Source organism: Mesoplodon bidens, assembly GCF_964165515.1.
Source record: "Mesoplodon bidens genome assembly, chromosome: 1".
NCBI classification, from domain to species: Eukaryota; Metazoa; Chordata; class Mammalia; order Artiodactyla; family Ziphiidae; genus Mesoplodon; species Mesoplodon bidens.
In genome coordinates, this window is record NC_138176.1 from 39,847,320 (window position 1) to 39,991,498 (window position 144,179).

General features: G+C 40.7%; 1 protein-coding gene across 1 annotated transcript; it reads right to left on the reverse strand.

The window, feature by feature from the left end:
- Positions 1-7,830: 7,830 nt before the first annotated feature.
- Positions 7,831-93,776, reverse strand: PAPSS2 (3'-phosphoadenosine 5'-phosphosulfate synthase 2). The gene is made up of 12 exons (XM_081223400.1): positions 93,585-93,776; positions 43,478-43,595; positions 39,991-40,226; positions 38,635-38,773; positions 37,965-38,083; positions 37,725-37,838; positions 35,647-35,758; positions 20,891-21,096; positions 13,159-13,294; positions 11,837-12,105; positions 10,525-10,754; positions 7,831-9,716 (listed from the first exon to the last, which is right to left on the reverse strand). Exons 1-12 carry the CDS (start codon positions 93,612-93,614, stop codon positions 9,575-9,577), a joined length of 1,851 nt encoding a protein of 616 aa, XP_081079526.1. The 5' UTR covers positions 93,615-93,776; the 3' UTR covers positions 7,831-9,574.
- Between the last annotated feature and the right edge of the window lie 50,403 nt (positions 93,777-144,179).

Below are 144,179 nucleotides of genomic sequence, written 5' to 3' on the forward strand. Positions count from 1 at the left end.
TTTTAAGCATTCTCCATGCTTAAACTATTTCCATGATCCCTAGATCTCTACTCTAGGGATTGAGATGAAATGATCACCTGTGATGTTTCTCTAAAAGCCTCATTGTTGGAAGACATCTGGTAAGTCTGATGTGTTTCAAACTATTCCTTGGCCTTTTTAAAATAGAGTTTAGAAACTCAATATTTGAATCAATTCAGTATCTTCTTTCCAATGTATCTCCTTTCTCATTCAACCCTACCCTGCACCTGCAGGGTGATGCAGAACTCACCATGTTATCAATAGCTGGATTGGAGTAATCCAAATATTCTATATGACCACAATAATCTAATATTACTTAGTAGCTATAACTTGAAGGTTTGGAGTCGAGGATGTCTCAAACTTTGAGTGTGCCTGAATGAAAATGGTAGGAATTTCGTTGGTAGGAATTTTTCTTTTTTAAACTAGAATTGTTTTATTTGTGGACAAATGTTACAGCTTCTTCTGGATAAAGGAAATGAATTCGATGATGTATATTTTATAATTCTCTCTTTAGCTTCTCTTAAGGTCAATGTCAGAATATTGAATAGAATTCTGATAACGCTAAGCATATATCCTGCATGACTAAAATCCCAGCACCAACTGGAAGCCTCAAATAAAGCCATAGAATCATTCCATTTAGAGCTGACAGAATATTTAGAGAGCCTTCATTACTGAAATTGTTATAAATTTAGTTATCAAAGATAGAGTTCCCTAATCGTCTCAGAAGTTACAGCTCTCTCTGTCTCTCTCTTTAATTGAAGTATAGTTGATTTGCAATGTTGTGTTAGTTTCAAGTGTACAGCAAAGTGACTCAGATATAGATATATGTGTGTGTATATATAAGTATATAAATCTTTTTTATATATTTATGTATTTTATATATATATAAAATCTTTTCCAGATTCTTTTCTATTATAGGTTATTATAAGATTTTGAATATAGTTCCCTATGCTATACAGTAGGTTTTTTTTTTCTTAACATCTTTATTGGAGTATAATTGCTTTACAGTGGTGTGTTAGTTTCTGCTTTATAACAAAGTAAATCAGCTATACATATACATATATCCCCATATCTCCTCCCTCTTGCGTCTCCCTCCCACCCTCCCTATCCCACCCCTCTAGGTGGTCACAAAGCACCGAGCTGATCTCCCCGTGCTACGCGGCTGCTTCCCATTAGCTATCTATTTTACATTTGGTAGTGTATATATGTCCATGTACTCTCTCACTTCGTCCCAGCTTACCCTTCCCCCTCCCTGTGTCCTCAAGTCCTTTCTCTACATCTGTGTTTTTATTCCTGTCCTGCCCCTAGGTTCTTCATAACCTTTAAAAAAATTTTTTTTTTAGATTCCATATATATGTGTTAGCATACGGTATTTATTTTTCTCTTTCTGACTTACTTCACTCTGTATGACAGACTCTAGGTCCATCCACCTCACTACAGGTAACTCAATTTCGTTTCTTTTTATGGCTGCGTAATATTCCACTACAGTAGGTTCTTGTTGTTTATCTATTTTATATATAGTGTGTATATGTTAATCTCAAACTCCTGATTTATCCCTCCCCCCACCCTTTCCCCTTTGTAAGTTTGTTTTCTCTGTGCGTCTGTTTCTGTTTCGTAAATAAGTTCATTTGTTTCATTTGTTTTTTTAGATTCTACATAGAAGTGATATATTGTCTTTCTCTGTCTGACTTCACTTAATATGACAATCTCTCAGTCCATCCATGTTGTCAAAAGTTACAGCTCTATGTACATGTATAGGTGAAAAGTCTGTCCATGTTCATGAAATTGTATTGAGGAAAAGATGTAAGGGTATACACATTGTTTTATTGTGCTTCACAAATAGTGCTTTTTTTTTTTTAAACAAATTGAAGGTTTGTGGCAACCCTGCATTGTCAGATGATGGTTAGCATTTTTAGCAACAAAGTATTTTTTAAGGTATGTACATTGTTTTTTTAGACATAATGCTGTTATATACTCAATAGACTACAGTACAGTGTAAACATAACTTTTATGTGTACTAGGAAACCAAAACATTTGTGTGACTTGCTCTACTGAGAGATTTGCTTTATTGCAGTGGTCTGGAACCAAACGCACAATATCTCCAAGGTATGCCTGCATAGCACAGGTGCCAAAAGCAAATGAGATCAAACCTAAAAAAAACCATTTATCATGTGAGTAAAAATAAAACCACCTTCGTGAACACTGGCGTGGATTTTACACTGTTAATACTAACACCGCATAAGGGTCTCATTACCGAAACACTAAACTGGGAGTATATTTTTGTGATTGTCTAATATTTACTGTTATAAATCTGCTTGAGAACAATTTAGATAAAAGCTTGTTTGCTTTGAGATATAGTTTCTGTGAATGTTAGTGCTGCTGTGGAATGCATCAAGGACACAGGTTTGTGAATCATGACAGCTCAGTTTTAAAACTAGAGTCAAACATTGAAATAATTACCGACATGCAAGATTTGGAGCTGAGAATAGAACACAGTGGAGTATGTATGCCTCGCTGTCCTGAAGATACATAGCTTCCAGAAATTCTAAGAACGACCAAGATACTCAAACAGGGGATGGTAATATATCATCCAGTAAACAAAGTCCTTTGCAGACATGTCTGAGGGAGATGAGCATTGTCTACCGGGCCACAGTCATAGCCTTGTGAAGAGTACCAGTTAGGGTTCCATTGCAGGCAGTCAACTCTAGCTGACCTAAGCAATAAAGGATTTATTTGAAGGATATGAGGAGCTCTTAAGATTAGAGGGAAGCTGAAGAACTGGACTTAGGTTAGGTAGGAACTCTGAAAGCTCCAGAAGTTTTTTTAACAGGAATTGCTTAAGAATCTTGCTTTTATTCCTCTACTGGATTAAATGAACTCCAGATGTTTATCTTTAAATTGCCCCATTCAGGATTCAAAATCCTGGAAGTGTGCAAAGCCAGGTCAAAAATCACCTCCTGGCAGTTCTGGAGCTTTGAGAGAATGACCCTTCAGGAACTCCTTTGGCTTAAATGGTTTGAGAGCAAAAGTACACTTGACCCTTGAATGACACAGGTTTGAACTGCATTGGTCCACTTATCCTCAGACTTTTTTCAGTAGTAAATACCACAGTACTACACAGTCTGCAGTTGGTTGAATCTGCAGGTTCAGAACCACGGATACAAGGAACTGTGGATATGGAGGACCGACTGTAAGTTATTCGGGGAGTTTTGACTGTGAAGAGAGTTGGCACCCCTAACCCCTCCATTGTTCAAGGGCCAAGTGTATCTGGATTTACTGGTCAACTGCAAAAGGAGAGTGGGGTTTCATCCAAAGAAAATTGAGTATTGTGGAGAATGTGGCTAGACAAGAAAGTGGTAAATGACCAGCTGGTCACACGAGGCCAGTACTGCCAAGGGCAGTATTATGACTCCGGTGGGCATGCTGGACATATGAGCAATATACATTATAGTTTGTGTGGACAGGCCTTTAGGGACTGTTTGGTCCAGTCCCATAAGCTTTACCACTTGATGATGGATTGCTACTTGGCATGCCCAACTCTGCAGCCAGGTGATCACTTTTTAACTTGTAATTTATGTTGTTCCAGATAGTAGGTGTAAAACAGAACAGTGGAGACTGAAGTATAACATAGGTTTTTGTTTTATTTCCAGGAAGTACAAGCCCATTCCTCTGATAGGCAGTTAGCGTGAAGGGCTGATCATTGCCATTTCTCTTAGAGTCTAGTTAGGCTGAGTCTGGGCTGTAGCTTTAACAAGATTGAGTAGACCAGGCTTAGCCCAACCCCTACCCTCTTAGGCAGTTGCCTTTTGATCTTGGCAGTATTTGAGCTGGGAGGGGTTTGGGTGCGGGTTCAGATGTTTGCGGTTCTTCTCTATATTCAGTTCTGACAGGGTTCTGGAATCCAGTCACCATGAGAATGCACAAGACTTTGAGCCCCTCTTCTGCCATTTTCTCTGAAAAATCCAGGGAAGAGGACTTGTCTAGCCTAGCAGTTTGTTTTTAAAAGTGTTTCCAGATTTCAATCACTATTGTCTGAGTGTTGGCTGAATTCTCCACATGCCTGCAAAGTCTCTCCATCCAAGGCAGGCCTGCTCTTGCACATACTGTATCCATTCTCAGGAGTACCCTGGTATAAAAAAAAGTACCAAGGCTCTCTGCTCATTTCGGAAGGGCTTATTTCTGCCTGGAAGTCAGTTAATGAAGAAGTCCTTGCATCCACTGTTCTTTGCTAGTCTCCTGGAAAAGTATTATTTTTATTTTGTCTGGCCTTTTCTTGTTACTATATGGAAGTGGAAGTCTTTTGCATCCTTCTGCATTCTAGCAGAAGAAATTGTGCAGGGATTTATTATAAGTCATGTAAAGTTCATTTTCAGGCTTTATAAGTTTCAGTCCCAGTTGTGGAACTCCATGTTAGAGAGTGCGCTAGAGAGTGCATGCACAGTGTAGCCTTGGGCAAAATCTCTTTACTTTCATGGGCATCTGTTCCCTTATCTGTAAATAGAAATCATAATGTGTACCTTCTGTTATTGTTTTAAGAAACATATGAAAATGCCTTGGAAACTAGCAAGTGAATATGTCTGCAGGTCATCACGTCCTTAGAGTCGTCATCTCACATTTTTGGGCTTCCATTTCCTTATCTGTGCAATAATGGAAATGCTGAAATAGACATGCTTTAAGTTACCATCCCAGTTTTCACTAAACAGCACACTGATCCAACAGTGGCCGTGTTGATAGACATTTTGGGGCCTTAGCAATACTGACCTGATCATCAGGACTTCTAAACCAGGTGACTCTCTTAGCTACTGATGGGTGTCAGCCTTGGTAAATGGACTTGTTTTTGTTTTTTTTAAATTGGAGTCTTCAAGAATGGAGCCTTTTTTCTTTTTTCTTTTTTTTGGCTGCATTGGGTCTTCGTTGCTGTGCACAGGCTTTCTCTAGTTGCGGCAAGTGGAGGCTACTATTCGTTGTGGTGCGCGGCCTTCTCATTGTGGTGGCTTCTCTTGTTGAGGAGTACGGGCTCTAGGCACACGGGCTTCAGTGGTTGCAGCACAGGGGCTCAGTAGTTGCAGAGCATGGGATTCAGTAGTTGTGGCATGTGGGCTCAATAGTTGCATCACATGGGCTCTAGAGCGCAGGTTCAGTAGTTATGGTGCACGGGCTTAGTTGCTCCGTGGCCTGTGGGATCTTCCCAGACCAGGGACTGAACCCATGTCCCCTGCATTGGCAGGCGGATTCTTAACCACTGTGCCCCCAGGGAAGTCCCTGGACTTGTTTTAATAGGCATAAGTTATGAAACATGCCATTAGGTAAAGTCATAGACACTTCCAGGTACTTAGTGTTTTTGTTTATTAAATGAGTTTCTTTGGCTCTTTTGAAGCTGTAAGCTTTTTCGTTGGTTGTTTACTTTGAATGTCCAAAGATCTGCTACTTTATATAATTTTTTTTTGTAATTTGAAGATAGGATTGGGGTACAACCTCTTTAGTGGTTGATGGAATTAATTTCTTCCATAAATGTAGGTTCTTCTTGGTGAATACAGTTATAGACGCCAGTCTTTTAACTAGTTTAAAAGACCAGATCAATATTGGAGTTGTTTGCATGGAAGTAGGCCATTATTTTTTAAACCTGTGCTGAGCTGAACTTTACCTTTGAACTATTTATGGAAAACAGTCTTATGCAATAAATATAATCAAGATTTTTCTTTACCCATAAGTGTGTTTAATACATTACAGTATGTAAGAGCTTTCACAAACATTTTAGTAAAACAGGTGCAGAGCAGGTTTGAGTTTCTGAAACAAGCCCAACCCTATTTAAGAACTTTTCCAAAATACAGTATGTATTATTGCTGCCAACAGTTACAAATACGTTATGACATTTAAAAAGCTGTGCCCCTCTGTCGCTTATGTATTTGAAGGTAATAAAACTGTATTACTTTTTAAAACATTCTATAATTTAGATTTCTTACTGATTGAGACTGGTCTTTCCTGCAGTTAATCCAAATGAGGAAATCTATGGAAAAGCTAATGGCTTGGCGGGTAGGGGAGGTTACTTCCGTTACTAAAGATAAGCCATTGAAGAAATACAAGACTTACCTACGAAAGGCTTGTTTCTCAGTTTGTCAAGAGTTCTTTGCGTCATCACTCTTTCCTAGCCCCGTAAAAAAGTATTTTATTTTGTCTAGGTTTTTATCAGACTAAAATGTCCAAGCTCATCATTGATCCATTTATTTTTTAGTAATAATTTCAATAAAATTACAATATAAGCAAAAAAAAATAGGCACCTTTGGAGTATTATATTAGTGAATTGCTTGTATACATCACTTTAATCATTTGGTGAATATGTATGATGAGTGGCCCAATAATAGCTAATATTGACCAAAGAATTAAATGAATGCTAGGGAGAAGAAAAAATTACTGGTTATTCTTTAAATATTTATATAGTTAATTCTTGATCATTTGTGCATTATTGGTAGTGGGATATACGTAAATAATAGAAACCTGTATCATTCAAAATCTCAAAGGCAAAAGCTGCACTGTGTTCTATCAAACCTTTACACATTGTTGACTGCTCTGGTGCTCATCTAATTTCCTGATTACTTAACCTATCAGGAAAGTATATTCAAGATCCATGCTAGACCTAAAAGTCAGGTTAATAGGAGGAAGATGAGGAAAATAGAAAGATGAACTTGCTGTTCTCAAATCACTAAGATTTGTTTCTTCTTGCAGGGAAGATGGATTGGAAAGGAATCTTGTGGCCTGATATAAATGCTGATAGATTTGTAAGTCCACCGTTATCTGAATGAATGATTTACATATGCCCTTTGCACTGCCCTGTGCGGTATGGCATACTCCCTCAGCACCACTTGTATCTTTATGTACTTACACATTCCCTGCTCTGCTTTGTCCAGGTGCCAGCAAGTAAGGATCTGGGGAGAAAGAGGAAGTGGTAACAAGTGGCACCTTTGAGCTGGCTATCACACCAGTTTTGTTTGGAGTGAGGACAGGAACAAAAATTTGCATGAAGCCTTCAGGACAGAAGAGAGGGAGAGGCCAGGGACTGAAGGAGGGAAAAAGCCCCAAAGCTGCAGGCCTGTCTGAAGGCCACTGAAAGTGTGGGTGGAAACAGGTATCCTTTCTGCCTACACCAGTAGCAACTGCTGAGGTGAGTGGAGGTGTGGGAGTTGTGGAAGAAGCACAACTACTTCTAACCCTGCTGGTGAAACTCTGTGGAGGCACTTTTTTTTTTTTTTTTTAAAGGATAATCTATTTTCTGTATCAAAGCCAGTAGTTTGTGTTTTGTTTGTTTGTTTGTTTGTTTTGTGGTACGCGGGCCTCTCACTGTTGTGGCCTCTCCCGTTGCGGAGCACAGGCTCCGGACGCGCAGGCCCAGCGGCCATGGCTCACGGGCCCAGCCGCTCCGTGGCATGTGGGATCTTCCCAGACCGGGGCACGAACCCGTATCCCCTGCATCGGCAGGCGGACTCCCAACCACTGCGCCACCAGGGAAGCCCTGTGGAGGCACTTTGAAGAAAAGGGAACAATAAGTTAGGACAAATTTTAAAAGTTTGTCAGATCCCAATGCACTGAAATCCTGGGGTGAGGTCCCTGAGGAACTGTAGTGCTTGGCTGAAACCACGTGTCATTCACATGGAGAGCACAGTTTAAAAGATGACAGGAACAAGGGTAAACAGCCTCTTAATGATGGCCTGAAAGAGAGCTGCTGTTTCTCTCCAGTTATACAAAGTCACAAGGGCTTCAACCAACAGATGTCAATGCACACTTGATACGAGATGCAGAAAAGACTCAGCCTTCATTTTGAGAAATTTATTAAAATAAGAACAAGCATCAGTTGTACATAGAAATAATCATTTGCACTAAGTGGTACTCAAGCAGAAGAGCAGTTTTAAATATATTTTAAAAATCATAAAATAACATTGGTTAAGGCACCTACATCTTGTCTCATGTTTTCAATAAATATGCTTTTTTTAAAAAAGGCAGTAGTGAGGACCTCTGATTAAATGAATATAGGCACTGTGCTATTAAAGATAGTCATACTTTGCTGTGGCCACTGTGATTTATTCTCAAAAGAACTTTCATTAGCTTGGTTTAGCATTTAAAAAAACAGTATGAAAAAAAAATGTTTTCTCTTTCCAGTCTTAAGTCTCTTCCAGAGAGACCTGTGTACAAAAGGTACTATTTCTTCATATATTCCTTAGTAAAAAGGAATTATACAGAAGGTTCAAGATTGCCTCCCAGAAAGTAAAGCCATCAGAGGTTGAATGTTTCAGAACAGCATGAGTCTTTGGGAAAGTATTTTTTTCAACTGCAGTAAAATCAGCTGGGTATAGGAAACTCCGGACCTTACAGCATCCAAGAAGTGCCCTCTGTTCAAGGAGTTTTGTTAAGCAGTTGAGGGAAACCAGGTCCAGCTCCTGTGTTGTACAGGGTAGACAAAGCACCAGCCTGGGAGTCAAGTGGCCTGGGTGCTCGTTCAGTGCCACCAGTACTTCCAAAATGCCAATTTGGCACTTTTGTTACAGTACTCATTAGTTTATGAAGCCTGTGCTTGTGCATCGTCTTAGTTTGGTCACCTGTAAGATGAAAAGGTTGGAGCTTCTTGCATTTTTGTCCGGTTCCAGCAGCTCGCTAGTCTGATGGTCTGAATTGTTTTTGGTCACAGCTGATGCCACTGCAGGTAATAGGCGCAGCCTCTCCATAGACACAATGACCACAGCAAAGAGGAGAAAAATTAACTCTCCACAACATTGCCAGATTGTTTGAGGCCTAGGTGCAAATCTTTTCATCAAAGCCCTGTACGCTATATAATTAAAAGACACCGTTTAACTGGAGTTACGTTATTCACAGAAAAATATTAAGATTTCTCTTATTAGATAATATAACTTCCATGGCAGAACTAGGTTGCATAGACCTCTGAGATTAACTTCACATTTTCACACATTTGGTTTCTCCAGTCAGGTCATAGTTCAGCACCTAAGATACTGGGCAGTAAGGCTGGATACAGGCACGAGGGAAATACTAGCAAGAATCTTGACATGAGCCACTCCTCATTTGGGGTGAGATTTTCTTTCTTTCTTTTTTTTTTTTTTGTCAGCTGTATAGAAGGGGCTGCCCATCTCATTTCCTTTACTACTGGTATATGACATGGGAGAATGCAGGTTGGCAAGACTTAAGCTGGGAGACATGCTTTACTTTTTGGCAAGTAAACTAGACACATGGTCAAAGCTTTACGAAATCTGGGACCTACTGCTCAGATATGGTAGAAAATACAACTAATTTCATTCTGAAATGATAATATTGCTTTTACCTGCTAAGGTTTGGTCTTCAGTTTTACTTTATATATATACACACACACACGTGTGTGTGTGTGTGTGTGTGTGTGTGTATATGTTGACTTTATAGAGAACATTTTTACCTCATTATAAAACATTAACTTTAAAGTCAGTCATTGAGAAGCAGTTGGATACAAAGCATCTAATCACAAAAATAGAAAAAGAAATCACAGAGCACTTCAGAAAGAAACTCTGGTGCTGAAGGGCATTTAGTTGTTCTTCTCCAGGGACCTGTAATAATCTGTCAGGACTTTCCATGCTTTGGGGGCCATGAAGCCATCTGGGGGATTCTCTCCTTCCCGGGCCAGCTTCCTCATACGAGTTCCTGAGATGAAGTCAAACTCATTGTGCCTGTCACAGGGTAGCAACAAAGAACTCAGCATAGGTAAGTAACATCTACCTTTAAGATCCCAGGAGTAGGATGGGTTCTGAGACCACATTTTTTCTTTCTGTAAAATGCTGCATCTTCTAAAATAAGCAATTCACTAAATCTTCAGTAAAGGAACAGGCAGAAGAAAGGGAAATCATGGCAGCTACCCATTCAGTACTGTGTACCTACTCACTTCATGGGAAGCGTCTTCTATGAGTTCCGCCTACTTGCGTGAGCTCTGAGCGTGGTGCGTGCTCTATAAATGCTCATTGAAAGCTTTTTCTGTGTTTACTTCCTTTCACATAATGTGCCAGGCACTCACTGCATGCTCAAGGAATGTATGTTAAAAAAGAAATATTTATGGACCATCTACTATATGCAAGGGGCTGTGCTACAACTTTAGGGGGCACGAAATGTGCAAGACCAGGTCTTAGCTTTCAAGGGACTCTCATTCCGATTAGGAGCATGTGGAGACGCACTGGGGAGCTCTCCAAAATTTTGCCTCATCATTCCAGCTGTACAGATGTTGATTTAAAGAATTTTCCTCTGGGGCTTCCCTGGTGGCGCAGTGGTTGAGAGTCCACCTGCCGATGCAGGGGACGTGGGTTCGTGCCCCGGTCCGGGAAGATCCCACATGCCACGGAGCGGCTGGGCCCGTGAGCCATGGCCGCTGAGCCTGCGCATCCGGAGCCTGTGCTCCGCAACGGGAGAGGCCACAACAGTGAGAGGCCCGCGTACCGCAAAAAGAAAAGAAAAGAAAAAAATAAGAATTTTCCTCTGAAAACCTACCTTGCTGGATCATAGAAGTCCATGGCTTTTTTGGCTTTGTTGTAGGCAGCCACTCGGAATGGAATGATTTCCACAGAGGTGAGGCCAGGGGCCATGGTCAAGACCTTGGCCCCATGAGTAGGTTCATACAGGTCTTTCTTGGTCTCAGGGTGGGGCATTCCTGCAGGGTCCCGGCCCACAATGTAGAAATTGGCCCCTGCAACCATCCGGGACCTGCAATGCCATTGGACCTAGGAAACATCACATAAAGGACATGCTGGTCATCACTGGCCAATCCTGTGGGGTCCCTGTTTATGGAGACACCCCTTTATTCTGCTTTAAAAGTAATTCAGCGATGTGGGTCAACGAATAATTGCAAGGAGGTCAATGAGGTGTCCAAGACTCCTGCTCTTGTCATCTTTTTGGTTATATTGGGTAGGATATAGGAGCTTTAAAGATAAGAATCCTCCCTCTTAGACCATGAATTTATATTTCCGAATCTCTCCAGACTAACAGACCAGTAACACTCAGATCTTACTGTTCCACAGAACTATGTGGATTTTACTTTCCAGCTCCTCCCTATTCAAAATAAATCACTGTTTAAGGGAAATTGCAAACTCCAATATCTCTTACCATCTGACTGCCAGTAATGAGCAAATTAACCTTCATATGCAGACATTGATTCCATTTCGACACAGCACTGGGATTTCAAAATAAGTTGCCCTCTTTAGAGCTCAGATAGAAATATAAAGGATGGGGAAGAGAACCAGGGGCCTGGAAGTTTGATCTGGTTGAAGAGAATTAATTCATTAAACTCAGTTTGGAGCATTCCAAAGGGATGGGACCTTTTCAATTCATCATAGTTCCTGTAAACTTGTTGAAATCCACTACACTGGTGGTGCAGTGGGACAAAGAAAGTCTCTGTTTGATAGGCTCAGTGTGTTATGATGAAAGGGAGACATTAAGGTTTTAAAGACATCTTCTCCCTTCTAATATCGCTCACCGAGCATGGTGAATCACTTAAGAGAAACTGGAACTGCTGAAATACTGGGCTAGATACATCTTGCCCTTTAACCCAGGTAAGCTGTATCAAACACCTCGTTCACATAACAACTTCCACAGTCTCAAAGGCAGTGTGTGACAGGTTTGATTTGGTGTTCCTAGCATTTTCACAAATACTATATGGAAACATAATTAAGTTGGATAAAGTAAAGAGACCAGAAGATTTTAGAATCTGCTCGTGAAGAAGAATCCCAGAAACTCACTGGCTCTTCTAAGTAAAATTAGATGCTGTACTCCTGAGTCCTATAGCCCAGCCCAGGGAGCTGCTCACCTCTGTGGGGCCAGCATACAGCATGGGAGATGGGAAGATGGCCATGATGGTGGATTTGGCATCTAGAACCTCCTCCTCGAGCACAGCTGTGTGCTGCTTCATCCGCCAGTCCAGGGGCACATCGTCATCCTTGGTCCAGCCCCCGAGGGGGTGCAGCAGGAGGACCGGGTGCTTGTAGCCTCTCTGCAGGAGCCGGCGGCGGGTGTCCTGCATCAGCAGAGCATGGCCGTTGTGCACAGGATTGCGCAACTGGAATGCGAACACTGCGTCTGGGAAAGGAAAGCAGAAACACCAAGGTCAAAGGCATGCACTGTCTGCAAGAACAGAAAGGAAAAGATGCAGCTGTGTTTATTGTTCATTGAACTTGTTACATCCACTTGCTTTTAAGGCCGGCTGGAGAATCCACCTTGATCTTTAGGGGTGTTACTCCAAAGGTACCAACCAGTGCCAGACTGCTTAGACAGGAATAGGACACAAAGGTTGGAAGCCCTAAAGGGAGAGCCTGACTCAGAAATTAACACATTTCTTGCCAGGACCTTTCCTACAAACCAAGGCTCAGGCAGGGGCCAGTATTAATCAGTCCTCTTGCACCCTGCTCCAGCCTCATTTCCCTGGAAAGTGAATATTGATAAGGAATGTTTTCTGGGGTCTGTGCAAAAGTTTAACAATTTAAAGATATAAAAATATTTCTCCTTACTTTAGGGAAATCTTCAAAACTACTCCAATTAGTGATGAACTCCTGAGAGCCTTAATTTTTCTTTCTGGTTATGAAATAAATTAATATATATCCATCATAGAAAACTTAGAAAATACAGAAAAGCCCAAAATAGAATTTAAAAATCATCCATCATCCTATCATTACATCTTTCTCTCTCTTTTTCAAAATATGTAAAGTGAAAATCTTCCCTTCCCCTTGGTCCCGCTTTACCCCTAGAGGTAGCCGCTGCCATCTGCAGTTTGGTGCGCATGCTGCCAGAGATTTCTGCTATACACAGAAGTAGGTTTGAGTTTTTAAAGCAATTATTACATTTTATTTTGTTTTCCAAAATTATTCTATACATACCGTTCTGCAGTTTGCTTTTTTTACTTAATAGATATATTTTGGGTATCTTTCTGGGTCAGTGCATATTTTTAACTACTGCATAATATTGCAGTAGTTCAACTTTATAACGTGTTTCCATATCAACAGACATATCAATAGAAGATGATAATAGTTTTCAGCTTTTCAAAACTATAAACATGCTGTTTCCTGATAATCCTTAATTCTGTAAGCAGAGGAGGGTTAGGAGTATTAACAAATGCCGTAGAGCCAGGCTACGTACCAGCATTCATTTCTTTACATTTCTGTTTGAGCTCCAGAGGTGTCAGGCGGTATTGGTCCAATCCATCATTCCACCGTATTCTCTCCAGCACCTGAAGGTCACCACCAACCAGCCAATCCCCACTTTCCATCACCATCTAGAAAGACCGTTTATTAAAGTTGTTAGTGATTAATACTGTTTTCCATTTTATCTAAAATTTTTTCTTCTGAACCAATCTTGGCTTACTTGAAGAACTGCCTTCAGTTCTTCAACATTTCAAGCACAGTATTTATCAAACTTGTTGGTCTCTCAAATCCTTTATTACTCTTAAAAATTATTGAGGACCTGCAAAGAGCTTTTGTTTATATTGGTTATATCTATAATTTTCTGTATTAGAAATTAAAACTTAATTCCCTTAAAAATATTTATTGACTTAAAACTAACAATAATAAGTCTATTAAATATTAACATAAAAATTTTATTTTTTACTGAAAAATATTTTCCTAAAACATAAGAGAAAAATGGCATTTTTTACATGTTTGCAAATCTCTTCATTATCTGACTTAATAGAAGGCAGCTGGATTCTCGTATCTACTTTTGCATTTATTCTGTGACAATATGTTATTTTGGCTGAAATATGTAAAGAAAATTCAACTACAGATAGGTTGTTGGAAAAGGGAAGAGTATCTGAATAGCCTTTTTCTATCATGTGGATATTCTTCTTTGATATAAAAGATTAAATAACCTAATTTAAAAATCAGCAACTTTAACAGACATTTCTCCAAATATGATGTACAAATGGCCAACCCAACAGGGATATGAAAAGATGTTCAACATCACTCATCACTGGAGAAATGCAACCTCACACCCATTAGGATGGCTACTATCAAAAACAGAAAATAACAAGTGTGGGCAAGGATGTGGAGAACCCCCTTGTGTACTGTTGGTGGGACTATAAAATGGTGCAACAGTATGGAGTTTTTTCAAAAAATTAAAAATACAACTACCACATGACCCAATAATCCAATTTCTGGGTATATATCCGAAAGAATTAAAAGCAATGTCTCACAGAGATTTGCACAACCATATTCATAGCAGCACTATTCACAATAGCTAAAAGGTGTAAGCAACCCAAATATCTATTGAAAGATGAATGGATGAACAATGAATGTGAATGATATACATACAATGGAATATTATTCAGCCTTCACAACAAAGGAAATCCAGCCAGAGACTACAAGGGGGATGAAACTTGAAGACATTATGCTAAGTGAAAAAGCCATTCACAAAAAGATAAATACTGTATTTTTCCACTTACATGGGTATCTAAAGTAGTCAACTTCATAGAAAATAGAATGGTTGATACCAGGGTCTGGGGAAGGGAAAGAGTTGTTTAATAGGTATGGAGTTTCAGATTTTCAAGATGAAAAAGTTTTGGAGATCTGTTTCACAACAATGTAAATATACTTAACACTACTGAATAGTACACTTAAAAATGGATAAGATGGTAATTTTTATGTTACATGTTTTTTACCTAAATAAGTAAATAGATAGATGGTAGATAGATAGATGATAGACAGATGACAAGACTCATTTTTCACTGAGGTCACTATAAATACTCTACTTTTCGATACCCAGTCTCAGTTGAAAAAGTGACTTCAGGAAAGGGTGGGTAAGGAACAGAACATGGAGACTTTTAGAAAGAACCATCTATACGTTGTCCCACACTTTAGATGGCCCAACTCTGGCGTCTTCAATTGTGCCCCTTCTGTCAGGGCAAGGAAACCCTGGTGGGCAGGCCCACCTGGAGTCTGCATTTACTCTCCACCATGAGATGTGTACCTGGGACATTCAGCCTGGGGTGCCCACAGGCAGACCCAGAGGGCCTCCACGGCATGGGGCAAGGCCAAGCATAGAAAGAGAAGGAAGGGTTGGCTGCAGGCCAAGAGCCAACTGTCCACACACTACCATGTTCTGGTACAGAACCAAGAAGCCTAAATTTGAACCTGGCCTTCCAGATTGTGATGAAGGCATATTGCCAAAGTAGAAAGATAAAACATATTTAAGTTTATTAGTTAGATAAGTAACTTTTAGATATGGTATCGGGCTTCAGCTCCTATTGTTACCCTGGGTCGCACAAATATTAGGTGTGAACCTGGTGTGAAGAATGGTCAAAGTAATGAAAAAGAAAAGCCTGACAGTGTTTGATGAAAGGAGAGGGTTGGCACTTTCCTTGACAAGGATGGATGGAAGGGGCCCCAGGCCTGACAACACACATATGGGTAATGCATTGCCACCTACTTTGTGACATCTAACCATGGTTTTTATGTTGTACATCTGAAACTTATACATTGTTATGTGTTCTTCTTATCTCAACCTGAACAAAGAAAAACATGACAACCTTTTGTTTTTTCTATAAGCTTAAATATGTTCCATATGACGCTGCAGTGCCACAAGTCACGACTGAGAGCAGGTATCTCTCCTCAGTCATTGAGACAAACATTGCAGAACGTCTTACTTCTCAGTCAAATCATAGTTGTGCAGTCATTCCCCTGATCAAATTCCATAACTGCCTTTTGCAGTGTCCAAGGACAGGGTAGCCAGCCTGTAATGTCAGCAGAAAAGAGGGAGGCAAGAAAAGGGGAGAGAAAGCTGATTGATTTATGACACCAATTCAGAAGACATCAAGGTGGTGATGGTATACCCCTGGTTCAATTTCCTGTCACGGCCAGATGTTGGAGTTTACAATGACTTGCATTCCAGAGGTTTTCAGGGAATGGGAGGTTGGGCTAGAGCCAGGGCTCTCAACAGAGGGCAATTTTGCCTCTCCTGGCGACGTCTGACACTATCTGAAGACAACTGTGATCATCACAACTGGAGTGGGGAAGGGTGTGTTATTGGCATCTAGTGACTAGAGGCCAGGAATGCTTCTCAATATCCTACATTGCACAGGACAGCCCCCGAAACAAAGGAAACCCTGGGTAGAGAAAGGGTGATTTGCAAGGGATTTGCTTGTTTTTTCATGGCCCCCCTTCTAAACTCTGTGCTCAGGAAAATCACTTAACAAGAATATTGTCAAATACCCATACCTAGACATTTACTTTCTCCTCATTGCTTAAACTGCAGATAAAATTTTGAAAGAGTTACCCCAAATCCCTGGGCATGCAGTAACTCATTCTGGGCACAAGGGGTCCACCGTACATTGTTCTATTGGCAAAGGCAATATTGAACCTGTTTCATTCACCATCCAGCCTAAAAATATATCTGGAGAACAATGCTGAAACTATGCTTTTGGCATTTCTGGGATCAGGAGGGACAGAGAGCATCTCTGTCCCCAAGGTGGCTCAACTGTCCCCAGAACTGTGGTCCAGCTATCAGGAAGGGAGGTCCAGTGGCTCTAATTTCCCATAAGTCCCCATTTCCTTCCAAGCCTCCTGCCAAAGGCAGGTGTGGGACCACAGCTAGAGTTTGCAGAACTGGACACACGTGTGAGGAACAGGCTTTAAGTGAGTCTAGTGAAGCAGTGAAAGAGGAACGGGGCTTGGAATCACAGACAACAGGAATGCAAAAAGGAGAGAGGGTGAGCTCAAACACTAGGATGAAGACTAAGAAAGCTATGGTGAACAGGCTGAAAGAGGGCAAGGAAAGGAAGAGTGGAAATAAACAACCTAGAGAGGAAGAGGGAACGTGCACATCAGAAGGAGAGGAGCTGCTGAGGGTGGGAAGGTGGAACAAAGAAAGTGAGGAGGCAGGGGTGGAAGGAACAGTGACCTAGGCTGAGGGACCAGCACATGCAAAAGTGTGACAGAGGATGATATAGTGACCAGCCGAGATGCTGGAGGGGAATATCTTGGGCGGTGGTGGTTAGAGGTGGTAAGGTGAAGTCATAGCTTTATGTGAGCTCCCAAATAAAGCCTGAACGGTCCACTCTAGCTGAAGAATTGGAGAGGGGCTTCGAGGGGAGTAGGGCAAGAGACAGGGAAGAAATTAAGTGCCCTGGACCAAGTTGCAACAGAAGTGAACAACTTCAAGCAATACCTAGGAGGCAGAACTGTTAGGACTTGGTGATTGAATGGACAAGGGAGAAGAAAGAAGGAAGAATGACATCCAGTGTGGTTTATATGTACAATGGAATATTAGTCATAAGAATGAAATAATGCCATTTGCAGCAACATGGATGGACCTAGAGATGATCCTACTAAGTGAAGTAAGAGAGAGAAAGACAAGTATCATATGATATCACTTGTATGTGGAATCTTTTAAAAAAGGTACAAATGAACTTATTCACAAAACAGAAAGACTCACAGACTTAGAAAATAACCTTATGGTTACCAAAGGACAAAGGTGGCAAGGGGAGGGGTAATTTAGGAGATTGGGATTAACACATACACACTGCTATATATAAAATAGATAATCAACAAGGACCTACTGTATAGTACAGGGAACTCTACTCAATACTCTGTAATAACCTATATGGGAAAATAATATGAAAAAGAATAGATATATGTATAACTGAATCACTTTGCTGTACACCTGAAACTAACACAACATTGCACATCGACTATACTCCAATATAAAATAAACATTTTTTTAAAAAAGAAATAATGCCATTTGCAGCAACATGGATGGACCCAGAGATCATCATACTAAGTGAAGTAAGTCAGAGAAAGACATGATATCACTCATTTGTGGAATCTAAAAAATAACACAAATGAACTTATTTACAAAACAGAAACAGACTCACAGACATAGAAAACAAACTTATGGTTACCAAAGGGGAAGTGGGGGGGAGCGATAAATTAGGAGTATGGGATTAACAGAAACACACTACTGTATATAAAGTAGATAAACAACAAGGATTTACTGTATAGCACAGGGAACTATATTCAACATCTTGTAATAACCTATAATGGAAAAGAATACACACACAGGTATAACTGAATCACTTTGCTGTACACCTGAAACTAACACAATATTATAAATCAAGTATACTTCAATTTAAAAAATAATACTTTGAAAATAACATAGAAAATATATATTTTTTCATAATGCCACGAGATGTACACTCAAAACTGAGGAAATTCATTATGGAAAATAAATGTTGATCTTATGATAAAAAAAGAAAAGAAAAAAAGAATGATATCTAGGTTTTGGACATGGGCCACTGTTTGGATGGCGGAGCTGTTCACAGAGGTGAGGGACACTGGGGAGGGGACAAGGCTGGGGTGAAGTTGCCCATGTTGAGTGCGAGATGCTTGCAGGATATATCCAGGTGGAGCCACACAAGAAACAGCTGCGGATAATTATCTAATGCCACAGTTCTCAACCTTCACAGTACATTAAAATCACAGGGAGCTTCAAAACCCACAACACCCAGAACTGAGCCCAAGCCAATTAAATCAAAGTCTGTGAGGGAGAGATCCGGTCATGGGTAATTTTTAAAGCTCCCCAGGTGATTCTGTTGCTCCAACTAACGATGTGGTCTCCATTGAAGGGCTAAAGGATATAGAAACTCTCATTCCTATCCTTCACTGGGAAGGCATACTCTGTTCTCTTGGTTTCTACATCTGTAAAATGGGAGTAATGATTCTTAGGTGCTTCACAGGAACATCATGAGAAATAATTACCATTTGAAAAAGCTTTGAGATCCATGGAGGAAAGGCAACGGGGCTCCACTAAGCATTATTTTTACAAGTTTCACCCGCTCCTCTCCTCATGCTCACATCTGTGGCACGTCACGTGGTTCCATTTAGTGAAAGAGAGGGTTGGGAGGATTTGAGTGGAAGGTCAGGGTAACTGCAGTGAGGGGCTATGCAACAGAGGCAGACCGTTTTCTCGGTGACTCTGACCATTTTCCATGCAAATATAACTCCCAGCGCCACATGGAAACACAAGAAGGCCCATAATTACTTTTGGAAGGAATTACTGTTGAAAGGTTTGGGGTTCTAAAACCAAAAAACCATGTTTAAGTTTTACTGTGAATTTCAAGGTGCTAAAAAATGTCCAGTGAAGACAGTTCCTTTCCCATAAACACACCTTCAGTGCCCCAGGTGTAGCTTATACAGGGTGAGTGGTTTTCTCTCTGGTTATCCATGGCCCATTTCTCACCATTAGCTCACTGGGAATGTTTACAGAGTCCTTCTAATGACCTAATGCTACAGAGTCACTGACTATATTTTCAAGAACACAAATCACACCACCACTCTCCCTGCCATCTAAAAAATTCTGACCTCCAACTGCCAGCACATGATGCAAGACCAGATAAAAATAATTGCTTAAGAGCTTCCTTCGAATTTTTTTTTTTCTTTTAGTGCTAACCATGTATATGTGGATGTCAGCCCCAAAGAGTGGAAACATTTGAGCTGGCATGAAGAAAGGCCACTATTCTTTAGGTCACTGAGTGCAGATAAGAGCCCAAACCTAAAGGATTATGATCAGAAAAGGAATGAGACAAAGATATTATTAAGGCTCAGAACACAATTCCTCAAATAGCTATTGTCCAGTAATTTCAAGGCCTGTCTCCCAGCCTCTTGGAGAGAAAATGTTCAGATGGCTCTGAGCTTATCTGCAGGGTGGCTAGTTGTGTCCAATAGATGAAAAGCTGCTTTGCTCCCCCACTGACCTCTTGTGTTCCACCAGGGGACTTGCAAAAGCCCCTCCCTACTTTGCAACATTTCACAACTGAAAAAAACAAAACCAAACCAAAGGGAAGTTTGTCTGACAGATTTGAACAGGTTTATTCAAATATCCATTGTGTACAGTCACAGAGCTGGAAGAGATCTCAGAGTTGCTGAGTCTGGCCCCCTCCTTTTATAAATGAAGAAACTGAGGACAAGAGAGAGGACGTGCCTTGTCCAACCACAAGGCTTTTTAGAGTCTCCTGGGTCTCAGATTGTTCTCTATTACCTTTGAACCTTCTGAAAGTTAGTTACTCCAGCTAGGGAATCACTAGTATATGTCTTTTTAAATTTCAACCCTAATGCTCTAATCTCCAATAAGGGATAGCTTTTGCATTCAATTTCACATATTTTTCTTTATGGGAAATGAACCGCACCCAGCAATTCCACTCCCTGCAATCCCACCCCATCACCAACAACAATTAGAAGCTGTGAAGGAGGTTGAGGAGTTTTAGTCTATTTTGCCGTTAGGCAGATTGACTCCAAAATAATCCTAATCAGATGAACACATTTTTCAACCTGAAAAATATCCACTGATGAAAATGTGGTATTTTCCCTCTGGAAACTCTGCTGCTATCTGTGTTTTTTGTTTATTGAAACGTCACCCACCACCCCCCTCTGCACAACAGCCACAGAGCATGAACTTGCAGTCTCTTTCCAGAGGTTAGTTGGATCCATTCTGTATGAAGAAATTGACTTCCCTTGTGAATTTCAAGATGGACAGGGCTGCAAGCTCTGGCTGTGGTTTTGTGCATAGCACAGCTATGATTCTGGTTCTCCCCTCATGATGTTAGACTAAATTATCTCCCCAGTCCAGTTGTTTCCCATTTAGCTGAGGGAGTCACAGCCATCACAGGATCTAAGGGCTCAAGAGACCGTTTAGACCAGCCCTCCAACGGAAAGTCATTTCCTTGCCCTATCTAAAAACATGTCCCCAGGCAAAGCTTGCAGGACCTCCCTTAGAAACGCATTCTTCCACCTAACCCCAGTTTTTCTAAGTCCTTCGCAAAGGAATTAAAAAGAATTATTTTTATCCTGAGTTGAAAGAAAGACCTTCCAAAGCTTATGCCACTTACTTTGATGTAGGGGTGTTTTGCACAGGTTGTGCCCCACACATGGGAACAATGCTCCTCTTTTCTGTGTTCGTAGAATTCAGGGTCTCGTAAGATAGCCACCTTCCGTCCTCCGTGTGTCAGGACAAACTCGCTGCACCCTTCCAGCCGTGTCTTATCGTCCGCAGAGACGGGCAGCACGAGGGGGATGCTCATGTTGATCACTCCGTCTGTGGAAAGAGCCATTTGATGCATGAGTGTGGGATACAAGGTGTGGGCTCCTTTAAAGAGGACTCAAACGGGGCTTCCCTGGTGGCGCAGTGGTTGAGAGTCCGCCTGCCGATGAAGGGGACATGGGTTCGTGCCCCGGTCCGGGAAGATCCCACATGCCACGGAGCGGCTGGGCCCGTGAGCCATAGCCGCTGAGCCGGTGCGTCCGGAGCCTGTGCTCCGCAACGGGAGAGGCCACGACAGTGAGAGGCCCGCGTACCGCAAAAAAAAAAAAAAAAGGGACTGAAACGTGCACAATGTCTCTTCCAGACATTTCCTGCAAAAGGCATTAAGACCTAACTCAAACATGGTTATGTTGGCTGCACTAGTTTCTCTAGCGTCAATCCTTTGAGAAGAGGCTTCTCAAAGATGGAGACTTCCGGGTAAGATGGCGAAAGAGTAAGACGCGGAGATCACCTTCCTCCCCACGGATACACCATAAATACAGCTACACGTGGAACAACTCCTACAGAACACCTACTGAACGCTGGCAGAAGACCCCAGACCTCCCAAAGGGCAAGAAACTCCCCGCATACCTGGGTAGGGCAAAGCGGAGAGATTCCCGCACAGAGGAGCGGTGCCGAGCGGCACTCACCAGCCCGAGAGGCTTGTCTGCTCGCCCGCCGGGACGGGCGGCGCTGGAAGCTGAGGCTCGGGCTTCGGTCAGAGCGCAGGGAGAGGACTGCGGCTGGCCGCGAGAACTCAGCCTGAAGGGGGCTAATGTGCCACAGCTAGCCGGGAGGGAGTCCGGGAAAACTCTGGAGCTGCCGAAGAGGCAAGAGACTTTTTCTTCCCTCTTGGTTTCCTGATGCGCGAGGAGAGGGGATTAAGAGCGCTGCTTAAAGGGGCTCCACAGACGGGCGCGAGTCGCGGCTGAAAGCGCGCAGCCAGGTGACGGGCGTGGGACTCTGGGGCTGCTGCTGCCGCCGCCAAGAAGCCTGTGTGCGAGCGCAGGTCACTGTCCACACCGCCCTTCCGGGAGCCTGTGCAGCCCGCCACTGCCGGGGTCCCGGGATCCAGGGGCGGCTTCCCTGGGAGAACGCACGGCGCGCCTCGGGCTGGTGCAACGTCACGCCGACCTCTGCCGCTGCAGGCTCGCCCCGCACTCCGTGCCCCTCCCTCCCGCCCAGCCTGAGTGAGCCAGAGTCCCCGAAGAGGCTGCTCCTTTAACCCTGTCCTGTCTGAGCGAAGAACAGACGCCCTCCGGCGACCTACACGTAGAGGCGGGGCCAAATCCAAAGCTGAGACCCGGGAGCTGTGAGAACAAAGAAGAGAAAGGGAAACCTCTCCCAGTAGCCTCAGAAGCAGCGGATTAAAGCTCCACAATCAACTTGATGTACCCTGCATCTGTGGAATACATGAATAGACAACAAATCATCCCAAATTGAGGAGCCAGGAGTCAGTGCTGTGTGTCTGAGGTGGGAGAGCCAACTTCAGGACACTGGTCCACAAGAGACCTCCCAGCTCCACATAATATCAAACGGCGAAAATCTTCCAGAGATCTCCATCTCAACACCAGCACCCAGCTTCACTCAACGACCAGCAAGCTACAGTGCTGGACACCCTATGCCAAACAACTAGCAAGACAGGAACACAACGCCACGCATTAGCAGAGAGGTGGCTTAAAATCATAAAAAGTCCGCAGACACCCCAAAACACACCACCAGACGTGGACCTGCCCACCAAAAAGACAAGATCCAGCCTCATCCACCAGAACACAGGCACTAGTCCCCTCCACCAGGAAGCCTACACAACCCACTAAACCAACCTTAGCCACTGGGGACAGACACCAAAAACAACGGGAACTACGAACCTGCAGCCTGCAAAAAGGAGACCCCAAACACAGTAACGTAAGCAAAATGAGAAGACAGAAAAACACACAGCAGGAGAAGGAGCAAGATAAAAACCCACCAGACCTAACAAATGAAGAGGTAATAGGCAGTCTACCTGAAAAAGAATTCAGAATAATGATGGTAAAGATGATCCAAGATTCTATTTCCCAGATTCAAAATCTTGGAAATAGAATAGACAAAATGCAAGAAACAGTTAACAAGGACCTAGAAGAACTAAAGATGAATCAAGCATCGATTAAAAACACAATAAATGAAATGAAAAATACTCTAGATGGGATCAATAGCAGAATAACTGAGGCAGAAGAACGGATAAGTGAGGTGGAAGATAAAATAGTGGAAATAACTGCTGCAGAGCAAAATAAAGAAAAAAGAATGAAAAGAACAAAGGACAGTCTCAGAGACCTCTGGGACAACATTAAACGCACCAACATTCGAATTATAGTGGTTCCAGAAGAAGAAGAGAAAAAGAAAGGGACTGAGAAAATATTTGAAGAGATTATAGTTGAAAACTTCCCTAATATGGGAAAGGAAAGAGTTAATCAAGTCCAGGAGGCACAGAGAGTCCCATACAGAATAAATCCAAGGAGAAATACGCCAAGACACATATTAATCAAACTGTCAAAAATTAAACACAAAGAAATCATATTAAAAGCAGCAAGGCAAAAACAACAAATAACACACAAGGGAATCCCCGTCAGGATAACAGCTGATCTCTCAGAAGAAACTCTACAAGCCAGAAGGGAGTGGCAGGACATAATTAAAGTGATGAAGGAGAAAAACCTGCAACCAAGATTACTCTACCCAGCAAGGATCTCATACAGATTTGATGGAGAAATTAAAACGTTTACAGACAAGCAAAAGCTGAGAGAGTTCAGCACCACCAAACCAGCTTTACAACAAATGCTAAAGGAACTTCTCTAGGCAAGAAACACAACAGAAGGAAAAGACCTACAATAATGAACCCAAAACAATTAAGAAAATGGGAATAGGAACATACATATCGATAATTACCTTAAATGTAAATGGACTAAATGCTCCCACCAAAAGACACAGATTGGCTGAATGGATACAAAAACAAAACATATATATGCTGTCTACAAGAGACCCACTTCAGACCTAGAGACACATACAGACTGAAAGTAAGGGGATGGAAAAAGATATTCCATGCAAATGGAAACCAAAAGAAAGCTGGAGTAGCAATTCTCATATCAGACAAAATAGACTTTAAAATAAAGACTACTAGAAGAGACAAAGAAGGACACTACATAATGATCAAGGGATCGATCCAAGAAGAAGATATAACAATTGTAAATATTTATGCACCCAACATAGGAGCACCTCAATACATAAGGCAAATACTAACAGCCATAAAAGGAGAAATCGACAGTAACACAATCATAGTAGGGGACTTTAACACCCCACTTTCACCAATGGACAGATCATCCAAAATGAAAAGAAATAAGGAAACACAAGTTTTAAATGATACATTAAACAAGATGGACTTAATTGATATTTATAGGACATTCCATCCAAAAACAACAGAATACACATTTTTCTCAAGTGCTCATGGAACATTCTCCAGGATAGATCATATCTTGGGTCACAAATCAAGCCTTGGTAAATTTAAGAAAATTGAAATTGTATCAAGTATCTTTTCCGACCACAATGCTATGAGACTAGATATCAATTACAGGAAAAGAGCTGTAAAAAATACAAACACATGGAGGCTAAACAATACACTACTTAATAACGAAGTGATCACTGAAGAAATCAAAGAGGAAATTTAAAAATACCTAGAAACAAATGACAATGGAGATACGACGACCCAAACCTATGGGATGCAGCAAAAGCAGTTCTAAGAGGAAAGTTTATAGCAATACAATCCCACCTGAAGAAACAGGAAACATCTCGAATAAACAACCTAACCTTGCACCTAAAGCAATTAGAGAAAGAAGAACAAAAACATCCCAAAGTTAGCAGAAGGAAAGAAATCATAAAAATCAGATCAGAAATAAATGAAAAAGAAATGAAGGAAACGATAGCAAAGATCAATAAAACTAAAAGCTGGTTCTTTGAGAAGATAAACAAAATTGATAAACCATTAGCCAGACTCATCAAGAAAAAAAGGGAGAAGACTCAAATCAATAGAATTAGAAATGAAAAAGGAGAAGTAACAACTGACACTGCAGAAATACAAAAGATCATGAGAGATTACTATAAGCAACTCTATGCCAATAAAATGGACAACCTGGAAGAAATGGACAAATTCTTAGAAATGCACAACCTGCCAAGACTGAATCAGGAAGAAATAGAAAATATGAATAGACCAATCACAAGCACTGAAATTGAAACTGTGATAAAAAATCTTCCAACAAACAAAAGCCCAGGACCAGATGGCTTCACAGGCGAATTCTATCAAGCATTTAGAGAAGAGCTAACACCTATCCTTCTCAAACTCTTCCAAAATATAGCAGAGGGAGGAACACCCCCAAACTCATTCTACGAGGCCACCATCACCTTGATACCAAAACCAGACAAGGATGTCACAAAGAAAGAAAACTACAGGCCAATATCACCGATGAACATAGATGCAAAAATCCTCAACAAAATACTAGCAAACAGAATCCAACAGCACATTAAAAGGATCATACACCATGATCAAGTGGGGTTTATTCCAGGAATGCAAGGATTCTTCAATATACGCAAATCAATCAACGTGATACACCATATTAACAAATTGAAGGAGAAAAACCATATGATCATCTCAATAGATGCAGAGAAAGCTTTCGACAAAATTCAACACCCATTTATGATAAAAACCCTGCAGAAAGTAGGCATAGAGGGAACTTTCCTCAACATAATAAATGCCATATATGACAAACCCACAGCCAGCATCGTCCTCAATGGTGAAAAACTGAAACCATTTCCACTAAGATCAGGAACAAGACAAGGTTGCCCACTCTCACCACCCTTATTCAACATAGTTTTGGAAGTTTTAGCCACAGCAATCAGAGAAGAAAAGGAAATAAAAGGAATCCAAATCAGAAAAGAAGAAGTAAAGCTGTCACTGTTTGCAGATGACATGATACTATACATAGAGAATCCTAAAGATGCTACCAGAAAACTACTAGAGCTAATCAAGGAATTTGGTAAAGTTGCAGGATACAAAATTAATGCACAGAAATCTCTGGCATTCCTATATACTAATGATGAAAACTCTGAAAGTGAAATCAAGGAAACACTCCCATTTACCACTGCAACAAAAAGAATAAAATATCTAGGAATAAACCTACCTAAGGAGACAAAAGACCTGTATGCAGAAAATTATAAGACACTGATGAAAGAAATTAAAGATGATACAAATAGATGGAGAGATGTACCATGTTCTTGGATTGGAAGAATCAACATTGTGAAAATGACTCTACTACCCAAAGCAATCTACAGATTCAATGCAATCCCTATCAAACTACCACTGGCATTTTTCACAGAATTAGAACAAAAAATTTCACAATTTGTATGGAAACACAAAAGACCCCGAATAGCCAAAGCAATCTTGAGAACGAAAAATGGAGCTGGAGGAATCAGACTCCCTGACTTCAGACTATACTACAAAGCTACAGTAATCAAGACAGTATGGTACTGGCACAAAACCAGAAAGATAGATCAATGGAACAAGATAGAAAGCCCAGAGATAAACCCACGGACATATGGTCACCTTATCTTTGATAAAGGAGGCAGGAATGTACAGTGGAGAAAGGACAGTCTCTTCAATAAGTGGTGCTGGGAAAACTGGACAGGGAGATGTAAAAGTATGAGATTAGATCACTCCCTATCACCATACACAAAAATAAGCTCAAAATGGATTAAAGACCTAAATGTAAGGCCAGAAACTATCAAACTCTTAGAGGAAAACATAGGCAGAACACTCTATGACATAAATCACAGCAAGATCCTTTTGGACCCACCTCCTAGAAAAATGGAAATAAAAACAAAGATAAACAAATGGGACCTAATGAAACTTCAAAGCTTTTGCACAGCAAAGGAAACCATAAACAAGACCAAAAGACAACCCTCAGAATGGGAGAAAATATTTGCAAATGAAGCAACTGACAAAGGATTAATCTCCAAAATTTATAAGCAGCTCATGCAGCTCAATAACAAAAAAACAAACAACCCAATCCAAAAATGGGCAGAAGACCTAAATAGACATTTCTCCACAGAAGATATACAGACTGCCAACAAACACATGAAAGGATGCTCAACATCTTTACTCATTAGAGAAATGCAAATCAAAACTACAATGAGATATCATCTCACACCAGTCAAAATGGCCATCATCAAAAAATCTAGAAACAATAAATGCTGGAGAGGGTGTGGAGGAAAGGAAACACTCTTGCACTGCTGGTGGGAATGTGAATTGGTAGAGCCACTATGGAGAACGGTATGGAGGTTCCTTAAAAAACTACAAATAGAACTACCATATGACCCAGCAATCCCACTACTGGGCATATACCCTGAGAAAACCATAATTCAAAAAGAGACATGTACCAAAATGTTCATAGCAGCCCTATTTACAATAGCCCGGAGATGGAAACAAGCTAAGTGTCCATCATCGGATGAATGGGTAAAGAAGATGTGGCACATATATACAATGGAATATTACTCAGCCATAAAAAGAAATGAAATTGAGCTATTTGTAATGAGGTTGATGGACCTAGAGTCTGTCATACAGAGTGAAGTAAGTCAGAAAGAGAAAGACAAATACTGTATGCTGACACATATATATGGAATTTAAGAAAAAAAAAATGTCATGAAGAACATAGGGGTAAGACAGGAATAAAGACACAGACCTACTAGAGAATGGACTTGATGATATGGGGAGGGGGAAGGGTAAGCTGTGACAAAGTGAAAGAGCGGCATGGACATATATACACTACCAAACGTAAGGTAGATATCTAGTGGGAAGCAGCCGCATAGCACAGGGAGATCAGCTCGGTGCTTTGTGACCGCCTGGAGAGGTGGGATAGGGAGGGTGGGAGGGAGACGCAAAAGGGAGGGGATATGGGAACATATGTATATGTATAACTGATTAAATTTGTTATAAAGCAAAAAAAAAAGAATATATATATGTATAACTGAATCACTTTGCTGTACAGCAGAAATTGACACAACATTGTAAATCAACTATACTTCAATAAAATAAAAAAATTTTTTTAAGTCAAAATAAAAAACAAAAGATGGAGCGTTTGTGAAAAACGGGCTGTTTCAAATTGTAGGGGTGGCTTCAGTAAGTGATTTGGAGGACCATGCCCGAGGGGGTGGCTCCCTTCTGAGTTCCCTTTTTAAAATTTGGTCCTGACCTCAACACACTAGGAAGCTTAAAGTCTTTAAAAATCCAACTAGATAAAATAAAGGTTGGCAATGCCCTGCATATCTGTGAATTCCACACCAGCAAATTCAACCACCTCGTGGATAGCAAACCTTATACAGGATCCACCTTTGGTTGAATCGTGGATGAGGAACCCGCAGATGCAGAGGTTGGACTGTGGGGCTGGAGCGTCCACAGATTTCGGTGTCTGCATTGGGTCCTGGAACCAACCCCCCTCAGATTGGGAGGGATGACTATGATTTCTTCGTGAAGCCAGATAACGTAAAAGAAATCACACAACTGTTTCTCCCCTTTTGTAATGGTGCCCTAACATTCTAGCAAATATGTCAGGCTTTCAGTTGTACTTACAGTGAGAAAATGGGGTCACAGAATTAAGTGTATAACATTAAAGAATATCAGGGAGATTTGGGGGGAGTTTCCAAGTTCAAGACTCAGAAGGGACTGAAAGGAAAGTGAGTAAAAACAACATTCAACTTGTTACCCAGTTTAAGCTTGTACTGCTTGCTGCTCCACCGGCCAATAAATGGAGAAATGAGTTGTTGGGAGAAGGAATAGCAACTTTATTTGGAAAGCCAGCAGACCGGGAAGACGGTAGACTCGTATCCCAAAGAACCACCTTCCCTGAATTCAGGCTTCTTTTATACTAAAAGGGGAGGGGATAAAATCAAACATTTTCTGGTTCCCGTCAGACTCCGAGGGGATGTTAATTTCTTCCTCCCTGCGGTCATTCACAGGTGGGCTTAGTCAGGATGTTTTCTGTGAGCTAAACAAAGGTCTTTTAACTTAAACTTCCTCACATGAGAGGCAGGGTTCCCAGAGATGAGCCATTATGTATAATTTAAGTTTATAGGCAACATACCTTTAGTGATTAACTTGTAAAAGCAATAGAATAAAAAGGTTAAAGTAAAAGAAACATCCAATGTGGAGTAAAATTTGTTCTTCCTTATTACAAACTCAGGATTTCCAAAAGAGGAAGCAAATGCTGTTATTTATGGATTGGAGGAAATGTACCATAGATTAATTGAGTCTTTTAAATCTAACTTTCAAAATCCAACATTTAGACCACTTCTGATAGAGTTAAAGATCTGAGATCTGAGTTCTATTTCTTTGGGGCATAATACTCCCCCATTAGCTATGAAACAGAAGTCTACAGGCATATCACTTTGCACATTTAAAGTACTCTCCAAAAGTTACCAGGACATAAAGAATGTCACAGGATATATACAGCAACTTCCAGCAATAAAGAAATCCCATCCATTATAAAATCCTGCAACCTGCTCTGGGAGCCTCCTAAACAGGAAGGAAGGTATGAGTAAGTACACAGAAAGTATGAGTTTCCTCACTCAAGTAACTCCTTTGTTTCAAAGTTCACAGACAATAAGAGTAGTCCAAGCAAGCCCTGTGCAGAGAGCACTAAACTCAAAGCCAAGCGATCTCCTATTTACTGCCTGTGTCACTCACCTTCTCTGTCCTCAGTTTCTCCACTTGGAAAATGGGATCATAAATAATATGTATATCCCTGGGTTGCTGGGAAGAGGCTTTCTGTGGATAGCACGACCACACTGCTTACAAAGAGTGCCTTGACCAAAATAAAGTAAACCAAGATGCAAAGCAAAAGGTGGGTTGGGTGTTGGCGGAAACCCAGCTCTGCCTGCAACGTGCTTGCGATGCTGCCTTCCATCAATTACTCTGGGTTGAAATCCAAAGAATACTCCACTTGCTCATTGCCATCGCCTCCTTTGGTCCACTAGGTTCCAGCCCAGCATAGCCTCTGATCCACCTTCATCTTGGCCTTGAGTGAAAATCCCAACTAAGGAAACAGCACTACCTGACAGGCTGTCAAGAGACTAATCTGTGGGATGTTGTGGAAGGGAGTTCTACCGAGTAACGGTGCCAACTGATCTCATACACCTGTAGCTACAACTCCACACAGGTAAAAGCACATTTACTGGGGTTTCCCTATCATCTTAATCAACATTTCTAATACATAAAATTATCCTACAATTTAACTCTGCGCTGAAATAGCCTCCATAGCTTTAAACATTGACTCGGGCTTTCGGCCTTTTTCCATCATGTGCTTCAGCTCTGGTGGGAACCACCCTGATTATTTTACTGCAGTTTAACTCATTTTAGAAAAGAGTATCGGAGTTTTTTAGCCACAGTTAGTCCAACACTTAACTTCATGTTTAATTGAATAATCTTGTTTTTGCTTTAAATAATTTTCAAGCCTGTTGTTTTAACCTTGTAGATATGCTTATCATTTGTTTGGGACTATTTCTGGGCAAAACCAAATACTTTATATTGCTTAATTCGTCTTTTTCAAGGAAAAACAGCAATGATGAAAACAATACTCAAGATAAATGATATCTTCAGAATTTTACCCTTTTCTTCTGGTACAGTGCAGAAGTTTAGAATTGCAGCAAGTACGTGTTTATTCCCAGTTTTATAACTATCAACTGTCATAGCTTGAAATTAAATTCATGCATAATTACTCATCACAAACGAAGTACAATCATCCACAATCCAACCAGGTGCATCCACTTTAAATTGTATCTAAAATTGATTTATCCTTCATCAATTAAAAATGTTTTATAAATGCAATAGAAAAAAATTTCCAGATTTGTGAAACAAAATGGGGACCAACACTCAGTAGAAGTAATTAACAGAGAGGATCGTAAATTTTTAAAATCTCAGGAACAAAATGTGCAACAGAAATTTAGAAAGAAGTTTAATTTGTCAGCCAAATAAAACATTATAAACAACAGCTGCATCTGATCCAGAAATTTCCTGTTACTTGGACTCCTATCAACAGAAGAATGCAGCATTATTCTATTAAAACTGGTTGGATCATGAACTGTTAGCAATTCCAACTGGTTCATTTAGATTTTTTTTTTAGTTATGTCCTTACCATTTCTAGTTAATATAACATATCTAATTATAATAATTTAACTACTTATAAAGTTAAAGTACATACCAGGAAGGAACATGCCTAGAGAAATACAAACAAAATTAAGAAACATATTGTTTTCAACTTTCCACCAAAATAATAGTAAAGCAACAATGACAAGGAACAAACTCCTACTATGAAGCTTCATACATACAACATACAAAGATACTGAGCTTTTTGTTACTGCTATTTCTAAAAATAGAGCATATGTGACAGCAAAAAGCTGGTAAAACCAGAATTTGTATTGAATAATGTCCAATACAATCCAAAAGCATTTTTAAATAATTATGTTTTTAAATAATTATAACATATGTCAATAGCCCCTCCAACTTAAGCAAGAAGTTGTCTCTTACAAATATGTGATGTTATAACTACTGTCAGATGATTCCAAACCAGGCTTTGGGAGGTATACAGGCGAACTGCTTTAGAATGTCCTAGAATTCCAGATGTTTACAGGACATGAGAGTATGCCCAGTCCCAGGATAACCTGGATTTGAATCTAGGCTTCGAGTGAGTTATTTAACCTTCCCAATACTTATTTCCTCATATGGACAAAATACCTTCACAGTGGTGTTATCTGGATTAAATGTGATGTCCTATGTCAAGCACCAGGGTCAGAACACATTATGTGCTGAATAAATGCTGGCAGTATATAGAAAAGCTCTCAAGCCCTGACTTGGAAAGTCAGAGCCACAGAAGACTTGCCATTAAATGATCAGGTCTCACAAGGCTGCTATGTCTTAACCCTACTTGGATGCCACCAGTCAAGAACATAAGCTTGAGGTTCCATTTTTAAATTTAGATGTGACATTTATCATTGGAGGATCTATGACAGCCCCCCCAAACTATATATCCAGTGAGAAATAAAATAATAATAATACACTGACCTGAAAATAGATCCTTGAGTAATATAGGGAGTAACTCATACTATATAATCATCAAAAACACTAAAAAATGATTTTTTATTTTGCTTTTGGACTGAGTAGACAGAGCTAATTTTTTTTTTTTTTTTACTATAGGGGGAAATTGTGAACCTTTGAGAAAATTAAAACCAACAAAATACTTTTGGGAGACAGGGTCAGAATAGAAACAATTTTACCTGCAGATTGTAGGTGATCAAGAAATGTGCAATTGTTGAATGGTAGATGAAAATGGCCACATGTCTATGGCTACAAAAATTATTTCAAATTTTCAGTGGTATTTGTCTTTCTCTTTCTGACTTACTTCACTCTGTATGACAGACTCTAGGTCTATCCACCTCATTACAAATAGCTCAATTTCATTTCTTTTTATGGCTGAGTAATATTCCATTGTATATATGTGCTACATCATCTTTATCCATTCATCCGATGATGGACACTTAGGTTGTTTCCATCTCCAGGCCATTGTAAATAGAGCTGCAATGAACATTTTGGTACATGACTCTTTTTGAATTATGGTTTTCTCAGGGTATATGCCCAGTAGTGGGATTGCTGGGTCATATGGTAGTTCTATTTGTAGTTTTTTAAGGAACCTCCATACCGTTCTCCATAGTGGCTCTACCAATTCACATTCCCACCAGCAGTGCAAGAGTGTTTCCTTTCCTCCACACCCTCTCCAGCATTTATTGTTTCTAGATTTTTTGATGATGGCCATTCTGACTGGTGTGAGATGATATCTCATTGTAGTTTTGATTTGCATTTCTTTAATGATTAATGATGTTGAGCATTCTTTCATGTGTTTGTTGGCAATCTGTATATCTTCTTTGGAGAAATGTCTATTTAGGTCTTCTCCCCATTTTTTGGATTGGGTTGTTTGTTTTTTTGTTATTGAACTGCATGAGCTGCTTATAAATTTTGGAGATTAATCCTTTGTCAGTTGCTTCATTTGCAAATATTTTCTCCCATTCTGAGGGTTGTCTTTGGTCTTGTTTATGGTTTCTTTTGCTGTGCAAAAGCTTTGAAGTTTCATTAGGTCCCATTTGTTTATTTTTGTTTTTATTTCCATTTCTCTAGGAGGTGGGTCCAAAAGGATCTTGCTGTGATTTATGTCATAGAGTGTTCTGCCTATGTTTTCCTCTAAGAGTTTGATAATGTCTGGCCTTACATTTAGGTCTTTAATCCATTTTGAGCTTATTTTTGTGTATGGTGTTAGGGAGTGATCTATATATATGGAATATAAGAAAAAAATGTCATGAAGAACCTAGGGGTAAGACAGGAATAAAGACACAGACCTACTAGAGAATGGACTTGAGGATATGGGGAGCAGGAAGGGTGAGCTTGACAAAGTGAGCGAGTGGCATCTACACTACCAAACGTAAAGTAGATAGCTAGTGGAAAGCAGCCGCATAGCACAGGGAGATCAGCTTGGTGCTTTGTGACCGCCTGGAGGGGTGGGATAGGGTGGGTGGGAGGCAGGGAGACGCAAGAGGGAAGAGAGATGGGAGATATGGGAACATATATATATGTATAACTTATTCACTTTGTTATAAAGCAGAAACTAACACACCATTGTAAAACAATTATACTCCAATAAAGATGTAAAAAAAATTTTTCAATGGTGGTGACTCAAACTTTCATAAATTGGTTAAAATTAAATGATAAAATAAATGATATCCATACAAATGATACCTTGCCCAACCTTCTGATACAGAGAGACATCATTTTTGGAATTTAACTGTGTCTACTCAGTCCAAAAGCCATCCACTCAAGCTCTGTCATGAGACTGTCATGGTGTGATAGAGGGCAGTGTTTCAACCAGCTTTCCCTAGACACCCTCAAGGCTGCTGTCCAGGTGGGAGAAAGACTGAGCCCACTTCTTCCAAAGGAGCAGTTCCATTTTTATCTGTTGTATATATTGCCTCAAATTTCACTGAAATAGTTATGACTTGAAAAAAAAGTTTGACAACCACTGATGTGGCGGGAAAACCCCTCTGGACTAGAGTTCAGAAGATGAACTGCACTGCCTGTCCCAACAAGCTCATCTTTGTCTTCATTATCTATCTCCAGCAGCTAGAACAAACCCTGACATCCGAGGACACTCAATAAATATTTATTGGCTAGCTGATGAACATCTTATCTGTGTTACTTCCAAAGGGATGTGACTAGAGATAAGCTACTTGGTCTGTTCAAGACTTTGAAGTCCTTTTAATTTTATGCAGTGAGGGGGTTGTTAATATATGGAACATTTACTATTGGACCAGGTACTGTATTCTTTTAAACATTCAACATCCCATTGAAGTAGGTACTATTATTAACATCCTTATTTTACAGATGAGGAAACTGAGGCCCAGAGAGTTTAAGTAATTTGCCCTGAACCCAGACAGTTTGGCTCCACAGCTCACTTTTATCCACTATGATATTCTGCCTCTACTTAGGTAGAGGTGGGCAGCATATTACATCCCTGGTATGTATTTTTATTAATTGACTTACATAGGAATTAAGGAGGCTTCTGGAGGGTATGGGGAGTTTTGAAACCTAACTACAACTGGGGTTGCTTTACGCCCCATTCCCCAGGCAGAGGCACAAACCTAGAACATGAACATCTTTCTCAGGAAAGAACATCTGATCTGATTTTTCTTCCTAGAAGGTTTGGAGCCCTGCTCAGTATTACAAATTCCGTCCCCCACTTATCAGCTATTCTCCAAGATCTTGAAATAAATAAGTTCTATTTGATAAGGTCAAGACAGTTCTAGGAAGGAAATGATCAGAGAAGGATCCGGAAGTTTTCTGAATGAGACATCCTTCCAACCTTGACAGGAGCAGTTCTCTAAAAGCCATTCACCTTCTGCCCAGAAAGCTGCCTTAACACCCCATATTAAAGTTTAGTGGATGAAGCCATCCTAATTTATTTCATGTATGGCATGAATATCAACCCTTTATTATCCACCAAGGAAAGCAGCTGCTGCAATAATGTTTGCTGGAGGATGGGCGGCATCCTGCAAGTCAGCAATGAGTGCTGAGTTCATCCTGGCTTCCCCAGGATGGTCCAAGCAGCTGCCAATGGTGCTTCTGACTGTCCACTGCCTTATGAATATCAAGGCCAGCAAGGGCAGGTGGAGGTGAAAAAGACTTAACCTTCTCTTGGCTTTGTGTGCAAGTCAAACGTTTATTTTTTGGTTCCTTAGCTTTAAATAATCAATAATCCTTTGAAGATAACCAAAAAAAAATCCTAAAAATGGAAGCTTATACATAACTGGACACACCATAAATAATCTAAATATTTTCACAATAGGATTTACAAACCAAGGATTAGCATTTCTTGTTCCTGTGAAAACTTCTGAGAAATATTTTTTCTTTAATAATAAAGAGTAACAAACAAACGAAATAACAAAAACCCATACCGTCTAGCAGGGTGCCAAAGTGTATAACCTGCAAGTACTCCTTTTCCCGCATAAAACCTTTGAGGGGAGTGGCCCAGCCTTCACTCAAAACTTGGACCCACTGAAGATCCAGCTGCAAAACACAAAAAAGCAGGTGAACATTTCCATAAGCTCCGTTTTCCAGTCATCTGGCCCCAGGGCAGTCCTTTCTTATTCAGTTGACAGGAGAATGAAGGCAGAACCTTTTATGATTTAAGCATTCCCATATGTAATGCTGGTCCATGATCCAGGGGCTGGAGAAGTTTGAGTCTAGAACTTTCTGTGGCAGAGTGGTGAAAAGATTTCAAACTGGGATGATTTCTTTGAACACTTTAGGTTGTATCTATCCTTACAATGTGCAACTGTGTTGAAGATTCACTGTTCATCCTTTTTTCCACAAAAATTCTGGTTTGGCTACATTTTTTTCACCAAATGTGCTAGTTATTTGACTGAACTGAGCAAACCATTGACACTAAGATAAATGTCCAGGGACTTCCCTGGTGGGGAAGAGGTTAAGATCCACCTGCGAATGCAGGGGACACAGGTTCGTGCCCTGGTCCGGAAAGATCCTACATGCTGCGGAGCAACTAAGCCCATGCGCCACAACTACTGAGCCTGCGCTCTAGAGCCCATGAGCCACAACTACTGAGCCCACGTGCCACAACTACTGAAGCCTGCGCGCCTAGAGCCCGTGCTCCGCAACAAGAGAAGCCACCGCAATGAGAAGCCCACGCACCCCAATGAAGAGTAGCCCTCGCTCACCGTAACTAGAGAAAACCCGCGTGCAGCAACAAAGACCCAATGCAGCCAAAAATAAACAATAAATAAATTATTTTTTTTAAAAAAAGACAAATGTCTAAAATTCTTAGCGTGATACTGACAGGCCTTCGAGCTCTGGCCCCAGGGGCTCATGTAGGGGTGTCCACCTGCCACCACTCCCCACCTGGGGGCCTAGTCACCAACAGTGCCAGACAGTGTGCAGTCTGAACACACACGTGGTTTCAAGCCCATCCTCCCCTCTACCTGAAAACCCTGTTCGTCATTTAAAACCCAGCTCAAAAAATAAAAATAAAAAAATAAACCCCCCCAAAATAAATAAATAGATACAAGTAAAAATAAAACCCAGCTCATGGGCCACTGCTCTGAAATCTTTCCTGTCACCACTAGGATCAAAAGAATTAATCATTAGATTCTTTGAAGTTCTTCTGTACCTTGCAGACCATTTTGTTATTGGAACTATTATTCTGCACTGTAATTATAATTATGTGTTTCTCACCTGCCTGTAGCATTGGAAAACTCAGAATTTATTGTGTTTATAAATGCGTCATGACTTATTAAGCCTGGGGTCTTCATGAGCTGAAGCACGTTCCCAATGTACTCTGCCTCTTAAAAAAATGTCCAAGGTTTTAATGGATACCAAAAGGTTACCAGTGAAGACTTGATCACCTTATATGAACCAACTAACACTAACCAGTAAACAGGCCAAGGCATCTGCAGGGCTGTTTGCTGGGATTGCATCTTAACATCTTCTAGGTAGCAAAATCAATGCAACCAAGGCTCTCTCTCCTCAGACTGGACTCTCCCTGATGAGGGAAGAGTGGGATGTGCAGAGTAGAAAAAAGATCAAGGCATTCATGTCACTTTAGATCAGGGTTGCTTCTTGTTTTCTTCAAATTCCTTCTCAATGGTCCAAGAAACACCTGTATTCTGGACAAACTATTTTCTCAGCAACTGCCAACAAATAATTACTGCCTAATGCTTGAGTGCTGGCATAACTGAAGGTGTAATGACAACCATATAAAACTGTCCTCTGCAAATATAGAAGTTACGTTTCCAGTCTGCCTCTGTACATGGCATTGATCAGCTGCCTTGTGGCAACACTTGATGAGAGATTTTCTTGAAGAAGAGGTAAAAAAAAATTGGCAAAATGAAGTGTTTTTCTTCATAGGCATTGCATTTTCCTTATGCCTACCTGCCTTATTAATTAAGAGTACTTGTAAATGGATTATAATGACTGACATTAAGCCTAGGTCTCCATTAGCCAGTGGGCACCATCTTACCTTGGTAATTGATAACGAAGGGAGCACTTCGGCCTCAGCTCGGACTTGATCGAGTTTGTTTTCTGGCACAAAGAGTTCATGGATGCCTTTGATTATAGTGTGGGGTACAATGTTCTGAAATGAAGCAGACTTGGTAACAGTTTGGAATGAAAACTATAAAAGGAACACTTCAGTAAACAGATGATCTTTTATGACTGTATAAAACTATTAAAAAAAAAAAAAGACATTCAGTCCGCCCACCTGCTCCTGTAGAAGTTCCACCACCTGCTGCACACAGTCGCTCACCGAGGACAAGTTGGTTTTAAGCACAAGCTCAGGAGTTTCCGGTTTCTCATAATCGGAATCAATACCCGTAAACCCTGCAAGGCAGAAGGCTAAAAATCACATCTGCACCAACAGAACAATCTTTTTACTCAATAAGACATAACACATGTTGCAATAATGTTTTCAACCGCTGTATTCAGATTAAAACAGAAGAGGTCAAACAGCTATCCTTGCCCTCTAGCCATAGATAAGAACATATACAGCTGTGGTTTCAATACAGAAAGCCCAGATTATCAACAAAATCTGTCTGAGTCCAAGCCCTCTGCGGCTGATTAGAATGGAAAAGGAAAACAAGTAGGAGGAAAACTGAAAGATTCCTCCTACACACATGCACATACACATGTCCATTTTAGTTCTCTAAACTTGATTGCTTGTGGCTGGGGTGATAGTTCTTGAAAAATACAAGCCCACATTTTAACTAGCCCATGGACATATTGAAGATATTATGGTTTGATAAAAAGTTGTGTGCACTATATGCAATTTTGGAAAACGGTTTTTGAAACTTCAGACAGATTTCTGGGCACAGACTAATAAGAAATGGTGGCATAAGTAAGTGGCAAAGATACCGCTGAACTGGCTCTCCTACCTTTGATCTCCCCAGCTCGGGCCCGTTTGTAGAGACCTTTTACATCTCTGCTTTCACAAATGTTTAGAGGCGCATCTACAAATATCTCAAAGAATGGCAGTCCTGCAGATTCATGGATTTTGCGGGCATTCTCACGATCCTGGAAAATAATTACCTTTAAGAATGTAAGAGGAGGGACTTCCCTGGTGGCGCAGTGGTTAAGAATCCGCCTGCCAATGCAGGGGACACAGGCTCGAGCCCCGGTCCAGGAAGACTCCACATGCTGCAGAGCAACTAAGCCCGTGTGCCACAACTACTGAGCCTGCACCCTAGAGTCCACGAGCCACAACTACTGAGCACACGTGCCACAACTACTGAAGCCCACGTGCCTAGAGCCTGTGCTCCCAACAAAAGAAGCCACCGCAATGAGAGCCCGTGCACCACAACAAGGAGTAGCCCCCGCTCACCGCAACTAGAGAAAACCCATGTGCAGTAACGAAGACTCAAGGCAGCCAAAAAAAAAAAAAAAAAACTTGGCAAAAAAAAATAATGTAAGAAGAGGTTTCATAGTGAAAGTCTTCATCACAAAATACTGTGTGCTCCGGTGTTCCATGACCTTAAGATAACACTGGGGTTTGAGCTCTTCAGAGGTGTCAGGAAACTAGCCCTTTAGAAAAACCCCAGAAATTTCACTCTAGTAAACAACGCTCCCAAGTACTTTCCAAAAAAAAAAAAAAAGTAAACAAACAAACAAAAAAAATGGGAAAGAATCCCAACTAAAAGACAGGGCTGGCAATATGAGAGCATTTCATTCAAAGGATGTGTTCAAAGTACATAGTGTCTTATATGTAATTCACAGAAATTTCCGGTTTTAAAACAAGAGGAGTAACACTCCACCTCGTTGATCTCAACGTTAAACCCACATAACCTGATGCATTGGCAATGAACTGCTGTTTTCTTTAGTAAGCTAAGCCTTCTGACTTTTTGGAGAAATACTGGCTTGACCAAAAAGTTCGTTCGGGCTTTTTGATTAAACCCCAAAGGAACTTTTCGGCCAACCCAATAAAATTGCCGAGCTTTGGCATTTTTCTTGTTTAACTTTCTCTTCCTTTCAACTCTGGCCAAGTGTACCTTACCATTGTGAAAGTGGAAGGGTTTATGTCACCTGGTGCCCTGGCATCTGGAAATGAAGGGACTTTCTTTATATAACCAATATTAAAGAGAGGAAATGAGGGAGCAAGTGGGGGAGGGAGAGCCAGTGGGGGAGACTGGAAGTATGACATTCCTCTGTCTTCCCCTCCGCTGGGTCCTCATCCTGGCAGCTTGAGAGCACTGGCACTACGTGTGGCAATTGTGTGCGTTGCCAAAGCATTTTACCTTTGCAAAAGGAGAAATGAAGCTGGTAATGCAGACCAGACCAGCGTCGGCAAACAGCCTGGCCACCTCAGCAATCCGGCGGATGTTTTCTTCTCTGTCCCAAGGAGAGAATCCAAGGTTTTTGTTGAGGCCATGACGGACGTTGTCCCCATCGAGGGAGTAGCAAGGGATGGCGTGGGAGACGAGATTCTCCTCCAGAGCAAAACTGATCGTTGTTTTTCCAGCACCAGAGAGACCTGTTCAGAATGGGCAAGACAGGACAGGCACTGTCTCTGACTGTTTAAGATAATAAATTGTGCTCTGATCTGAATTGTGAACTGATCCTAATTTTTACCTAATTCAAGCATAATTAAACCCTCATTACATCACTGGATTGACCTAAAAAAAAAACCATTCAAATCTAGAAAAAGCAAAGTTTACTACAAGTCAAGTACTGGCATTTCTTTCAAATCTTGAAAAAACTATTTGTCCCTTGTTAGGATTATAGCCTTTCAAAGCAAAAGGGGTTTGTCAATAGGGAGACCTTGGCAGGCTACATATGGTCCTTGGTGTGTTCTGCTTTTGAGATGCGCTGGGACCCTTTACCAGAGTGCTTGCACCTGGACAAATGTCTCCTGGGGCAACAGAATACAAAGAAACTATAAGGGACTAAAAATACCTGCAGGCGGCCACAGTTGGGGCAAATTATAAACAATAAGATACAAAAAGGCCAGAAACCAGCTGCCATTTCTGAGGTGCAGGGAGCAAAAGCAGGGTACTGCGCATGATTCCTGCACACGGCACCACCAAGAGGGTCAGCCGACCACCCAAGCCACCGCTCCAGCCTGACGACCCATCTGCCCCTACTCGCATCCCATTTAAGGAACCGGTTCGCCCCACCTCAGGAGTGAGCAAGGGCACTTGTTTCTTGTTTTCACTCCCTCATGCTGCAGGCAGGGACCTCAATAAAGCCTTGCCTGAATTCCTTGACTGGCCTCTTATCAATTTCTATTGATTAATGAGTCCAAGGACCTGAGTTGGTAACACTTTGCCTGCAGAGTATTTTATAGATTAGAAAGTTGTGCATACAAATTCAGATTATGGCTTCTCTTGAAAAAAAATCAGAGGCTCTGGCAGTGGTGTCCTCATATCCCCTTATAAGAGCAATCAGCTGGAGTGGAGGGACAGCCAGCCCTTGGAGACTGGGAGGCCCACCTTCCTCCCTTGTAGATGCTGCTAAGCACCCATCTGACAAGAGAACCAACATACTGTCCTTTTGTTTGCAAGATTTTCCAAAATGATTCTCAAAACACGAAGACAGAGAACCACCCTGAGCTACGCTGTATATGTAGTTAGAGTTGCCATATACTCTTAGGTGTTTGGAGTCTTTGCATGAGAGTGGAGTTACAAGGTGCCTTCTACTATGGTTTCAAAGCACAGTGATTGGGAACACACACTATAATTGCTACATGAGGGAGAATGTAAGGAGAAAGGAAACGAAATGCTACCCGCCAAAATTACTTAAGAGCTCAAAATCTGAACCACCCTGGAAAAGGAGCCCTCTAAAAATTCAGTTGTTCTAAAGATCTCTGAACCTGAAGAAAAATGCAGTGATACCAAGCCACTGTCAGACAGCACCCGGAAGAGGAAAAGTCAGGACGGGGGCGGAAAAGAAAGTCAAGAAATTGTTAATGCAGAGAAGACAGCGGGGGGAAAGAGGAAAAAGAAAAAGTAAGAGTAAAGAAGGGATGCAGGACAGAGAGACTTGGAAAGAAAGGTGATATATGAAAGGTAAACAAGTATTTTCCATATTTTTAGTTATGTTTTAAAGTCATGCCCTTGGCTTTGACAGAGGATCATTAGAAGAAACGGCTATGTGAAGAATGTGTTGGCAATCTTTGTAAATCAAGGCATTGACTATTACATCTTTATGTAATTCAGTTTCATTTGGATAGAAATTAATGTGATAAATTCCTCTTAAAAGTTATGTCCAGTTGTGGGGTAGGAGAAATGGGACTCCTGAATCTCTGGTACGTTCTCTTGCATCAGAAAATGAGACAAACAATAGAAATTTCTAACACAGTTAGCTGTATTAAAATAGATGATTGGAATATTTATTTTAATACATTGAAGTAAAAGCAATTACCTTTACTGAGAGTTTTACTAGGGACCAGGACTTGTGCTAAGTGCATATATGCTTTATTTCATTTTGTTCTACCTGTTCTTTTTGTCTTTCCAAGGGTGTTTTACATTAAGAATAATGGACTCTGTGGGTATGTCCTGATTCAAAATTTGGACAAACACATGAAGGCAAAACATCTCATGAAGGCAAACACATAGCAAGAGGGAAACGTCTGGAGCACGCTGTTTTATACACTGCTGCATGTCACGTCTCTCAGAGAGAGCGGGGGAAACATATCAGGAATTGCGGCAGGTGAAGCTGCCTTCTAGAACACAGCAGCCTCCTTGCCCTCTGTCCAGCCTCACCCTGGAAGCAGGGAAAGTTGTTCTTCTAGGGATGAATGAAACCCGGAAACCAAGGGCAAGTGCCACAGGCACTAGGAAATAACTTGAAAGAGAAGAATGAGGCTGCTTTAGACAGGAATAGGAAAGACTCAGAATAGCAAGATAAGACACAAGGCAGGTCCTCACTTGTTGTGTTTTATAGAACTATCTTCAGGTTAGAATAAATCAGCATTTGTGAGCAAACAGTAACACATAAGTTGATTTCATAACCTGGATAAACATATCTTTGCATCTGAGTTCATCTCCATATGAAATATTATGTCTCCGAAATGAACCTGTTTTTTTTCTTTTGAGTCCAGCCTATGTCGGACCTGCATTCCCAGGAATCAACATCCTCTACCTTGTACTCAGAGTATAAGGTAACAGCCGAGGACTAATTCCAGTTCTGTCACTAACCCTTAGCTTTGACATTCTGCGGCTATAAAAACACAAGAAAAGGGAGATTCACTTCGTCACCTCGGTGGGAATGAGTTCTTTTTTTATACACAAGGGACAATACTCAACTACACAGAAAACATTAGTTTTGCTTCTTGCACAGATTTTAATTTTTTAAAATGAGTAAAATAGCCCCCTAGAATATTAAAACATCAGAAAAGAATAAAGAATATCTCTAATGGACAGCCAAATGCTTGATGTAAAATTAGGAGAGCCCCGTTCATAACTGCCAATAAATGTGTTTAGGCATGAAATTAAGAATTACAGAATTCCTTAGAGCTGAATGGGAATGTCGTAATCAACTTGTCCCATCCTTTCCTGCCAAAGAGGTGAAAACAGAGAACTAGAGACATTCCATGACTTGATGGAACTCCTATTTCTCACTGATGGGTAGAGTTAGGACTAACACCCAAGCTTTCTATTACAGCTCTCAGCCTCCTTCTAATGTTGAAATACACATGTAATATGTAGTGACACTATCTTCCTAAAAATTGTGTGTCACCATCAGTTTTCCATTAAAAAATATATAGGTCTCAACACAGCATACCTGTCAGCCACACGGTACATCCTCGGAATCCACCCCTTGTTCCAACCACCTGCCCTCTCTTATTCCTGCTCACATGATGCGCCTGATACACAACATTGGTGGATTTCTGCTGGGTCTCCTACAAAACAAGAGCAAGCACAATATTCAATTAATAAAATAATAAATCTCATATGTATACATATAATAAAATAATAAAATAACAGATTACATAAAGAGTCTTCCCTAACAGAAACTCCTTTTTTTATAATTGGCATACAGAGTAACATTAATTAACTCTACTAATTTAGAAACAGACACTGCCTTTAGCATACCCATCACTGCCCTTTGAAAGTATAATTTGAATGAGGCAATTATTGATGCAATGTAAAAGTCCTGGTTCCATGACATATTAAAATGTGTACCTTTAGGTAATGGTTAGGGGAATGTCTTTGTTTCAGTAAATGCATGTTCTTCCCAAGTCCCAAGGGCATGAACTGAAAACAGCCCATATACTCCAGCCGCTGAGGAAATAATAGGGTGAGGCTGGTTGAGCTCCTCTCTAGAGAGCTGGAAGAGGCCCAGATCACAGAACGAAGAGTTAGAGGCCATTATACCCCTCCTGTTCCCACCCAGACATAGACGTCAGCAACTTGAGAGTTTATCCCAGAAATAGGACTCCTTTTTCACAAGTACTAAAATCTGCTTCCACTTTCCCAAGGGTCAGTGTATGAACTTTTTAATCTTTCAATAAGGCCTGAAGAAATGGAAATGTACCATTTATTAGTCTTGGAGGTTAACTTAAATCTCGAATATCTTTATTTTGGCTGTAATAAAATCAGCCCCATGAGGGCACAGATTATCTGAGCCTGACCCTAAACTCTGACTGGAAGGTACATGTCTGATGAATAAAAAAAGGTAAAATGAGTCAATAAGTACAGTTTGTGGTGGACATTAAAAAAAATAATATGTGAAGATGTGATCCAAAGGGAAAGGGGGTGGGTCAGGGGAACCCATAATGATGGTTAAATAAAAATAAAAAGGTTGAGAACTGCCCATGTGTGTCTTTGGTATGGTAATTAAATTTCTAATGACAGATGTAATCCAAGTTGCTGAACTGTAAAAATCTATGAAGCCTTTTACACACTGTACATGTATACCCACCAGAGCTAAAAAAAAAAAGCTCCAATATTCTTTGAGCAAGACCCAGAGAGTCTTAGAAAACTCTGGGTCACATGAGGGCAACTTTTACATTCTGGAGTAAATTAAATCACCTCTTTATGCCTTTCCTTTGGGAAAAAAAAATCAAGGGGAATACAAATAGGACTGTTTGGAGGCTTATATAGATAATGGATGGGAACATGCTCTGTAAATGGCCAAGTTCCCTACAAACGTGGGGGCTGACAATGATTATTCAGTGTATAGCTGCAGCAGGAGAGCCATCTGGATTAGGACCAGGAAATCCACTTCAAGACCAAGGAGGAAGGAGCCCCCTGCTGGCCCTTGGGGGCTCAGAAAGGCAGTGCACACCCATGGGGTGGGCCTGCTAGTGAGGCACAGAGCCCAGCTAAGGGGCCAGCTGGCAGGGAACAGCATTATCAGTGCCAGCGGGAGTCAAGAGGTAGGTGTTGAAAGCTGGGATCGGCTGGGTTAAGTTATCTAAAACTCTCCAAGGCTAGACGCTCTGATCATCCATCAAACAAACCTGGTCAGAACCCAAGACTCGGAAGGGGTCGGGACATAGTAGACAGCAGGGGTGGCTTGCACGAGAGGATTCATAAAGGGGGCAAATCAGGTTAGTCCATGAGATATTCTAGCCGTGTTTTCCCCGGATGAATAAATCCCCTGAAGGTATCCTGAGTCTTCTGTGCCAAGTGCACTTTATGGCTCAAGGATAACATTAAAATTTTCTTTCTCTCCATTTCCTTGTTAATCACTGCCATTAAATTCAAGAACACTGTGTGTGGATATCAGGCCCACAAGTCAGTTCATCCATTCATTCATTGATTCTTTCAGTAAATGTTTATGTAAATGAGCTCTTACTAAGTGCCAGGGGCCATACTAGGCCCTGGGAATATAGTACTAAACAAAGCAGAATTCCTGGCAACATTTTAGGGGGAAATACAGACAAAAAGATCAAGTAACTGGGCCCCTCAGAGGAGAGAGTGGGTCTCAGACATATATCTCTCTACTGTTTGAAGTGTATGGCTGTTAGCATAACTGAAGCCATCTTGGGCCGTTATAGTCTCTCCTGTTCTTCTGCTGACCCTGCCAGGGACTGTAATGTAAAGTGAATCACTTCTCTGTCATCGAGGGCTTTGTAGTTAATACATATAGTTTAATAATCATTAGAACCAGGTGACCTCTCCTCTATGCCCTGTTAGTCCCCAAACAATGACGAAAACCTTCACTGACGTATTCCTGATGCCCACGAAACTCGTTACCCGTTCGTAAGTCTTGACATAGAAGGGCACGTCCCGCTTCCAAGTACCTACCCCCATACTCTAGGTTAATATAAAATTGTCCCAATGGCCCCTCATGGAGTGGCATGGAGTACAGCTGTGAATGCTTCTGGATTGTTGTGGACACAATCCTGATCCCATCCTGTAAGTAAGTTACCCCATAATAAACTGATCCATTGATTATATGGAGTTGCCTGCCTCATTTTTTTCAGTCTCAAGATGCCTTCTTAGTTCAGTGGGCACTATGTGTCCCCTCCATCCTCTGACATGAAGATACATAAAGAATACCTACAACTCAATAATAAAGAGACAACCCACTTTATAAAAATGGGCAAAAGATTTGAACAGTCACTTCACAAAGGAAGATGCACAAATGGCCCATAAGCACATGAAGAAGGGCTCAATGTCACTAGTCATGAGAGAAATGCAAATTAAAATCAAAATGAGACACTACCGATAACATCTAAAGTCAGCAAGGATGGGCTCTCATATGTTTTTGTTTGTTTTTTAATTTTAATTTAATTTTATTTTTATTTATTTACTTATTTTTGGTTGCATTGGGTACTCGTTGTGGTGCGCGGGCTTCTCACTGCAGTGGCTTCTCTTGTTGCAAAGCACAGGCTCTAGATGCGCGGGCTTCAGTAGTTGCAGCACGCCAGCTCAGTAGCTGTGGCTCACGGCTCTAGAGCGCAGGCTCAGTAGTTGTGGCACACTGGCTTAGTTGCTCCGCGGCATATGGGATTTTCCCAGACCAGGGCTCGAACCCATGTCCCTGCATTGGCAGGTGGATTCTTAACCACTGAGCCACCAGGGAAGCCCATGTGCTCTCATATGTTGATAGTGGAGGTGTAAAGTGGTCCAACTATCTCAGAAAAAAAACTGGCAGTTTCTTATAAAGCTAAACATTTACCTCTCTTAGGACTCAGCAATTGCATTCATAGACATTAACTCAAGAGAAATGAAAACTTATACCCACAAAAGGACTTGTACAAGAATATGATTAGCAACTTTTTTGAACAAAAACTGTAAATAATCAAGGGTCCATCAAATAGGAAAACAGATAACAACAACAACAACAAAACAAAACGCCCAGATTATAGAATACTCTTCTAATGGAATACTAATCAGCAATAAAAAGGAATGAGCTACTGATACATGCAACGTGGATGATAATAAATGAAAACATTTTGCTGAGTCAAAGAAGTCTTACCCAAAAAAACTACATGTGATTCCATTTATATGACATCCCCCATCAGGGAAAACTAATTTGCAAAGTCAGAACAGCAGTTGCCTCTGGGTGATGGCAATGCTGTACGTCCTGATAAGGGTTTGAGGTACATAGGTGTTTGCATTTGCCGGAACTCACGGAATGTACACTTAAGATGGGTATTTCATTACATGTAAATTTTACCACATGCAAAAAAAGAACCATTAAAAAAAAACTAAGCAAATACGAAAATACCTAATAAGATTCAGATGGTGGGGGACTTCCCTGGTGGTTCAGTGGTTAAGAATCTACCTGCCATGCAGGGGACATGGATTCAATCCCCGGTCCGGTAAGATCCCACATGCCACGGAGCAACTAAGCCCGTGCGCCACAACTATTAAGCCTGTGCTCTAGAGCCTGTGAGTCACAACTACTGAGCTCGTGTGCCACAACTACTGAAGCCCGCGAGCCTAGAGCCTGTGCTCCGCAACAAGAGAAGCCACTGAAATGAGAAGCCCCCACACACACAGCAACTAGGGAAAGCCCGTGAGCAGCAACAAAGACCCAACGCAGCCAAAAAAAAAAAAAAAGAAAAAAGATTCAGATGGTGGAATGATATTGTTCAGCACAGCTACATTTGTGGAAAAGGGCTCTGATCCCAACACAGCATGTTTGACTTAAGGGGCTGCTGCCCACCTGTGCACGTGAATGCCCACCAGTGCTTAATTTGTCCACAGAGATGGGTTTTGTTTCCTCTCTTTTGGCTGTTCCTTCTCCCTAGAGGCTGAGATCCAGAATAAACTCCATGCTTTGCTAGTCTTCTGTGGAAACTTTGTTATGATCTTGTTAATTGCCTCCCCAATAAGCACTTGGTTTTCCAAAAACATCAGAGTCCACCGGAAGGAACTACTCTCTTACAGTATGTAATAGTTAGTCTCTGAACTTTTGGTTTTTATTAACTGCATCTTAATCATGGGTGTTTGTCCAGATTTTCTATCACTCCAACAATGTTTTAAACAAACAAATAAAATCTTTTCAGATGGCCAGGTACTGGGGCTTTTTTTGTTTGTTTCGGGAAGCTATTTTTCTTATTTATCTCAAATTTACCCTTGATTTTCTCCAAAAGGCAAACAAATAAAATAGAAGCAGATGTTTTGAAGGATATTTGAACTGCAAAGGGGTGAGGCAGCCGAAAACTTTTCTTTTCCTTGTTGAAACCCTTCCTTCCTTCTTAAGAGCATATGGTGTTCTAAGCTTCGGAAAGAAAGTGGCTGTCAGAAAAAGGACTCTCTCTATGGAAATCAAAGCACATGTTAAAGAACAAATGCCTCCCTGCGAGTAGAAAAGGAGCACACAGACGTTCTCGGCACCTCATCCAACACTGACACTTAACTGGAAGTGGCCCAGAAACCACAAAGTTGGTGGCATACTTCTATTCTGGGTCCCTAAGGGAAAAAAGTGCAAAAATCCCTACCTTCTTCCAGGTCACTGACCCAGAAAAACTCCCAGGAGTCACATGAGGATGGGTTTTGGCGTCAAGCAAATAGGGGTTTGAAACCCTCTTCGTAAGCTACTTGCTCAGTGACCCTGGGCAAGTGATAAACATCATCAAACCTCCATTTCCTGTTCTGTAAAATGGGGCTAAGAATAGTTTCCTCATAGGGCTGCTGAATGGATTAAATAATTTTCTATATAAAGTATCAAAGAAAATACATGACAAGGTAAGGTGTTGAGGCTGATGAGGCCCAGGAGGCATTATCTACTCTGGAGACATTCTGGTAGTTTGAGGCCTAAGTCACCCAGATTTAGAAGTGTTCTAAGGCTTAGGTCCACTCTAAGGCAAGTCTGGGGAGGAGGGGGGCTCATGATCAAGTCAGACAATGGACAGGAAAGCAATTTTGTAGGGGTGAAGCATCACACATGCACACGCACACGCACGCACGCACAGGAGCAGAGGAGGGTGTTGTTGCCGCTCTGATTATCATTTTCTTTGACTCAAAGCCCAGCCAGTAACATGCCTCTCCAAGGTGCACCAGTTTGAAGCCTCCTGGTTCTACCCACCCCACACTTACTGCTCTCCTGCTGGCTGTCTCAGTCATGAATGCTTAGTCACCGGCATGAGGATGGCCTTTGCCCCAGGTTAGCCTCATGAGCTGTTAAAGATGGGACTTCATCACCCAGCCCAGGGTTCAGTGAGTATCTCTGCCAGATCCACTCCTCACTCCCATCGGAGATGCCTAAAGGGGAGTATGAAGGAGCTTCTGGAACTCAGGGTGGGATAGGCTAGGTCACGGCAGGCCTTGGTTTTGCGTGACTAGAAGAAAAGATGCTACATGGGGAAAAGACTTCAGATGATTTCATGGCAGAGCGGGGCGCCCTTGGAGCCAAATCAGAGCCTGTGCTACAGTGAGTAGGTTTATGAAAGAGAGGGCGCTGGAGGAATGAGGAAGCTGGAAAGCGCAGATTAGTTTATGAGTTTCTCAGTGCTCAAAGGTTTTTGATGTGTGCCTAATGTCTTCAATCAAAAACAGGTAAGTGGGACTTCCCTGGTGGCGCAGTGGTTAAGAATCCGCCTGCTAATGTAAATGCAGGGGACACGGGTTCGAGCCCTGATCCGAGAAGATCCCACATGCCGCGGAGCAACTAAGCCCGTGCACCACAACTACTAAGCCTGCGCTCTAGAGCCTGCGAGCCACAACTACTGAAGCCCGCGTGCTCCATAACAAGAGAAGCCACCGCAATGAGAAGCCCACGCGCCGTAACAGAGTATGCTCGCCACAACTAGAGAAAGCCCGCGGGCAACAACGAAGACCCAACGCAGCCAAAAATAAATAAATTAATTTAAAAAAAGCCAAGTGAGTGGATTTGAATTCCTTCTACACCCTCCTGCCTCCCCCGCAGTGCAAACAAATCCACTTTCCTTCTCTAATGACAACTCTGCTGTTGCCTTTGAACTTGGCCTCACTGCTGTTGGGCTATGGTTTCATTGCTGTCTTGCTAATTAAAAGTGTCCCAAACCTCCCTGACCTCGGTGTGCAGTTTGAAGATTCATTTAAAGGTTTGCTTGCAGAAAGCAGCAACCTCAGTAATCACCCTCTCAGGCTCATGGTGGGAGCTCCATTCTCACAGGTGCTATGTCACTTATTGTTCAAAGCCCGGGAGCTGAGGAAACTGTGCGTTGTGACTCATTTGCAGATCCTCAAACTACTGGCTGAAGTCCCACACGTGCACGATGCAGAACACACCGCCAGGCTTTCTGACTCCAAGTGCAGGTCTTACTCCTGCCCAGACAGAACTCCTAGTTTCCAGTCCCAGCTGTGGGACCTCTGTGTTACAGCTTCCTCATTGAGGACTAAATGATATCATGCATATTATGGCTTTTGATACTACATAAAAATGTAAAAATCAAAAGATCATTTTTACTTCATTTTCATTACTTAACCTGAGTAGCTTCAAATGTTTTACCATTACAAATATCTATTTATATTTCTTTCCTTTCAGAGTATTTCCTTGGGGTCTACAGCCCAAAGTGAAACAACTGAGTATGAAAAGTTATAAACTTTCGTTAAGTCTTATTATGTACTGCCAGTTCATTTTCCAGAAAGACAGAGCCAAGTTACCAGGCTACCACAATATACCTGTTTCTAAATATTCCAATTAACTTGTTATGTTTGCAGTTTTAATGTTTTTTTCCCCCTAGATTACTTCGTACCTATTTAGTTACTAGTAAGAATATGTATTTTTCCATGTTGTAAGTTACCTATGATATTTGTGTGTTTGTCTCTTTTGGTATTAAGTAAGGACAATCTAGGCAATGACATCATCCACTTTTTAAAAATGTATTGTGGGCAGATTCCCTGGCGGTCCAGTGGTTAGGACTCTGAGCTTCCACTGCAGGGGGCACAGGTTCCATCCCTGGTTGGGGAACTAAGATCCTGCACACTGTGTGGTGCAGCCAAAAGCATATTGGTACTTCTTTCTGTATTTTGTATAGTAAAAATTTTATTAACTATAATATACACTTTTTGTTCACTTTCCTTTTGATATACACTTTATTATATAGCACATATATTATATGTAATATGTTATATCATATTAAAGGGTATTTTAAGAATATATAAAAATGTTCCTGTTGTCTTTGATGTCTTCCATTTGATCATTCATCATAGCTGAGCCAAATATGTTCTTTAGACCTCTATTTTGATATGATTAAACTATTCTATCTATTTGGATACATCTGACATTTTAATAATGTGTCATGTGCTTACATGGGTCAATTTTATTTCTTTTCCATCATTATTATCCAGTGATCTCAAAATATGTTATAATTCATTTCCCTATTACTTTGAAAATCTTTTAGTAGTTTGAATCTATTTCTAGAATTCTTATATATTTATAATTCTTATGTATTTATAATTTATGTATTCTTACATATTTCTACAGAATTTTTCTACTTTTAGTGTGGACACCTATGGTACTGATAGTTGTTGCTCTGTAATATGTTTTAAAATTCTGAAGATAAAAAGCTCTTTCTTGGGAATTCCCTGGAGGTCCAGTGGTTAGAACTGAGTGCTTTCACTGCCGGGGCCTGGGTTCGATCTCTGGTCAGGGAACTAAGATCCTGCCAAGCTATGTGGCCAAAAAAAAAAAAAAAAAAAAGCTCTTTCTTTAAAAATGTTTTTTTCAATTTTAGTTTATTTTAAAACACATTTTTCCATGGAAATAAAATTAGTCAAGTCTTGTTGAGAACATGCAATGCCTCACTATGATTTCCCCTGCTAGTCTCACTAATTCTCAAAGAACCTCAAGATCGTAATACAGAAAAAGGAATCATTACCTAAAGATGTTCATAATAATATTATTTAAAATAGAAGCCATCAAAATTTCCATCAATTAAATAGCTTATGGCATATCCATATGCCGAATATGCACATCTGTATTTACTGACCTAAAACTATGTCATGCTGTATGCTCAAATGCGAAAACAGGTTACAGAGGAAATAACATTAATCCCATTCTAAATTATATATATCTATATGCCAGACCCAGTGAACCTAGGAGCCCGGGCGCCAACACCGACCCCTTGTTGCCCTCTCGATGCCCCCTCGACTCTGCGGGGACAGAGAGAGGCCTGAGCCACGAGGGCTACAATTGTTAGGAGTTGCCAATCGGGCAGGGAGTGCACTGGGCAGACAAGGCAGGATCCCTGCTCTGGCCTGACATCATATTTGATGTAACAACCACGTTATGTCACCTCCCATTCACCGTGAGAAAAACACCACGCCAACTCCAAGAAAGGGGCATTCTACTAAATACCTTATCAGTACTCCTCCAAAGCGTGAAGGTCATCAAAAACAAGGACAGTCTGAGAAGCTGTCACTGTCAAGAGGAGCTTAAGGAGACATGACAGCTAAATGCAATGTGGGATGGGATCCTGGAACAGAAAAAAATATTTGATAAAAATTAAGGAAATCTGAAAAAAGTATGGACTTCAGTTAATGATAATGTGTCTTCAGTTCCTTAATTGTAACAAATGTGCCACACTAAAGTTAGTAACAGTGTAACCTAAGTGCAGGATATATGGGAATTCTGTATCATCTTCTCAATTTTTTCCATAAATGTAAAACTGTTCTAAAAAATAAAGTCTATTTTTTAAAAGAGTGCATTTTTACAAGATTTGGCAATAAACAAAATACTTTATAATCACCTTGGCTTCTGCACTGCTGGATTCTTTATCTTCCTGATCATATTTCTTAAAATCACTGACTCTATTATTTTACTTCTAATTTAAGGATTAAAATTACTTGGAGTTATTTGAGAAATCCTTTTATAAGCAAGCACACCATGGAGTAAAGAGGAAGTAAAGAGAAAGATAAATAGATAAGACATTGATAAGAGTTAAACACATAGATAAGTTGTGACATACCCACATTGTTTATGGCGACATTCTAAAATATTACAAGAAAGAAAGATTTTGGTTTTAGAGGAAACTGATGAAACCTAGCAGTGCCCTCTTCTGAGCCCCTTTTGTCCCTCCAAAATGGAGGTGAATTAATTCTCTTTCAGCCTCTCTCAGCCCTCTTTATGTCCCCAAACCTCCTGTTATGACACATGCAGCCCTTAATCTTCCATATGGAGGGATGTGAGTAAATAACATAAAAAAGGAGGAGGAAAAAGGAGATCTGAAACTCCTTAGGGGAGAAAAAAAAAAAAACCTCAAAATGGCTGTTTTTTGCTTCAGAAGCAGGAAAGTGGAAGAGAAGCGATTAGATGAAGTTTATTGCAGGGTAAAAGAGTTAATATTTTTGGACCAAAGAATCCGGAAATTGCAACTGTCCTAGAGTGGACCCAGGATGGAGAAATATGTGGCTGGAAGTTGGGGGTGTATGTGTGTGGAGTTCCTTCTCAGGACCCCCAAGAGAGGGGTTCACACACCCACAGATGCTCACAAATCTTCACACCGGGACCCCAAAGCCTCCTTCAGCGATTTGGGTGGGGACAGCTCACACCTGCACTGAGAAGCAGGTGGAAAGATGGTGAGTGAGGACAGGTGAAGTTTAGGTTCCATGGTTATACTGGGGGTAGCAATATTCCTGGCACACTAGACTGACAGCTTTAAAAAAACATTTCCTGATGGAGAAAGGTTCTTGATGAAACTTTTCCAAGGCCTGCATAACTTATTTCTAAGTTAATCTCTGGAACATGACTTGTTCTTAAAATGACTCTGAGGGCTTATAGGAGCCACTGCTCTCATTCCTCTCTAATTATGTATCATCCATCTACAGGTCCTGTTTTTCTTCATAGTATCTCTCATATAAGGATCTTTCTTCCAGTTTCCACTGTTCACACCCTGATTTAGACCCTTACCATGACTTCCACTTTAGTGCTCAGGCCTATTTCCACATTACGTGGTGAGCAGGCCTCCAGATGGTCTTCAGTCTTAGTCCAGAACCAGTGGCCTCATCTGTGTCACCCTCTCCAACAGAACTTGCTCCAGGTCCTCCTGGCTTGCTTCTCATATATAATCACATTTCACTCCTCAGACCTCCGGATGCCATGAACTCCCTTTCCAGCTCTGACCTTTGCTTGTCTTTTTTTTTTTTTTTCGGTACGCGGGCCTCTCACTGCTGTGGCCTCTCCCGTTGCAGAGCACAGGCTCCGGACGCGCAGGCTCAGCGGCCATGGCTCACGGGCCCAGCTGCTCCGCGGCATGTGGGATCTTCCCGGACCAGGGCACGAACCCGTGTCCCCTGCATCGGCAGGCGGACTCTCAACCACTGCCACCAGGGAAGCCCTGCTTGTCTTCTTGACCATAATTTGGAGTCTCCTCTTGGCTGGAACTGACAATCAGATGAATTTTCTAAAACACCCTTTAATCATGTTACTTTTATATTCAAAACTTTCAATGGCTCCCCATTGAATGAAGTCCTTACACAGAATTAAGTCCTAATTCTTAGATTGGAATTTAACGCCCTTCATCTGCAGGCTCCAGCGACCTTTCGATAACGTTTTCTACTCTCGGCTGCAGAACTTCTATTCCAAGCAGGAGGTTTTGAACACAGCTCATTCTGGCTTTGCACCTTTTCTCATTCAGCCCATCCTATCTGGAAGAATCTCTTCATACCCTCCACCTAACCACACACTGCCTGTTCTTCAAGCAGCACAGGGTGTTTCCTGGTGGCCTATTGGTTAGGATCCTGGGCTTTCATTGCCATGGCCTGGGTTCAACCCCAGGTCAGGGAACTGAGATCCTGGAAGCCGCATGGTGTGGCCAAAAAAAAACAAGCAGCACAAACCCCGTGGGTTCAAATCACCGTCCTTGATGCCTCCCTGCTAAACTCCTGTCCTGATTAGATCCTGGATATTTTAGACTTATATCTAAGGTTTTATAGACTTAGAGACTTGTATTTTAGACTTCACTGTCAACCCTACATGGTGGGGGCCATAGCTTAAACAGCTTTGATTTCCCAACAGGGCCCAGCTAAGAGGAAATAATATAGATTTTGAGGCTGGACAGTTTAGAGTCAATTCAACTTCTGGCTCCACTAAAACCTTGAATGAATTAAGCCTAACCTCTCTAAGTCTCCCAAAATTGTGGGATTATAATTCTTGTTAACTGCTGCAATGATCAAAAAGAGCAAGCAAATGTGACGTAGCTGGACTTCATTAAGTATTCAGTAAATACTTGTTGAATGAATAATAGAAGTTTAATAAATATTTTGCTGGCTGATTGACAGATGTGGATATCCTTAAACAAACTCTGGTCCTCATCAGCACATATGCTTTAGTATCACTACTCAATAAAATGACATATTCTAAACTGTGGTTACAGCCACCTTTATGGCTAAGAAGATTACCCCCTTCTTTTTTTTTTTTAATAGATCTTTACTGGAGTATAATTGCTTCACGATACTGTTAGTTTCTGTTGTACACCAAAGTGAATCAGCCATATGCATACATATGTCCGCATATCCCCTCCCTCTTGAGCCTCCCTCCCATCCTCCCTATCCCACCCCTCTAGGTCATCACAAAGCACCGAGCTGATCTCCCTGTGCTATGCTGCTGCTTCCCACTAGCTAACTATTTTACATTCAGTAATGTGTATATATGTCGATGCCACTCTCACTTCACCCCCGCTTCCCCCACCCCCTCACCGTGTCCTCAAGTCAATTCTCTATGTCTACATCTTTATTCCTGCCCTGCAACTAGGTTCATCAGTACCATTTTTTTTTAGATTCCATATATATGTGTTAGCATACAGTATTTGTTTTTCTCTTTCTGACTTACTCCACTTTGTAATGACAGACTCTAGGTCCATCCACCTCATTACAAATAACTCAATTTCATTCCTTTTTATGGCTGAGTAATATTCCATTGCATATATGTGCCACATCTTCTTTATCCATTCACCTGTCGATGGACATTTAGGTTGGTTCCATGTCCTGGCTATTGTAAATAGTGCTGCAATGAACATTGTGGTACATGTCTCTTTCTGAATTATGGTTTTCTCAGGGTATATGCCCAGTAGTGGGATTGCTGGGTCATATGGCAGTTCTATTTTTAGTTTCTTAAGGAAACTCCATACTGTTTTCCATAGTGGTTGTATCAATTTATATTCCCACCAACATTGCAGGAGGGTTCCCTTTTCTCCACACCCTTTCCAGCATTTATTGTTTCTAGATTTTTTGATAATGGCCATTCTGACTGGTGTGAGGTGATACCTCATTGTGGTTTTGATTTGCATTTCTCTAATAATTAGTGATGTTGAGCATCTTTTCATGGGCCTCTTGGCCATCTGTATGTCTTCCTTGGTGAAATGTCTGTTTAGGTCTTCCGCCCATTTTTTAATTGGATTGTTTGTTTTTTTGATATTGAGCTCCATGAGCTGTTTGTATATTTTGGAGATTAACCCTTTGTCTCTTGTTTTATTTGCAAATATTTTCTCCCATTCTGAAGGTTGTCTTTTTGTCTTGTTTATGGTTTCCTTTTCTGTGCAAAAGTTTTTTTGTTTATTTTTGTTTTTATTTCCATTACTCTAGGAGGTGGGTCAAAAAAGATCTTGCTGTGGTTTATGTCAAAGAGTGTTTTTCCCATGTTTTCCTCTAAGAGTTTTACAGTGGCCGGTCTTAATTTAGGTCTTTAATCCATTTGGAGTTTATTTTTGTGTATGGTGTTAGGTAGTGTTTTAATTTCATTCTTTTACATGTAGCTGTCCAGTTTTCCTAGCACCACTTATTGAAGAGGCTGTCTTTTCTCCATTGCATGTTCTTGCCTCCTTTGTCGTAAATTAGGTGACCATATGTGCATGGGTTTATCTCTGGGCATTCTATACTGTACCATTGATCTACATTTCTGTTTTTTGTGCCAGTACTGTACTGTCTTCATTACTGTAGCTTGGTAGTATAGTCTGAAGTCGGGTAGCCTGATTCCTCCAACTCCGTTTTTCTTTCTCAAGATTGCTTTGGCTATTCAGTCTTTTGTGTTTCCATATGAATTGTAAGATTTTTTGTTCTAATTCTGTGAAGAATGCCATTGGTAGTTTGATAGGGATTGTATTGAATCTGTAGATTGCTTTGGGTAGTACACTCACAGTATTGATTCTTCCAATCCAAGAACATGGTATATTTCTCCATCTGTTTATGTCATCTTTGATTTCTTTCATCAGTGTTTTATAGTTTTCTGAGTACAAGTCTTTCGCCTCCTTAGGCAGGTTTATTCCTAGGTATTTTATTCTTTTTGTTGCGATGGTAAATGGGATTTTTTCCTTAATTTCTCTTTCTGATTTTTCATCATTAGTTTATAGGAATGCCAGAGATTTCTGTGCATTAATTTTGTATCCTGCAGGTTACCCCCTTCTTAAAGTGAGACCTGCCATGTCCTAAGTCTTCTCACAGCCATCACTACAGAAAATAGCCAAAGCAGTCCAAACCTTATAATAAACAGAACTCCCATTCACAAATCCATTTGTAAAATATTCTTTGAAATTTGCATCAAGGAACTGTGTATAACAATTTGTGATTATAGTTCTGGTGAGTTTCCCATATTCTTTGAGAATCAATTAAGCTGATGGGACCTAACATATTTCAGTTAGTGTTGAAATCTAAGTCATTAACACTTAAATCCAATAGAATACAGAATTGGACACTTATTTAATGCATTGCTTGAATAAGTTAAATGAACCACATCCTCTGTGAGCACATCCTCACATTGATTACTTCACTGGTTTTTCCTTCACAAATATAACATAAACAATCCAGAGACAGGCAACTAAAATGTATATTATTGTGAACTAGAAGAGCCCATCAGCTTGAAATGGCCTGAAATCACCATTATAAAAAGTTTACATCAAAAAGCTGTTACATGGAAACATTGTTTACTCTCTGTTCAAAAAAAGTCAGATTAAAAATTCATCTGCTACATTGCCTATATTCTTTGTTCACAGTGAGGCAGATTCCTAAGGATAAGAAAGGTCATTTAAATCCATCAAGCTCTGGAGTAAACCGACTCATAGAACGCTCATGTGGTCATATCTGCCCAGCTCTAAGACTTCTTTTTATGTGTAATATTTTCATGATTCAATTAAGAGAACTCAGGAAAAGGAAATAAGATCAGAAGGCAGTCTTCCATTTGATCATTAAGCACGGACCCAGAAACAAAGACCTACTTATAGCACAGGGAAGTATACTCACCTATATGGGAAAAGAATCTGAAAAAGAGTATATATATAAATCACTTTGCTGTACCCCTGAAACTAACACAACATTGTAAATCCACTATACTTCACTTAAAAAAAAAAAAAAAGAGTGGACCCAGAGAAGGCTTCTGCCTCTGTAAAGAAGCACAAAGCAAAGGGCAATTGTGAAAGAACCAGATTAATGCCTTTCTCAAGACTCACTGTCATTATTAGGAGTAAAGGACTCTAATCCATTGCAATATAACTCCTATGCCCAGCAGTAGGTTCAAACAAATTAAATTACTGCATGTAAAGGGTTTAAAACAGCGCCTAAATCAGTAGTCACTGTAACAACCGGCACTGACAAGATCTTCAGTGTTTATCTGACTTGATCTCTTTCCCCTGCATACTCTACTTAGTGAGTCTGCCTGGCCACAGCTACAGACTCAACCTCCCCAACTACTCTCCCCAGACATCGCTGCTTGTACTGGATTGACCCAAGTACAACCAATGCACGGGCTGAATCAGTGAGATTCTCTTAAGAATTTAAGCTATACAAAACACCCAGTCAGTTACATACTCAGTCCTTAGATTGGAGATTCATGGAGACCTGTACTAGAGTTGCCAAATCAAGGCACTGGGAGCAGAAACTGAGCAGCCACGAATCCGTAGAACAATGTCTCCCTTCCATTTTATCCCATTGACCACTCTTTTCTGGAAAACTCCCTCTTTCCTTAGCATCCAAGATATTATTCTATCCCTTTGCCTTTCTGCCATCTCACGTCTCCTCCACAGGCTCCTTCACACACGCCTCCTCCACATCCCTTAGATATCAGGGTTCTTCTCCAGCACCCTACCGCTCTTCCCCTATACATCCCTTAGTGACTCTCACCTGTTCCCAAAGGTTTTGTCTACTATCAATATGCTATGGACTGCAAAATCTCTATCTTCAAATATCAATTTTTTTTTTAATTTTTTTTTTGCAGTATGCGGGCCTCTCACTGTTGTGGCCTCTCCTGTTGCGGAGCACAGGCTCTGGACGTGCAGGCTCAGAGGCCATGGCTCACGGGCCCAGCCACTCCGCTGCATGTGGGATCCTCCCGGACCGGGGCACAAACCCGTGTCCCCTGCATCAGCAGGCGGACTCTCAACCACTGCACCACCAGGGAAACCCCAAATATCAATATTTAAATGCCTAGCAGGTATAGCCACCCAGAGCCAATGAAACTCAGCATCGACAAGAATTCATTTTCTTGTCATCACCCCTTACTCCTTTTCCCATATTCCTCATCATTTGTAATGGCCCACATGTCTATCTATTATTTAAGCTAGGAGACATCCTACTGCCCCCTCCCTCATTAAAAAACAAAATCTATCACTGAGTCCTGTCAATTTTAGCTAAGAGATACCTCTCGAATCATCTCACTGTTGTTAGCTAATCACTCACGAGAACCTCCCTGACAGCCTTCAAACTGGACTCCTCATCTCTCTCAAGCTATTCTCTCCTTTGCCACCATAGTAAAATTCTCTGGCTTAAGATCCTTTGGCTTCTATGGTAAAGTCCAGAGACCTCAATTTGGCGCCATGACCTCCTTTTCCAGCTTTACCTACTGCCCTTCGTGGCCTTGAACTCCATGAACCAGTCACACAAACCCCATGCACCAGTCCAGAACAAGCCCTACCCACCCCTCCCACACACGCCGTTCTTCTGTGCTTTCACCCACATTCTCCTTGCTCGGACTGCCCTTCTTTCGATTTGTCTCTTACTCACTCACGAAGGTGTGGCGTAAACATTGCTGTGAGCCTTTGGCTAATCTCCCCACCCACAGACAGACTTAGCTTCTTCCTCTGACCCCACAGTATCCTGTTTCTACTGATAGTTCATTTCCCAAACCTACTTAAGACTCTGATGTAAGACTCTGAGAGGGTATTTGATAAAAACACAGATTCCCAGGACTCTCCCCAAGAGATTCTGATTCATTTGGTCTGGGGTAGGGCCCAAGAACCTGTAGTTTTGTTCCAAAAGTGCCTCAGGTGATTTTAATGCTCAGGCAAATCTAGGAGACACTAAAGATACTAGAGAACTTATGTTAATTATGGTCACAGTAGTCCCCCCTGATTTGCAGGGAATACATTCCAAGACCCCCAGTGGATGCCTGAAACAGCAGATAGTACTGAATCCTATACATACTATGTGTTTTCCTATATTAATGGGCAGGTAGCTTATACTGCATGGACATGCTGGACAAAGGAATGATTCACATCCTGGACGGGATGGAGTGGGACGGTGGAAGATTTTACCATGCTACTCAGAACAGTGCACAGTTTAAAACTTGTAACTTATTTCTGGAATTTTCCATGTAATGTTTTCACACCATGGTTTAACTCGGGAAAGTGAAACAGCAGATAAGGAGGGACTATTCTATTTACTGACATGGCTCTCTACTTCACCAGATTGGGAACTTGCTGGTCTGCTCTACCCACATTTGTCATGGAATCCACGTACCTAGAATATCATAGGAGTTTAGAATTTACTGAATGAATGTTAAGTATTTTTACTCAAACTAATTTTTCATTCCCATGATAGTTCACAAAATTTGATCCGTTATTCAAATGTGTATTATGGGCAAAGGTAGAGGGCCAGGGGCTGAGATAGACTTGGAAGAACATGGCTGCCCAGGTGGTAAAATTGGGTGATAAGAATGTCAAACATTTTTTCAAAATCTTGGCTGAGTTACAGATTTGGAGGCAGCCAAACCTGTTAGTATTGTCTGATGAATTTAACTGTATGGATAAAACTCACAGTGCAGAAAGACAGACACTCTTGCTCCCACCCTCAACTGGATGTATATTCCCTTAAAGAAGCAGAACGGCATAAAGGTTAACATGGGTTCCACGTCAGAGTGACTGGTAGGGCATCCTGGTTCTTCTGGTGCCAGCTGCGTGCCCTTGAGCAAATTACTTAACCACTCCATTCCTTCTTTTGTAGATGGTTTTCATAACATTTTCTGCCTTAGTGAAGTCGTATGAGGATTAAATAAGAAAATGTACATAAAACAGCACAGGGCCTGGCCAGTAGTTAAGCCCTCACTAAATGTTAGCTAAAATGAGACAAATAGTTGTTATTAATGATAATTTAAATAGTTCACTTACTAGTAAAATAATTATAATAATAATTAAGTGGATGATGATAGTTAAAATTATGAAGACTGCCCCAGTGCTTCCCTCTGTTCAGTCTTCCCTAAAACATGTAGTGTAGAAAGAAATATGATGTCCCTCAAAAATCTAGGGCATTCTCCTTCACTTTCCAGCTGTGAAACCTCCTCATGCCCTGCTATTTCGAACTCAGCACAGAGCAAACCGTGCATGGCCATCTTATCTAGGTGCAGAATGCACAACTGTGTCTGTTGACTGAAGCATAGACAAAAATAGTGCCAGTGATCAGTCCCTTACCTGTCACAGAAACCTTAAGAGTTTCTAAAGCTGCACCTGAACTTCACAAAACACAGCAGACTATGGCTTGTCTCCGCATGTCTGTTTCACAGATGGCAAAACTGAGGTTCAAAAATGTGAGGTTCAAAGTGTTTTACCCAAGGTCATAACAGCTGGTCACTCAGGGTCTCAAATCCAAGTCTTCTTATTCCAAGTTGAGCAACCTTTGGGGATCTTAAAAGCACAGTTTAGAAATAAGACCACCGGGGCAAATAAGTTATTGGAAGTTACCATGGCTTCTTGGTAAAGATGTGTTTGGGGCTGGCTGACAAAGCACGAGAATGCATAAATGCTGCCTAGAAGAAGCCTGCCCCACCCCACACCCCAGAGGATACAGTCTGGGCTCTAGAAGATGTGCGTCTTGCTTATCTCATTACATATAGTCCTGACCTCCACTCCTTTCTACTTAGGTCTGGCCCCTAGAAATCACCTGGGCCCCTCCCCAGATCCATTCCTGGGCTCCCTCCTCTGCAGGGAGTTTGTTCATTCTAAGACTTAGAAATCACCTTTGCTCCCCTGGTTTGACTCCTTCCCACCTGCCAGCTCTGACACAGTTCAGTGATCAGGCCTCCTCCGTGGCACCTCCTGCGTCTTTTCCTCTCATCGCTCACACTCTCCATTTTCACACTCTACACACAGGTGTCAGCCTGAATCCCTGAAGTTCCCCCCAGAGTTTAAGCTGTCTCTTGCTTCTGGGCTGATGCAATGCTATTCTCTTTTTTATTATTTAGTTGTTAAATAAGTAATATCTACATGACTCACAAACTTTAAATATATACATACAAAAAGGTATAGAGTCTTGCTTTCACACCCATCACCCATTTGTCCCATCTCCACCCTCCCTACCTCTGAAAACGTGTAAGCACTTTTATTAGTTTCTTGTATATCCTGTCAATTTCTTTATACAAATAGAAGTAAATTTTAAAACATGTATATACTATTTGTTTAACCCTTCTTTCCACACTATTACACACCTTGCTGTTTCAGATCTATGTTGGCAGATCTTTCCACAATGATACAGAGAGTTTTCTTATTCATTTTATGCCTGCATATTGTTCCATTGTATGGATACACCATAATTTATTTAACTAGCTCCCTTTTAATAGAAATTTCAAAGGCTTCCAAATTTGTACCACTACAAACAATGCAACAATGAATTACCTTGATTTCTCACTTGTGAATATATGTCTATGAGAGTAATTCTTAGAAGTGAGATTACTAGGTCAATCAGTATGGGCATTTGTGATATTGATCCATATAATCAAATCACTCTCTACAGATTATACCAATCTATACTTTCACCAGCAATACATGGGAGTTCCAGGTTCCCGATGGCATTGCCACAGAGTACATTATCAAGACTTTTGGATTTCTTCCAATTTGATAGATGAAAATGGTATTTCAATATGATTTTAGTTTGAATTTCTGTTATTATGAGTGATGTTGTACACCTTTTGTTATGTTTAGGACTGTTTGTATTTCCTGTATTTATTTATTTTTCAAACTCTCATTCATACCCTTTCCCCATTTTTCTATTGCATTGTTGGTATTTTTCTCATTGATTTATAGGACCTCTATATATATTCGGAAATCTTTCCACTGCCTCTTTGTACTTTGACTTTGTGAATGGTGTTATTTATAACTTTGTTTATGGTGTTGCTTGCCATACTTTTTAAAAAATATATAGTTAAATTTATCAGTTTTTTCTTTCAATTGGAACTCCAACTTTTTCTGGTTATACTACTGCTTGGACACAACTGGTAGGATTGAATGTATAATTCAATTGAGTATAACTTCAAGCAAGTGAGAAAAATACAGTGTTGTTTCAGTCAGCCTCACAAGGAAGTCTGAATAAATAGGAGTGGTTGGGTTTTTGTTCCTTGCAAATTTCTACACTTCTTCAGGTTTTTCTTCTGAAGAAGAGAGAGAAGGGACTTCTCCGGTGGTCCAGTGGGTAAGACTCAACACTCCCACTGCAGGAGGCCCGGGTTCGATCTCTGGTCAGGGACTAGATCCTGCATGCTGAAACAAAGGAGCCCACATGCCATAACTAAAGGAGCCTGCATGCTGCAATGAAGATCCACATGCCACAACTAAGACCCAGTACAGCCAAATAAATAAATATTAAAAAAAAAAGAGGAGAGACTATATAGCTTCAATTATAAATAATATACTTAAGGTCCTTACAATCCTGAGATCTGAATTTATGATTATATTAAATTTTCTTGTGTGTTATATCATTATATTTTGCAAAATAGTGAAACTAATAATGAACAATAAGAATTTCCATATGCCTAATTTTTACACTGGAAAAATATTACATTAATCAACTTTTTTAATTTAGTGCTATTATAAATGAAAGTGTTATAAAGAGTTATAAATTCCTTGGAGAAACAATACAGATCAATAATTTTTACTTTATAGTATGGCTCAATGTTATACCTGACTAGTATAGTACACATGCGTTTTCCTCTTGATCAAATTCAATCCTGTCAGAAATAAATGTATTATAGATACATGACTTATTTGATTAGAACATTAGAACAAAAGTGTATGTGAAAGAAGATAGGTAGCAATATGTCCAGTAGGGCGGTTTTAAATAGATAATTAAGAATACTGCATTAAATTTAGATAAGACTGTTGTTCAATCTCCTGTTCGGTTATCACTTCCTTTCAAAGTGGGAGTAAACTTTCACATATTCAGAATCTGGATCCTTTACATAAATGAGCTAGTCTAGTAAGTAAATTAACTAGTTAAAATCCAAAATAAGATAGCATTAGTCACATTAGCTTGTTATATATGTGGGCTTCTGTTCCTACCTAGGTTACACATGTCATAAATTCATCATATTCTAGATGTCTTTTATTCCTTTGATTAATGTTTTCAAAAAATATTCATTGAGCACTAACTATATGCCAAAGACTGTGCTAGAAGCTGTGGGTACAATGGTGAAAGACACACACACAAGGCCTGCCTGAGGCCACCTCTGAGCCTAACCATTGGGCAGAAAGTGCTCAGAAAATATTAATTGATTGAAATTGTGCTGAAACGATATTGAAAACTTTTGTTAGAGTTGCTGGATTTAACAAATAAAAATACAGTATGTCCCATGCAATATTTGGGCCATAGTTATACTAAAACATTATTTGTTGTTTATCTAAAATTCAAATTTAACTGGAAATCTTGTATTTTATCTGCCACCTTACTAGGGGTTTACTTCTCAGAAAATAAGTTCTAGCCTTGCCTTTACTACATACATAAGCCATTTGAACACTGAAGATGTTTATCTCTGTGCCTCATTCTTTTTTTATATTCCATTTATGAAATTCTCTCTTTATAAATTATTTTCAATAATTTATAGGAATGGAATGCCCTTCTTCTCTGATGTCAATCAGAGGGGAAAGGACAGCTTAAAAGTCTTGGTTCCAAACTGTTAACTGCTAAAGACAAACACATTATAGGAGAACAGTATATGTTATCTAAACAGACTAGAGTTTTACAGCCAGTTCTGAAATGTCAGACATAATATTTTTCAAAGTTTAGATTTTTTTTTTTCCCAGCAAGACCTAATACTCTATCTTAAGAAATACAGCTTCCCCAGATTACCTTGAAATTAGTGGTAAGCAGGTTCATTGGCTAGGGGAGTGGCTGAGATGGAATGCAGAATCCTGGCGGGGCAAGGGGATATGGGGTGGGGCATGAGGATGACTACATGGAGACACTGCGGAGAAGAGAAGGCAGTATCAGAAATGGAGAAAGACTGAATTCAGACATTTTTAAAGAGCTGCACCCTCCCCCTCTAACCACCAATGAGTAAAACTGCCCTTTTTTTTTTTTTTTTAAACTGCTGCTCTTCTGGCTAGCACAGCTCACAAATTCCACAGTGGAAAAGAGTGTCTGGAAGAAAAGGATGAAGCTCTACAGAGGGTGGACTGCACATTTAACTTTTATTAAATGCCTTTTAAAAATTTGTGAAACCTGGGCTTCCCTGGTGGTGCAGTGGTTGAGAGTCCGCCTGCCGATGCAGGGGACAGGGGTTCGTGCCCCGGTCCAGGAAGATCCCACATGCCGCGGAGCGGCTGGGCCCATGAGCCATGGCCGCTGAGCCTGCACGTCCGGAGCCTGTGCTCTGCAACGGGAGAGGCCACAGCAGTGAGAGGCCTGCGTACCGCAAAAAAAAAAAAAGAAAAAGTAAAACCTACCTATACATATATAAACAATCAACTTTTTCATTTAAAAACAAACAAAAACAAACAAACAAAATTCCATCCAGATTTGAAGGCTGTCAAAATTACCCTGTATGTTCCAGAGCAGGAAGCAAAGTGGATGAGCTGCCTCCTGGGTAGGGATTGTCTGTCCTCTGAGGGGAGGTGCAGGTCTCCTCTGTATTCTCTCCTGTCATCACACCAAAGATCCAGCAAACCTCTGCATTGTTCTAAGATGGTCATGAAGAGACGCAAGAGCAGAACATCTCATTTTCTACTAACGATGGAATTCGGGAGAGGGTGGTCCCGTTTATGCCCCTCCATTTCCATCCAGGAAGAGGCCCAAAACTGGCCTCCTATAAACTTCCTTGTACTGGGTTCCTGACCCCAAGGCTAGAAAATTGGTCTTTCTTTCCAATGTTAATCTGTAGCCTTCACTTGAATGTCTCCCAGGAAGCAACAGGAAGAAAAAGGCATTTGTGAAAATTTTCTTAAAAAATAAAGTATGAACTGACATTCCTTTTCCTACAAACAGCCATAGAAGGCTCAACACAGAAAAAAAAAAAATCCTCAATATAGAAAAAACAAACAAAAAACCCCAAAACAGTCCTCAGGTTTCTCCATGTATCATGGAACCGAAACAGTTAAAGCCAGAGATACACTAACACAAGAGATGTGCTCACTCTCCTCTCAAGAGTCTCTTCAGCTTTTAAATATATTTTTGAATTGGGGAACCCAGCTTGAGACCACACACAGCATTTTACAGGGATTTGGACACATCAGGTGAACTACTGGAACCACCTGAGCAAGCCCTTACTCTAAGCTCAGTAAACTTGACGTAGGAACAAAGCTTTAATCTCAGGGGGAGGGATGAGTTCATGTGTGGTCCGGTGACAGAACTTTGTCTCCTGGTCCAGCTCCCATAGGTTCACAACTGAATCATTTAAAATGACAGAAGACAAAAAACAGATGAAAGAACTGTTTCAGTAAAGAAATAGATTGAGGGTGGAGATCACAGGCTCTCAGGTCAGGTGACCTGGGCTCAAGTTTGGCTAGACCACAGTAGCCTGTGTGACTTGAGATAAATGAATTCTAAAGCTGCTCAAAGCCTTAGTTTTCCCATCCGCAAAATGGACAGAATAATAGCACCTACCTCACAGGGTTGTTATAAATATTGAAAGACAACCAACTGCCTTTCAACAGTAGTCTGGTAAGTAAATCACGGTGTTTCACACAATGGAAATGCTAACAGCAACCAGAATGAACAATATACAATGACGTACAATAATAAGGATGGGTCTTGCAAACACAATGTTGAAAGAAGTCAGACACAAATGTAGTGCATACTGTATGATTTCATTTATCTAGAGCTCAAAAACAGGCAAAGCAAATAATGTGTAGTGTTCAAAGACAAGGTGGACCTCCTGAGACAGTTGAATGTGCAACTGACATGTCACACCGTGAACTAGACTTGTGATGGGCATAGGTGAACTGTTCCTTGAGGACCCACACAGAACATGGCTTACCTTCGCGCCTACAACTTGAATGACAAACTGTCTACATTCAGTCACATACCCCATGGCTGCTTTCACACAGGCAGACAGAGGAAGCTCCTGCAACAATTATCCAGCTAGTCAAGGCAAAAATCTAGGTCCGGAGTGGAAAAACTAGGGTTTTTTTTTAACCGGATTAACCCCATGGGCTGGCTTCAGTCTTCATTGATCATGCATTAAGATCACCCCACAACTCTTTATTTTGCTGCATTTTGTAGACATGTATGGACACAACGTGACTATAAACGGATTCAAAATGGCTGCACAGGCTGCATATCAACTCTTACTTTTTTCCTTCTATGTAGTATAAGCAAAATGTTTCTGAATAAGTGGAGGAACCTGAAAGTAGCTCTTGGTGAGGCTGGTTCCCTGACCATGACTTTTTTTTTTTTTTTTACACATATTGACATCCTTTTTTTTTTGTTTATATATACTCTTTTCCATTATGGTTTATCACAGGATATTGAATATATCCCATGCTATATATACAGCAGGACCTTGCTGTTTATCCATCCTATATATAATAGTTCACAGCTGCTAACCCCAACCTCCCACTTCTTCCCTCCCACACCCCCTCTCCCTTGGCAACCACAAGTCTGTTCTCTATGCCTGACCATGTTTTTAAACCTTCATGAATCCACACCAAGACAAAATATTTCCAACCACAATGTTGCAGGATCATTATGCAGCTACTTTGCACACTAATGCAAATTTACACCACAGAGTTCTGTTTGGTTCTTGTCAGGTGATGGCAGCAGAGGGGATGTGAGGCGTTATTCCCTCAGACATACACAAGGCCCACCTTGTTGAACTGTTGTGTTTCTGGGCCTCGTTTGCATGTGGGAACTACACAGTTAGGAATACTCTGCACTACCCTCAGAATCTGTGGAGAAAGCACAAACTGCCTCTCAGGGCTTAAAACCCTCCTTACCCTCTATCCCTATTCCTTGAATGAACAAGAGAGGCTTCCAGATGCTTCGTCTTCACTCTGGGCGTGGTCAACTGGCTCAGCTCTCCCTCTCAACCTCTCAATCTGACTGTGTTTTTTTTTTTTTGCGGTACGTGGGCCTCTCACTGCTGTGGCCTCTCCCGTTGCAGAGCACAGGCTCTGGACGTGCAGGCTCAGCGGCCATGGCTCACGGGCCCAGCCGCTCCACGGCATGTGGGATCTTCCCGGACCGGGGCACAAACCCGTGTCCCCTGCATCGGCAGGCAGACTCTCAACCACTGCGCCACCAGGGAAGCCCCTGACTGTGTTTTTCCTCTACACTCCTCCTCCTTCTGACTCACTCAGTCCCCTCCACTTACCTATGAAGAGGAGGCTAAAAGGAGCACTGCAGCCATCCCCACTTATATGCTCTGCATATCTTCTAATAGCGACACTGTCAGCAGTAGCTTCATTTGAGGCAGATGGTTTGACGTTGATGGTGGGACTATTCTTTATCGTTTCATGCTTGTTTTTCTAAATATTTTCTTTCTTTTTCAAACATATTTTTAGGGGCCATGCTTCATAACTTTTCTCTATTACAAATATTCTGCGTGATTATCATATATGCACTTTCCATCTTAAGGACTTAATCTTAAAGCTCCAACTCAAGCTTTTAGAGAACGACTCCCATTGAGTTAAGGTGGTTTTATATAGCCCTGGAAAATCCTCTCGGAGTGTACATTATTAAATCTGCCTCGACAAACAAAGGTCTTATTGGTTCAACTGGAAAAATCAGCCTCAAGGCTGTGCCAACCGGATTCTGTGTACCTACCTCACAAGCTGTCCCTTTGTTGATTTGTGCCAGCAGGACTCAGGGATGGGTGCTGCGTGTTATGCTTTGCTCTTCAGTAAGACCCACGGGAACAAACTAACTCAGCAAAACTTAAGCAAACACAGATCTTTTATAGACATAAACACAGATCTTTTATGGACATAAACACAGATCTTTTATGGACAAAACTTAAGCAAACTCAGATCTTTTATGGACATAAACACAGATCTTTTATGGACAAAACTTAAGCAAACTCAGATCTTTTATGGACAAAAACTGTAACTTTTGCTTACCTGATCCAGGTTCCCAAGATGGGAACCTGGATCAGGTAAGCAAAAGTTATAGTTTTTGTGTTTCCTTTCCCTCCCCACCCACCCCTTGCCTCTACTCTCTCCCTCTCTTCCTCCCTCCCTTCCTTCTTTCCTCTCTCTCTCTCTCTCTTTCTCTCTCGTATAGGACATTTGTTGAACCTGGATAGAAAGGCACACTTGAATTTCTTTGAAATGACATGATACAAATATGATTTTAAAAGTTTGGATGTCATTTACACTTTCCAGTATTAGACTTTAATTTTGTTTTCTCTGTTATTTACAGAGATTACATGTTTTCTGGCAGCCAGAGTGCCAGATTAAGCCTGAATATATGCACACTAAAGACAACAAATATTAATTCAACTTAGATTGGGTGATTAGAATGTTGAGGGTAAGATTTCAAGACAAATAATTCATTTGGGTGCAGCAATGCAATTGGCTGACGAGTGGTGCCAGATGTCATATTATTTATGGTAATAGTAGAGCCAACTTACCTCATCGGAGGCACTAGAAAAATCTGGTAGTTTGTTGAATGGGAATGAAGTGCTACTCAATTTCTCACCTAGACTAACCAACTTGATTCATTTGAGAGTTCAATCTGTAAAGTAAATAAGGCGCTAACCATAAGTGAAGTCTGGCCATATCAACATTTCACAATCTGTGTTCTTCAGACTGTCCCTCAAGAGATTATGGTTTTCTGTGGGAACAAAAAAGTGGGCATTGGCCAAATAAGCTTGGAAAACACTAATAGGTTTGCCAACAATATGAACTTGAACTTGTGATATAGTTTAGCTTCCTTTCTAGTAAAATGAGAAAAAAAACTTGTAAGATTTGCTTTACCTTAATTTTTTTAAACAGTTCAGCTTCATTTTGCCTTATTGAGTATATAATGTTGTATATGTAATGCTGTATAAACAAATCCTTGAGAAGGATGTCTTTTTGTAATGTGAGAAGTCCCTTATCTCGTTTATTCTATTGCATAAAAAGAAGAGATTTAGTTACTATGTTAAGAATTTTGTTTATTTATATTAAAAAAAGTTATGCCTTGGAAGGAGAGAGTGAGGAGAAGGGGACGAAAGGAGAAGGAACCTGTTTATATCAAGTGTTCTGACCCTCTCCATTCTCACCTGACCCCTCACACCTACACCTACTGCATAATTATTCAGGTCTAATAAAATGAACAACTTCCATTCCATGAAGCCACACGATCCCATGTGGCTAAAGAATATGTTCCCACTGTTTGAACACCCTCAGTGAAGGTGAAGGGCATGGGGTTAGGGGTTCATTACTTTGGGAGCTCCCCGTTCCACTGGTGTTTGACACAAATTCAGCTCCAGTGGAGGCAATTCTACCTCTAGGTAATTCCTTTGGCTCTCAACGACCAATTTTCATATGCTTAGCCTCGGGGGATCTTGCTTTGTTTAGTAAGGGGTAAGCCCTAATATCTGTAGAGATTGCCTTATGATTTAAAGAGTACTCTCGTGCTGCTTTTGTCTGTGATCTTCACAATCCTATGAAGTATAAGCCCTGACTTCACCTGAGTGCCCCCTTCTCTCTACCATTCTTTGTTAATGGATATGCTGGTCCCTTATGTATCCATTCGGGTAATGGTCTCTCCTTTTGAGTTATGATTTATTTTATTTATTTATTTGTTTGTTTGTTTGTTTGTTTGTTTGCAGTACGCGGGTCTCTCACTGTTGTGGCCTCTCCCGTTGCGGAGCACAGGCTCTGGACGCACAGGCTCAGCGGCCATGGCTCACGGGCCCAGCCGCTCCACAGCATGTGGGATCTTCCTGGACCGGGGCACGAACCCGTGTCCCCTGAATCGGCAGGCGGACTCTCAACCACTGCGGCACCAGGGAAGCCCTATGATTTATTTTAACATAAGATACTAATATGAGGCATGTTTAATGACCTTCTCTTAGTGCAACCAATTATCTATTATCTTTCGCCTTAAGGCAGAGCTTTGCTGCCCTGTAGTTTAGGCTACTTGGTTATAAAATGCCTTCAAAAGTGCTAGGGTCTGTTTGGGTAAATGTCAGAGGTTTCCTTTTCCTGCAAGTCTAATATTCCTTGTATCATTCTCCAGTCTTTTCCCCTTCCTATTCTTTTTTTTTTAATTGGTCAAATTATCCTTGAAAATAATACAGATTATCTGACCCAGAATCATATCCTTTCTTCAAAAGTCTGCTTGTGTTTGCCATTTACCTAGCTATGTGTCAAAATCCTGCATGTTAAAGGGAACCCTCCTACACTGTCAGTGGGAACGTAAATTGGTGCAGCCACTGTGGAAAACAGTATGGAGGTTCCTCAGAAAACTAAAAATAGAGCTACCATATGATCCAGCAATCCCACTCCTGGGCACATATCTGAACAAAGCTATAATTCAAAAAGATACATGCACCCCTATATTCATAGCATCACTATTGACAATAGCCAAGACATAAAAACAACCTAAATGCCCATCACAGATGAAAGGATAAGAAGATGTGGTACATTTATACGATGGAATATTACTCAGCCATAAAAAATAATGAAATAATGCTGTTTGTAGCAACATGGATGTAACTAGAGATTATCATACTAAGTGAAGTAAGTCAGAAAGAGAAAGACAGATACCATATGATATCACTTATATGTGGAATCTAAAACATGACACAAATGAACCTATCTATGAAACAGAAACAGAATCACAGACATAGAGAACAGACTGATGGTTGCCAAGGGGGAGAAGGTTGGGGGAAGGATGGAGTGGGAGGTTGAGGTCAGCAGATGTAAGCTTTTATTTATAGAATGGATAAACAACAAGGTCTACTGTATAGTACAGAGAACTGTATTCAGTATCCTGTGATAAACCATAATGAAAAAGAATATAAAAGAATATATAATATATGTGTATATATATATAGCTGAATCACTTTGCTGTGCAGCAGTAATTAATACAACATTGTAAATCAACTATACTTCAATTAAAAGAAAAATCCTCCACGTTCATTTTCATAACAGTCCCTACTGAAAACAACCCAAATGTCCATCAGCTTGTGAATGGATAAACAAAATGTGACACACAGGTACAATGGAATACTATTCAGCCATAAAAAAGAATAAAGTAATGATATCTGCTACAACAATGCATGAACCTTGAAAACATTATGCAAAGTGAAAGAAGCCAGACACAAGAGACCACCTTACTTTATGTTCCCATTTTTAGGAAACATCCAGAAAAGGAAAATCTTTGGAGACAGAAAGTAAACTGTTGGTTTCTTGGGATTCAGGCTAGGAACAGAAGTGACTACAAATGGGCATAAGGGATCTTTTTGGTGTGATGAAAATGTTCTAAAATTAGATTGCGGTGAGGGTTGCACAATTCTATAAATTTACTAGGGATCTTTCCATTGTACATTTAAATTAGGTGAATTTATGATGTAAATTATACTACAATAAAGCTGTTTTTAATAATAGTCCTTCACATCTTTACTTGATTTAGCCCATTTCATTCTCTCATTGAGAATCTGTTCAAATTCTTGTAGTGATTCCAAAATATACAATTTTTGTCTATGACCAAGACTATACATAATACTTCATTTTGATTCTAACGCTTATCCTAAATGTAAAAAGCATATCCTGTTTGGTAATTTTTTTAGTTTGATGAGACTGTGGTAAGCATAGTTTCAAGAATTTCAAAGCCAGGCCTGAGCTGTATAATGGTCATGAATGCTGAAGTTGAGGCTCTAAGGAATATGTGGGTAAATAAATCGTGGTAGATTCACATGATGGAATATTATTATTATACAGCAGGGTTTCTCAGCCTCAGCACTAGTGACATTTTGGGCCACTGTTGCAGGGCTGCCTTGTGCATTGTAGGGTGGGTAGCAGCAACTTTCCCTCCCCCCAGTTGTAATGACCAGAAAATGTCTCCAGACGTTGCCAAATGTCCCCTGAGGAACAAAATCACCCCTGGCTGCTATGCAACCATGAGAATGAACAAATTCCAACCACACACTAACAGTACAGACAATATGGAGGGCTCTCACAAATATAACTTGAGGCAAGAGAAGCCATACACAGCGTGTATGATATACAGTTCTATTTGTACTCTAAAGTTCAAAACCAGGCAAAAATAATCAGATGATTACCTTCAGAGGGAGAGTTCGTGACTGGAAGGGGCTTCTGGGATTCGGACAGTATTCTGTTTCTTAATGTGGGTGCTGGTTAGTTATACAAGTGTGTTCACTTTATGAAAATTCATCGGGCAGACACTTAAGATTTATATATATTCATATACATATGTTATATACGATACTTAAATAAAAAGTTTAAAAATATGGGCCATTGCTGTGGCTGCTGCAAAAAGAGGGCATTCAAAGTGACTCAGGAGGGGCTCAGCACCTTTCCAACAGGACGCTAATTCATCCCTCCACAGACCCACCAGGGCTCCTCCTGGCCCACCCTGAACTCTGAGACACAAATCCAGTGTGTTCCATTGATGAATAAAAGCCTGTTCCTGGGTTACTTTGTTATCCAGGTGCCAAAGCCAAGAAAGTCCCTCCCCGCCACCACCCATTTTCAATTCATACTTTGCAAAGCACAGGCCTGAAACTGATTTCAGTGTGCAATTGAGCTAAATGAAGCCAAATAAAGGAAGCACTTTCTTCAGCATTCACTCTAGAGCTAAAGAAAAACAATGCGTCTAGTTCCCAAATCTGAGAGTACTACAAATGCCCAAGGTGGCAACTCCCGTTGTTTGTTACAGTAGGGGAGAATGAGTTGTGCGGATTCATACATGTTCTCACTCTCAGTTGGGGCCCCTCCTGACCAATAACTTGTAGTTACAGATAGTGTACCAGGTGCAGAATGGAGTTCATGGCCATAGCATTCTTTTTTTTTTTTTAACATCTTTATTGGAGTATAATTGCTTTACATTGTTGTGTTAGTTTCTGCTGTGTAACAAAGTGAATCAGTTATATGTATACATATATCCCCATATCCCCTCCCTCTTGTGTCTCCCTCCCACCCTCCCTATCCCACCCCCGTAGGTGGTCACAAAGCACCGAGCTGATCTCCCTGTGCCATGCGGCTGCTTCCCACTAGCTATCTATTTTACATTTGGTAGTGTATATATATCAATGTTATTCTCTCACTTCACCCCAGCTTATCCTTCCCCCTCCCCGTGTCCTCAAGTCCATTCTCTACGTCTGCATCTTTATTCCTGTCCTGCCCCTAGGTCCATCAGAACCATTCTTTTTTTTAGATTCCATATATATGTGTTAGCATATGGTTTTTCTCTTTCTGACTTACTTCACAAGCAGCTCATGTGGCTCATTATCAAAAAAACAAACAACCCAACCCCAAAATGGGCAGAAGACCTAAATAGACATTTCTCCAAAGAAGATATACAGATTGCCAACAAACGCATGAAAGGATGCTCAACATCACTAATCATTAGGGAACTGCAAATCAAAACCACAATGAGGTATCACCTCACACTGGTCAGAATAGCCATCATCAAAAAATCTACAAACAATAAATGCTGGAGAGGGTGTAGAGAAGAGGGAACCCTCTTGCACTGTTGGTGGGAATGTAAATTGATATAGCCACTGTGGAGAACAGTATGGAGGTTCCTTAAAAAACTAAAAGTAGAACTACCATACGACCCAGCAATCCCGCTACTGGGCATATACCCTGAGAAAACCATAATTCAAAAAGAGTCATGTACCAAAATGTTAATTGCAGCTCTATTTACAATAGCCAGGACATGGAAGCAACCTAACTGTCCATCAACAGATGAATGGATAAAGAAGATGTGGCACATATATACAATGGAATAGTGAGGTGGATGGACATAGCATTCTTTGATGGAGGCAATTAAGTGACACCAGATCCAGGCCTAGTAATCTGAACAATAACCAATGAGTTCACACTCCACACAATTTATCTGAAAGGCTCAAATGACCAGGAGTTACTGTTAGCCTTCAAACCTCATATATGTATATGAATGCATATATTTACAAATAAACAAGAGACAGACAATTCTCCATTGTTCTCTTGTGTCTCTGTACATCTTTTGATGTACAGAATGTTAACTGCCTTTTATTTCAGACTATCTTTTCAAGGATGTTTGTATAGTGAACGGCCTTGGATGAGAGAGATAATGTCTCCTCCAGAGCAAAGGGTCAGCCTCTCTACTGCCCATGATAAAAAAGATTCAGGTTCCCTTCACTTACAGTTCCTCTCCTATAATACAACTCACTGCTTGTGCAGATATCCATCTAGATGCACCCATGTCACCCGCTTGGGAGATGGAGGCAAGAGAAACCAACATACACTGATGCTCATACTGATTGCTGTGCTATGAGTAATAAAGCCCTTTGTCTCTGACTCAGGAGTTTTGTTTTCTGCCAGCAACCATGCAACTATGGCAAGTTAACTTATTAGATTGCAACTGGGATAAAATCACAGACTTTTCACAGTTGCTATTATCTAGATGGATAGATAGATAGATAGATAGATAGAGATATAGTTTTCTCTTTTTGAAAAGTAAATCTCCTACCCAGCCACTCAGTTCCCTTTCCTGGAGGCAATAATACTATTAATTTACTATGCATCCTTCCAGGGATACTCTATGCACTTATAACTATATGCATCTTTTTTCCTTTTTCTCCCAAATGTTACAAGGCTATAGACACTCTTTTGCACCAGGCCTTTTTTACTTAACAAAATGCTTGGAAATCTTTCCATATTGGTATAGTTAGGGGACAACTCATTCTTTATTAACAGTGGCAAATTAATTTCTACTATGCATATATTATAATAACAAAATAGTCCATAACATGTACTTAAAGAATCCTCTTATTGATTGATATTTAGGTTGTTTCCAAACCTCTGTTACAAAATGTTGCCAAGAATAACCTTGCACATACATCATCTTACCCATTTGCAAGATCTCTATAGAAAAATTTCCAGAATTTGAATTGCTAGTTCAAAGAATATGCTCAATATTAATTTTAATAGATATTTCCAAACACCTCTATGGAGATTGTACTAATATACATCTCCACTAGCTATGTATGAGACTGTTTCTTCTCTCACACATTTGCCAATATAACAGGTTGGCTTAAGTTTTTACCTGTGCCAATCTGATAGATGAAAAATTCAATCTCATACTTTTAATTTGTATTTATTATAATGAATGAGATTCAGCATCTTTTCATATGTTTAAGAGCCATTTGTATTTCCTTTTCTGTGAAATTCATGTTCTTTTTCCACATTTTTTTCTATTGGATTGCTGATTTTTTAAAATACTCATTTGTAGGAGTGCTGTATATTTTGGAAAGCAGAACTATGTCTTCTCTGAATTAGAAATTTTCCCCTAGGTTGTTGTTTGTCTTTTGATTTGATTTTAATTTTTTTTTAAATTTTGGCAGGTAATTTAAAAATTTTTGTGTGTATGTGTATTTGTGTGTGTGTGTGGTATCTGAATTTGTGTCTCACTTAGAAAGGTCTTCTCAGCTGTGAGATCATAAAAGATCCATATTTTTTTCTCATAGTCTTATGGGGTTTTTTTATTGCTTAAATCTTTGCTCTATCAAATCTTTTCTTTTCAAAATTAATTATTAAAATATACATTAAAATGCTTATCTATATTCATAAGGCTAAGCGTAGCTAAAAAAAAAGAGATTGCTTTCTCAACTCTGTGATCACATTTTTTAAAATGTTCATCCTTTGGCAGGTACAGATCTAGAATCGGCCCTAGACATAAAGTGGTTCAAACTACAATCCACATGCATGCGTATAATATAAACCTTATATATTATATAGATAATATATATGCAGACTACCATGTGTAAAATAGATAACCAACAGGGACCTCCTGTATAGCACAGAGAACTATACTCAGTATTTTGAAATAACCTATATGGGAAAAGAATCTGAAAAATATATATATATATTATACCTGAAATCTGTACATCTGAAATTAATACAACATTGTAAATCAATTATACTTCAATAAAAAATAAATTAGAAAAAAAAGAACTGCATTAGCTTGAGTCATCTAATCTTTTTAAGTCAAATATCTATATTAAATCTGTTTTTTCCTTTCATTTACTACATTAAGAATGAATAATCTCGGGCCTCCCTGGTGGCGCAGTGGTTGAGAGTCCGCCTGCCGATGCAGGGGATACGGGTTCGTGCCCCGGTCTGGGAGGATCCCACATGCCGCGGAGCAGCTGGGGCCGTGAGCCATGGCCGCTGGGCCTGCGCATCCGGAGCCTGTGCTCCGCAACGGGAGAAGCCACAACAGTGAGAGGCCCGCATACCGCAAAAAGAAAAAAAAAAAAAAAAAGAATGAATAATCTCTATGAAGATAAGTGCCATATAAGGCGATGCATTATTAATTTTTAAACCCAATGAGATAAATAAAGTTGATCAAAATCCATGATCAGACAAAGCAAGGCAAGAAATTTATTAGCTTGGGTGGAAAAGGCAGATGGTTATAAATTAATTTGATTCATTCTTAGTAAATTCAGATGATAGGTATGAAATACAGAAATGGACAGCATTTCTGCCCATGAGGTATTTATATATTTTTCCTAGAAATGTTAGAGTTACACTGACAAATCACAATGGAAAGGCAGGCTGATTTTTGGAGAGTTCTTCCAATGTGGGTCTTTAATATTCAAGGCCATCAAATGTGACAAGGGAATCTTTTTAGATTTATTCCCGTTGGAACGTGCCAGGTTCAACAGTAAGATCTGGAGACTTACATTATCAAGAATCACAAGCTACTTACAAAAACAAGCCACTCTCTTAATTGTGATTTGGGAATGGGGCAAATTTCCAGGGATAAGTTGTCACCACAGCCAGGAACAACTGACTAAGAAAGAATGATCTCCGGGTTTTTCCAGAAAGCTGTCTGTTCATTAGGTAATGTTAAAATAGGACAAGGGTGGCAAGCTTTTAAACATTCCAGCTGTAATATTTAATTTTAAATATTCTGTGAGGGATGCAGCCGTCCCAGAAGTCTGCGTTAGCTGATAAATGGCTTAGCGTTTTTGAAAAAAAAAATCTGAAAAGAGCAAATAGCATTCTGAAGTAGAGAAAACCCATTTGTTACTAGCTAGCTGGAGGTCCTCAGGCATGTCACAATGCTCCACATTTGTATGGCGAAGGAATTAAGCTAGGCAGTGGTACTCAAGGCAGGCAGAACCGAGGAACCTCTTACCCAGCTTTTAAAGAACCCCACACAGACCAATTCAATCAGATTCTTGGGAGTGGTGTCCAGGCATCAATATTTTGTAAAGTGTAGCAGGGTCGAGAAACACCAGACTAGATAATCTTAAAGTCCCACCCAGATCTCAATAAATGAAGGGGAGAATTCAGAATACCAGCACAAGAAATGGAACTCAAAAAAACATAAAAGCCGTGCAAGTGTAAAGCAAACACTATCCAGGGGTGTACAACACACAAATATCAGCAGAGAATGATATTCTCACATGAACTGTGGCTTCATGAACAAAAAAATATGCTTGATTAGTAAAGACAACATCAATAAAAACATTCAAGGCACAGAACATGAAAGGTATTATGTCATTAACATCTAGTGGCACTGGTACTTTTTATCCAATTCCAAATTTATGACATACACACGTATCAAGCTCTGACCATTCAAAGACTCAAAGTTCTTTTCAATAGAAATTAAAAATCAAACAGTGTGAAGTGGTAGGTTTTTAATTTCTCACTGAAAAACACCAAGAGTTGATATGGCAAAAGCCAAGAGGTTACTTTATGAAGACATGTTCATTCCTTGCTTTTTGGATGAAAGAGATAATGCTAAATGATAACAGCCAGAATCAATACTATGACTAAGATTATGACCAAGCACTGCAGGTTGATTCTTAGAAGTGATTCATTTGAACTGGGCCTCAGAAAATAAAACAAAATAAAAACCCTCCCTCATGAGACCTTCTATCTTGGATTTTAGCCAATAGGGCCTGAGTTCTTAAACTGCATATTAGACATGGGCCTTGTCTGGGCATCTGTGAACCCTCTGGAACTGCCTGTAAAAACTGTGTGTGTGGGCCTGCATGGGTGTACCCATGCACAGAGCTTTCTTATCCTTTTTTGAGTCAAGAACTCCTTTGGTAGCCTATGGACCCCTTCTCAGAAAAATGTTTTTAAATGCATAAAATAAAACACAAATGACTGCAAAGAAAAAAAAATGAATTAGTTATCAAAATGTTTTTTTTAAATTACAGGACAGTAATAAATGTTCTTCTTTATCAGCATATTAAATAACAAGATCCTGATGTTTAGGTAGACAGCTATAGTAATCATCTAAATTTCGGAGTAATAAAGAACACAGTTATTTTCATGACATCAGTGATATCGGCAACAATTTACATGGTATGAAAATATCTGTAACTTCTATTGCTGATATAATCACAGGTACTGTTAATACTGCTATGATTTGTTGTCTGTGATCATCACTGAAGGAAGTGAGACATTTCTATTTTAGGTTATAAAAATAATTCCCCCATCCAAGTTCACAACTCTCCTAAATCCTCTGGACTCCAGATGAAGAACTTCTGATCTATATCTTTATCCATCTTGAGGGGGTTTGATGATAAGCCTCCAGCAAGGATAGAACATTAGACCACAAAGCACTTAATAAGCATTTCAAGGATTGGTTTCCATAAGGTCCTGCAGACACAGAGCCCTGGAAAGTCACAAAACAGTAGGGAAAAGGTGAAGGGCTCTCTGAGGTGGGACTGTAAGGAATACTCTGTGAGTTTCTGGGGCTAAAGTTCAAATGCATCTTATTTTTAATTTAATATATGTTTTAATGTTCTGCATAGTTCCTAAAACATGTACAGTGACTTACAGGATCCATAAAGCACAGCAAAAGCTCACTTCTGAGTGGATGAGAAAAAGAGAAAACAACATAAGGGGCATAAAGTGAAATGATACCAAGCACGAAGCTGGTGCAAAAATAGAAAGTGAGCCACAAATTTGCTTCCAAGCTTTTTGGCAAAAATAAAGCTGGACAGTCACAGAATGCACAGTTTCCAAAGGATTACACACACACACACACACACACACACACACACATAAATCCTCAGAAAAAATACAGCCTTTCTGGTACTAAGACTGAAGAGGTATTTCTCCCATGGATCTTTATAAAGAGAATATCATGCGTTGTAATTAATGAACAATATCTTCAATAATATCATTAAAAGAGACATAACAATGAGTTCCCTAGAACTTTTTTAAAAATAATGTTTTTTTTTGTTTTTTTTTTTTTTTTTTTTTTTTTTTTTTTTTTTTTCTTTTTGCGGTATGCGGGCCTCTCACTGTTGTGGCCTCTCCCGTTGCGGAGCACAGGCTCCGGACGCGCAGGCCCAGCGGCCATGGCTCACGGGCCCAGCCGCTCCGCGGCATATGGGATCCTCCCAGACCGGGGCACGAACCCGTATCCCCTGCATCGGCAGGCGGACTCTCAACCACTGCGCCACCAGGGAGGCCCAAAAATAATGTTTTTTAAAACAAAACAATGGCAATACACCAAACACGATTCAATTGGGGGCTCATGAAGTAGAGCTGGGTACTCAGCTTTCTGAAGTCAGAGGTGAGTGATGTGCTGACAGGCCATTGACCTAAGTCAGTCGGAACTGAACACTGGTCCCCCATTGTCAAAAGCAGGAGGTGGTGCACTTTTCTTAAAGAGGCGGATAATAAATATTTTCAGCTTTACAGGCCATACAGTCTATTGCAAATACTCATCTCTGCAGTGAAAGCAGCCACAACTTATACATAAATGGGCATCACTGTGTTCTAATAAGCTTTATTTATGGATACTGAAATTTGAATTTCATACACTTTTCACATGTTGTGAGATATAATTCTTCCTTTGATTTTTTACTCAACCATATAAAAACCATTCTTAGCTTACACGTTATACCAAAACAGGGTGGGGGCTGGATTTGGCCACAGAACATAATTTCTTAACTGCTGGTCTACAGGATCAAGTTTTCTCCAGATATCTCCTTGACTCTTGTATCCTTCTCTTTCCTCAAGCCTCTGTCTAAATCAGCTTTTTAAGGTAATAACTCCTTCTATACTTTATATGCAACTATACACAGATCCAAGCAGGGTGCTATCACGGAGACAGACATGGCTTCAGAATTCATATGTCCCATGGAAATAAGAAGGTAATGCGGCATGAATTAGCAGCAAAGAAATGGTTTAGTTTCCAGTCTCCTCATTAAAATAAACATACAGACACAACACCAAAAAAATGGTAATAAAATTTGAATACACAACCTTCTCTATTTCAAGGATCACGTACTATTTTTTAGAAGCATATAAAAAATGGGTATAATTAGCTGAATCACTTAATTCATGTATTATAGTGTTTACAGCACTAGATGTCCCAATGAAAATGAGGCCATATGGTGTTTCACAGCACACAATTAACTTGGTACAATCCCAGTAAGAAAGCCTTCATTCCAAATATAATTCAGGTGTCCCCGAGCTTCTGTCTGCTTGGAGACAAAACAAAGAACTAGGCCACTGAACTTGGCAAACTTGGGTTGTCTCTACTATTATATGGGCTCACCAGAAGGCGTAGGGAATTTATGCCATCTCTTTATTTTAGTAAAGATTTGTAATCCTTATACCCACCCATTCTAGAGAGTGGCTAGGATAATTAATAAGAATTTATGACTAAGCCTTGATGAGTATGATGAAAGAAAGGTATTAATGCAGACCCAGAGGAACCCTGCTATAATTCAGGGAGGGGGCAATGGCCCTCATGGAAACACAATACATATCAAATCAAGTCTCCTAGAAATGTGTAACTGCCTTCAGAAGATGCGCTAAACCACACAGTTATAGTGTTCAGCACAGGTCTTAGCTGCCTTTCTAAACACCAGCCCTGTAAGTGTTCCACTGAAGGCTGTGTTTCATTACCTCTGTGTATTTTCTTCATATTCTTTTGCAATTGGTTCTGGTAATGAGGCTGTGTATATGACACAAGCTCCTTGAACCATGAAAGATTAAAATTCTGTGCTGAGCTGTGGAAATGTCAATGAAACCTCTAGTACATCCAGAAAACAGGCCTGTAGCTTGTGGGGCTTTGGGAACTTGGAACTCATGAATGCTCGACTGTGCAGCGCCCACATAATGAACAAGGCCAGGTCTAGAGTTACATGTAAGTCACTGCAGTTATTTCTAAGGACACTTTTTCTTGGGTATATGCATTCACCCACTAGAACACTGAAGCTTTGTATTATTAAGGTGAAATGTTGGGTTCGATTCCAAACACTACCGTTCCTAAAATTGGCCGCAAAGCGTCATCCAAACTAACATTTATTGCCTTTTAATGGCATTTGCTCAAATCCACATCTTCTAAAGATTATATACAACATTCCAAAAAGCACCTGAGGAAAATCCCTTTCAAAGCGACCACCTAATCTTTTCAGTTTCTTCACTGCATTAATCTGCATCCACAAAGTTTAAATGTATGTTTCAATCATCAGAATAATCTTCATTTTGACAGTTGTAGTATCCATGACATCTATTACATTAACGAATGAAAAAAAAAAAGAATCATTGAAAACATGGCGTTCGAATTTAGGAGGGAGTCAGCTCTGCCACTCACACTAATGCATCCTAAGGCGAGTTATTTAATCTCAATAAGCCTTACTGTTCTCAACTATAAAATGGGGATAAGAACATCAACTACTCCATAGGTTACTGTGAGGAGGAGATGAGTTACTGTATGGAAAGTCCCCGAATAAATGCTTGTTCCCTTCCCCTATCTAAGGAACTCAGCTGGATCAACAAGGTACCTTCCTCAACCTTGAGGGAGACTCTTAACCTAAATCAAGGATGGACATCACAATGTGATGTTTAAAGGACTTATTAAGCCAGAGCCTCAACACTGAGAAGAAAATGGAAGAAACCAGGTGTTTATGATGACCCAGATTTTCATTCACTGAATGGCTGACTAAGCAGAGGCAACACATCCTTTTAACAGAATTTTGTACCCAAGGTGTCTCACACTGTGAACGCATGGATTCTGTGATTTAATTTCTCTACTGTCACTAGTACTCCCTTCATTTAAATAAGGTAACCTCTCTATTAAAGGACTTCGATCTCAGCCCCTACAATTACATGCAGCCAACGCCGCTCTTCTCCCCTTGAGCGTGGGCTCCGGCCTTTTACACAGTGGTCTCCTGGCAATCAGAATCCAGGTCTTCCTAGTGGCTGTCAATGAGGCCATGGCCCAGGATTGCTGAAAACTTAGACTTTCCCGACCTATGATGACAGAATGAGACAAACTCCCCAGATGTTTCTTCCAAACGTCATAGAAAGTGTCATTTAGGATCTCACAATTTCCAGGCACTCCTCATTGGTCCCCAGTGAAATGGAAGCATTATCTGGTTGCCAACATCCTTAAGCCTTGACTTCCAGGTAGGTCAAATTTTTATTTTGTGAAAAATACATGGGTGGCCTGGTTTCCTTTTATCATTGACAAATCACTGTTACAACTTGGCTCAAGTATTAGCAGCTTTAGTGGAAACAAATCATTCTGTTCACATTTGTTGAATACTGACCTAGTGGTAAAACTAGGCAATAAAAACTATTACCCCTACTTGTTGAGTCTGAGCACAAAGAAAATTTATTTTCCAATTATTCACTTTATGTCACCATAAAGAAAGAAATGTGTGTGATGGCAAGGGTAACATGCACTTGCGAGTATATGCCACTTACTCTTTTTACAAAAGTGCTGGGGAATGTCTCAGTAGAATTCTATATTATTATGTTGAGATATCAGCACTAGGAAGCTGCCAAAATATTTTACAAATGAAGCAGTAATATATTACTAGTTGCCCAATCCTGCTGTGTTTGCTACTTGGTGTTTGTCTCATTCCCTCTATGAAATAAACAACTTATTAACTACAGAGGAGCTAATAAGATTTTAGCTTCTTCTGTGGGGGAACGCTCTAAAGATTTATTTCAGTTAAATGAGTTCCCTCCTGACTATTTGTTCACAAACTTGCTTCAGGAGATGGTGAGGACTAAATGAGTTAATGCACAGGCAGGCTCTGGAAACGGTGCCTGCCACATCAGAAGTTGTCAATGCAGATGATAAACAAGTCACAACAGAGTGGGAATTTTCTAACAAAACATGCTCTAAAAATTGAAACTCCTGATAAATATGCAAATCCCATAGTCGGAATTGTAATCTCTGTGTTTTATTAGATCTCTTCTTAGTCAAATGGCTAATTTAAACACAGTAGATGAATGTAAATTTTTTAATTTTATTTTTTAGTAACTACTCAGAACATTGTTGTATTAGTGACACAATGGCCCAAGAGCTGTACTTATTCATATAATTCAGGAAAAGATTCTATTGGAACTCAGCAATTAGGTAGATTTAGTTGGCAGGACCACACAATTACTGTGGTTGACTTCATGGTACTTCATGAACTTAGGAAACAATGGAAATGAATGGATTTAGAGATAAAACTGGAAATTCCGAGAACTACAACAAGAACTGAGACCTTAATGTATAACTGAACTTGCCCCACCTTCTGCCTAATATAGTTTTATCTGTATTGCACACTATGCAATCATTATTATCTTTTTTCTTGTTTTTGATAAAATGATTAAACTGTTTGAGAAGGTTTAAGGAAGAGTATGTGAGGTTGGGGAGTTGGGGGGGGTATGAGTTGAATTTTCTGAAGAGAAACAGACTGGCCCATGAAAAATATTTCAAAATGGTAAAGTTACATTTTTCAAACACTGCTCTCTGGTGCGTGTTTTCTATCTCCAGAATATCAAAACAAGATGCTAAAGCTAAATCAAAGTGTAACTGTGGGGCTTCCCTGGTGGCACAGTGGTTAAGAATCCACCTGCCAGTGCAGGGGACACGGGTTTGAGCCCTGGCCTGGGAAGATCCCACATGCCACAGAGCAGCTAAGCCCGTGCGCCACAACTACTGAGCCCGAGCTCTAGAGCCTGTGAGCCACAACTACTGAGCCCATGTGCCACAACTACTGAAGCCTGCGCGCCTGGAGCCTGTGCTCCGCAACAAGAGAAGCCATGACAATGAGAAGCCCACGCACCGCAACGTAGAGTAGCCCCCGCTGGCCGCAACTAGGGAAAGCCTGCGCACAGCAACGAAGACCCAGCATAGCCAAAAATAAATAAATAAATTTATTTTTTTTAAAACAGTGTAACTGTGACTCACTGATAACCAACTTGGGAGTGTTGTTTTTTTTTTTTTTAATTTATGGAAACTATTTCCCAGTATGTAAAAGAAAAAACAAAGCTATAGAAAATGGGTAGGGCCTCTTTCAAAGGGCACACAATAAAGAGAAAAGTGCTAGGCCTGTAGTTAGGCACTTAGAGCTCCAGCTCAGTGGTGGTGGTTATCACCAACCAGCTGGCCAGGAAGATGATCGTGGGCCTTAGCAAAGCTCTGAAATACTGTGTATCAACTTGAACGGCTTGAACACGAGCTCTTAATTTTCCTTCCAGAAGTAAAGTGCTAGGGTTCTTTAAAAAATACAATTTTAAAGTAGGAACAGCCTGAATAAAAAGTCAATAATTAAAATTTTTAATTTAGGAGAACAAAAAAGGGATTTTAAAAAATGTATGAAAAATCAGTTGGAAATTTTATTGCTTTTGGCCCAAGGTTACTGTAATACTGACTGGGCAGAAGGTTGAAAGAATACACAACTTGTGGGTGGGGTGTTGCAGTTAGAAAAAGTAAACGCTATGCTCTGAATAGTTTAAAGACAGTTTTGAATAGCCTAAAAAACTATAATTAAAGAACATAAGGCTGGGGACTTCCCTGGTGGCGCAGTGGTTAAGAATCCGCCTGCCAATGCAGGGGACACGGGTTCGAGCCCTGGTCCGGGAAGATCCCACATGCCGCAGAGCAACTAAACCTGTGCGCCACAACTACTGAGCCTGCACTCTAGAGCCTGCGAGCCACAACTACTGAGCCCGCGTGCCACAACTACTGAAGCCCGCGTGCCTAGAGCCCGGGGTCCGCAACAAGAGAAGCCACCACCATGAGAAGCCCGCGCACTGCGACGAAGAGTAGCCCCCGCTCGCTGCAACTAGAGAAAGCCCCCGCGCAGCAGCAAAGACCCAATGCAACCAAACATAAATATAAATAAATAAATAAATGAATGAATAAATAAATAAATAAGAATATAAGGCTTTGGCAGCTCTAGTAAACTACGGAAACGAAAGGTCCTGGTTGGGTCATTCAAAAAATATTTGTTGAGTGAATGAAGTGAACAAATATGTAAGTGAGGATCTGACACAAACTAAAAAAGGAAAAGCTTTCAGAGCTCTTAAAGGAAAACAAAACAATATACAATGGAATCACAGCAGAGGACGAAAAAATTAATTCAGGTTTTTAACAGTAGGAAATATATAAAAATAAAAATCATCACCAACATCTTAGTTGCCTATTTTGCTGAAAGTTGAGAAAGCATGAGTTATCCATAAATAAATGATTAGGGAAGGCATAGATGAATGAAGTAATGGGGGTAAAATCTCAGACTACACTGTAGGTGGTTTAAGTCTCCAAGCAAAGTCTGCAAATAATTTTTCAAGCCCACACTCAGCATGCATTAAAAAGAAAAAATAAGTAATTGTAATATTAGCCTGGACATAGATGCTTGGTGGATAAAAATCCATATTTTTATAACAAAACATAACTAGATATTTAAAGCAAATATTAACCTAGCATAGAAATGATCACTTTTAATGATGTAGCATTTGATATATTTATGTAACTGTTTTAGAAAAGCTTGATAACAGGTCACTTTTTCTGTCAAAATTTAGTATTTGGTGCTAGACAGATATTAGATTGAGCTTGCCATGTTTATGCTGCACACATGTTTTCACAATACCAGTAATAGCAAAATCAACTTCAGGAGTAAATGTGAAATACAGAAGAGTTGCTGATTAGATTTTAAAGGAAGTCACACCAGCCAACTGATGAAAGTCACCTTACACACCATGTGTTATCAGAGGCAAGTTAGATTTTAAGTTTTAATACAATGGCTCTTTTGCAGAGAGAAAAAAATATTTCCATCTCGTGTGCCAACTTATTCTAAACTGAAAAAAAAATTCTTTGGTGATCAAAAGGCAGGAAAGAGGATCCATAAGACCACATTTGTCACGAATCCAATGTTAATGTTAATTAACCTTTCTGAAAAAGTTCTATTTAATATTGATTAGAAACAAAGGGAGCTTAGATGCCAGTGTGAGTCTGAGAAGGGGAGTGGTGTTCTGGGCCTGGTGTTGGGCTTGCGGTAAGAGGAACCAAATAGCTTCGGGGACTCTGAAAGCAGGGGCACTGGGTGTGCTGCTGAGCCTCAAGAGATCCCAAGGGAGAGGAAGCAGGGACAGACGTCAGCAGCCCCTCGAGCCCCTCAAAGTCCCAGCATGGTCACACCAGAGCAGAAGCACAGTTCCCACCCTTCTGGGAGTAGGGCGGCAATGTCAAAGATCTTAGACAGCCTAACCGAATTTCCCCCAGAGTTGTGCTGGGGCAGCACAATGACCTCAAAGTACCCACGAGAGCATGGGAGAAGCAGGGAGAGGTGCTGAAACTGAAGGAGCTTTCAGACAGGAATGCACTTGAACTGGACCAACACTAAGGATGAGACAGGACAATGCACATCTCAACGGATGCCCGTAAGGCAGAGGCCACAAGACAAGGTGAGCACTGCTCACCTCCTCCGCCCCCAGCCCAGACCTTAGCACTTTGTAGGGAAAAAGGAATTAAATTAAATATTTCTGACTAGCAATCTGACTTAAGTTTACTTGTTCTTAAAGTACTCCTTTTATAAGAATGTTATAGGTATAATAAGGGAAAGGTATGATATGAAAATGTTAAGGATACACAGGAATCAAGAAAAGACAGAGATTTTTTTGTTTCCAGCAATGATGGTCTAGGTTATACAGCCCAATCCTTCATAAAAACAGATTTAAAGTACAGGCTATAATATACAATAATCTAATTAGAAACATCAAATACCCGAGAAGATAGTAAGGAACTACCAGGCCAAAATCTGCGGGAAAGCAAGAACCTAAGAGGTAAGCAAGCAGGGAGGCACTTTTGCCCTGATAAGGGGCAGATGTGCATGGATTTTGACAGCCTCACGGGGGAGATGAAACAGAAATCGAAGACTAGAATGTACCCAAGTGGGGAGAATACAAAGGCCTTTGTCTACACTAGGCTGAGTTTCACAAGAGTCACCCCCTAAAAATAAGAGTGAACCAGAATTAACCCACTTCCCACTCTGAAAGACTGCAGGGACAATGGCCTTGACCTGGGAAGTGTACATAAGAAGGCACAGGGGGGTAGTCCATGAGGACTTGTACTCACCAGCTGGTCCCTGTGTGCAAAACTGCAGCTCAAATTCACATCACCTGGGTGGTCTAAAAAACTTGAAGTGGTAAGTTTAGGTCAAAGTGGTGCCAGACTAGTAGTGCCACCAGGCACCTGGCAGAAACAAAAGCAAATCCTCCAGGGGATTGGCGGGGTGGGGGGAAGGCCATTCATCCTAAGCCTCAAAGAATCCCTACAGGTAATTTTTCAGTGGTGATGATGAATATCCAGGCAAAAATAAGCAAGCATACAAGAGCAGACAGGTAAGAGGGGAGTGGGGGAAATCTAAGCAAAACAGAGATGCTAAAAACAAATTCATTCACTAATGAATTCTGCAGTCTTTTATGCAAAAAATATTTATGGAGCACCTACTCAGTGCCAGGCTCTATGCAAAGTTGCTCTGGACAGGTGCCATTTCACCTGTGGGATGAGCAAATCACCTAAGGGATGAAAGGTTAGTTGAAATGCCATTATATTTATGTTTATTTACTTTTAGTTTCTGTGTTTTCCAAAGACTTCCAAACACAAAGATGAGTGCCCATTACTATTTAGTGACAGGTCTTGAAATAAACAGTAATCGCTTAGGACTGAAATTGACATCACTGAGTCCTTTCTCAGACTCTCATTCCCTAAAGGTTCAGCCTAATTATCCCCTAAGCAAACCAGAGAGCCACATACATTAACAGGAAGACAAAGTGCTGAAAGATAAAGATAACTATCTCAGAGATAAAAAACTCAGAGTTAATGATATTTATTTTTAACGGTAAAAGTCCAAAGAGATGATCATGGAATAACAGCATGAATCAGACAACATTAATTTTAAGATAGATCTGGAAACAGTTGAAGGCACAGGAAGGGTGAAGAGAAATTAGTCTAAAATTTACTTATATATAGATTGCCTTTCTTGGCCAAGGTTGTTGGCAAAATCTTGCTGATTATTTGGGTTACTCTGGTACGTCCACACTAATTATCCACCTTTGTCTTCTATTCACCTTTTCACAATTAGAATTCAAATCATCACCTCTATACTTCTTTGTTTGCTTTTATTAAATATTCTTATGGTTGTCGTTTACTGAGTCTTTGGAATGGTCTGACCTGTGCTTTCTTCTCCTTGCTGGGCAAACCAAGACAGTATGGTGTAATAAAAATAATAACAGAAGCAACTGCATATGGGCCTAGAACTGAGCAAGACAGTTTTTAGGAGTTATTTACGCCTCAGAACAATTGTAAGGGTTAAGTCAGTACAGACGAGGAAATTTATGGGCCAGAGAAATAGAGGGAGCAGAAGCAGGGGCTTCAAAGTTGGACAAACTTGAATTTAAATCCTGACCTGCTCCTGGCATTTCTCCTCCCCTAGAGGTGAGGCTCGGTTTTCTGGGGTGAAGGCTGCTGTGAGGATGAAATGAAATACAGCACAGCTTAGCGCCAGGACTCTGGGAAGTACTTGTTTTTCCTTCCTTCCAATGGTTGCTCATCTGGAAATTCATGTCTTGCCTTACACAGCATCTTCAAATAGTTTTAAAAGTAGCCACCTCCAGGAAAATAATGGAATATTGTACAGAGTTTTGTTTTTTTGGTTTTTTTTTGGCAGTACGCGGGCCTCTCACTGTTGTGGCCTCTCCCGTTGCGGAGCACAGGCTCCGGACGCGCAGGCTCAGTGGCCATGGCTCACGGGCCGAGCCGCTCCGCGGCATGTGGGATCTTCCCGGACCGGGGCACGAACCCGTGTCCCCTGCATCGGCAGGCGGACTCTCAACCACTGCGCCACCAGGGAAGCCCTGTGTACAGAGTTTTTAAAATAATAAAAAGGTGGATAATCACTTACATTTAGGGAGAGCTTTAACTTTTCAGTAGCCCTTCACTCCCTTCCAAACACTGGCTTGTTTGACCCTTTGGAAAATATTTTAATATCTCAGATGATTTTTTTAGATTGGTTGTCTCCAGGACATAACATTGTCTGTGGGCCTTGAAAAATGCTAATCCAGGACATGATGCAAGAAGAAAGGACCAGGCCTTTGCCTTTCTTTCCAGTCCTCTGGCTGCAGTCTGCCTCCTTTCTTCTCCTGGGATCTATGTGTGTGTCGACGGGATGGGAGGTGGCCAGGGTTGGAAGTAAATCAAGGGTGGGAGGGAGGGCTGTGACACGTAGCTGTCTTTGGTTGCCATGGTAAGGATGCCTAACACAGGAGGAATGTGCTACCTTCCCTTATAAAAGAAACTTTCCTTTTTTATTTTTCTCAAGCTCGTAAGAAAATCATCCTACCTTCTCACATTTAAACCAAAACTACCTACTCCCCCAACAGGGGTCTGAACTGAATGGCTATATTCATCCAGACAGTGTGGCTAAAAAAAACCCCGGGAAAGATATATTCACCCCAGTATCCTGGCTGGCACACAGTAGGGGCTCAACAAATACTTGGAGTCACTGCAGTACCTGGGGTGTGAATTGATCACCCTCTGTTAACAAGAGAGAACATTATGTAATGATTTCTGCAAGTCCCTAAAAAGATCAGCTCAGCCTCAGGAAACCTTCCTAGATCAGCAAGACTCACTTCTCAAATAATTGATTAGTTCAGAGGTCACACATGTGGACAGATTTTGTTTTGGCTTGCAAAGTTTCAAAACACATTTTGAGTTAACAATTAAAGCTTGAGAGATTTCATATGCATTTACAGCTGACTTGCTTTACCCAATAGTATCTATCTGCCCCTTTGGGGAACTTGTGCTGGTGCCCTGGATTATAATCATGTTGGCTAAATAAAAGTTCACAAGTCCTGCTAGCTGTTTCAGGTGTTAATTTCATCTTATGCAGAACACACACACACACACACACACATACACACAAACACACCTCCAAACAAAAAATAGAAGGTTCCAAATGTGTAAATACAAAAACCAAACCCTCCGGCCCTCAAATTTCTCACTTTCTCTGTCTGTGTGCAGTTGCCACGATCAGTGTGTAAAACCCCTGTTTTCAAACCTTTCACTTCACAGGCTCTTGCTGACTGGAGGCATGAAGGGGAAAGACCACCCGTCCCTTCATTACTAATGCTTGACAAAGCAACCCCATTGGGAAGGAATTCTTGATGCAAGCAAGGAGGTAAGAATTAAAACCTCACTGATATAAAAGGCTACTAAGTGCCACAGCAGGTTGTCATTTAGAAAATACCCTTGAGAATTTTACAGAAATTAATAAAATTAAATAGGAATAAAACACAAGTGATTTGCACTTAACAATATTTTCAAATATAATACTGAGAGTCTCTCCACTTAAAAATCGCTCCTATAAAAGGCAACTGGACCCCGACCATTCTCCCTTCTCAAGTTGATGCCGCCTTCCCCCTGGATCTTCCTGCGGGTCCAGTGTGGTTCCCTGAAACCACAGAGCCCCCATTCCCTTCCCCTTGTTGCTGAAGTCCACACTTCCAGCCCCTGCATGGCCCCTCCACTCCTCTTCCCCAATTCATGTTTTTTTCACCTCTCCCGCCGCCTGCCACAAATACACCTCAAAGATATTTCAGTAATAAGTATTAAATAATAATAGTAATAAACATTTATTTATTGATCACCTACTATGTGCCAAGCGCAAGTCTGTTTGAGAGAGGTCAGCCCATTCCCTAACCACCATAATCATCTGAAGCTTGTAGTGTGGTAGTGAAAAGATGAATGCTAGGCAGTCAGACTGCTGGCTGGGATCTGAACAAGGCTTGCAGACCACCCCTGGTGTGGCCCAAATGCTGGCTACAAGGCTGTTTCCGACTCTAAGAGTCTGTGATCACTGCTGCCATGTTTAAGGATGAAAAATTTATAGGAGCTCCTATCACTAAGTGGGAAAGAAACTTTTCGAGGAACCCTCTATTTCCCACAATGGGGATGGCCCAGATTAATTCTGGATAAAATTGAGCCTCCTGAAAATAGTCCTCTCATCTCACTCCACCAAGCTGAGGGGCCCCCCATGACTGAAGCTGAGGTGCCACCCGATTCCAACAGGGAGCTGAATCAAGCTGGAGTCCTGCCAGTGTAGAAATGCAATTTCCTCCCTTACGTCTAGATGGTCGTAGTTTCCTTTATGAATGTCTGTCATGAAAGTCCACTCCAAGGAGTTTCCGTGGACAAAACCCCAATGACTGTCACTGACGTGTGCCCCGCGACCAAACCTGGCAGGACCGAGTTCCCTCAGCCCACCACCCGCTGGACCCGCGCGGAGCTCATTCAGAAGAAAAGACGGGTCTGGAAAAGCTCTTGGAGAAAAAAGGACATTTCCCATCTCTGGTCCTTTCTCTTAACTGGGACCCACTCTGCCAGCTCCGGAGGTCTGTCCCAGCCGTGACGACCCCACGGGGCGCAGGTTCCCAGAGGCGCGGGGCGGGAAGGGACTGCCCGGCAAGGGCTGCCCCGGGAGTCCCGGCCGAGCCTCGCCCTCCTGCTTCCCTCCTCCTCCTCTTCCCCCTCCCCGCGCCCCAGCCTCGGCGCCGGGGCTGCTCGCCTCCGAGCGTCCCGGGGTTGGAGCGGAGGAGGAAGGCAGGAGACTCGAAGCCTACCGTCTTCTGTTTCTTGACCCCGGACGACATGCTGGCTGGCTGCGGCGGTGCCCGGCGCGCTGGAACTCGGAGCCCAGCTCCTGGGAGCGGAAGCGCTAGGACGCTCGGTGGCGGCGGCAGTGGCTACTGCCGGACTCCCGAGGAGGTATAAAAAGGCTCCACAGACACGTCGCACTTCCCTTGACCAGCCCCCTCCTCCTCCTCCTCCTCCCGCCGTGCTCCTCTCCGCCCCGTCGGCTCCGCCAGCAGCGCCCAACCCAGGGGACCCGGCCGCCTCCTGGGCGGGGTCCCGGGCCCGGCCCCCTACGTCCGGGAGCGGCTTCTCCAGCCCGGGTCGGAGGCAGGACCTTGCAGCCGGGGGCTCGGACGGACACGCCCCGCGTGCAGTCGGAGGTCAAGTTCGCTCTCCGCGTTCCCACTCCCAGTGGCTGCCTGAGCTTCCCCCACCTCCCACCCCCGCGCCTCTCCAAGGAAGGCTTCCTGCCTCTGGGACCTGCTTGAAACCGCCAGGCTTGTCGGCATGGTCCTTAGTGGGCACCGATGCCTAGCTTGTCTTCATTTGCAGTAATAACAGCGACGGTTGACATTTTTTGGTCCTCTCTCTGCACTCTGCTGACCTTTGCCTTAAGCCTCCTGCGGCCCCTGATCCAGGCATCGAGTCCTACTTTCTCCCATGAAGCACTTGAGGCTTTCAGACTTTCTCAAGATTATCTTCCAAGTGAGGGGATTCAAACCCAGGCCGTCAGCCTCCACAGTCCAGGCTTTCTACACGAGCATCAGCATCGATCATGATGATGATGATGATCAAGAAGAAGAAGAAGAAATCAGGAGGCGCAGCGCCTGCCGGCACCTTATGCACCATTCACGGGACTAAGGGGTTTACATGCATTCACTCCTTTGGAGCTCACAATATTTTCTTCCTGTTACAGATGGGCCAGCTGAGGCACTGCTCCTACTCACAAAGTTGAGTAAGCAAGGCCAGCCCGGGAAAATGGTCAGTAGTAGCCCAGCCACTTGTTTCAGTCCATCCCCCAAAGCATTCCTATAGTATTTCCGAGTGTTCAGCAACCAGGATGGGCCCTGAGGTGAAAAAGTAAGAGGAGGCTCAAGTTGACAAGGCTTATGGACTACACCTTAGGGCTCCAAGGTTTTATCAGAGGGCAACTCTTTTTTTTTTTTTTGCAGTATGCGGGCCTCTCACTGTTGTGGCCTCTCCCATTGCGGAGCACAGGCTCCGGACGCGCAGGCTCAGCGGCCATGGCTCACGGGCCCAGCCGCTCCGCGGCATGTGGGATCCTCCCAGACCGGGGCACGAACCCATGTCCCCTGCATCGGCAGGAGGACTCTCAACCACTGCACCACCAGGGAAGCCCAGAGGGCAACTCTTTTAACTCAAATGTCTGGGACAAGCAAAAGGAAGGAAGGAGAAGCTATGGTTAGTGACAGCACCTTGAGGGCAGTCACAAGGCCTCACACCCCTCTGTACCTTAATTCCTTGCACAATGGGACAAACAGATCAATAGGATAGTACTGACAAAAGAACCATGAAGATGCCCAAGGGCCACACTGCCCATTCCAACTTTGGTCTTCCTTCTGTGAAAAGGCTGAACTGATAGCCTAAGGAAGTGAGGATTGGAACTTTCCTTTCATATCTAATTGTATTTCTGGAAGACTGCCAGCTTTCCAGACAGACACTAAAGATCTGAATATTCATTCATTCATTGCCTTTCTCCATGGGAAGGTGGGAAAAAAATAAGTAAATCAGGAGTCAGAAACTTAAAAGGCAGCCTACATGTTTGTCCAGTCTTGAAATATCAGTATATTTATTTTCTTACTCATTTGGAGTAAGCTGCCACCACTCCCTTCAGATATGAGCAGCTAGAGGGCAAATGCTGGGTTTGAGTTTCTGTTCTGCACACAAACTAGCATGTTTTGAATTTTGGGGGTTTAAACAGTAACATCCCATTCTAATTTTATTGGAAACATCCACTTGTATCAGTTCCAACCATATTTTGAACCCTGCCAGATCCTGCCCTAAGAGAAAAGGTAAATTAAGTGTTGATAGAGAAATAGCAATTTGCATGATTGGTTTTTTTCATATTACCTCTTTAAAAGCTGAAACAGAAGGACGTTAAGGGCAAATCCATAAGGGCAACTTCCTGGAAAAGAAATATATGACTGTTTAGACCTGGGGGAGGTTTTGCGATCGTTTGTCCAGTTTCCCTCTCTCTGTATTTCACAGATGGGCAATGCAAAACTGGTGCTGAGAGAGGGGAGGTAATCTGACCCTCCTCACTAGTTAGGGGCGGTGCTGAGACTCAAACCCAGGTCAGTCAGCTCCCCAGATGCAGTGAATCACTCAGCCTCTAGTTCAACTACTTCAAAACCCCCATGATAATTGCAAACTGGACTGTTTATCTTGTTTTAGATTTAATTAATTCTCAAACAGAGTACTTTGGAACAGATACTCTTTCATTACTTCCAAAGACGTGTGAAATAGGAGGCCTCAGCTCCCTTGGACTCAAACTGCAATGTTTAAGATCCCTTAACTTCAGAGATCATCAGTTTAGTTGTAATTCAGCATGGCAACTCACTGAAAAGTAAAATAATCTTTCTTTTTTATTTTCCCAGGGTCTTTCTTTTAAAGGTGTTGTTTGGAATTCTTTATCCTCTCACTACCCTCTTACTCCTAGGAGAGGACATTCCTTCTGAAAAGATATGAGCAACTAGCAGCTTAATTTTGGTGTTTTTTGTTTGTTTGTTTGTTTTTTTGCGGTACGCGGGCCTCTCACTGTTGTGGCCTCTCCCGTGGCGGAGCACAGGCTCCGGACGTGCAGGCTCAGCGGCCACGGCTCACAGGCCCAGCCGCTCCGCAGCATTTGGGATCTTCCCGGACCAGGGCACGAACCCGTGTCCCCTGCATCGGCAGGCAGACTCTCGACCACTGCGCCACCAGGGAAGCCCAGCAGCTTAATTTTTGAAGTCTGTGAATCTAGCACATCAGAACTGGGAGGAGACTCATTTAGGGGAAGGAAGGAAGGGTTGACATCTGTTCAGTCATCTGGACACACTCTCCATAACTTTCTCAGTAGTGTTTCCTCTGAGACTCCACTGTAAGACACTGTGGCCTGCACTGTACCAATTTATAATCCTTGATATTACTCGCAACATTTGCATGAAGGTTTAAAAATTTTCTTCCTGTTTTTCTTTTGTTTTCTTCCTTCCAGGAATTGGTTCAGCTATAATAACTAACTTAATGAGGTGGTGATTACTACTTGGTCCTTTCATTGTTTAGAAAAAATGGAGTCAGCTTCCCCAAATAAACAGGGAAACACATACACAAAGAATGACGGGTCTTCCCTGGTGGCGCAGTGGTTGAGAGTCCGCCTGCGGATGCGGGGGACACGGGTTCGTCCGGGAGGATCCCACATGCCGCGGAGCGGCTGGGCCCGTGAGCCATGGCCGCTGGGCCTGCGCGTCCGGAGCCTGTGCTCCGCAACGCGAGAGGCCACAACAGTGAGAGGCCCGCATACCGCAAAAAAAAAAAAAAAAAAAAAAAAGAATGACGGTGTTGGTGAGATGTTTATGCCGCAGGTTCCCCAATACACTTTAGGGAGGCTCATCACATTTTAGGGGATCTACCTTGGAGGCATCTTCCCTGGATTGGCCGTTCCAAAGGAATGCAGTTGCATTGCCCCCTAGTGGCTGTAATTCATAAAAGGGACCTAATTGTTGAAACCCCCTGTACAGAAATAAGTGTAGCAGTTCCTTGGGTCAAGAAGTCCTTAGAGAAAGTCCTCTAGGATTCAAATATTCTTCCCATTCTCAGGCACAGGTACTACCAAGACAAGCAAGACATGGTCCCTGCCTTCAAGAAACAATCTAGTGAAGGAGACAGTCTCTTCCTCCCAACCCCACCCCAGTACATTACAATATATTACTGGGACAGGTAAAAATGATACATGCATACCTTAGACATTTTATTTTGACTAAAACACATGCACTTCACTAATCTTTGATGTAGGGCTAAAGGCTTCTCTTGTGGTATGGGTACACTGGTGGGAGTTCCAAAAACCACTTCCATAGGCATCTGCAAAAATTTCCAGTTTGAACTTTTATAGAGTTAAAAATTAAGGGTCTTTCCAAAGCATCCATCTATTCTCATGGAAAACACAACTCTTTTTTCCCACTCATATGCTATTCACTTAAGTCACATCTAACTAAATTACTTAGTTACACTAATAGGTACAAGTGGCATAAATAGGTTTGGGAATAAACACAATGGATCTCAGTAAGCATCCAGCGTAGGGAGTGGAGGTGCTAAAGTGTGTGGGCATTCCAGTGTGTCCTACTGTCAAAGAACACTGAGTGTGCTGTGGGCATCAGTCATTTTCTTTTCCAGAAGAAATGGAGAGCGTGGATTAAACTGGCCAGCCAGTTAAAAGGAAGGATTTTGTGGGAGCACAGAGTTCAACTTTGAAAGGAGGGAGAATGGAGAGAGATGTCAGATTTTTTTCTTGGGGAATATGATACATAAACTAAGACTTGAAAGAAGGGTAAGGTTTTGCCAGCCTTCCCCTCCTCAAAGTGAGGGTACGTGTAAATTCAAAAATGTAAAGGCAGAGAGCCGCATGAAATAACACGGTATGTTCAGAAAATTATAAGTATCTGTATTGCTGAGTTTAGGAGATACAACGGAAGAGTGGGAGAAGGCTGAAGGCTGTAATAGAGGACGTGCCATGTACAATCAGGCAGCGACGTGATTTTGTATGTTCTCTTTATGCTCATCGGGGTGCATTAGCCATGTGGCTGGCCTTGTATTTACTCATTAGTCATAGAGACATTTGCTGTGTCCAAAGATGAGAAGTCACCGTCCTGAGGTGAAGGAGATGGATATGTACACAAACAATTCCAAGGGAGTGTGATTAAGTGCCAGAATAAAGGGATATTCGAAGTTATAGGGAAAGTGCACGCGCGTGCGCACACACACACACACACACACAAACGTGATGACTACGAAGAGATTCCAATGGGTGGTGATAATTTAACCTGCATTTCAAGGATAAAAGAAAGCTAGTAGGAGAGTGATCTGTGACCCTACTGATGGTCCAGGCGCCGGGACTGATGTTCCCAGCTGCATGAAACATTCACTTCCTACCCTGGCATCCCCTGTGCCTCCTTCAAGTGCCTCAGCCTGTCGCTGAAGACCCAGGTAGAGCAGAGACAAGCTGCTGACAGCCAGATTGCACAACTCTGACCCAATCACCAAAAGGCCGCCCACAGAACTTAGGCAACCAGAGGAAAAGCCTACACTTCCAGGCAGAAGTAACGCTCCTCTGCCATTTCTCAGGTGGAATCCAGTACATAGTTTTTTGTGTTTTTTTTTTTTTTTTTTTTTTGCGGTACGCGGGCCTCTCACTGTTGTGGCTTCTCCCGTTGCGGAGCACAGGCTCCGGACGCGCAGGCTCAGCGGCCATGGCTCACGGGCCCAGCCGCTCCGCGGCATGTGGGATCCTCCCAGACCGGGGCACGAACCCGTGTCCCCTGCATCGGCAGACGCACTCTCAACCACTGCGCCACCAGGGAAGCCCCAGTACATAGTTTTTGTCTGCTCTTTGTATTAGTTTAAAAAGAAGTACATTTATTAGTATGTGCACACATTTTGCAAAATAGAAACATTTAGGGTATTTAGGAAAATTCACTCAAAAATTCAACAAACCTCAGTGGAGATAAGTTGCATTTGTTTAATGGCAGGCAAATCAATTACTTGAGTCTATTAATTGGCTGCATTTTCAGTCTTCAACAGGTTCTTTTTAAAGATGTTTAGCAAGGTGGAAAATAACTTGATCTATGTCACTTAGAGCCTTTAAATTATTAGAAAAATATCCAACTAAACTTAAATTATTTAACTATTAACTATTTAATTAACAAATTATTTAACTTAAATTTAAATTAGAAAAATCCAACTAAACTTAGTAGATTTTAAGACAATATTTTTAAGGAAGGAAGAAGAGAAGGAATAAAGGAAAGAGGGAAGGAAAAAAAAGAAGAAATGGAAATTGTGATATTTGGCCTAAAATTGAAAAAATATCACAAAACATGACATACTCCAAGAAATTAGAGTTATAATTTGAGAAATTTGTCTATAATTGTAGAAGGACAGAAATGTTTCATTTAGAAATAACTTATATGGGGTTACATGGTAAGTGTTCTCAACATAACTGAGAAATATGGTGATGTAATAAATTCATATTATAATTATTAGGGAATATAGATGCCATAAATGGATGGCTAATTTGCAAAGAACTGGAATATAATATGTTGAACATAATTTATTAGTGGGTCCCAAACCTTCTGGAAGGGTTTTATTATAAATTTGGGCAGTCACATCATAGGAAGATAAGCAGTAAAAAAAATCAATATAATCTCTCTTGCTCTTTCCATCTCTTTTAGATAAAAGTATAAAAATCCTTAGCAGTCACCAACTTATGAGCGTCAGGCCTCCTGAAAGTATTATAAGAAAGTTTTTATGGATGCTAAGCATTTTCTTAAAACGTAATAGTTCTACGTATATATTTCTATTTTTCAAATGTATTTAAGCGCTGCAGTAAAGAATAAAACGCACAATGTTATCAAATTCATTTCCTGACCTTCATATAATATTTTTAATCATCAAATACTAAAAATACAACTATAATCATAGGAGTAATCTTAGGCTCCTAAAGATAAATGGGGCAACAGTCCCATTATAATAAAATCATAAATATTGGCCCAAATTATTAGTATTATTATTATTTTTTTTGTGGTACGCGGGCCTCTCACCGTTGTGGCCTCTCCCGTTGCGGAGCACAGGCTCGGCTCGGGACGCGCAGGCTCAGCGGCCATGGCTCACGGGCCCAGCCGCTCCGCGGCATGTGGGATCTTCCTGAACCAGGGCACGAACCCGTGTCCCCTGCATCGGCAGGCGGACTCTCAACCACTGCGCCACCAGGGAAGCCCTGGCCCAAATTATTAATATGCACTGCTGAAACAAACTCAGGCTTGAACCTTGAAATCCCCCTATTCTTAAACACTGTCTTTTCTTCATCAAATCCAGCCCCTACACACACTTGTTTTTCTTTTCTTCAGTTTTAGTTTAGAAAGAAAATTCCAATCTGAACAGGGGGAAGTTCTTTTGAAGCCCCAAGGGCTCTCAAACTTCACTGTATATTATGACCATCTGAGGACACCACACACCTGACTCATTAAATCAAAATCTGGGGGTGGGTCCCAGGCATTAGAAGTTTTCAAAGTTTGACTTTAAGAGAATCATTAATTCTCAAAAGTGAGGCTGCATCAAGATTACTTGTGTGAAATTACAGACTGCTACCCCTCCCCCATGCCCAGAGTTTCTCACCCTGGCAGTCTAGCGTAGACTGCATTTCCAGCCAATTTCCAGGTGATGCTGATGCTGCGAAGCCAGGGACCACGTTCTGCAGATCATTGCCTTAAATATAGGTCTTCCAACTCACCCGTAGGTTTTAATTTTTTTATACGGAATTTTGAAAGTAAGTAGAAAGAGAAGAAAAAGGTGTGTTGGGGAGATAACCTTGGATAATATTCTTGAAAATCATCCCACTACAGTGAATAAAATGTCTTACAGGATTAACAAGGAAGGAAATAGACTTTACCAGGAATTCTCAGCTCTGACTAATCATTAAAATCACATTGGAAGCTGTCAAAAAAAAAAAAAAAATTCAGGTTCCTGGACTTCCCTCTCTCCCTCTCAACCTACAGATCTCTGGGATGGGGCCCACTCTGAATATCTTAAACCCTGGAGGTGATTCCACTTTGCAGCCAGGTAGGGAACCACTAATCTAGCCCACTGGTGCACAAAATTTACATTTATAAAAACACACATTCCTAAATCCCATCCTGGGAATTCTTCCATAAGATTGCTTAGTTCTAATTCTGGTTGAGGGGTTTTAATTAGGCTTCGGTGCTTTTCTCCCAGATGCTTTGTTTATTCAGAGCTCTTTCTTTTTCTTAAGGGCTTTAGGCTTTAAAACCGGGAGAAAAGCCCAGTTATATTTTCTACCTTCCATCCTGAGCCCAGAATGGTCTTGTGCGAATGGTAGAGAACCATTCGCATAGGGGAATATTAGGTATAAAAATCAGTTAATATTTTGAAAATATTGTCCCACCATATCATTTTTTCTAACATTACTTATTGAAAAATCTATCCTTTCTTCTACTGGTGTGTGGTGCTTCCTCCGTGATGCAAAATGTTAGCTGGCAGGGGTGTCCCCTTGCAATTGTTGAGTAATAAATCCTTATGATTCTCCACCAGGGAGCCACTATGAGAAGCAGATCAGTTATAAATTATAACTTGGAACTTTTTGGTCATTTGTTCTTCCAGACTAATTACTAAATTATTTTATTAAGCTTCCCTGCCCTGCTCCCTAAAATTGTATAGGGCTTCTATTGAATGGTTAATAAATAAATTATGCATTAATTTGGGAAGAACTGATACAACGATCAAGTTTCTTCTCTAGCACATGGTATCTCATCTATTTAGGCTTCTTGAATCTCACACATGCAGTAAAGTAATTCCTATGGAATTATAAAGGAAATTTCCCACCCTACCCCCTTCTATTATTCTTGTTTGGGAGGAATGGTATGGATTATTACACTTGGTTACTTTTTAAAATTTAGTTATTTACTTAAAGTAAGAAAACAACATTCCTTTTTTCCCCTTACAAACATAATTCAGACCACACTTTGGGAACAAGGGTCTTAAAGAATGAAATCAGAGCCCGGTTGAGGGATCCTTCTGGGGGAGTCAGGGGAGGGGGAAGTCGCTTCCAAGCGAGGTCAGCCTGGACAGGGCTCTTACCTGCAAATGGTCTTTCACCAGCTCTCTGAGCTGTGATACAAGGGTGGGTCAGCTCCATTAAAGAGTTGTGTACAGGGCACACCAAAAGAATCCTAGGCTGAAGTCAGACCTATGCTGAGGGAAGAGGGAACTGGGAGTGGCTGCTAATGGGCATGGGGTTTCTTTGCAGGGCGTGAAAATGTCCTAAAATTATAAATTGGTGATGGTAGCACAACTCTGTGGTGATTGTACTAATAACATTGAACTGTATAATACATTTGATGGTATGTAAATTATATCTCAACAAAACTGTTATTTTTAAAAAAGGTATATCGCCATACACTTACCACGTGACGCAGCAATCCCATTCCTAAGGTTTCACACAGAATAAATGAAAACTTATGTTCACACCAAAACTTGTACATGAATGTTTATAGCAGCCTTATTCATAATCACCCCAAACTGGGAACCATCTAGCTACCTTTCAAATGGTGAATGAATAAATTGGTGAATGGATGTACTACATTTTAGTGGTGCATCCGTACGATGGGGTAGTACTCAGCAATGAAAAGGAAGAAACTACTGATTCATAAAACAACATACATAGGAGGATCTCAAAAATATTTTGCTACCTGAAAAAGCCAGAACTCCCCCCCAAATATTTCATGATTCTGCTTAAATGACATTTTGGAAAAGGCAAAACTCCAGGGATTAAAAAACAGATCAGGGGTTGAGGTTGGGAGAATAGTTTGATTTCTAATGGGCAGTGGGTGGGTTTGGGGGGCAATGGAACTGTTCTAATAGTTCTGTCCCATGACTGTGGAGGCAGATACCTGACTGGGCATTTGTCAAACCTATAGAACTGTATACTGCAAAGAGTAAATTTTACTGAGTGTGAACTAAAAACAAACAAACAGACAAACAAAAAAACTGTATGTGGGGGAAATCCAAAATAAAATACAAATAGTAAAATATGAACATAAATGTGTTATAAATGAATAACATGACCACACTGAAGACAGTGGCAAAGAACTAACCTATGTTACATTAGAAAAGAGTATTTTGACTGCCCACTGTAAAGCTAAAGACAAAAAGAACTGTATGCAAACACCGTTCTCTAGTTTGTAAATTTGTTTCTCACAGGGATATGGGTTAGCAATTCTGAGACTATTTTATATGTGTATTAAGTTTGAACAAATAGATAAATATATTATGGGTAATAAGAGCCAGCTTTCTCACTGTCAGTGAAAAAAATTACAAATGAGGAGCCGGGAAAGCTAGGATGAACCTGCTAGTGTTGGGTTGGAATCAGAGATATTAGCATGAACTCACAGGCTTTTAATATATATACAGATAGGTAGATATAGAAATATAGATATGTGTATGTAAATGTGTTAGTATACATGCTTATATTTCCTAGCTCTGTCCACTGAGAGGGTCTAAAAGCAATGGCATTACAGTAGCAATGAGTACACCTAGTGCCCAGATCTTGATTTCTAAATAATCATTCTCCAATAAAAGGAACCAGGGCTCCTTGGAGAAGTGGTTGAACCCAGAGCTGAGGTAGAAAGTATACAAAATGAAGCTGGAGCATCTTGTGGTGCCAGAAAGTAAGGAAGTGCTAAAAGAAGAACAGAAAGAAGGAAAGAAAGGAAGGAGGGAAGGAAGGGAGGAAGGGAGGGGGGAAGAAGGAAGGAAGGAAGGAGGGAGAAAGAAAGAAAGAGAGGGAGGGAGGGAGGGAGGGAAGGAGGGAGACAGAAAGAAAAGGGCATGTTAAAAAGACATGGGAACCACTTGATAGAACTCCTAATGGACAAAGCTGGAAAAATTTGAGCCACAAAATCTATAATGACAGTGTTAGATTATAACTCATAGGAAAAAATAAATATCTAAGAGCCCATACTAATATAAATAAATTATTGGATAAGTAAATGGGGGAGAAGAGGCAAACTTTTCTTTCAGAGAGATTCCAAATAATAAATGTATAAAGAATGAAGGAAATAGTAAATCACCATTGGAACATCACAATAATAATTGTTGCAGACAAATCCACCAAAGAATGCTTAAATTAGTGTTTGGAAATTCAAGGAGAAAATAAGATATTTGTATAGTCTCAAAGTTTACATCCCAAGATATTTAGTAATTAAAAAGGGGAAAAATTAGTAATTTTACAGTGGACAAATCCAGTAGACACCACTTTAACCATATGATCTAGGTTATCATAACAAGCAATAAAACATCAACATTGTGTACCTCCTCATCTGATGCGGTGAAAAGGGCATATTGCCTCTGTGGTATTCTTGCTAAAAATCCATAATCTCAGTCTAGTGAGGAAACATCAAACACAATTGAGACCATTCTACAAAATAACTGATCAGTACTCTTCTAAAGGGTCAAGGTCATGAATGACAAGGACAAATTGAAGAACCATCATAGATTGAAGGAGACTAAGGAGATGTGTTGGACAGACTTCAAGGTGGCCCCCATAGTTTTCCCTCTGGTATTTATGCCTTTGTGTAATCCCCTCCCCCTTGAGTGTGGGCAGGACCTGTGACTTATTTCTAACCAGTGGAATGTGGTAAAAGTGATGGGAGTTATGTGATTCTGGCTATGTCCCTGTGATTATATACAAATGCAGCCTCTGTCTTGCAATGGAGTCTCTCTCTATTTTTCTGGCTTTGAAGAAGCCAGCTGCCATGAATCCTACAACCACAAGAAAATGTATTCTGCTAACAACTTGAGGGAGTTGAGAAGAGGATTCTTTCCCAGTTGAACCTCCAGATAAGAACCCAGGCCTTAACGATACCTTAATTGCAGCCTTGTGAGACTCTAAGCAGAGACCCAGCTAAGCCATGACTCCTATAAGCGGCTTGTGAGGTAATAAATATGTGTTAAGTTACTAAATTTGTGGTAATTTGTTACACAGCATAGGACACCTATACAGGAGCTATGACCAGTGAATGATATGTGGGATCCTCAACTGGGTCCTGAAACACCAAAAGGACATTTGTCAAAAAACTAATGAAATCCTAATAAAATCGATAGTTTTTGTACCAGTGTTAATTTCCTTTTTTCTTTTCTGTCTTTTCTTTTCTTTTCTTTTGTGTGTGTGGCTTAAACAACAGAAATGTATTTTCTCACAGTTCTGGAAACTGGAAAGGGCAAGATCAAGTCCAGTTGGGTTCAATTTCTGGTGAGGGCTCTCTTCTTGGCTTCATACCGTGTCCTCACAGGGCTTTTCTTTGGGGGTGTGTGTGTGTGTGTGTAGAGAGAGAGCTCTCTGGTCTCTTTCCCTCTGTCTCTGTCTCTCTCTCTTTTTATTTAGATATAACCAATGCTAATTTCTTAGTTCTGATAATTGTATTATGGTTATATAAGATAGTAACATTACAGGAAGCTGGGTGAGGAATATATGGGAACTCTCTGCGCTAATTTTTACAATCTTTCTGTAAGTCTAAATTTATTTCAAAATTTAAAAATTAATAGAAGTGTATCAAATTTACAAGCATTAGCACAGCAAAGGAAACCATAAACAAAATGAAAAGACAATCTACAGAAGGGGAGAAAATATTTGCAAATGATGTGACCAACAAGGTCTTAATTTCTAACATATACAAACAGCTCATATAGCTCAACAACAAAAGAACAAACAACCCTATCCAAAAATGGGCAGCAGACCTAAGTAGACATTTTGCCAAAGTTATACAGATGGTCAACAGGCATATGAAAAGATGCTCAACTTCACTAATTATTAGAGAAATGCAAATCAAAACTACAGTGAGGTATCACCTCACACCAGTCAGAATGGCCATCATTAAAAAGTCCACAGGACTTCCCCAGTGGCGCAGTGGTTAAGAATCCACCTGCCAATGCAGGGGACATGGTTTCGATCCCTGGTCAGGGAAGATCCCACATGCCGCGGAGCAGCTAAGCCCGTGCACCACAACCACTGAGCCTGCACTCTAGAGCCCATGAGCCACAACTACTGAGCCTGCGTGCAACAACTACTGAAGCCTGCGTGCCTAGAGCACATGCTGTGCAACGAGAAGGCACTGCAATGAGAAGTCCACTCACTGTGATGAAGAGTAGCCCCCGCTACTCTTGCAACTAGAGAAAGCCCCTGTGCAGCAACAAAGACCCAACACAGCCATAAATAAATAAATAAATAAATTTATATTTTTTAAAATGTCCACAAATAACAAATGCTGGAGAGAGTGTGAAGAAAAGGAAACCTTCCTACACTGTTGGTGGGAATGTAAGTTGGTACAGCCACTGTGGAAAACAGTATGAAGGTTCCTCAGAAAACTAAAAATAGAGCTACCATATGACCCAGCAATCCCACTCCTGGGCATATATCTGGACAAAACTATAATTCAAAAAGATACATGCGGGCATCCCTGGTGGCGCAGTGGTTGAGAGTCCGCCTGCCGATGCAGGGGACACGGGTTCGTGCCCTGGTCCGGGAAGATCCCACAGGCCGCAGAGTGGCTGGCCCGTGAGCCATGGCCACTGAGCCTGCGTGTCCGGAGCCTGTGCTCCACAACGGGAGAGGCCACAACAGTGAGAGGCCCGCATACCCACAAAAAAAAAAAAAAAGATACATGCACCCCTATGTTCATAGCAGCACTATTCACAATAGCCAAGACATGGAAACAACCTAAATGTCCATTGATAGATGAATGGATAAAGAAGATGTGGTACATGCATACAATGGAATACTACTCCACCATAAAGAAGAACAAAATAATGCCATTTGCAGCAACATGGCTGCAACTAGAGATGATCATACTAAGTGAAGTAAGTCAGAAAAATAAAGACAAATACCATATGATATCACTTATATGTGGAATCTAAGATATGACACAAATGAACCTATCTATGAAACAGAATCATAGACATAGAGAACAGACTGATGGTTGCCAAGGGGGAGGGCATTGGAGGAGGGATGGAGTGGGAGGTTGGTGTTAGCAGATGTAAGCTTTTATCTATAGAATGGATAAACAACAAGGTCCTACTGTATAGCACAGAGAACTATATTCAATATCCTATGATAAACCATAATGAAAAATATACAAAAAAGAATGTATATATATGTATCACTAAATGACTTTGCTGTACAGCAGTAATTAACACAACATTGTAAATCAACTATACTTCAGTAAAAAATAATAATAATAATAAAAAGTGTATCACTAGCAGTATTCCTTCCTATCACTCTCTTGGTTAAGAGTCATATTTTATTTTGTTATTTGGAGTCTAAAATGAAAAGAAGAGGTAGAAAGAGACAAAAAAGAAAGAGGAATGATTAAAAAGCATGTGAGCATGTGACCATTTTTTAATGAGAAAGAGATAGTATAATTGGAATTAATAGTGAAGGAGCATGAGGATGGCCCTGAGCTCTGCCCATGCTCAGGAAAAAGGATCATGTGGAAACTTTAGGTCCAACGTGCCTGCACACCCAGAACTGTGCAGCCCGGGACAGGGCCAGGCAACTGCTCCTAATTTGGAGAAGGCAAAAATTTAAATGTGAGACAGAGAGGAATTCAGTATTGGCAGCAGAAGTGGAAAGAAAAACCAAGAAAAGCCATTAAGCAGTTGCCATGAAGCAATGGAATTCACGAGGAAGTAGAGGTTTGAGGTAAAGAAGCACAGACACTGTAGAAGCACAGACCTAGAAAAACTGTCACAAGAATATCAGATTCTCTGGAGCAGGGAACAAAGGACCTCTGATGCCAGGCTGCTAGAGCTGCAGTGTGCATCTCAAAGAAATTCCGGGAGACTTTTCCATCACCCAGCAGACTCTCAGATCAGAAGCTCTGACTGTCAGCAAAGTGTCCTTTCACCTCAGCCCCACAAGACACCAATCAACTCCTACAAACATGAGTAATTTTTAAGTTTAATATTCATTATTAAAATTTTCACCATTATTATCTTAAATCTAGACTGGAAATCAGCAAAATATGGCCTGCATATTTTTGTATGGCCCAAACTAGGAATGGTTTTTATAATTTAAAATAGTTGAAAATAATCAAAAGAATAATAACATTTTGCAATGTGAAAAATTATATGAGACTCAAATTTTGGTATATGTAAGGAAAGTTTTATTGAAACCCACCCACAGTCATTCACTTATATATTTTCTAGGTCTGCTTTTGACTATAATGGCAGAATGGAGTGGTTGCAACAGAGATTGTATGGCCTGCAAACCTAAAATATTTATTCCCTGATACTTTACAGAAAAAGGTTCCTGACCTCTTCTCTGGACAAACAAAGCAAGCCTTGATTATAGCATTTGCCCATTTCTATAGTCAAACAGACCCACCATCCTCAGCTGGGATTCCAGCCCAGATCTGTGCTCCCTCTTCACTCCATTGCCAGGGCCTCAGTGGCTTGAAACAATAACATACTTCAGTTCTAAGGGTTAGCAATGCATCAGATCACTATCTCAGATCCATGAAATTTCAAAGCAACTTACCCCTCTTTGCCTCTTGGGTAAATTGTTAACTCAGTTATAACTATACCTGCATTCCTTGTAATTTTATTTTCACGGTCCTTTCAGAAAAACAACCAGTTTTTTCAAATGTGGGGATTAGAACATTGAATTTTTTTTCTTTCTGGATGAAATATATCACTCTCACATATTCTGAGTTCTGAACAAAAGATATTTCCAGGGCTTCCCTGGTGGCGCAGCTGTTGGGAGATGTACAACAACATGTACAACACCGCGGCATGTACATCCCCCCCAATGCAGGGGACGCGGGTTCGTGCCCCGGTCCGGGAGGATCCCACATGCCGCGAAGCGGCTGGGCCCGTGAGCCATGGCCGCTGGGCCTGCGCGTCCGGAGCCTGTGCTCCGCAGCGGGAGAGGCCACAACAGTGGGGGGCCCGCGTACCACAAAAAATATATATATATTTCCATATTTTTAAGTAGTTGACAAGAATGGTATTATTTCAGGCTTGCAGCATAAACACCGGATCACTCCATATTCAGAGTAAGCCTTACAGAAAAAACAAATGAGTGAAAGCACCCAAAGGAGTTGTGATATCAACAATATTCATTCCATCCCGAAATGTTACTGCATCATGAAGTGCAAAGAGGGCTTTAACAAAATGAGAATCTGGTCCTCCTATCTCAGTCAATTATTAAATGCTTTCCACCCATACTCACTACTCACTTCTCTGTTCACACTGGTATGTGAAATTTTTGTCTCCATTAAAATGAGCCAGCCATCTTGGGAATGTTTTTTGAATAGAACCAAAAATAAAATGCTAATAAGTTGAACATGTATGTACTTGCAACATAAAAAGCACCTGTGTCTAATAGGAGTTCGAAATTATTATATCTAAAATCTTTAAATGCTATTCTAATAGGAAGCAATTATTTTACCTCATTTGTCACATGACAAGCTCAGCGATGTTGACTTAGGTAGCAGATTCACACCAGATACAAACATTCCCCAAAATGGTGGAGTTATGAGGGTCTCAAACTAATTCATAGGACATTTTCCAAGTAAGTATGGAAGAAAATCATCTGTGGGATTCTGTAAACTTTTCCCTGCCTAAAAAAAAAAACATTCTCAAACTTAGTCCTACTTATCCATTCTATTCCTTAATCTGTTTGGCCATAGACACCTTTTTTCATGTTAGAATTCTGATGAGAAAGCATTAGCTAAACACATTGATGGTCTAATTATTGGGGTTTTTTACAAATACAAATTCCCAAGGTGGTGCAAAAAAAGTGAGGTTGAGTTGTTAAGATTAATTTGTTGTTTTAGGCCCAACGCCCAGTTGGCTAAGTCATGACAATGAAGCTAATGCACATAGCACTTGACACTATCCTAAGTGCTGTACATATATATTAACTTACTTAACCTTCAGGACAACCAATAAAGCAGGTAATATTGCTATGTTCTTTGTTTTAGAAGAGGAAATGAGGCACAAAGAAGTTAAGTACCTATGTAAATGGCAGAGTCAGGATTCAAATCCAGAGAATCTGGCTATGCATGTAACCCCTCCCATGCCTGTGCATGAAATACTCTTTTTTAAAAAATTCTTTTCATTTATTTTATTTATTATTTATTATTATTATATTTTGGCCATACCACACGGCAAGTGGGATCTTAGTTCCCCGACCAGGGATAGAACCCCCGCCCCCTGCGTTGGAAGAGTGGAGTCTTAACCATTGGACCACAAGGGAAGTCCATGAAATACCCTTTTAATAAAAAGTATTAAACAACAGTGTTCACTACCTTGGAGTTGTTAGTAGAAAAGTCATTCTGCATAAGTGAAAAGAGGAACCTAAGTGGCTTTAGAGACTATCAATAATTTTTTATCTTAAAGCTTTAAAAGGTATTTTTTTTAAATTTTTTCAAGTGCCTCCAACAACAAGAACTAACTCCCAGCTCCTGCACTATGGGTCCAGACAGACACTGGCTAGGGAAGGGGCATTTTTATTTACTAGCTTTGTCCGCATATGTTCATCTGGAGAACTTTTAAGACACCTTGTTCTCTTAAGTCGGTTTATGAGTCCTTGAAAATGTGTTCATAATGTCAGTTTGCTTAGCAAACCCTTTATTGGAGATGGTGTTTTTGCACTTATATCTTGAGCCCTGCCCAGGTTGAATAATCAGAAATCTCATATCAGTTGAGTCCAAAGGAAGAAGCTTGACTTCTATAGAAAAGCAGGCATCAGAGCCTTTTATTGACCAAACTTCTTTCCTTGCTAGCTTCCAGGGTACAGAGAATAAATTAAGCATTATTTTAAAATCATAAATAAACTCTCCTTCCTGGGGGAGTTCTTTAAAGATATTCCTATAGATTCAACCAAAGCACTGGAAAATGATAAAAACTCAGCAAACAAGAGTTCTTTTCAGGCTTGCCATTGTCTGTGGTAGGAGGGTAGGTGATTCACCACTTACTTTTACTCCATAGTGAAAGGAACTTAAAATCCCTGGAGCTTCCCCAGCCGACACGGAGGGAGGGGCTGATGAAGTGGCAACTTGTTGCACTTGAGTTTGATGTAACCTCGTTGAGTCAGGAGGTTTGCAATGTGGTCTTGGCTGTGCTGTGAGACAGAAGCAAGGCTTAGAACAATCTATTCTTTCTTTCTTTTTTTAACAACTTTTTGAAATATAATTCACATAGCATAAAATTCACCCATTCAAAGTGTACAATTCCATAGACTTTAGTATATTTACAGAGTTGTGCTGTACATCCATCACCAAAGTCAAATTTAGAATATTTTCATTATCCCCGAAAGAAACCCTACACTCGTTGGCCATCACCCCATAATTCCCCCATCCTCTGGTGGGCAACCACTAATCAACTTTTTATCTCTACAGATTTGCTTATTCTGGATATTTCATACAAATGGAGTCATAAAATATGTGGCCTTTTGAGTCTGGTTTCTTTCACTGAGCACAACATTTCAAGGTTCATCCATGTTGCAGCATGCATCAGTACTTCATTTCTTTTCATGGCTCCATTGTATGAAAATACCACTTTTTCTTTATCCATTATTGATGGACATTTGGGTAGTTTCCACCTTTTAGCCACTGTGAATGGTGCTGCTATGAACACTTATGTGTGAGTTTTTGTGTAGACATATGTTTCCATTTCTCTTGGGTACATACCTAGGAGTGGAATTGCTAGGTCATATGCTAACTGTATGTTTAATGATTTGAGGAACTGCCAGACTGTTTTCTTAAGTGGCTGCATTGTTTTACATTCCCACCAACAAAGTATGAGTGTTCCAATTTCTCCATATCTTGGCTAACACTTGTTACTGTCCATCTTTTTTATTAGAGCCATGCCGGTGGGTGTGAAGGAGTATCTCGTGTGGTTTTGCTTTGCATTTCCCTGATGGCTAACGACGTTGAACATCTTTTCATGTGTTTATTGACCATTTGTATAACTTCTTTGGAGAACTTCCTATCCATCACATAGTTTATATCTGCTTTGGTTTCCCCTCTCACAGGAAAGGTATTGCAATACAACACCTGTCACTGGCTTTGTTCACCTTGTTACAAAACACAACCTCTAGCAAATCATGGGAACAGATTTATAAAGCATATGAATCAGTCAGTGATTACATGCATTATCAAAGTATTGATTTTAACAGAGTTCAAGACTTCAATAAAAACTTGAAGAGAGTTCAAAATCCATTGCAAATGGTTTGTCTTAGGTCTCATAGACTCTAAAGGGCCTATTTTTAAACTTCAAGGCATTATTCTTGAGCCTATCACTCAGAACAAGGTCCAGTCACAGAATATCAAAGGAAGCATTACAAATAGATAGGTCAATGAAATGGGATGGTCACATCATGTGACTCAGAGCCTTTCAAAACCCAAATTGGGTAACTGGCCATCACAATTTGCCTGGGAATGTCCTAATTTTAAGTCCTGGGAAGCCCTTTAGTCCTGGGTAAACCCAGTTGGTTAGTCACCCCAGAGCCACCCTCATACTCCCAGTTATGTAAGTAATAGAATTATAAATGAGGACACAGTAAAGAGCAGAGGCTACGTCTTTAGGCCTTGCTGGCAGGACCAGTTTGAATTCTGGACACGTATTGGCTTGTGAATTTTGGCATGCTACTTTATCTCTGTGAGCCTCAGAGAAGTTCCAATGAGATATGGTGGGGTCAGACCTAATGTGCTTTAAGTTCAACCACATTAAGGGTACATTTCATATCCAGTCAATGGTAACTTTGAAAATCCTTCAAATGCAAAACCAAGTACAATTCCATAAAAATACATGGTTTGGTGTGGTCAATGTTGAAGAGAATTTTAATGGATTCTCTAACTCTTCATTGATTACTCTCAATGAATTCCTCCCTCTTTCTTCTATCGCCACTCTTATACCAACATCAGGAACAATAGTTTGACTTTTTGGCTCAAACCCTTGCAGTCACTCCCACAGTCTTCCTGAAGTTTTCAGATGACAAGCATTGTTGCTTTCAGGCACAGCTGCTGTATCTACTTCTGGGCGGATACTCATCAGGTAGACTAGCAGGGCCGTTTCATGCATTATTTGAATTCTCTTTCTCTTTTTGCTAAGGACACACGAGACATGCGATAGAATTCTTGCAAGGTAAATGTGTGTATGTTGTGACTCCATTGTGAAGTATCTAAACCACTTACAGAGGGCTGAGTAAGCTTCAGTAGAAAGACCCTCAGACAGGTCCAAGAAGAGGTCAAAGCCCCCTGAATCTTGTTGTGATTGAGGCGGCAGCTCATAAGTTCCCCTCCCAAGGGAAGAGTAGTGTTCAAGAGTGCAGAGCCCAGTTCACAACTCTGGAATTGCTCCCACTTTGAAGGCTCTCCCATGGCCACTGTTTTGGAAGTCTGCCCAGGTCTGCCCCACCTGGCCTATCATTTCATACACAGATCAATGATTGGCATGTGTTAATGTGCCGGTCTCAGGCTATCAATAACCAATGTTGTGGCTGGACCAGCCCTTGTGGTCCTTATTATGATTTCAAGATGTCCTTCAGCAATGACCACCAGAAAACGCTTAAAAAATAAAGGTTTATTAGTTACAGGACCTGGAAATTACACAGCACACCTATGGCCACACAGCAAGGTCACAGGTAGAGAAAGTGAGAGAGAGTGTGAGGGCCTGGGATTCTGCTTTTACTGTGGTCAAGGCCTAGGGTTTTGAGGTCTGATTCCTTATTGGTGAATTTAAAACATAAGGGCAGAATTTAAAGCACAGAAAGAGAAAAACAAATGGTGTAAATAGTTATCAAAATCAACCAAGATCTCTAAAACAAAGGAGCCTCAACAGGGGGAAGTGGCCTGGCTCTTTATCTAACTGTGGCTGGCAATGTGTTTATTCCAGATAGCCATCTTTGAAGTGGATGCCTCTCTGTGGCAACCAAAGCTTAAGGTCAGGTACTTGCATCAGAAAAAACAAAAATCAAAAAGACATAACCAACTGTCAACATTTACACTCCAGCATGCCATGGTCAGCTGGGTGCCCAGAAGAGCAGTTCAGTTCAATCAGTTGGATCTAGAGTGTCAGGGTCTGCTCTGGGGAGTAGCAGTGCTCCAGAACTTGAGGTTGGTAATGACCTCAGGAAGAATATAATACCCCTCCCCTTAACATCTAACAGGAATAGGTAGAAATAGAGTGGGAGGACAGAGGTACCGTTTGCCAGGAAAACTAGAGCATTTAGAACTTCACCTGGAACTACAAAGTGGTACTTTGCCAATGCCATGGCTTTAGATTCTTTGTTACTGTTATTTTTATTTAGTCTTTGGGATGTTCCCCACTGATGCCTTTTAATAAAAGGCAAACACTTTGTGTCAGCTGAAGCAGAAAGCCCTCATTGGTGAGGTAGCAAAAGACTGCAACAACTTAGTTGCCCATCAGTAGAGGAATGGCTGAGAGGATTACGGTGTAGTCTTCTATTAAAATACTAAGCAGTCATTAAAAAGAACAAGGTGGAGCCATCTTCTAATATGGAACTCTCTGTGAGACATATTCAATGAACAAAACCAGGAACATGACAGGTACATTGATACTACCATTTATGTAAAAAAGGAAAGGGGCACTATGGAGATAAGTACATACAGATATGCTTATACATATTTGTATTGAATATCTCTGGAAAGATGCATAAAAAACTATTAGTAGTGGTTGCCTCTTTGAAGAGGAATCAGGGATAGAAGACTTGCTTTCATTGCATGCTCTTTTGTACTGTTTGATTTTTTTTTTTTTACCTGTGCTTGTATTAAACTTAAAAAAATAATAATATGGGGACTTCTCTGGTTGTCTAGCAGTTAAGACTCCCTTAACCACAGGTTCGATCCCTGGTCGGGGAACTAAGATCCCACATGCTGCGTGGTGAGGCCAAAAATTTAAAAAAAAAAAAAGGAAGTCCAATTACAAGAGAAAAATACTCCTGCATGTCACCTGTATTAAAGCTGTATTAAAGCAGAGTGGTAAGCAATAGAATTCCTATTATTCTTTGGGTTTTTTTGTTTTGTTTTGTTTTTTCTTTTCTGGCAAGAAAGTTTTGCAATCTTTAAGTAAAGTAGTCCATATTTGAGTTAGACTGTTTCCCACATACTATTGAAAAAAATTTTCCAACAGTCTTTCAAAGACAAAGTATGAATCAGTTAATAATAGTGCCTGGATTGGAACTTAGAGTTACAATGGTCAAGCTCATTTTACATTAATCCAACAGAAACTCTCACTTGATTCTTAGAAAATGAATATGTAATAAAGGCTGAAGAGGCAAATGATTTCATAAAAACAACTTCAAATTTCTATTAGTAGCGAAGACTAAAAACTATTTGAAAAACTGTCCAAGCCAGAATTTACAATCAGAGAAAACATGAGTACACCCAGCTGATCAGAATTGGGTGAGATTTAAGTTTCCCTGAGGGGGGAAAAATGACAATTTACATTGATCCTTCATTCATTCTACAAGGTTCTTACTGAGTCCTCACCCAGTGGATGCCAGGCACAGTGCAAGGTGCTAGAGATGCAAATGGAAGGAGATATAGCTGTCATTTTTACTCACCCAGAATCCATTTCTCCCTTTCCTGGTGACAGCATCTTGATTTTACTTTGGGAAAACACTCATTCCATATTCTTGGCTCATGTGGTTCCTTCAAGAGAGACTAGCCTTGCACCCTGCCTCCCATGACCACCACCAACCACAGGTACAGGAGGAGTAACTGGAAATTTTAAGCCCCTGGCCACAGTGCTGTGTATGGAACTCAAGAAAAGTAATCTGGGACTTCTGTGGAACTATCAAGGAGATAAAGATCCCCCTCCAAAGGAGACTGAAGCTATGAGAATGTGAGGGGGCCAGTAGCTTGACAAGGAGACCAACGGAAACAAAAGTAGAGCAGAGAGAGACAGAGTCTGGGTACCATCATTTGGATATTAGATCCAGCTACACCCAAACTAGATTGCCCCCTGGACTTTTTAGTGCTAGGAACTAATATTAGTTTTCTTCTTCTTCTTTTTTTTTTTTTTTTTTTTTTTTTGCTTAAATCAGTTTGAGTAATATATTTGTCATTTGAAACCAGAATGCTCCTGGCAAATAGAGGTGATACAAGACTGTTCCTTCCTCTAAGATGCTTGGGTCCTTCTAGAAGAGGCAGACATAAGGTAACTAAATAAGAATTAAGTTACTTTGTGACGGGTGGTGCTATGACAAAGTAGGTACCTGGTGCTGTGGGAACACAGAAAGGCACAGAAAATGTGGTGAGACATCTTAGAGCTGTAAATGGTATTAGAGTTTATGGAACTAATCCTCTCATTCAAATAAAGACTCCGAAGCCCAGACTCATTCAAGAGATGCAAAGGAGCTAAGAATGGTTCTGAACTGTAATCTACCCTCTAGCATGAAAGCAATTTTTAAATAGCATTTTTTCCTAATAACTAAAAATTATACATACTCATTATAGAAAATTTAGAAAATATATAAGAAAAGCCAAAGAATAACATAAAAATCACCCATGTTACTCATCAACCAAGGATACCCATTGTTAAAATTTTGGTCAATACTCTTCCAATCTTTCACCATAAATTCTTTAAAAAATTTGTTTTGCAAAATGGAATCATATTTATTTATTATCTGTTTCTTAAATTCAACACTACAGTATAACATTTACCTATATTATTAGACATTTTTCAAAAAATATTTATTCAGCTGCATAACCAATCTCCTCTTGGATGCTTAGGCTGCTTCCAGTTTATTACTATTATATGCAATACAGAGATGAATGTCCTTAGAGATAAATCTTTGTGGCCATCCTGATTATTTCTTTAGGACAAATTTCAATCCACGGAATTACTAGATCAAAGAATTCACATATCTTAAAATAAAAGTTCACATTTCAATTTTAAGCCAAATAGGTAAATATTTTACAACACAAACTTAACTTTTACTAGAAGGGGCACAAAATTCAAGTCAGTTGCACACAAGAAGCTACATGTATTATAATAGTAGGGATTATCATCCTAAGGAGAGGAGGAGGGAATAATTTCACTGAGGCAGAATTCCTGCCTTTGGAGAGAGGAAGGAGGACATGGATGCACAACTTGAACCTGTTAATGTGTAACAAGCTATAAAGTCTAAGCAGTAAGGTATTAAAAAGAAACGTTATAAACATGAAGAGAGCTCTTCAACTTATCCTTCTTTATTTTATTTTATTTTTTTGCCACTCTGCGCAGCTTGTGGGATCTCAGTTCCCTGACCAGGAGTTGAATCCGGGCCATGGCAGTGAAAGCCCGGAATCCTAACCACTAGGCAACCAGGGATCTCCCCACGTATCCTTCTTTAAATCCATCCATTACGCTTCCTATCTCCCAGAGTCGCTGACCCCAAGCACAAATCAGATCATGCCGTGTCCTTGCCCAGACTTTCTCATGGCTCCCTACTGCCTCCTGACTACAATTCTTTATAGAGGCATTCGGGTCCCTGAAGATGTGATTGCAAAGCCATATTTCGAGCCTTATCTACCCATAGTAACCTGTGCCAATGCACCTAACGCTGTAGACACAGCCCCCTTACACTGAGGGGTCCCCACATGTGACCCACTCTATACCTTGGCCCACATTGTTCCCATTTTCTAGAATGACATTCTCCCCTATCTCTGCTTGTTGAAACACTACCATTTTTCGAGGCTCAAATGTCACTCTCTCTGCAAAGCTTTCCAAGCTTATCCCAGCAAATCTCTCCTTTCTCTTGTTTAAGTTATACATGACTGTGGGGTGCCAGATGTCCCTGTGCCCCGAAACAAACATCTCACTGAGCATCCTCTCATCAACCAGCTCTGTGTCTAGTACATGCACATCACCAATTAAATGACTGTGGAATAATATTTTTCAGGTATTAAACATGTGAAATGGTACAAAATTTACTAATCTAGCAGGACTGTATTTAATTTATTCTCAGTTGTTATGTCGTTATTTTAGCCATTCTGTTCTTAATCCCAGCCTTCCTAAGCAATCAAAAAGAGGCCCATTCTTGGTGGGTGGGGTGGTGTGTGTAATGAACTTCAGCTTGAAATACAGCCTTTCAGCATTTACTGGCAGTGGGAAATTCCACATTATGCTTAGAGAGATTCTGGAAACTGATTTGAAATTGGACATTATACTTTATTTCAAGGAAACATGAATAAGGCTTGTACTAAAAAAAACTGAACTAAATAAACGTGTTATGTTTTCCCCTCACACTCCCCCAACACACACAGAAATCTGTGTGTCAAGTGCAATCCTTCCCTTAACAGAACCCCATGAAATGAGTCTCTAGTGTCCAACTGACGGAACAGTTTTGAAAAGGGCTTTAGAACAGCTCGACTCGGTGCTGAGACCTCAGGACGAGATGAACCAAGAGAGCCTTGTCCAACTGTTGAATTGCTTTTTATGCACTTCACTCTGCCAGAAGCAGCTGAAGAATGTAGCTCAGTGTGTTTCATTACACACTGTGGGTAGTTGGTATGAGTGAGGTTGACATCAGATACTTGCCAGTGAAGAAATCTGCAGTACATTTCCTAGGCTGCCTCAAAATGTAGGATGTGCAGAAATGCAGGTACATTCAGAATGGATGGGTCTTAAAAAGCTAGAGTTGTCGTTCGAAACTGTTCCAAAAAGAAGGGCACATCCGCATCTCAGTGAGAAGCCCAAGAACCTCTCCACAGGGGGCTCACGCTCACCACCTCTGTCGTTTGTAGGCTTTGAGCTGGAGGCTGGGACGTGGAGAGGGATCACACCCGTTTCTACCCTCATGGTGCTGCCAGTGCAGGGGAAGGTAGAGCGCTCTATAAATAACTGAATTCTGGGTGATCAGTGAATCCTGTGTATGCCATGGAGGTAACAGAGAGGAAAGCTGCGGGAATTCTGGGACCAAGTAAACAGGACAGACTTCACAGATTTCACAAGGCATGTGACACGTGACCTGGATTTGACAGGATAGGCAAGACTTTGCCGGTGGATGGGGGGCATAGGGCAGCCCAGGCAGATGGAGTGGTGTGTGCAGAGAGGCACAGCAGCATGAAAAAACCTGCTCAGGGTAGGGAATTGTAAGTGCTCCAGGGAATTACCACGGAAACATAAAGTAGAAGGTGGTGGAGAGGCAGGAGGCTAGACTGGTGCAAAAGGAAGGGCTGAGGTCATAAAAGATGCAGCCAGCCATGTGGGCCAGGAACTTCAGCTTTGCTCCATTCTGTGAAAGATACTTAAGCCATTAGTAGCATGGCCAGATCTGTACTCTGAAAGGCCTCTCTGTGGGAAAGTAGCTGTCTTGACAATTCTGATTTGGCCCTCCAGATCCACCCTCTCCTCCCTTCTCTGTGCCTCAGGATGCTGACCGCTGCAGACAGCATCCACGGGTTCCCTTTCCCCCAGCTCGCTTGTTGTGTTTGGCAAGTGCTGATGTGAAACCAAAGTGAGAAGGAGTGGTTAGGTGCTGTATTACTTAGGGCTCTCCAGAGAGACAGAACCATATGTGCAAATATGGAATTATATATGTATGTATGTAGTTCTATATATGTATATATATGCATATATGTATTACCCATGTGTTTACATGTATGTGTATATGTATGTGTTATATATATATATATGTGTATATGAAGAGAGAGGGAGAGGGAGAGAGAGCGAGCCTCACATGATTGTAGGGTCTGGCAAGTCCAAAATCTGCAGGGCAGGCCGTCAGGCTGGAGACCCAGGGAAGAGCTGATGCAGTCTTGAGTCTGAGGGTCACTCTGGAGGCAGAATCCTTCCTCCTCCAGGAACCTCAGTCTTTTTCCCTCTAAGGCCTTCAATTGCTTAGATGAGGCCCACTTACATTATGGAGGCTTAGCTGCTTTACTCCAAGTCTACTGATTTCAGTGTTAATCACATCTAAAAAAATACCATCCTAGCAACATCAAGACTGCTGTTTTACCAAAAACTGGGTACCATGGCCTACCCAAGTTGTCACATAAAATTAACCATCCCAGGTACAGTACTTATTGCCTTTGCTCCCTCCCTGCCAGGCTGCAGGTTGGTACTGGCTGCACTGTTCCTGTTGGCAGGCCCTGACCTTCAGCTACAGCTCTCTCCTTGACCTTGACACAGGAGTGGTAACTGATGTCCTGCTGTTGCTAGTCCTTAGCTTCTTTTCACCCTGTCCACAACCTTGTAAACAGTTCCTTCATAGACTATCCTCAAGGACACCATCTTGTTATTGTATTTCTTGGCTGTTAGGATCCTGACAGAGACTCTGTGCCACCTTAGGGTTCATAATATTGAAAAACAACCCCCCCTGCCGAGAATGCATGACCCAACCAGACACAAATCTTCACTGGACTGTAATCTCTACAAGGATGTGGATCATTTAGTTCAGGGCTCTATGTGCCTGTTACACAGTAGATGCTCAATAAATATTAATTGAATGAATGAACAATGAACATATATGTTCACTGAATGAACATATATGTCTTCTTATAGAGAAGACATATATGAATCCATGGTTAGAAGCCCCCAAAGAGAATAATTTATTCAACAGGCATGCAAGTTTCTAAAAATGAAAATACTGAAATGAAAATACTAAAAATAAAGCTGCAAATGAGTTCAATGAGAATAAAAGCAATTTTCTTGATAGTTCTGAAGAAAAAAATGTGGCCACATAGGTAGCTTTCTGATGAGGGAACATTTCTGAAAGAACACGCACAACAGAAACCTAGAAGAGGCAAGATGTATTGCTTAACTAAGGACAAATCCCTGAAACCAATATATCCCTTATCAGAAAAGTATCGGGAGACTATAACCCAGATTGCATGAAAATACTAAAGTAGACAGAAGGACCATGCCAGCACGATGCTGGAACAAGAGAGAGAAAGAGGGAGGGCCAAAGTGGGATGACAGAATCACTCAAGCACCGTTTTACAGTCCTCTTTCAAACAAAAGTCTTCGGGCTTCCCTGCTGGTACAGTGGTTTAGAATCTGACTGCTAATGCAGGGGACACGGGTTCGAGCCCTGGTCTGGGAGGATCCCACATGCTGCGGAGCAACTAGGCCCGTGAGCCACAACTACTGAGCCTGCGCGTCTGGAGCCTGTGCTCTGCAACAAGAGAGGCCGCGATAGTGAGAGGCCCACACACCACGATGAAGAGTGGCCCCCGCTTGCCACAACTAGAGAAAGCCCTCGCACAGAAACGAAGACCCAACACAGCAAAAATAAATTAATTAATTAATAAACTCCTACCCCCAACATCTTCTTTAAAAAAAAAAAAAGTCTTCAAGTGAAGTGTGAAGGGCACTCACTCTAAAGAGGAGAACTGATGCTCCAGGTGGAAAAGAAAAAGTGAGGATACTTGGCCATGTAAAAGGAACTAATTTTCTCATCTCCAGGTGACCTACAAGACCAAAGCCTGAAAGAAATGGCAGATGTGGTTTCAGAGATGTTATAGTCACCTCTTTCATCTCAGGGGCCTTCAAACACTGTCCCTCTGCCTGGAACAGTATATGTAGCCTTCTGACCTACCTGACCTTACCGGCCCCTCTGCAGAGATCGCATCTCCCCTGGAAAGTCTTTCTAGACCCTCAAGAAGGCTTAGTGCCTTCCCAGCTGTTCTCCCACTGTGGTTCTCCTCCGAACCCCAGATGGGTATCAAGCCATTCATCACTATACTCCTGGCACAGTTCCATGCTATAATCTACCTGAGGGCAGAGACTGGGTCTTCTTCATCGCAGTCTCCCCAGTGCCAGCACTTGGTAGTAATAATAGTAACAACCATAATTACTATACCTAAGATACTGTTTTAGTTTCCCAAGGCTGTTGTGACAAAGTTCCACAAACTGGATCTCATAGTGTTGTCTCACAGTTCTGGAGGCTGGAAGTCTGAAATCAAAGTGTTGGCGGAACCATGTTCCCTCTGAAACCTGTAGGGGAATCCTTCCTTGTCTCATCTTAGCTTCTGGTGGTGGCTGTCAATCCTTGGTTACATTTTCCTGTTCTTACAGACACCTATTATATTGGATTAAGGCCCACCCTAATGACCTCATCTTAGCTTGATCACATCTGCAAAGACTCTATTTCCAAATAAGGTCGCATTCACAGGCACCAAGGCTCAGGACTTCAATATATTTTGGGAGCGGGGTTGGGGGGGCGGGGCACGGAACAGTTTAACCCAGAACAGATACACCGAGAGCTTACTGTAGGCAGGGACTGTTCTCAGTGTTTCACATTAACTCGTTTAATCTTTACAACATCCTTGTGAGGTAGGGATGACTACCATGCCCATTTGATAGACAAAGGAACTGAGGTAAAAGGGAGGTGAAATAATTTGTCCAAGTCCAAATGTAAAACAAGCGGAGGAGGGAGAACTTCTCTCCCGCCCCCTTCCCCTTTTCCTTCTCCTTCTTCTTGAGTAACTAGGAAGCTAACTTATGGGAATGGCTTACATAGTGCTCCTCAAACTTTGAGATGCCTACAAATCACTTGGGGATCTATAATCAGTAGATTCCATCCAATTCAATAGGTCTGAGGTAGGAGAGGAGATTCTATCTTTCCAACCAGCTTCCAGCTGCTGCCGCTGATCTACAAACCACACTAGGATTAGAAAGAGCATTTTGTTCCCAGGTGCTGGCCATAACGGAAGCGCTAATTCTCAGGACTCAGAACCTACCGACTCGAGTCAGAGGAGTGGGGCCTCGGAATCTATGTTTTAAAGGAGGAAATTCTAAAAGGCAATTCTGATGTCTAGGCAAACTACTGGCCTAGACAAGCTAAATGTTGATGTGAATCGGCCTGCTACAAAGTCTTGCCTGATTACACTGTAGCTAAGATCAAAACATTGGAGCTAAATGATGGTAATCAGGACATTTAAAACTGTTTGGGTAACTGTATCTCCAAAATATGTCAACCCAGAAGCAATCTCTTAGATGAGTGGTCTGACCCTGCCCTAGATAAGATATATGTTAATGATTTACATGAGATCAGAGAAACTATGCTTATCAAGTTTTTATATGGTAAAAGGATGGGTGAGAAAACTAATGTGATTGCTAAAAGAAAATCAAGATTTAATAGATTAAGACAGCTATTAGTCTAAAAGTAGTGACATGTGAAGTAGTCATAATAAGGTAAAGTTCTCCAACCAGGTTTATAAAATGAATTGTGGAAGTAAAAAATGGAGAAAACCTGCTTTGATCATTTTTCATATAAAAAGGACCTAGAGAGTTTAGTTGCTCACTAGTTTAATATAAATCAAGGATGGCCTCTTAAATGCTTCCAGCTTAAAAGAGTTTGGGATTTCAATAATGTGCAGAACAAGATGCATTCATATATTGTCAAGGGTTTGCCTCATCTCCCAGAGGGTTTTGTTTTCTTTTCTTCTTTCTCAAAAATAGAAATAATTATGTCCAGATTTAAAATCCTTCTTTTAACGTGGCTTGATGATGCTGAAAATAATACCTTGGCATAAGAAGAATATTTGTTGTTTCATTTAATATATATTGATTAAGCACCTAACATTGACAATAATTAATAATGATAATAGCTAACGCTTATAGTCCTCATATAGTACTATGTGTCAGTCTTTGGTCTTAGCACATATTAGCCCATTTAAACTTAGCCATAACCCAATAAACTATGTGATAGTATTATCCCTATTCTACAGATGAGGAAACTGAGTCACAAAGACAGATATTCAATAACTCCTCTGAGGTCACACAGCTAGAGAAGGGCAGAGACAGGATTCAAGCCCCGGCAGCCTGGCTCCTGGATTACAGCTCTAAAACACTATACCAAATCATGTCTTTTATGCTACATTATAAGATATAGTCTCAGGGCTAACTATCCATTAAGCATAATTTCTAGACCTCCATAATACTTTAGAGGCTCACTAAATTGTTTAAATTTCTTTTAAAATCAAAAGAAAACAATGAAGTTGGGATTGAAGAAAATAATTATTTTTCTTATATCAGAGAAAAAGGAATGTTTTAGCACCCATGAAATGCATTATGGTAGGAGGAGACCCATAGGCCCAAAATGTGTCGGGTCCATGAAAGTTGATATGCAGTCCTGACAGCTCTACCTGTAGAAATTTAAAAAACACATTTCTATGAGAAAGCAGTCTTTTATTTTTCGCCCCTCCCACACATCCTTCCATGTGATTTGTGCCTTTTTTTTTTTTTTTTTCTAATACCCTGCCACCAAGTTCAGCTGGTAGCTGGGTACAAACCTGTGTCCCTTTCAACTTCTATCTGCTGGCCTGGAGCGTGTGGACTGGTTAAAGCTGGAAATCTTTACTGACATGTGGAGGAATTCTGTGCTTTTTTTTCTTAGACTCTTCTGAAAGGTAAATGGTCACAGTCATGCTTTTGGAAAGATAGTACTTTAACTTGGCCTTGTGATTAAACTGGTGCTCTTCATCCTTTGAGGTGACATGAGGGGAAGGGGAGTAATGGAGAGGGAGTTCCAGGTGCAAGCAAGAACATGATCAAAGGCATGGAAGCAGGGAGACGGGAAATAGTAATCCAGCAAGGGTGTGGAAGAGGATGAGTGTGGCAGGTCACAAATGGTTTATTCTACCTCCTTGCTAGAAGAACTGGACCTCTAGAGAGTATGGGGGAAGGCAGTTTGAGATAGGGCAAAAGAGTACAAAATCCATTTTGTACTGGAGAAGACAGTCTTGTCTGGAAGGGAAAAGGATTTCCGTATGGACTGATGCACAGAGCCTTGGGGGTTGGAAGGTATCCAAACTGCTTGTCAGGAAAGTAACATTTATCCTGGGATGGTAAGTGAGAAGGAGGCATGACTGCTATTTTGCAACGCAGATGTAAAACACTTCCCGGAAATGGAAATAACACAGGCAAGGAAGGATTCTTCTAGGGAAATTTGATCTGTTTAGCACATAAAAGATTCTAGAAAGAGGATTTGCAGATGTGAAAGGCCCTAGAGCATACAACTGAAAGTTTGAAAGCTGACTAGAGGTTAACAACTCAAAGAATTAGAGAAGATAAGGATTTTATAACAGAGTCTTTAAGAATCTCTATTTTTGCTGTACTCAGCTTTCCAACTTAATTAGCATACATTCACAGAAATTCCAAGGGGGAGGTGGGGAATGATGCTATTAGAACTCAACTAATGCAAAAGGCAAGCATTTCTGAAAGAAACATTTTCTTGGTAGTGGTAACTGCCCTCACACCAGAGCAAGAGGGGCCTCTACCCCAGCCCTGCCCCTTCAGGCTCCCACACTTTGAAGTGCCTTCCTTGAAATTTTCTAAGTCCCTTTTGGTCTGGGACCTGGACTGACACCCACTTGGCCATGTATCTGTTTTCTTCTCTGCAGAGTGTTCTCTGGCCTCTGTCCCATGCCCGTGGGGTCAAACAAATGCCCCCAAGAGCTCTGAAACTCATACCTACGGGGTCCTCACAGGGGTCTGTGGCCTGGCTCCAGTTCTGGAAGGGTGGCCTGAATAGCTCCTTCCTAGGACCTAGCTTTGCACCCTTTGCTTCTTGCTGGATTTACAATCTTGCATTGATGTGTGACAATGTGCATGGAGTAATGCCAACCAGAGAAGCTCATCCGAGCCTCAGGGTTTTCATTGGGGCTCCATTATGTAGACATGACTGATTGATTGATTGATCACCCATATGGTTGAACTCAGTCTCCAGATTGGCCAGACGTTTCCCCCACCCCCCATCACCAGGGCCAATGTTGTGACTGGACTGCCCTCTTTGGTTCTTATTATGATTGCAGGACACATCTCAGCAAAACCATCAGGGAACTTTGACGAACAAGATTTATTATTACTCACAGGTCCTGGAGGGTACAGGGCATGCTACAAGGCCACACAAGGTCGTCGGTAGAGAGAGAGGGAGGGAGCATGGACCTGGGGTTCTGCTTTTATTAGTGCTCAAGGGTGGGGTACCTAAGGTTTCATGAGTTCACTCTTTTTTGGCAAAGTTAAGGCATAAGAGTAGGAATAAGGTGTGGGAAGGGAGAAGCAGACCACTCAAGTGGTCAGTTATCGAGGTCACCAAGGGCTTTCTAAAAGGGGGAATTCATGGATGGGGGCGGTGCTCAACCTGGTTCCTTATCTAGTTGTTTCTATAATAAGTTCCTTACACAGTGGGCAATATGTTTATTCGAGATGAATGTCTTTGAAATGGATGCCTCAGCAACCAAAAGCTTAAAGTCAGGGACTTATGTTACAATCAAAAAATTTAATATTAGGCACTTACACTATACATGTTCTGAGTATTTAGTCAGACATTGACGATTTGATTAGTATCTCCTAAATTCCTAAACAAAAACTTTAAAAAACTGCCCTTAAAATACAAGAAGTGATTATAAGAAAAGAATATTTTAACACACTTAATAGAACTTATTGTCCCCTTTTATAGAATGGAAAGCAAGTTTAAATGAGTCTATGTATTTTTTCTAGTTGTAAAAATATATTTTTTTAAAGACATGGATTGCAGAGAAACTGACTTGACCTCAAAAATTTGGACAATCTGTTTGCTGCCTCTTCCAAAATATTTCTATATTTTTAAAAACCTATTTTTTCATATAGATGTTTATTTTTTATAGGTTTTTGAGGAATTACGTGTTGTAGGAACACAGATGATTAAACATTAACAGGAACAATACTTCCAAGAAGAATAGAAGGTGGGGGCAATCTTTAACCCTACCATGAAGAGGTCAATATGACATCTCCACTCTTCTTTTTTTTTTAGATGCTGGGGGTAGGAGTTTATTAATTTATTTATTTACTTTTGCTGTGCTGGGTCTTCGTTTCTATGCGAGGGCTTTCTCTAGTTGTGGCAAGCGGGAGCCACTCTTCATCGCGGTGCGCGGGCCTCTCACTACCGCAGCCTCTCTTGTTACGGAGGACAGGCTCCAGACGCGCAGGCTCAGTAGTTGTGGCTCACGGGCCTAGTTGCTCTGCAGCATGTGGCATCCTCCCAGACCAGGGCTCGAACCCGTATCCCCTGCATTAGCAGGCAGAGTCTCAACCACTGCGCCACCAGGGAAGCCCTCCACTCTTCTTATTTTATTTTATTTATTTAGTTTTTTGAGGTGCCCTTTCCTTTTTTTTTTTTAATTGAAGTATAGTAGATTTATAATATTGTTAGTTTCAGGTTTACAACAGCAAAATGTTTCTTTAAATTGTGACACATATACAAAGCTAATTTCTCAGGACTTCCTTGGAGGTCCGGGGTAAAGAATCTGCATTACAAGGGAGGAACACTCCCAAACTCATTCTACGAGGCCACCATCACCCTGATACCAAAACCAGAAAAAGATGTCACAAAGAAAGAAAACTACAGGCCAATATCACTGATGAACATAGATGCAAAAATCCTCAACAAAATACTAGCAAACAGAATCCAACAGCACATTAAAAGGATCATACACCATGATCAAGTGGGGTTTATGCCAGGAATGCAAGGATTCTTCAATATACGCAAATCAATCAATGTGATACACCATGTTAACAAATCGAAGGAGAAAAACCATATGATCATCTCAATAGATGCAGAGAAAGCTTTCGACAAAATTCAACACCCATTTATGATAAAAACCCTGCAGAAAGTAGGCATAGAGGGAACTTTCCTCAACATAATAAAGGTCATATATGACAAACCCACAGCCAACATCATTCTCAATGGTGAAAAACTGAAACCATTTCCACTAAGATCAGGAACAAGACAAGGTTGCCCACTCTCACCACTATTATTCAACATAGTTTTGGAAGTTTTAGCCACAGCAATCAGAGAAGAAAAAGAAATAAAAGGAAACCAAATTGGAAAAGAAGAAGTAAAGCTGTCACTGTTTGCAGATAACATGATACTCTACATAGAGAATCCTAAAGATGCTACCAGAAAACTACTAGAGCTAATCAAGGAATTTGGTAAAGTTGCAGGATACAAAATTAATGCACAGAAATCTCTGGCATTCCTATACACTAATGATGAAAAATCTGAAAGTGAAATTAAGAAAACACTCCCATTTACCATTGCAACAAAAAGAATAAAATGTCTAGGAATAAACCTACCTAAGGAGACAAAAGACCTGTATGCAGAAAATTATAAGACACTGATGAAAGAAATTAAAGATGATACAAATAGATGGAGAGATATACCATGTTCTTGGATTGGAAGAATCAACATTGTGAAAATGACTCTACTACCCAAAGCAATCTACAGATTCAATGCAATCCCTATCAAACTACCACTGGCATTTTTCACAGAACTAGAACAAAAAATTTCACAATTTGTATGGAAACACAAAAGACCCTGAATAGCCAAAGCAATCTTGAGAACGAAAAATGGGGCTGGAGGAGTCAGGCTCCCTGACTTCAGACTATACTACAAAGCTACAGTAATCAAGACAGTATGGTACTGGTACAAAAACAGAAATATAGATCAATGGAACAGGATAGAAAGCCCAGAGATAAACCTACGCACATATGGTCACCTTATCTTTGATAAAGGAGGCAAGAATATAAGTGGAGAAAAGACAGCCTCTTCAATGAGTGGTGCTGGGAAAATTGGACAGGTACATGTAAAAGTATGAAATTAGACCAAGCCCTAACACCATACACAAAAATAAACTCAAAATGGATTAAAGACCTAAATGTAAGGCCAGACATTATCAAACTCTTAGAGGAAAACATAGGCAGAACACTCTATGACATAAATCACAGCAAGATCCTTTTTGACCCCCCTCCTAGAGAAATGGAAATAAAAACAAAAATAAACAAATGGGACCTAATGAAACTTCAAAACTTTTGCACAGCAAAGGAAATCATAAACAAGACCAAAAGACAACCCTTAGAATGGGAGAAAATATTTGCAAATGAAGCAACTGACAAAGGATTAATCTCCAAGATTTACAAGCAGCTCATGTAGCTCAATAACAAAAAAAAAAAACCCATTCCAAAAATGGGCAGAAGACCTAAACAGACATTTCTTCAAAGAAGATATACAGATTGCCAACAAACACATGAAAGAATGCTCAACATCATTAATCATTAGAGAAATGCAAATCAAAATTACAATGAGATATCATCTCACACCAGTCAGAATGGCCATCATCAAAAAATCTAGAAACAATAAATGCTGGAAAGGGTGTGGAGAAAAGGGAATGCTCTTGCACTGTTGGTGGGAATGTAAATTGACACAGTCACTATGGAGAACAGTAGGAGGTTCCTTTAAAAACTAGAAATAGAACTACCATACAACCCAGCAATCCCACTACTGGACATATACCCTGAGAAAACCATAATTCAAAAAGAGTCATGTACCAAAATGTTCATTGCAGCTCTATTTACAATAGCCAGGACATGGAAGCAACCTAAGTGTCCATCTTCGGATGAATGGATAAAGAAGATGTGGCACATATACACAATGGAATATTACTCAGCCATAAAAGAAATGAAATTGAAATATTTGTAGTGAGGTGAATGGACCTAGAGTCTGTCATACAGAGTGAAGTAAGTCAGAAAGAGAAAAACAAATATCGTATGCTGACACTTATATATGGGAGCTAAGAAAAAAAAAAAAGGTCATGAAGGACCTAGGGGTAAGACGGAAATAAAGACACAGACCTACTAGAGAATAGACTTGAGGATATGGGGATGGGGAGGGGGAAGGGGAAGCTGTGACAAAGTGAGAGAGTGTCATGGACATATATACACTACCAAACGTCAAATAGATAGCTAGTGGGAAGCAGCCACACAGCACAGGGAGATCAGCTCGGTGCTTTGTGACCACCTAGAGAGGTGGGATAGGGAGGGTGGGAGGGAGGGAGACACAAGAGGGAAGAGATATGGGAACATATGTATATGTATAACTGATTCACTTTGTTATAAGGCAGAAACTAACACACCATTGTAAAGCAATTATACTCCAATAAAGATGTTTAAAAAAAAGAAAAAAAAGAATCTGCCTTACAATGAAGGGGACGCAGGTTCAATTCCTGGTCAGGGAACTAAGAGCCCACATGCCGCGGGGCAACTAAGCCCATGCACCACAACTACTGAGCCTGCGTGCCACAAACTACAGAGCCTACACGCTCTGGAACCCGCGTGCCACAACGACAGAGCCCATGTGCCCTAGAGCCTGAGCGCCACAACTAGAGAAAAGAAAACCTGCACGCCACAGCTAGAGAGAAGCCCGTGCACCACAACGAAGAGTGCACGCACCAAAACGAAAGATCCCGCATGCCTCCACAAAGATCCCGCATGCTGCAACTGAGACCCGTCACAGCCAAAAGTAACTAAAATAAATAAATAAATAAATAAATAATCTTTAAAAAAAAAAGATAATTTCTCTGTGTTATCTTGGAGTCCACCTTCTTATAGAAACACCAGTGACTTGATCTAGATAAACTTCGTATCAACCGTGACTTTTTCTTATTCCTGCCAGTCCTTTGTATCTCAAAGCTCCAGTGCATTCAGTACAGTAGTCATTGCTCTGGATTAGGCTGTACTGCAGATACAAAGATAAATAAAGTAGGAAATCACGGTCTAGTGAAGAGCAAATAAACAACCTCGAAGGAAAACAGAATCTGATAAGTGCTCTAACCCAGCAGCAAAGTTTTTATGAATCATACAGGCAAGAGGAAATTATTCAAACTGAGGGTCAGAAAAAAGGGCCACAGGAGAAAGTATTATTTTAGGTTTGCTGTAAAGCTAAAAGAATTTGACAGGGACTGGCTTTTCTAACAAAGATGTAGTTTCTTTATTGATCAGGTTTACAAAAGAAAGTCTGCCCTCAAACTGAGAGTAATTCAAGAGACTTTTCATCCACTGGGGAGAGTAGGACCTGGGCCAGGAAAACTTGGGCTAGATTCAGTTGGTTAAATGGAGGTTTCCAGAAATGAGAAAATTCCAAGACTTAACTCCTAAGCTTTACTCCTGTTGTTTCTCAGAACATGTAGAGTGGGTGCTTTGGGTCACGTGGTAAAGGTCGACCTCGAGACTGAGTTCAACTCTGTGGGCAATCAATCAGTCAATCAATCACATCTACACAATGGAGCCCCAATAAAAACTCTGAATACTTCTTTTTTTTTTGGCTGCGCTGTCCGGCATGCAGGATCTTAGTTCCCCCACTAGGGATTGAACCCGTGCCCCCTGTAGTGGAAGCGCAGAGTCTTAACCCTTGGACCGCCAGGGAAGTCCCTGAATACTTCTTAAATCAATACATTGTACACCTGAAACTTTTTAAAAAATTAAATTAAATTTTTTCAAAACCTCTGAACACTGAGGCTCTGATGTGCTTCTCTGGTTGGCAACACTCTTTGCACACTGTTACACATCGATGCCAGGAGGGTAAGGCATCCTGACTCCACAGGAGAGGACAATGGAAGCTTTGCATTGGGTACCCCTCTAACTCTGCCCAGTGTGTCTCTTTCTTTAGCTGATCTTAATCCTTTCTTTGTAATAAACCATAACCATAAGCATAAGAACTTTCAGTGAGTTCTATGAGTTCTCTGCACAAGGTATTAAATCTGAGAGCGATTTTGGGATCTTCTGAAGTTGCAGTTGGTGTCAGAAGTTAAAGCAATCTTGCGGACTGTTCCTGTTAACTTTGTAGTTGGCTGAAACTCCTTAGAGTGGGTGTGGGAAGTGAGGGCAGTCTTCTGTGGAAACTGGGCCCTCAAACTTTGCAGTAGGGCTAACTCTGGGCAAATACTTACAAAAATCCACCAGGTATTAAGCTGCAGACCATGTCTCAACAACATGCAAGAATTAGTAATATGAAGATCACTTTTTCTGACAACAATGCATCCATCTTAAAAATCAATAAAAACAACAAATAAAGACTCCCCCCATATACTAGGAATTTTAAAACTGTACTGTTAAGTAGTTTATGGATCAACATAGAAATTATATGGAATTTAGAAAATACTTGAAAACGAGTAATATTAAAAATACTATCCAAACTTGTAGATGCAAATAAAGCTGCTCTTTGAAGAAAATTTAAACACATTAGAAAAAAGAAATGTTAAAAGTTAAAAACACCCAACTTGGTAGGTTTGAGAAAGAACACCAGAATGACTCCTAAAAATCTAGACAGAAGGAAATAATAAAAGTAGATGAAGAAACTAATGAAATAAAAAGAAAAAACCCAACATATTATATTATGAAGTTTAACTAACATACTCTCAAAGTGGACATTAGCTTAAAAATATTTACTGCAAAGAAACCACAGGTTGATGAGGATACTAATAATGTAAACACAAGTAACAATAAAATTGAAGAGCTGACATTTCTCACACTTCCTAGTACAATCTTTACAGAAAGAAATTAGGTCCCCTCTAAACAGCAAGCTAGTAAACTTGAGGTATGGAAAGAACATTTTGGAAAGGAATCTTTGAAAATGTATCCATTGTCCTGCAGTTTTTGTTGCTAAAATTACATAAATGTAATAACACTGTCTAAATACTCTCATAGTTGCACTTTTGAAAATATGGAAGGAGAATTTGCTAACCTGTTTTAAAAATCTTCTAAATGAAGAGTTTTAGTGAGTTTTGTATATATGTGTTAAAAAGGGGAAAAATGCAACGTGTAACTATTGGTTTGCAAGAACAACTCACAGACATCGGAAAAGATGGAAATTCACTAGCCAGATCTTCACTAGCCAGATCTTCAGCCAAACATTTGCATAACTGGTGAATGTGACAGAAAATTATGAGTAAAAGGAGCCAATGATGAATTTTTTTTCCATTTGATCTAAGAATCTTTGTGAGTTATTGTTTCAGCAGAGACATACATTAAGAACCAGGTAATGAGACATATAGATCAATGGAATAGAATTGAGAGTTAAAAAAAACATACATTTACAGTCAGTTGATTTTTTTTTTTTTTTTCAGTACGCGGGCCTCTCACTGTTGTGGCCTCTCCCGTTGCGGAGCACAGGCTCCGGACGCGCAGGCTCAGCGGCCATGGCTCACGGGCCCAGCCGCTCCGCGGCATGTGGGATCTTCCCGGACCAGGGCACGAACCCGTGTCCCCTGCATCGGCAGGGGTACTCTCAACCACTGCACCACCAGAGAAGCCCCTGATTTTTTTTTCTTAACATCTTCATTGGGGTATAATTGCTTTTCAATGTTGTGTTAGTTTCTGCTGTATAACAAAGTGAATCAGCTATATGCATTCGTATATCCCCATAACCCCTCCCTCTTGCGTCTCCCTCCCACCCTCCTTATCCCACCCCTCAAAGTGGTCACAAAGCATCGAGCTGATCTCCCTGTGCCATGCAGCTGCTTCCCACTAGCTATCCATTTTACATTTGGTAGTGTATACATGTCAATGCTACTCTCTCTCTTCGTCCCAGCTTACCCTTCCCCCTCCCTGTGTCCTCAAGTCCATTCTCTACGTCTGTGTCTTTATTCCTGTCCTGTCCCTAGGTTCAGTTGATTTTTGACAAGCTTACCATGACAATTCAATGAAGGAAAGAATAGTGTTTTCAACAAATATGCTGGCACAACTAGCTATCCACATTCAAAGAATAAAGTTGAACCCCTTCCGCACACCATATACAAAAATGAACTCAAACTGGATTGAAGACCTAAATAACTAAACGTATAAAACTCTTAGAAGAAAACATAGATGTAAAGCTTTAGGACCTTGGATTAGGCACTGGTTCTTTAGATATGACACCAAAAGCATATGAATCCAAAGAAACATAAGAGGTAATTGACTTCATCAAGATAAAAACTTTTGTTCTTCAAAGGCCACTATCAAAAAAGTGAAAAGATAACCCACAGATAAAAAAAATTTGTAAATCATATATTCAATAAGGGTCTAGTGTCCAGAATATATAATTTATTACTCAACAATAAAAAGATAAATAACTCAACTTAAAAATGAACAAAGAATTTGAATAGATATTTCTCCAAAGAAGATATACAAACTACCAACATGCACATGAAAAGATGCTCAGCATCTTTAGTGATTAGGGAAATGTAAACCAAACCACAGTGAGATACCACTCACACTCACTAAGACAGCTACAATAAAAAGACAGACAATAACAAGTGCTGGTGAGGGTATGGAGAAATTGGAACCCTCATAAGACTGCTGGTGGGATTGTAAAATGGTGTACCCACTTTGGAAAACCACCTGGCATTTCCTCAAATGGTTAAACATAGAGTTAGCACATGGCTTGGCAATTTTTTAAGTCCACACAAAAGCTTGTACATAAATGTTCATAGCAGCACTATTCATAATAGCCAAAAAGTGGAAACAACCCAAGTGTGCATCAACTGATGAAGAAATAAAGATAATGTAGTATATCTATACAATACAATATTATATGGCCATCAAACAGAATGAAGTACTGATACATGCTACAACATGGATGAATCTTGAAAACATTATGCTAAGTGAAAGAAGCCAGACACAGAAAGCCATATATTGTACGAATCCGTTTATGTGAAATGTCCATAACAGGCAAATCCATAAAGACAGAAAATAAGATTAGTGGTTGCCAGGGGCCAGTGGGAGAAGGAAATTGGAGTGACTGCTGATGAGTATGGGGTTTCTTTTGGAGGTGACGAAAATATTCTAAAATTAGATAGTGGTGATTGTTGCATGACTTTGTGAATGTGCTAAAAACCACTGAATTGTATAAATTAAAAGGGTGAATTATATCTCAATTTTTAAAAGATTTAAAAAATACAAGTATTGTAATAAACTGAACTAGTCCAAAAATTTGAACTGCAGCATCACAGAGTTACAACTGTTTTTTTTGTTGTTGTTGTTTGTTTTATTTTTTGGCCGCACTGCACGGCATTGTGTTATCCTAGTTCCCCGACCAGGGATCGAACCTGTGCCCCCTGCAGTGGAAGCTTGGAGTACTAACCACTGGACCACCAGGGAAGTCCACAAACTGGTTTTTTTTTTTAAAGAAAGAAGTATATTTAAGCATCTTGCTCTCACTAGCAAAAACAATTTTTTGTACTGTCACTAATTAAAATGTAATTTAAGAGTACCTTTAAGATAGTTTAACCTTTATCTTATCCTTTAAATTTTCATTCTGGCCTATTTCATATTGTACATAAAATAGTAATGCAGCAGTACAGGGATATAGTTTCTAAATATGTAAATATACATATATTGGATATTAATGCATGAGGGCTTTTATGGATGTGGAGCACAATCAACAAAGTTAGAGGCCACTGCTTTGGCATCTTGTTAGATGACAGGAAAGAAACCTCAGTGAAATGGATATAAGAAAATCAGCAAGAGGTACTGACATATCAAATCTTATTTTATATTAAGAATACCAAAGGAATTTATATACATGATTAAAATAAAAGCTAATCTGAAAGTGTCTACTGGAAAACTCTCTGAAGTTATAATTTTAACTCATTTCATTTCTTCATCATGTGGTGGCAATTTGTTACTAAGCAAATTTCCATTCTGTGTTTCTCCACAGGAGAGGGTCACATCTTATATACTGTGTACTAAAAATACATCCTTCGAGAATAATAATGTTACAGTTCTTTCTTCAGTTGTGTCCCTGACTTCTAGCCAGGCGTTGGCTTGCTTTACCAATTCAGCTGGTACCGCAGACGTTGTCTGGTCCAGTGTCCAATTTCTTTTCTCCACTTGCCCTGGAAAAAGACAGTGGTGTCCCTGTAGTCTGTGATCTGTCTCTTCAAATGTTTGCCTGACCTCATTATCCAGAACACTCTATAAATGTAGTCTGCTACACAGCCCTGAGTCTGTGAAGGAGCAGAATACTCTCTTGAAAGTGACAAAGCAAAATAGAATGATCTGTCTAGCCAGGCTTGGAAAATACAGTTGCCAGGTTCCTACTGGTTTGGAGAAAATGCATGAGCAATGTGCCGGCCACCACCCTCTGTTCCTGAAACACTGCTGTGAAATTTTATAGAAGAATCAAAAACTAAGAGGAGGGCTTCCCTGGTGGCACAGTGGTTGGAAGTCCGCCTGCCAATGAAGGGGACATGGGTTCGTGTCCCGGTCCGGGAGGTTCCCACATGCCGCAGAGCGGCTGGGCCCGTGAGCCGTGGCCGTTGAGCCTGTGTGTCCGGAGCCTGTGCTCTGCAATGGGAGAAGCCACAACAGTGAGAGGCCCGCGTACCGCAAAAAAAAAAAAAAAAAAAAACTAAGAGTAAAGCCTGCCCCTTTGCTGGCATACCTGCCCACTAGCTGTTCTTCAGGAAGTGCTTTGTACTGTATGAGTGATCACGAAGCTCAGAGCATGGCTGCACACATATCCCCACATTGCCAGTTAGTTGGCCCATAGATCTAATGTCTTTCCTTTCAGTAGGGTGACACCGTGGGAAGACTACCCAGAAAAGTTGTGTTTGAATTCCTGGTCTTCCACCTACTGGCCTTGGGGAATCACTCAACTTCTCTGATCCTTGGTATTCTCATCTGTAAAATGGAGACAAGGACAACTACTGCATATGGCTGTTGTGCAGCTGAAATAAGAGAATATATCTAAAAACAGCACAGTGTCTGGCACACAGTAGATACTCAACAAATGTTAGATTTATTTTTTGCAAGTCAGGGATACAGGATCTGGGGTGATTCCCCTTTATTATCCCACAAGAACTATCACTGACATTGTTGGTGTTGCTTAACCAAAGGACAAACAGCCATATACACTTCTTCTTGACAGGAAACCATGATTGTTTTCTAAACATTTCTTTTTTAAAATATTTATTTATTTATTATTTATTTTGGCTGTGCTGGGTCTTAGTTGAGGCACATGGGATCTTCATTGCGGTATGTGGGCTCTTATTTGTGGCATTCAGACTCTTAGTTGCGGCATGCATGTGGGATCTAGTTCCCCGACCAGGGATTGAACCCAGCCCCCTGTATTGGGAGTACGGAGTCTTACCCACTGGGCCACCAGGGAAGTCCCAAACCATGATTTTTTTGGATGGTGTTTGAGCTTGGATTCTCCCGCAGGCAGAGCCTGAGATAAGACTAGTGCGCAAGTATTTATTTGGAAGGTGATTCCAGGGACTAGGAATAAGGGCCTGAGTAGAGTTGGACAGAGAAAGAAGAAAAGCCAATAGAAGAGTATGCTGTCAAGGTCACTGCTGTGGGCAATGGAGGTGGATTCCACCAGGACCGTCTAAGAAGCGTGCAGAATGCCCCTGAAGGATGGGATGCATGAGCATTTCTCCATTGTTTCTGTGCTGTACTAGTTAGAGTTTGGGGGCGTTAGCCCACCACCCTTCCAAGCTATGCATGTCCACCAGCTGACTGAGTGCACCCACGGGTGCCAGCTTGCAGCAAGGGCTGTCGGGGAGAATTGAGTCAAGGCCTATGCCCATCCCAGCCAGGACTGGCTACATAATTTGTGGGATCCAGTGCAAAATGAAAAGGCTGAGTTCTCTGTTTAAAAATTATTAAGAATTTCAAGACAGCAACAGAAGAGCATTAAACCAAGCCCTTCTAAACGAGAGGCCCTGTGCAACTACACAGGTCCCATGCCCCATGAAGCCAGCCCTGACCCCCTTTGGTGCTGGAATTAGGGACAAGGCCAAGTAAATGTGAGTGGAGGCACCATAAATGTCAGAGGCAATGTGCCTAACCTGAGAGATTGAACTAACGTTGTGGCAACCTCTTTCCCCTTCTATAGTAACTGGTTTAAGGATGGTCATGTTCTGGCCAATAAGATGTAAGGGTGTTAAAGGATAACACTGAAGGGTGTTAATTAAAGGGAGACAAGCAAAGCAAAAGCTTTTTTTCTCTCTTTCCTCTCTCCTTTCTGCTAGAGATGCTGTCCTGTGAGGACATGATGCTGGGAGCTGCAGCAGCCATCTTGTAGCTATGAGGAGACTCTGCTGCTACACTGAGGATGGGGTCCTTAGAGGACTCTGGTGAGTTTCTGGGCCCACCCTGGGACCACTACTTTGGGACTTCCTACTCAGTAACAATAAGTGTCCTATGAGTAAAGTCACCAGCAGCCAGAAGCATTCCTAACTTAATACGACTCCTAAGTATCTTCTCTCTTTGGCCATACGTTTCCCACGTTCTTTGAAGCAGAGCAAAGGCTGCTATCTGTTGACTATGCTTTGATCAGGCCAGGGCAGATGAAGAATTAAATTAAGTAAGTAAGTGATTGCCTGTCGTTCAATGGGTAGAGGAAAGCCACCTCTAATTAATCTTCCCTCTCTGCATAATCTGCATCCTTTGCCTCTGGCTACTTTCTAAATTTTACTTACTGGGAAGAGTGATAAGCAAGGACATGACAGTTGATTCCTCCATGCCCACACCAGTAGGGATTTAACCACTACCAGATCTGCTTTTCTAGGATTAAGCTGTTTAAACTTTGTAGAGGATACGGTTGTATTTGCCTGCCCTGAATTCCCTTCATCTGGTAGTGAATTCCATTTTATCTTGGAGAACTGTCCAGCCTCTTTGCTTGTGCTCTTGGTAAGACTTTAGAGTCAAGGTATCTGGCCCTCCTTTGACCAAGGCCTGGGCAGCTAATCCAGAGGCCAACTGGACTTTCTCTCCAGGAAATCTGAAACCCAAGGCAGTGCCCTGAATGGATTAATTCTTGCTATCTAAATTCTAGGTGATCCAGGGTTCCTGTCCTTGCTGAAGCTCATCCTTAGATTCTGTGAGCTATCCTATATATCTTCTTCTTTCTTTTCTTTTTTCTTTTTTTTTGTCCTGCTACCTACAATTTCTATTGCACACCACCAAATAATCAAAGAACCCAAACTTCAAACCTAAAATTGAAAGGAAATGGAAACCCCAAATACAAACATCATTATTCAGAAGCTTATAAGTGAACTCCTTTACTTTCACATATTCTCTCACATTAATTGAAAATCTATGTAACAGCCTAATTGCAAAACTAGCTCCAATTATCCACCCTTCCACGTATCCACATACTTTGCAGGGTAACTTGGTCACTCCCACCAAAAGGTGGAGAATATTTCCCCAACTTCTTTAACACAGATTGACTTTGTGATTTGCTCTGGCAAAAATTTTGACAACAGAATTTGGTTAAAGCAATGATGTATCTGTTCAAAGCCTAGGCCCCAAATGGCTTTGCCTGTTTCTGATCTATCTCCTGGGGCCCTGTGACTGCCATGTGAACAAGCCCAGGCTAACCTGCTGAAGGATGGGAGGCCATGTGGAACAGAGTTGATTCATTCCAGCCAGGTCCATCTTAGACCAGCACCCTACTGACTCTCAAACCTATGAATGAGCCCACCCAAAAATCTGAAAAGCTGTCTACAAGCGCACCACAGCTGACTACAAATACATGAGTGAGTCCATCCACAACCAAAGAACCATTCAGATGATTAATAAACTCCTGAACAGCAGTAAATGGTCACTGTTTTAACCCACTGAGTTTTGAGATAGTTTGTTATACAGCAATAGCTAATTGATATCACCTATAAAGCATAAGGCACTGGACTGTTATTTAACCAATTATTATGTGCTTAATAAGTATCTAGCACTATGCTCATACATGAGTGCTTATTGAGATTCTCATGGTAATCCCATAGCTTGTTTATTTACTTGTTTGCTTGTGTGTTTGTTTTAAAAATAATGTGGCCCCTCTCTACCTACACATTTTAGAGAGGCAAATATTTGAGAGTCATATGGACTATACCATCTAAATGGTAATTAGGAAATTGATCTGATACCAGAATATTTGTTTTTTATCTGGCATTAGCACAATCCAGCACGTTGCCAAAATCAGAAGGACACTCTGTTTTAACAAGGTATTGTGAGAGGTAATTGTGGACCTTGGGCATGGATTATTCCTATCACCATTCTCCCTTCTTCTTCTAGCACATGTTTGAAAAATTGAATTGAATATTTAAATCTGCCAAGGGCAAGACTTGTGGTTCTAGTGAAGACTGGAGTAACCTTAACGTTTGTGAGCCAGACCACAAAACACCACTAGTCCAACAGATTCAGAAGGCTTGAGTCAGTTCTGTGATCACTTTTGGAAAATTCTAAAACTGTCTATCCATTTAAAGCCAATGGATAACAAGGGGATTTGGTAGAAACAAATGAAGCAATTCATTTCATAGACTAAAAGGACGGATTTCAGTAATGGGTATATTTGATTTTCTCAGGCTTTGAAATAAATTTTTGAAAAGCTGTGTTCTAACCTGGTGCCTAAGACCAGCAGTTTATATAGCACAGTGGTTCATTTAAATAGATGAAATTATAAATATATTTAACATATATCCATCATTTTTACCGTATAAGGTATTTCTTAACAAAATGTGATTTTGAAATATCATTAGTAACTTCAGGTTGTGGTTCCAGCAGGATTTAGAAAATGTTTTTGCTGATTCATTTGGCACAAAAGGTTTCCCCAAAACACAATGAAAATCCACTTGTAAAACAGGTTTTCCAGTGAACAAACATATTTTGATAGTGGTTCTGGTTATAACTCAAAGCAAGCTTCCAAGTTTCTTGATAAATTTGTTTTCTCTTCCATGACACCATGAAAGAACAATTCTTGCAAAAGACACATAGAAAACAAAACGAAACAAAACAAAAATTACTTAAGTCTGTCATTTAACACTGCCAATTGCCAATTTATTGTTAGCAAAATGCATTACTTTTTTAAAGTGACGCAGGAGGTAAGTTACTTGAACAATATATAAGCTAAAAAACACCTAGCAAACGAAATAGTTCAGAGGTTTTCCATCCTACTCCATGATATTTCTAAGTTGTCAGACAAATTTATATTTATCAATGATTATTTCTAAATGTTTTATCTCTGAAAGAAGGAACAAGTCAAACTGTAAGAAAAATGAACTTTGGAGAGTAAAATACTCTTTGGGGCAAAAGGAGAAGTGTGAAATATAATTAGCAATGATGAAATTATCTAAGTGACAGTTCGTTTTATTGGGCTGTAATAGAATGTTTCCACATTAGCAGGTCTAAATGTTCACTCTACCTAATCAAAACCAGTTGTTTCATGTTTTTTTTTTTGTTCCATATTGAGAAACAATTAAGCAAAACTCAAGGCTTCTCAGTGTAGCCTTAAGAACCTCAAATTACTTAGCCCTCCCAGCAAAGTTCAGGTTTCAAATAGAATTATTAAGGTGGAGAAGCTAAATCTCTTCCAAATCCAAATTACACTTTTACCTGATTATTGATCTCAGATTTCAAATGTTAAAGACACAATTTACTCTCACTTCTTGCAACTGGTTTTGTGTCACTCTTTAAGCTTCAGATTGCAAACTTGTGTGTCAAGAGTACTGGTCATTGTGATTCTGTATGTTTGTTGTCTTAGTCTGCCTTGTCATAATATTTCATCTGCAAACTTTTGATCTTGATTTATGTATCCTTTGTGCTTTTTTTTTTTTTTTTGCGGTACGTGGGCCTCTCACTGTTGTGGCCTCTCCCGTTGCGGAGCACAGGCTCTGGACGCGCAGGCTCAGCGGCCATGGCTCACGGGCCCAGCCGCTCCGCGGGCATGTGGGATCCTCCCAGACTGGGGCACGAACCTGTGTCCCCTGCATCGGCAGAACCACTGCGCCACCAGGGAAGCCCTCCTTTGTGCTTTTTATCAAGATTGGAAAGGAAAGAGAAAAAGGAAAATAACTTCCTAGTTCTTCTCTGGAGGAATATAATTTCTTATAACTATTTCTAAGTGGGTCAAATTCATTTTAGAAACCTCTCTATTTCATTCCCAAGTGCTATCCTTTGAGAAGATGGAAACTAGAAAAAGAGGAGAGGAGAATATTCTTGGTTCTCCAACCCTTAGAAGCTTCTAGTTCTTAGGACATTTATTTCAATTTAATCTATTCATAGACATACTTTTATTGTTCAATATCAACGAATACTGGGAGTGGGAAGGGGGAGTTCCCCAATGAGGATATTCTCAAAACCCTCAAAGAAACAAATTTTAGATGGGAATAAAATCCATAAAACAAGAGAAAGTTTGAAACTAGAACATGCTAGAACTAGAATCAACTAGAAATGTTAAAATGAAAATATAGTTATTGAAATAAAAAATTTAAAAATGAGCTTCATAGCAGCTTCTTTACTGCTGAAGAATGAATGGGTAAACTGGAAGGTCAAACAAAGTTTATCTCCAGTTTATCTCCCAGAATAAAGAGAATGAAAATGTTACAGAAGAGTTCAAAGAGAAGAGGACACATCCAAACCCTCCAATACCTATTTAATGAGTGTCAGAAGCAGAGAATAGAAGAAATAGTGAAGAGATAATACTGAAGAGATACTAGGAAGAACATCCCAAAACCGTAGGGAAAAAATGAGTCCTTAAATAGAAAATTCCCAAGTGTATAAGAGAATAAATTAAGAACACACTCTTAGGTATATCATGTAAAATTCCAGAGTATCCAAGATAAAGTGAACATTCTAAAAGCTATCAGAGGGAAAAGACCTAATAATACAAGGAAGGAATGAGAATGAGATTATCAGCAACACTGGAGGTCAGCAGTCAATGTGCTAAAGGAAAATAATTTTGGACCCAGAATTCTGTATGTAGCCAAATTATTATCCAAGTGGAAAGACAAAATAAAGACATTTTCAGACACATGAATACTTAGAAAGTTTGCTATCCAAAGATTCTCTTTGAATAAAATATACTAGGGTGTACTCCCACAAGAAGAAAAGTAAATCTAAAGGAAGGGTACAAAAAGTCACAGTGAGCAAATAAATCATCAGAAATATAGTATTAAATCAAAATGAATAAGTTTTTTAAATTATGTGTTTAAAAACAAGCTGGAACCAAAATTTCAGAGAGTAGTAACACGGGAGTTGGGAGGAATAGTGTAGAGAGAAGTAAAAGTAAGTTGTGTCTTTTTGTGCTTGGAGAATAGAGATACTGATTAAATTATGTGTTTAAATATTTTAAAGTAACCACTTACATGCACACACATATATAAAACAGTAGAAGAGGGAAATGTGGAAAAAAAAGAAATGCAGTCAATACAATAAAAGTCAGGACTAGAGAAGAAGAAAGGGAAAAAAAGAGTCAAGAGAAAAAAAGACTTAGCCTTAGTGACATTTTCTGAGCTCCTGGATTCAGCCTTACCTGATGCTAGATGCACTCCTGGACTTCTTAACTACTTGAGTCATTCAATCACCCTTTTGGCTAAAATTAGATTAGTTGGATTTTTACCACATGCATCCCAAAGCATCTTAATCAATCCAGCCTTCATATTCATCACCCATATTTTTGCTTCACTTGCCTTCCCTTTCATGCTGAATTAAATGCTCACACATTTCCATAACGTGTTAAAATTTATTTTTGAAAACTTCCAGGATATAAATAATGAAAAAAAAATTGACTCATTGCTAGATCCCTCATTCCTCTGACTTTTCAACATTTCTACTTTGCCATTCCCCAGCCCTGCACAGAGATGCCATCTATTTTTCCACCTCAGAGTCTGGGCCACATGGTCTTTGTTGGAAGAACAATTTTTTAAAAATCAACTTCTTCAAGCAAAAATGAAACACAGGATATGCCATTTATAGAGTGTTTTCATACCCAATTTGATCTGAGATGATAGCTAGGGGACAATTAAATAGCCATAAAATAAATCAGCCTCAGAGAGCCTATTTCCCAGGTCTAACATCCATCAGAGTTCCAAGCAGAGTTCCTAATCAGTTTTATTTACATAGGAAAGCACTTCCAGTTATATTTTTTCCTGCTGCACTCACTGGCCAGGATTTTCTCCTGACCATCTGCAGAATAAAATGTGCTCCTTACCTGGATCACTCTTTCTCTGTTTACATAGAACCTAGAAGCTTTTAAACATTCCACCGTCAGCATT

Coding starts and splice junctions, on each gene's coding strand:
- PAPSS2 (XM_081223400.1), bottom strand. CDS start 93,614: ATGTCGTCCGGGGTCAAGAAACAGAAGACG. Junction 43,596..93,584: donor GGGTCAAGAAACAGAAGACG/GTAGGCTTCGAG, acceptor CTTGTTTTGTAG/GAGACCCAGCAGAAATCCAC. Junction 38,774..39,990: donor TCATTTCTCCTTTTGCAAAG/GTAAAATGCTTT, acceptor ATTATTTTCCAG/GATCGTGAGAATGCCCGCAA.